The sequence below is a fragment of the Ceratotherium simum genome, chromosome 11 (genome assembly GCF_057802395.1).
Source record: "Ceratotherium simum simum isolate JZ-2026a chromosome 11, ASM5780239v1, whole genome shotgun sequence".
Lineage (NCBI taxonomy): Eukaryota > Metazoa > Chordata > Mammalia > Perissodactyla > Rhinocerotidae > Ceratotherium > Ceratotherium simum.
In genome coordinates this window covers 68,510,017-68,652,500 of record NC_141910.1, presented here as the reverse complement: position 1 = coordinate 68,652,500, position 142,484 = coordinate 68,510,017, and the positions used below count along the sequence as shown (strand labels likewise).

Sequence of the window (142,484 nt, the reverse complement as noted above, 5' to 3'; positions counted from 1 at the left end):
AGCCCAGGGCCAGTCTTCCTCAGCAAAAAGAGGAGGATTGGCAGATGTTAGCTTAGGGCTGATCTTCCTCACAAAAAAAAAAAATTTAGTCACTTGTTTTGGGCCGGCCCGTGGCTTAGCAGTTAAGTGCGCGCGCGCTCCGCTGCTGGCAGCCCAGGTTCGGATCCTGGGCACGCACCTGGGCGCGCACCGACGCACTGCTTCTCCAGCCATGCTGAGGCTGCGTCCCACATACAGCAACTAGAAGGATGTGCAGCTATGACATACAACTATCTACTGAGGCTTTGGGGGAAAAAATGAATAAATAAATAAAATTATAAAAAAAAAATTTAGTCACTTTTTTGCACTTCAAATCAAAATTAAATTTAAAAAGTACACTCAAATTTTTTAAACGTTTAAGAAGTGAATCAAGGTGAATGCAAAAGTGTATCAAGTCTTAAATGTGTTTCTTCCCTTTTTCCTAATTGCATGTCTTGGAATCTAATCTAAAATGAGAACAGAGCTGTATGTATAGAGATGTTCATCATAATGTTTGTGTGGTACTAAAAAACTGGAAATAACCTATATATTCAATGGGTGGAGGGAGGGGAGTAGGAATTCAGACGCTGTTACAAATGCAGACTGGCTTCTGGGATGAGCACAACTCCTAAAGTGAGTAACAGAGTGAGTTTTTGTGCTTCAAACTACCCCTCCAGACAGGAAAACACCAGTACCTGGTGACCCTCTGAACAAGGAGAACAAGAAGGGTGAAACTGGTCTATTTTTCCCATGTTCAGAATATACAACAACAAAAGCTTACATCATCCTAAAACACAAATCTAACAGTCACAACTTTGCTTAGAAACCACTCGAGGCTCACCATCATTTTCAGGATAAGACCCTCACTCTGTGGCATGTGGTCCCTTCTGCACCTCTCCCGCCCCACCACCCAACTTGCCTGAGTTAGCAAGGTCCTTTAGGAATCAGAAAATCAGGGCTCTAGTCCTGCTCTGCCAGCAGCAAGTCATCATGTCTTCCTTTATCCACTTTCTAATCTAGAAAACAAGCAGCTGGGCCAGACCACTGATTCCCAGGCTGGGGTCCTCACACTTAAGGTAACGGGGGGAAGGCTACAGCAGGGAGGTTCTTGACTGGCTTTGGGAGTTCAAAACCCATAAAGAAGACTGTTGATTTTCCCACTCTAAGACTGCACAGGATTCCTAAAATGTCCAGTTTCTGTGCTTTTCACTAGCACATCAGCTCAGTGCTAGCACTGACTGGAAATCCCAAATGGCTGTCACGTGTGTTTTCATTCACCGGGGTGTGGCCGTTACTACTCAGTGTGGCACCCACGGGGTAGTGTGAGGCATCCGCCTGGAGGCGGGGCACTCCCTCATGCTGTGCTGTGGGCTCCTCTCCTGCCTCGCTGAGTCCCAGCACTGAGCACACGTCTTTTAAAACAGAGCTCACAAGGGTGGAAAACGAACAAAACACTCTGTAGTAGTAAAAACATGGGAACCACAGGACCAGGTCCAGGACTCAGGACTCTGAGGTCCCTTCACGTTCAAATACTCTACTTCACAAGGGTTCTAATCATGGCATTTGCCTTGGGATCCAACTAACTCACTGAAAAGTAGATAGAACTACAGTTATGCACACACACCACAGATCTTTAACTGCCTGTAATTTCTATCATGTAAAAAATTTTAAAATCAGTGTTTGTTTCAATGAGACCATTCATAGGTCCTGTCCCATCTAGGTTAGTGGATTTAAGAATTTCAGAAAATCTACCAAAACAAAATAAAACTAAATCAAGCACAGAATGTGTCTCCACTGCAAAAAATGAATGTTAAAACACACCTAGTCTGAAGAACATCAGGAGGTCTGTCTGCCATGGTTAGTATCCTTTATGCAGTATCAGTTAGAAGAAACAAAATTCTCACTGCTTTATGATTCCTTCCTAATTCCATCTCCCCTACCTTGCTCTTAGTACTGATTTCACTACTTTGGGAACTGCTACTACTGTGTCTTTTTTTCCCTTTCCGAAACATTTTCCACCATAGCTTGATCCAGAGGAGCTCCCCTAGAAGAACAAATGTTAGTTAGTCACATCAAGAAAAACAACTTTAAATCACTTCATGCATAATAGGAATAAAAAGCATCAATTCCTTCCAGTTCCATGGTGTATTCCTCTTACTTAAAACATATTTTCCTTTGACCACAAAATGTGTATACTATTCTTTTTCATTCTTTCTTTTTAAATTTCAAAAATCTAATCCAATGAACCAAAAAGGCAAAAACCTTCTTGTCATATCTAGAGGTGTGAAAAGCCCTGTTCTCAGAAGTAACAGACATATGTCCTCTAGTTCTCAAGCTATTCAAGTGCCTTCCTTCTCTTTAACCAATTCAAGAGGTTAGTAAAATACGTGAAATTAGTTTACCAACCAAGATACTGAGATTCAGTGACTGGCTCAGGTTCACGGTCTGTAAATGGTCGGGCTAAGAACAGAAGACATACGTACCTCTCAGAAATGTGCATTTTTCTTGAAATTTGGAACTATCTTTAGGTAAAAGCTGACATAAGAACATTCCTCCTCGCTCCAGTAAGGCCAGGGAAGGAAGTGACCTTAAGTTTCCCAGAGTCAGTCTTACATATATCTTTTTTTAAATGAATGATTTATCCTTGTCCACTTCATGGAAGCACATATATTATACTTGGAAAATTATTAACTAGCCTGCACAATGTTTCATAGTTCAAGTACTTCCAAATACACTGTCTCATTTTATCCTCACAGCAACATGGGGACACATTCATTTGTTCCCCATGTTTTCTAAGGGTCTCGTCTGTGCCATATACTATGCTCAGGGCTCTAGGCCCCGATCCTCAGGGGGCTTACAGAAGGTAGGTTATAATCTCCATTTTACAGATGAGGAAACTGTGACCCATCTTTCAAGAGGATTTATGACTAAGATAACCTAACAAATTTTTACCAAAGATTGGATTCTGTAGAAGGAACAAGGGAATCTGCTTACTAATAGAATTGAACACTATTTATTGTCTTCAGAGGTTCCACAGAGAGCAGTCTGTACAGATCACTTCCTTTCATTCTGACATGGTCAATTCTTGTCAGAAAACCAAGGTACCTGATGGAGGAAGAAGAATGGGTAAGTTGTAGAGTGGTCAGTGAATGTCCGCGCTCAAGGAACAGTTTCTCCCATCCTATTTGGAGACCCCACCGTAAGTCCACTCACTAGAGTCTGACCTTGAGCCACTTACCCAAGACCTACCCCTGAGCCCAAGCTTTTTAATCAGCCTCATCATCCCACTTATTTCTATATTTTTGCTTAATCTGCGGAATAGCAAGGAACTCTGATTCACTGATTCAGTCTTAAGTGGTCAGTGAGCACCCACCAGGTGCTAGGGATACATCCGTGAACAAGACAGACAAAGCCCCTGACCTCAGGGAGCTCATTTTCAGAGAGAGGAGACAGACCCACAAGAAAACCAGACATAAAACACATTGTTAGGAAACAATCATCGCTATGAGGGGAACTAAAGCAAGTTAAGGAGATACAAGTGACCGAAGGAAGGGGGAGTATTTCAGAAAGAAAAAGATGCTCTGAGGCAGTGGGAGTTAAGACCTGAGCGAAGTGAGGGTAGTCACAGACGTGAAGGAAAAGCATTTTGGGTAGAGAGTACAGCAAGTACAAAGGTCCTGAGGGAACACGCCTGAGGCCAACAGGACTAGAGCAGGAGCATGAGGGAGAGTGAGGGATGAGGAGAAGGATCCGCAGGAGGCTTCAGAGGCCCTGACAAAAGTTTGGGGTTTATTTTGGGTTTAAAGGGAAGACTCTAGAGGCTTTTTAAAAAGCAGTCAAGTGATACAATCAGATTTCTGTTTTAGAAAGATGACTCTGGCTGCCGGGTAGAGGACTAACTACACAGGGTAAGAGTAAAAAGAGGGAGACCGATTAGAAGTCACTGTGAATAATTTGTTGCAAATGATAGCCTGGCTATCACAGGATGCTTCTCAGTAAGAAAGAGATGGGAAGAGAGCTTTATTCCAGGTCTGCACAAAACTAGGTTAACCTAGCACCATAAAGTAGCATGTTAGTGGTCTCTGATGGGCTAAAATGATGGTGTACAGCATATTTAAGCACATTATATTTTAAGTATATATAAATACATATTTCAATATATATAACAATTTAAAATGTGATTTAAAAATAAAGTTTGATTCTATTGTTAGTGAAATCCTGAAGCATCTCTTCAAATCCTTAGAATACTAGAATGATTTGAAAATCACCACATTATACTAGAAAGCCTTTGCAACTACTTTCTTTTCATCATCAATCTAGGAGCTCAGTGGGAAAAAAGCTTTTATTAACGTCTTTGATATCTGCTGCTATTTGGGGCATGTTCTTAAGCAAATCATTCTTGTCTCTAAATTATTCATGCATAGAAATGAGGCTAAAGATACTGATGATCATCTGGATGTTCCAGATTCATCAAATGCAAAAATGCCTAAAATGGAACCCCTCAGCTTCCCCTCCCTATCTGCTCCTCTCCTCTCCTCTCCCTGTCAGTAAATTATATTATTTCTGGTAGAAACCAGGAAATCATCCACCCCTCACTGTCCTCCAGGCTCCACATCCAATCAGGCACCAAGACCCACTGAATACACCGCCTGAAGAGTTCTCTCACCCACGTCTCTAACAGGGCCCTGGCATCATCACTAGACCATTGCTGTATATAAATACTTGTTCATTATCTGAAGAAAGCAGTGGATCCTCAACCCATAAAAATGCACACAAGCACAAAGTCTGGCATGCAATTTAAGGCATTCACGTCCCAACTGGACTCCTTGCCCCTTTAAATCTACCACCAAGCTCCAGCTAAAATGATTTCTTTAAAACTCAAATCTGACGCCGCCAACCTGCTTAAAATCTTTCGCTGGCTCCCCAAAGTTAGAGACTGAAGTCAAAACCTCTTCACCAGGACACACAAGATCCTCCATGACCTGGCTCCTACCTACCTCTCCAGTCTCACAACCAGCTTCACACTTGATTAATCTCTAAGGAATGCCAAGCTGCTGGAGGTTCTCAGCAGGCACTATGCTCTATGCTGCCATGCTTTGCTCTCGCCATTCACTCTGCCTGGAATCTCCTTCCACCTTGCATTCACTCTGCTTTCAAGACTCAGTTCAGGCTTCTTCTCTTCTAGAAAGCCCCCCTTGGACCTCCAGGTTGGGCTTAGGGACCTGTCCTCCACAGCTTGGGTATACACCCTGATCATAGCATATCATAGCATACACTGGAAAGTCTGCTATTGTCTACTTGTGACTATCTCACTCTATGAACTGTGAGCTCGTCAAAGGCAGGAGCAAGGTTATTCATCTCTGTGTACCCAACGCCTGGCACAGTCTGGCAGAGGACATGCTTAGTGAACTGGAGAACCTTCTTGGGAGATGACACCAAAATAACAACTCCCCTGTACTGAACAGCTGCATGTGCAGCCCAGTGTAGGTGCTCTACTGTGCACCTCTAACCCTTCTACTGCAGACCGGCAAGGCTACCCTATTACAGCCCCTTTCAACAAGGAAGCCAAAGCTACGAGATTAAAGGACTCGCCCAAGGACTCCAAGCTAATAATGGGTGGGACCAAGTCTGGAACCTACACAGACTAGCTCCAAAGCTCTTTCCAGAGCCCACCCTGCTCCCCACGTATTCCTCACTGTTGTGAGCGCCTCCCACGTGCTGCTGCGCAGGATGACAGTAAACAGGACAGACACGACCTCTGCCCTCTGCAGTGAGGGATGGGGGTGGACGCGGAGGGAAAACCAACAGGAGCCGGCACAAAAAGTGAGCGCTCCTCACCGCCCCACAAGGCAGAGCCCGACACGGGCAGCAGCCCCGCGGATGCCCCATTCCCGTCGCCCTTCCCAGGGGGCCGCTCCGCACACGACATCCGTCGTCACAGGTGCTGCGGTCCCACCCCAGACAGGAATCGGCACCGGGGCACTGCCTCCTCCCTCAGGCCGGGCCCGCTCTCGGCTCCCGCCGCCCACCCCAAGCCGCCTCGGGGCCTGGGTCCCCGACCAGAGGAGGGCGGGTCCCCGCGGCCCCCGCGGCCCCACCCATCCGCCCCACCGCGGGCCTCCCCGCCGGCGTCGCCCTCGGGGCCCGCGTTCCCGGCCAGGCTCCGCCAGGGCGCAGCGAGGGCAGGGCTCTCATCTCACAGCCGCTGGCCCATCCCTGGGGTCGTCTGCGGTCGGGGTCAGACACCCACCGCCCCAGCAGCAGCCGTCGCAGCAGCCATTCCAGTGCTTAGTCCAGAGCCAGCTTTTCCGGGCCCCCTGGCCCTTACCGCCAGGCCCCGCCTCCGGCACGTCGCGCAGGCGCAGTCTTGACCTCGCCCCAGGTTTCTGACCTCCTGTGGGGCGGAACCTCGCGAGCGGGGTTCTCCGACCGGAAGTGGAGGGGAGGAGCCTAGTGCCGCGGGCGCCGGAGTGCCGGAAGTTGTGTTCTTGGTGGATGGCGTTCTGTTTGTGGGTCCCGGTGGCTGTGCTTCCAATTTAGGAAGGCTCCGGCGACCTGTTCCTCGCCTGGTCTCTCCTTCAGACTTCCGAGATGTCTGCGATCCCTGCTGAAGAGAGTGACCAGCTGCTGATCCGCCCCCTGTAAGGGACCAGTGAGAGAGGGCAGGAAGCCGCGGGCTGCGAGAGGCGAGGAGTAACCGGGTGGTTGGCTCCTCAGTCACCCCCGCGCCGGCGTGCCTCGGCCGCCTGCCCTTGGTCCGCAGCCTGGCTGACGGGGTTTGGAGATCTGTTGATCGGAAGGGGCGTGCTAGGTTGACTGGGATTTTGCTTTTCTTCAAGCTCAGGGGAGAGAATGTTGGAGTTGGGGGGCGGTCTTTGGGGCCCTGGACGCCTGTACCTAGAGAGCGGCCAGCCCTGAGGGAACCGGTGCTGCTGATGACGGCAGGACGAGATGAGGACCTGGATAAGGCTGTAGCAGTGCGAGGAGGAACTCAGTCTGTTGCTTGCTACCTCCAGGACTTTTTACATTTGCCAGGATGTGAGAGAGGAAATAAATTAGGGATTTGCTATGAGTTTTGATGTTCTGACTTCGGAGTCTAGCAGAATAAGGAAGGTAGAAGGTTGGAGAGAAGAGCAGAGGTGGTAAGGACAAAATCTCAGCCCTGGATTGTCTGGAAGAAGGCTGGTCTTTCCATGGAGATGGCCTTCTGTCGGGAGCACTTCACAGATCTGGAATGCTGCTGAGAAAGGGAGATAAATGTGGAGAACTTATGCCTCTCCATGGGCAATTCGAATCCACAAACATGTTTGTTGTTAGATATTAGTTGGCACCACATGAATGTGCATTTTCAAAAGGTAGGAAGCATCTCCTTTACACATTCATTCAATAAGGACTCATTGAGCACCTCCTGGGGACATAACACAAGTTTCCCACTGCTTAGTTCACACCTGTCACCTCTCCCTGTGTTCAGCAAACACCCAGCAAGTGTCAAGCACCACACTAGGCGCTGGGGATATAAGTAGGACAGAGGCTGAGTTAGTTGGATTCACCCTTTGAATGGAATTGCGGTGCAAAATGAAAAGTACTGGAGAGAGTTTGGAATAGTAGGAGAGCATGACTTTGGAGTCAGAGCTGAAGTCCAGTCCCAGCTCTATCACTTACTAGGACAGCAGCCTCACTGAACCTGTTTCCTCACGTGAAAATAATATAGCAACGTTTATTGTGAGGGGTAAAGGTCACGTCGGTGCTCAGTAAATGGTAACTGTTATAAGAGTATAGACGGACGTTGCACTGAGTGCCGTGAGAGTGTGAAAAACGGATTTCTAACAGATTGAGGAGAAGAAAATGCCATCTCATGCGTCCTGGAAAATATGATGCGTGAGCTGAGTCCTAAAGAATGAGAAGGAATTAAGGACAGGTAAAGTGTGGGGGCAAGGATGTTCCAGTAGAGGAAGTGGCACGTGTGAAAATGAGAGTGGTCACAGTTTGTGGCGAGTTTCCTCATGGCTGTGACTGAAAGATTAGCAGATGAGGTGGAGAGGCTATCAGGGTCCATCTTATGAAGGGCTTTTTTTATATGTACTAAGGATTTGAGGCCTTTATCCTCAGTTGTATGGAGCCAACAAAGGATTTTAAGCAGGGTTGGGATATAGTGCGAATTATGTTTTATGAAGATCAAAGATCACTCCTAGCAGCAGTGCAGCAGATGAATGAAAGGGTGGATTAAGTGGAGGGAATCCAGTAGGATGAAATTGAAATAATAAGCAGTGAGAGCTTGGAATGAGTGAAATGAGCAACAGTGGAATAGAAAGAAACAGGTTTGAGAGAGTAAGGAAGTGAAACCTTTAGAACTTTGTAACTGATCAGATGCATTGGAAGGGGCAGTTGGGAGGGAAGGCAGGGCAGAGAGGAATGTTAGGGTGACTCGGATTCCTAGGTAGGCAACTGGTACGTGGTCATGTTATTCACTTAAGGAGTACAGGAGATGGGGCAAGTCTGGAGGAAATTTGGGAGTTTTGTTGTTTTTAACAGCCTTATTAAGATATAAGTCACATACAACTTACTCATTTAAAGTGTACAATTCAGTGGTTTTTAATATATACACAGAGTTTTACAGTCATTACCACTGTCTAATTCCAGAACATTTTCATCATTCTGAAAAGAAACCCGGTACCCATTAGCAGTCACACCTATCTTCCTCGCCTTCCCTAGCTCTAGGCAACCACTAATCTACTTTCCATCTCTATAGATCGGCCTGTTGTGGACATTTCATATAAATGGGTTACAGTATGTAACCTTTTGTTACTGGCTTCTTTCACTTAGCATAATGTTTCCAACGTTCATAATTTGGACTTTTTTACTCATTCAATAAGTATTTCTTGAGATTTACTGCATGTCAGGCACTGTAGCTATAAGTAGGGTGAACGAAATAGACAGTGTCTCTGCTCTTATGGAGCTTTCGTTTTAATAGTGAAAAACAAGCCATAAATAGGTAGATACAATAACTCCATGTAGTTGTGTTATGATTGAATGGTGTGAAGGGCAAATGAGAGGAGGTAGTCAAGAGAAGGCCTCTGAGAAGGTGACATTTGGACTGAGACCCAAATGATACAAAGGAGCCAATCATGTCAGTATCTGAGGGCAGAGCATTGCAGGAAGGAAGAAGAGCAAGTGCAGGGGATTGGTTGGGCGTATTTGAAGTTAAGGTGCCTGTGAGATATCCCAGGAGAAATACCTAAAGCCTAGGTGTAGATTAGAGGTCTAGAATTCAGAAGAACAATCAGGGCTACAAATACAGACTTGGAAATCATCAGCATGTCAAAAACATGAGAATGAAGATCACAAAGACTGAGAAGAGGGCCAAGGAGAGAACCTTTGGAATATCAACATCTGAAGGGTGGGCAGAGGCAGCTGAGTGTGAAGGAAACTGGAGGAAGACCAGCAGGACAGGATGAGAGCAAGAAGTCAGAGAAACCAATGGAGAAGTGCTTGAAGAGGGAATGATGAATGAGGGTGACAGGCGGCCAAGAGAAGAAGTAAGAGAGGGACTGAAAAAGGCTGTTTGTGCTTAGCAACAAAGAGCTGCTTTGGGGGCCTGCCTGGTGGCGTAGCGGTTAAGTGCTTGCGCCCCACTTCAGCAGCCCGGGGTTCCCAGGTTCGGATCCTGGGCGCACGGAGGAGTGGTTGGGAAAAGCCAGATTGCAGTGAACTGAGTGAGTGGAGGTGAGGACATAGAGGCAAAGAGTGTACACAGCTCTTTTAGGAAGCAAACTGGGAAATGGAATAAAGTGGGAACTAAAGGAGATTAGAATTAAGGGATTTTAATTTGGGGATGAGAATGACTGTAGCATGTTTAAATTCTGATAGTAAAGAGAAGATGGCAAGGGAAATGTTGATGATATGGCAGTGTTCAGTTCCTCAGGAGGCAGTGTATAGAGTGTAGAACCATGGTGAAAAGATTAGCTTTAGACAGAGAGGTCTGTGGTCTTGTTATAGGAGAAATGGAAGGAGAAAAGATGTGAGTGGGTTGGTAAGTAAAGTTGAGGAAGTTGACAAACGAACTGTATATTTTTTTGATGCAGAGAAGGTCCATGCCCCAAGTGAAGAAGAAGATAGAGGATTGGAAAATTTAGGAAAGGGGAGGAAGCTTGAAATCGTTACTATGGAAACTATAAAAGAAAACTGAGCTAGGGACGCTTCAGAGGGTGCATAGAGGGCCAGTTAAAATGGAAGGCCATGGGCTGGCCCCGTGGCTTAGCGGTTAAGTGCACACGCTCCGCTGCTGGCGGCCCGGGTCCGGATCCCGGGCGCGCACCGACGCACTGCTTCTCCAGCCATGCTGAGGCCACGTCCCACATACAGCAACTAGAAGGATGTGCAGCTATGACATACAACTATCTACTGGGGCTTTTATTTATTTATTTATAAATAAATAAATAAATAAATAAAATTTAAAAAAAAAAAATGGAAGGCCAGGAATTCGTGATAGCACTATGGCTGTTGGATTCTCTTTGTTTACATCTTCTTCAGAGGTAGGACCTCAGTTTGAGGGTAGATCTCTTTTCATGTCTATCTCCTAGTAGACTGTGAGTTTCTTGAGGCCAGGGTTCTAGTATTAGGCATTTCCATATGCTCAGCACTTAATACAGTGCTTGGCAAATAGAAGCTGCTTAATGTTGCATGAGTGAGTGACTCAACCTAGAATAGTTGGGGAAAGACATCAAAGGAGGTGAGAGATTTGAAAACCAGGTGAGGTTTAGCTTAAAGTCTTGTGATAATTGGAAATTAAGCCTGTTATATTAATTTAAGAAGGAAGGAAGATTGTTTAAGTGCTTGGTATCCAATATACGAAATAACAGAAAGTAGAAAGGAAAGGGAATGAGATTCACAGGTATGAATAAGATAAGTCTATTTAAATTTAAGCTATTTGGTAAATGCATATTAGGATCTTAAAGAAAATGAAAGAATTTTGAAGTGCTTATGGGTTTATACTTCAGTGCTAATTCTAAAAGTATTATTAAATAATCGTGTATCACTGCTAACTTATATTTTGAATACAGCATAATTAACCCTAACATTCAGAAGATTGAATTTAACCATCAGATTTCTTGGATCTGTACCACCTTCTCTCAGTTTTAACAACTGAAAAATCCCTGAACTCCCAAAGATCACTTTTCATCTTTTCCCACATTGACATGTTCTTCCCTGTCTTTGTATTTTTGTGTAACTCTCATCGGCCTCAAGTGCTGTCATCAAATGGGGCATAATTTAAGTTGTAAAAAAGTTTGAATTTATTCGGCTTGATTTTGATTGTTTTGTACTCATTTCTGTTTCTCCCCTTGAATGTTTACAGTGGAGCTGGGCAAGAAGTAGGAAGATCATGTATTATTCTGGAATTCAAAGGAAGAAAAATAATGGTAATTATTGTTTTGTAGTCAGGTTAACAGTATGGCTCTGTCAGCATTGGGTGTTAGGTGTTTTTCTAGTACAGTAGTTATCTGTTTAGCTCCCAGAATAGTGTCATAGTTGGTATACATAGTCTATGATGTTAATGTGAAAAACTAATGCACACTTCTACTTAGTAATTTGACAAAACGTTAAGTAAACCGAGAAGATATATTCCAAGATTCTCCTGAACTGTTGCTTCTTCAACTCTTGGAGGGTCTAGCCAACCTAACCGCCCCACCTGCAGTGGAAGGCCTCAAGGAACTGGCTACCCCAACACATGCAGAGCTCCAGCCACCCCAGTGCAGCATGTGATGATAGAGCCCTGGTTTGGCAGCTTAGATACCTAAGTTAGCATTAGGGCCTCTGACTTTGGGCAAGGCAGTCTGAGCCCATTTCCTTATCTGAAAGATGGAGTGATTAGAAGAGATGGTTTCTGTGATCCTCATTAGAAAGGCACTTCAGTGGCTCATCATGTTCCTTTGGTTCCACCTCTCTATTTCTCTCAATCTTAAAAGAACAGGCCTAAGTCAGACATAGTTGTCTTTTTAGTTATTTATTATATTAATTTGGTAGTAACATCCAAAAAATGAGTATGTAACTCACTAATGACTGACTCTTAAGAATTTATTCCCTAATGCCTTAAAATATTTAAATTCCGCTGATCAGGGAAGTTTCCTGTTTCTAATCACTGTCTCCTCATAATAGTCAGATCTGGTAGTAGTAAATCTATAAACTTTTTAAATGCCCACCATCTTCTGATATCCAAGTTTCTGAAAAAGAGTTCATTCATTGTTAGAGTGACTGCAAAAAGTAGCTGGAAAGAAGATGTCTTGTATTTTGTGTCCTGTGACCCTAAATGTCAGCTATATTTTTATATTTGGGAAGTTAGAATTGTTAATGGCATATTTGCCACATTTAGTAATAATTGCATTCCAAATGCTAGTGTATAGAGTCCATCTTGATTATGTATGTGATGAGTTGGTTATAAATATTGTCTTTACTGGATGAATTTTAATAAATTGTGTAGGAGATTGTGATTCTGTTTTTCTGTCTCTTTCAGTTGGACTGTGGGATTCACCCTGGACTAGAAGGAATGGATGCTCTTCCTTATATCGATTTAATTGACCCAGCTGAGATTGATCTCTTGCTAATTAGTCAGTAAGTTTTTTCCTTTATTAACAACACTGTTTTTCAAGGACTTTTACTATAGGGATCATTCTTTACCAGATTGTAAGATTCTGGTGTTTGGAAACAGTATTTTCTACTAGGAAGCATATTGCAGCCATCGAAGTCTAAGACAACACTCCATATTGTCATCAGAGGTTAGAGCAGTTTATTAAGAAAACCTTACTTTCCTACCTCCAGAGTAAGTGAGAAGGAGATAGCACATGCCTTGGACCACTGTAAAACTTGAGACCAAGAAAGCCCTTTCCCAGAATATCTCCTTGAGGTCACTATCTTGTCACATTCTATAGGAATTTCATTTAAAAACAGTGACATGTTTCAACTTTATACCACTAAAGTACTTGTGGTAATTCTAGCTGCAGAGAGTAGGTTTGGGTATATTCTTCCATCTCTAGTTATCTGTGATAGAGTATTTTGATGTTTAAAAAATTCTTTTACTATCTTTTTCTTACACTAGGATTTTGATGTTTAAAAAATTCTTTTACTATCTTTTTCTTACACTAGGACGGGATGCGTTATTCCTTCCCTCTGCAGATAGCTACGCTTGGTGTTCTGAAAGTATCAGTATGCACTTGTTACATAGAACTTTCCTGTTGTATAGTATATGATGGATACTATTTTAAGAATTGATGGAATCTCTTTGTTTATTTTTAAGTTTCCATTTGGATCACTGTGGAGCTTTGCCCTGGTTTCTGCAGAAGACAAGTTTCAAAGGAAGAACATTTATGACTCATGCCACAAAAGCTATTTATAGATGGCTTCTTTCAGATTATGTCAAAGTTAGGTAAATTACATGCATTTGATTCTACATAATACATATGGTTCAAGATACGGACCATTTTGCGTTTTGAAATAAGACACTTTCTTTTTATTCACAAGAATGTCATTAATTTAGTCATTCAGTAACAACTCATCAAATACCCATTGTGTACCCAGCACCTTCTTGGCCTTAAAGTCTTTATGTAGTTTTTACGTCCTTTTAAATCTTTATAATTTAGGTGAGTTATGATGTATGATAACAGTATTCTATAAATAGAATTTCATAAGTTTATTAAAATTTAAGACCAAATACATTATACAGAGATATATACTGAAATCTTATTTTTGGTTATTTGATCAAAGTAAATTAACTATCTTAAATGAAAAAGTTCCATAGGAAAGTTTTTTCCAGTTGCAAGAAGAAAATCTTCTCCTTTATCAGAAAGTTTGGAGCGTTTTTTCATACCTACAGCACAAATTATTAGCCTTCAAAGATTTACTGTGTGATATATATATTCCAAGGGTAGCTAAGATGCATTTTGTTATTCTTCATATATAAATGCAAAAGAATGCAAGAGTTATCCTTAGTAATAATTATGCTAGTTAACACTTAAATAATGCTTACCATGGCCAGGCACAGTCCTCAGTTCTTAGTGTATGTTAACTCATTTAATCTTCATAGCAGTCTCATGATGGTAGGTTCTGTTATGAATCCCATTTTATAGATGATGAAACCGAGGCACAGAGAGGTTAGGTGATTTGTCTATGATGGTCATGGTAAGAGACAAAGCTAGAATTTGAATCCAAGCAATCTGGCTCCAGAGTCTGTATCCTTAACCACTACTCTCTCTTGCTTTTTTGGAGGTACATTAGTATAATTTTCAGGAGAAAACTTACGCTGCACTTTGTAGAGAAAGCTTTTCACATCCTGGTGTGAGAATCTCTGCCGTGGTTCAATGTATGTGAGTGAGTTCATCTCTCAGGAGTGTCAGGGCAGGAAAAAAGGTTGAGAAATACTTTCCTAAAGAGGATTTTGCCTTAATTTACTGTGTGCTTTGCTTAAAATCATGCTTTGTAGTTGTGCACACTAAACAGTTTTATTATAATTGCAGAGTAAAAAAATACACAAAATGTCCAAGAGATACTAAATAGCATAATCCATACAATATAATTTTAAGAAATAACTTTGTGGATATATCATCCGCAGACAATTTCTTCGAGTTCAAAGACTTTTTAAAAAGCTTCGCCTTAATTCTTTTTGTTGGCATCTTTAAAAATTTAGTAATATATCAGCGGACGACATGCTGTATACTGAGACAGATCTGGAAGAGAGCATGGACAAAATTGAAACCATCAACTTTCATGAAGTTAAGGAAGTTGCAGGAATCAAGTTTTGGTGTTACCACGCAGGCCATGTTCTTGGAGCTGCCATGTTCATGATTGAGATCGCAGGTGTGAAGGTACTCTCCAGCTCTGGCAATACCCTCCCTACGAGAAATCAGTGCAGAGCTTTATGCCACCAAGTGGTACTAAAGAAAATTCCCTAAGACTTACAGAGTGTCAAAACACTGAAACGTAAGATAAAATTAAGTTGATGCTTTTCCCTTTAAATATCATCGTTCATACCTCTGTTATAATACGTTCTATGTCAAGGTTGAGAAAAGAGGAGAAAAATTATCTCAAAAGAGTAAAGTTCCTCACACTGCTGTGGGATTGATTCCTTTTCAGTGTCCTTTAGAAAACTGATTAGGGAAGAGCTTTCTTTGTGGCTGTGTCTATTTAACATTAAAACCTGATTATATGGTATTCATGACCTCTTGATGTTCTAGAATCCATATATAAGCCCCTAAAGAGGGTGGACTGCCCCAGTGAAGGGGGTTAATCAGAAAGATCTTTGCAGCCGTCCTTGATGAAAAAGACTAATGGCCGTCTTGATAAACTTGTGAAAATGTAGGTGGACTAGTAGGTTTCAAGACTGACACTAGAGCAACAGTTCTTAATTCTGCTGTACTTTAGAATCACTTAGGGAGCTTTCTAAAAATACCCATTGAATCAAAATCTGAGAGTGTAGCCTGAGCCTTTTATTTTCTTTTTAAGTTTTCTGGGTGATTCTTTTTTTGTTGTTTTTTGAGGAAGATTGGCCCTGAACTGACATCTGTTGCCAATCTTCCTCTTTTTCTTTTTTGTTTCTCCCCATAGCCCCAGTACATAGTGGTATATCCTAGTTGTAGGTCCTTCTAGTTCTTGTGGGATGCTGCCTCAGCATGGCTTGATGAGCGGCAAGTAGATCCACACCCAGGATCTGAACCTGTGAACCCCAGGCCATCGAAGCAGAACGTGCAAACTTAACCACTACACCACTGGGCCGCTCCCTCTAGGTGATTCTTATGTGCAGTCAGAGTTGAAAACCAATACTCTAGTGTAATATTGTCCTAAATTTTTAGCAGCTGCTCATATATTTGAGATTTTTACACATTGAATTTTACTATGTATTGCTAAATCTTTTATTCTTGCTGTTTGCTCAAAGGCACAAAAAATAAGCAGAAAATAGCACAAACGCAGATATAGATTCCCTTTGAAATTTGCTGCTCACCCTCCTGTCATTTTACCTTCCATTTTGGGCGGTTGTCCCATATGCCTCAGTAGATCCCTTTCCTCATTGTGCCCTTTTTCTCTAAGATGTTCAGAGCACTTCTTAAGTTTATTCACATACAGGTTGTCTTTGTGAAATGATTCTGGGGGTATATTATTCCCTCTGGTTAGAATGAATAATTGAAGCACTGGCTGGTTTGTAACTGTTACACATTTAAATAAGACACAAACAGTGCATCTAAATTTCATCAGTTGTAGGCTATTTTTTTTATTGAGCTTCACTTGCAGATTTTATGAGCTAAATATATTCACTAGTAAAATGAAGTCTTCCAAAATCCTAACTTTCTAGCTTTATCTTGCACAGCTTTTGTACACAGGTGATTTCTCAAGACAAGAAGATAGACACTTAATGGCAGCTGAAATTCCTAATATTAAACCTGATATTCTTATCATTGTAAGTACTCATGCACTGTATTGTAATCAGTGTAATTGACGCAGAATTTTTTCTAGTGGGAAAAATATATCATGATCTCATTTTCATAATGTTTTTTCAGATATAAATGTATCTGTTTTTAGTATATGAATTAATTTGTTTGGCTTCTCTTTGTAGTGCAGCTCCACTTTCTTGCTGTTAAACGTACTGACTCTTGTCTAATATCAGAGATGATGTTATCTCCTAAATATTTTTGTGTGGGTGAATTACCCCAAATTTGTGGAACATCTTAAGGGTTGTATAAAAAGCGTGTGGCCCCACTGCCTTTGCCTTGATGACTATCTTTTGGCTCATAGCACCTGCTAAATTTGTATGTGTATGTCCTATCTGCCTACTAGATTGCAAGTCTAAGGAGAATAAAAAAAAAAAAATAACTGTACAGAAGCTTTTTGCGGGGGGAAGTTGGTCAGGAGCAAATTAATAAATGTGTATTGGTGACAGTGAGGTCAAGGGTTGGGAGAGAGAGCTTTTGGGCCTATGGTGTATGTAAGAATATCAATGAGGGGTGGGCAAAATAGGTAAAGGGGATGAGGGGGTATAAACTTCCAGTTATAAAATAAGTAAGTCATGGGGATGAAATATACAGTGTAGAGAATATAGTCAACAACATGGTAATAACTTTGTATGGTGACAGATGGTAACTATCGTGGTGATCATTTTGTAATTATATAAATATCAAGTCACTGTGATATACACCTGAAATTAGTAGGATACTTTATGTCAGTTATACTTCAATTAAAAAAAAGGAATATCAAGTATATTTGGTTGAAGGTGGAAGAGCTGCTTCTCCCTCGCCGTCTACAGAACCCCCACCTGCCCAAGTGTGAGGGGCCAACATGTCGTGAGTGAATGCGGTTTGGCTCAGCTCGTGGTATCCCCAGCATGTAAACTGACCTTACTTCATTTAAGGGAAGATTTTTTTAACCCTCAGAAAAAAGTTATTTTCATTATATCTGGTACTTTAGAGCAATACTTCTCAAACTTGAATGTGCTTGTGAATCATCTAGTGATATTGTTAAAAACAGATTCTGATTGAGTATGCCTAGGCTGGGCCCAAGGTTCAGCATGTCTAATAAGCTTCCAGGGATGCCAGTGCTGCTGGTCAGCAGCCCACACGTGGCAAGGTTTAGGGGATATTCTTAAACAGAACTATAAGAAACAATATCTATTTCTGATTTATAAACTTTGACTTATCAGGGGTGGGATAAATATCCTTTTTCCACCCATGGAAAGCAAAACAGTTTAAAAAAAGAAAAAAAAAAACATAGCAAAATTATCTTGAGAAGGGAAGATACATTTTTGGACTTATTTCCTAATTGATTTTCTAAAAAGTTCTTACTACTTAGCCAGATCTGCATTCTAACATTTTTATTTGCTCTTCTTTCCAATTAGTACTATAACAATATGTGTTCAAGTAAAGGGCCTGTTATGGACAAAGGAATCACTTTGCTTTTGCATTTCACTACTGATTAACTTTTGTGTTTTTTGGAAGTCATCAGTCTTGGTCTCACACTTCTAATGTGTTATTTAGGAATCTACTTATGGGACCCATATCCATGAGAAGCGTGAAGAGCGAGAAGCGAGATTCTGTAACACGGTTCACGATATTGTAAACAGAGGGGGCAGAGGTCTCATTCCTGTCTTTGCTCTTGGAAGGGCTCAGGAGCTGCTCTTGATTTTAGGTATGGCTTTTTCTTTTTATTTGGGAGATTATCAAAATCTTGGCGTGCCATTATATCGAGGTAATTGTATGGCCTTAGATCATTCTGCCTTTTCTGGGCTTCAGTTTTTGTGTTTAAAAATAGAGACTTGGTGCCAGTAAGAGCTCAGAGAAACCGTGGCTCTCATGCACTGGTACTAGGAATATAAATGGCATATTTTTCTGGTTGCCCTTAGCATTAGAAGTCTTAAAAATATGCTGCCCTTTGACCCAGCAGTTCCACTTCTGATAAATAAATGAGATGCACAGAAAATTTTGTCAATAAGGGAGTTCATCCTTTCAGTATTTTTAAAGAAATATCATAGTTAAGATCACCTTGCAGGAAAAAAATCATGTTACGGATGAGTAATTACATATTTTCACATCATCTATTAAGGGGACCAAAAAAGTAGAGTTCAAAACAGTATGTACTCTGATCCTACTTAGGTAAAAAATATACAAATGACTGAAAAGATATTAAATCTGAATAATGAGAAAGTGGATGATTTGTTTTTTCATTTTCTGCTCTTCTCTATTTTCCAAATACGTCACTAAGCAGGTATAACTTTTTGTAATAAGAGAAATAGTGGGTGTCATTTTTTGTTTACATTTGTATTTAATGACCTCTTTTAATTCAAACATTCTGTGATTCTTTTTGCGGAACACACTCTTCTTAAAGAATAAATGATAGGTGCCTTGTCTGTATATAGCTTAAATGTGAAGAACTAGAAATGATTGCATCTTAAGCTCTTATTGTCACTTCTTCCATCTCTATGATGATAAGGATAAATAGTATCCCTGTTACACCGAAAAGGAAAAACGAAGATGGAATAAATGACCTTAGATCAAAAGCAAATCTGTAAGAGAGACAGGACTTTGTAGAAGCTAAATTTTCTAAATCCTAATCCAGTCTAGTTTTCTCTTGGTCCTTCTTTCTAACTGCAAGTCAAATTTGTCTTTAGAAGTCTTGAAATGAAAAGTATCTGTAACAAAGTAATCTGAAGAGCAGAGGAAATTAGGAAGGTGAAACCATGTTGTCACCATCAAATTGGGTTGCCAGATTTAGCAGATAAAACTACAAGACACACAGTTAAATTTTATTTGCAGATAAATAATGAGTAATATTTTAGCACATGCGTATCAAATATTTAATATCTATTCCTATACTAAAAATCTTTTATTTGTCTGAAATTCAAGTTTAACTGGGCACTTGGTATTTTTCTCTGGCAACTCTACCATCAAAGCGTGTTATGTTTCCTCTTATGAACCAGGACTGCTCCATGCAATTGGTTGCTCCTTTGCCCTTAAATTCTCCTTGTGATGTAGTAGACATCACAGCCATCACAGCTGACAATAGAGGACAGCCATTCAAATCACTGATTTTAAATCTCATCTATGATCTAGCCATATGACCTTGGGCAAGTTATTCAACTGTTTTCTAATATTTAAAATTTATTCATAAAAATATGCAAAAAATAGGAGACTGATGTGATCTTGGGATGTCATATGCTCTGCAAGATATTTGAAAAATTATGAGTATTTATGAAAACTTGGACACCATTAAAAATTTTCATTTCATATAAAAAAACACGAACAGATAAACCAGAGGGCAAAGCAGGAAATATTTTTGTAACAAGCATGACAGGAAGTCCCTGTCCTCATATCTCATATAGAGTTTTCACTTATAAATCAAGTATAAAAATAACATTGCCATACTATTCAACCTTTTTTTACCCTCAGTTTCCTAATCTGTAAGATGGAGATAAATCTTCTTGAGGTTGATTAGAAGTAATAAATGTAAATTGCATACTAGGCATTTAATACATTTCCTAAATGCAAGTGTACCTAGTAGAATCAATATCTTTTGGCTATACTACCTTTATAATATTTTGGGATTTAATGAGAGTTTTCCCTAAAAATAAGCTTTCCTTTGAAGGTATATTGCCCACTGTTTTTGTTAATTATCAGAAACTGTTTGGTTAGCAGTTTTTCAAAAATATAGTCACAGAGTAATGTGACTATTTATACTTTTTTTTAAGTGTTCAAAATCGATTTTAACTCGTTTGGCAGTCCTGTTTTGTAATTAGCCAAGTCTAATTACAAAAAGTCTAATTTCAGTAAGTCGTTTTGAAATATTAATACATTTTTTTTAAAACCACAGAATATACTGTCTCTCGGGGGTAATAAGTTATGGTCTATTATTCAGTGTAAACTTCTACCAGATCATTTTTAAAGCCTCCACATCTTGGGTCTATGATCACAACATTCTTTTTAGGTCAGGCATTAATATTTAGAAACAAGTTTTGGTTTTATAAGCTTAAGTTAGTAAGGACCAGGCTAATTTTCTTTAAAATACAGTTATATGCTTTAATTTATTTCTTGGTTGTCTGGATTTTTAAAAATTAATTGTATATATCATTTACTATTTGAACTATTTACCCCACATAATAAAATGATACGTGTTTCTTGTAAAATCTCTCTAGATGAGTACTGGCAGAATCACCCAGAACTCCATGATATTCCAATATACTATGCATCGTCTCTGGCCAAGAAGTGTATGGCAGTGTACCAGACATATGTAAATGCCATGAATGACAAAATCCGCAAACAGATCAACATCAATAATCCCTTTGTTTTCAAACACATTAGTAACCTTAAGGTGAGTGCTTGTGGAAGAAAGGAGAAGGATGGATAAAATACAAAGAAGTCGTTGGAGTAGGAGATGCCTGTCATTGATTCTGTGGCTAAATCCTTCTTGCCGAAGTCTTTCTTACCTTTTCTCTGGCAGACATCACTTTTCTGAAGGAAATCAAAAATTTAGCATCTGGGGCCGGCCCCGTGGCTTAGCGGTTAAGTGCGCGCGCTCCGCTGCTGGCGGCCCGGGTTCGGATCCCAGGCACGCACTGACGCACCACTTCTCCGGCCATGCTGAGGCCGCGTCCCACATACAGCAACTAGAAGGCTGTGCGACTATGACATACAACTATCTACTGGGGCTTGGGGGGGGGTGGAGTTTAGCATCTGACATTCTTTGTTGCTTAAACAAACTTTGCCACTTGTTCCAAGTCTCCATACGTTCTCAGTATTTACTATTGCTAAATAACTGGGATCTCTTTTGCCATAAAAATAAAAAGTCCTGATGAGAAAAATATCTTATGTTACATATTAAGTTTTTTTAATGCTCACTCAAACCTAAACATCTTTTTGATTAGCACTACAAATTCCGTATATGAAAATTTATATATGTTTACTTTTTTAGAGCAGTCAAGCAAATCTGATTTTTTTAATTAAAAAAATACAAGGTTTCATTCAAACTAATGCTCTAATGATAAAATAATGCCCCAAATAATTCAAGTTGTCAATGTTCTAATTTTAAATAGGCTCTGTTGGTAAAGTATTATTTTTTAAGTTAACTGCTTAGGCATTAGAGCCAAATTTTCCCTAGAAACAATGTTAAACTTTTTGATTAGATTTCCAGGCCTGCTCAAAATATTCATGAAGTATGCAAAGCCATTGTGAGTCTTTGGGGAAATTCTTTCGGAGTTCTATCTTGGATGAATAGAAACCTATTTGACTCTTCCTTTCACTTTCTGCCCTCCTGCTAGTGACTAAAAATGGTCCTAAAGGCTTGTTTAGCTACCAGTAGAAGGTTTTGAGGGTCATTGTGAACTAACTGCTTTTTATCACTTGGTTTTCCTTTCATGCCTAGCCTAAACTGTTTAGGAACTTGGAGGTTGGACTTAAAATGTTTACTAGTCTTGTCAAGGCCCTTTCAGTAATGTGATTAATCTTTTTACCTAGTTCTTTGTTATTTAAAAATAAGGAATGCTTTGTCAAACTCGGATATTTAATTTGCTTTTACCATTCCTTTTTCTCTCTCAGAGCATGGATCATTTTGATGACATTGGGCCCAGCGTTGTAATGGCCTCCCCAGGCATGATGCAAAGTGGCTTATCCAGAGAGCTCTTTGAAAGCTGGTGTACTGATAAGAGGAACGGTGTCATTATAGCAGGGTACTGTGTAGAAGGGACTCTTGCCAAGGTCAGTTGTAGTCTTAGACCATTGCGTTATTCCTGATCAAAATTGCGGAGGTGGTGGTATCCTCACAGGTTTTTTTCCATTTAAGTAGTTCTTTAAATAATACAGGTTTTGATTTTTCAAAACAAGAATGGAAATAGGTAGGTGGAGATGTTTGTAAGGTTGAGGAATTAATGCAGACGTTGAATGGCATAACAAGACCCCCAGGTGGTTGGTAGGCACCTTAAAGTTTGAGAAGCACTCATCTGGTTGCAGTTAAAAAAATGGAAAGGGGCTGGCCCAGTGGCATAGCAGTTAAGTGCGCACACTCCACTGCTGGCGGCCCGGGTTCAGATCCCAGGCGCGCACTGACCCACCACTTGTCAGGCCATGCTGTGGCCGTGTCCCATATAAAGTGGAGGAAGATGGGCACAGATGTTAGCCCAGTGCCAGTCTTCCTCAGCAAAAAGAGGAGGATTGGCATGGATGTTAGCTCAGGGCTGATATTCCTCACACACACACACACACAAAAAAATGGAAAGGAACCTATTTGAGACATACATATGGATACCCTCATCAGATGAAGAAGAGGTTTGCTAATAAGTCTTCTCTTGAAAAGCAATAGATGTGTTTGAGTTGGTTGCCCATCTTCCTATTGATGTGAAATGGTTGACATTCACTCTGAGGGGTGTAGACATGGTAGAAAATACATGCAGAACTTTAGAGGCAATTTCTCTCTCTCTCTTTTTTTTTTTTTGTGAGGAAGATGAGCCCTGTGCTAACATCTGCCAATCCTCCTCTTTTTTGCTGAGGAAGACTGGCCTTGAGCTAACATCCGTGCACATCTTCCTCCACTTTATATAGGACGCCGCCACAGCATGGCTTGCCAAGTGGTGCGTCGGTGTGCGCCCTGGATCCGAACCAGCGAACCCTGGGCCGCCGCAGCTGAGTGCGCACACTTAACCGCTTGCGCTACCAGGCCGGCCCTCTAGAGGCAATTTCTGAACATCCACACATCACGTTCTTATCTCTTCTTACCTATAACTTGTATTTTATCTTTTAAAATACATGTGGTTCCCCATTTTGATCATTTTTATTGCTTTACCTCATTCTGTAAGTCAATAAGATGATGTTGGATATGTACTTAAATAGATTACCACAATAGAACTACATCTGTCCTTTATACAAATCTTCCTGTCCAGAAAGTTACTTTTTAGAGCAGGAGAATAGCTGGGAATACAAGTGTGCCTTTCTAATCATAAGAGTTATAATTTTCACTTCCAGCACTCCAAATACATTGAATTTTAGTTAATCTCCTTACTTTCCTGATTAAATGTTTGCTTGATCAAGAAAATAAGTATCTGATATTTATTAAGTCAGTAGTGTTAGAATGACTTTTGTGCTAAAGGTCCTAAATTTAACATAAGAGTTTATGGCTCATGAAAAAGTAGAAAATGTTCATTTTCTTTTCTAATGGTTAGTTTATTTGTTTTGTTTTGTTTTTTAATTTTTCTCTGTTTTTAACAGCATATCATGTCTGAACCAGAAGAAATCACTACCATGTCTGGACAGAAGTTACCACTGAAAATGTCTGTGGATTACATTTCTTTCTCTGCTCACACAGATTACCAGCAAACCAGTGAATTTATTCGTGCTTTGAAACCACCTCATGTGGTTAGTCTATGAATTTGATTTATAGCATTAAAGGGGGAAAGAAACATACCCAGGAAACTTTGTGGCAGCTGGTCCTCAAATCAAACACCCCTTCCGATAATACGGCACTTTAAACAGAGCGCCTTCCCTTGCACTTGGATCTGACCTTTACGGCTCCCCTTTGAGTTAGGCAAGCTGTGCCCTTTAATTTTCCAGTGTTTTCCTGTTATTTTCTGCTGCCTCCCCAACAACTTAAGAGTACAGGCTTTGCAATGTGACTGCTTGTTTTGAATTTCAGCTCCATCCCTTACTTGCTGTGTAACCCTAGGCAAGTTACTTACCTCTGTACCTCATTTGTAAATAGGGATGATAATACCTCATAAGGCTATTGTGTGGACTGAATGAGACAGCATATATCTAAAGCACGGAATATGGTGCCTGGCATGTAGTAAATACCTAATAATGTGGAGAGAGGAGAAAGATAAGTCATATAATAGTAAAAATTAAAGATGCAAATAGATAAGAAATACATTATGTAGCTCCTTACTAATGCGATTTGTTTAAATTTTTAATTTTCATGTAATTGTGTATCAATGAATTATATTTTGGTGGGATTGGCGAGATGAGTAAGCTAAAAAAAATAAGTATTTTTAATTAAAGGAAACTTATGGGACATGTGTCTTTAGAAAACAGATGAAGTACTCTTTCTGAATGTATTGAAAAGTAGTTTAGAGGAAATGGCCTTTTGTTAACTTTTTTCGTAAATATTTTTTATTTTGGTAAAATATAAAATTTGCAATTTTAACCATTTTTAAGTATACAGTTCAGTGGCATTGTATTCACAATGTTCTGCAACCATCACCACTATCATTTCCAAAAGTTTTTCATCGCCCCAAACAGAAACTGTACCCATTAAGCAATAATTCCCCATTCTCTCCTCCCTCCAGCCTCTGGTAACCTCTAAGTTACTTTCTAGCTCTATGAATTTGCCTTTTTTGTTATTTCATAAGTGAAATCATAAAACACTTAACATATGTTTTCAAGATTCATCCGTGTTGTAGCATGTAAGAGAATTTCATTCCTTTTTATGGCTGAATAATGTTCCAGTGTTTGCACATACCACATTTTGTTCATTGATCTGTTGACAGACACTTGCATTGTTTCTGCCTTTTGGCTATTCTGCATAATGTTGGAGTGAACATTGGCATATAAATATCTGTTTGAGTCCCTGTTTTCAGTTCTTTGGGGTATATACCTAGGAGTGGAATTGCTGAATCATATGGTAATTCAGTGTTTAACCTTTTGAGGAATCACCAAACTGTTTTCCACAAAGCTGCACCATTTTACATTCCTCCCGAGCAGTGCACAAGTATTCCAATTTCTCCATATCCTTGCCAACACTTGTTATTTTCCTTTTTTAATTATAGCCATCCTAGTAAGTGTGAAGTGGTACCTCATTGTGGTTTTGATTTTCATTTCCCTAATGACTAATGAAGTTGAGCATCTTTTTGTGAACTCTTGTTAATTTTCAAGTTCTTTCTGACATGATAGTCCTCACAGGTATTTGCCATTGGCCCTTAATGAGCAGATTCTTTGGTGGAGAAAAATCACTCACCTACTTTTTAGCACCATAGCATGTCGAGTTTAGTTACAGTGCAGGCTCCCCCCAGGTGCTTTCTAGTGTGTGCGGTCTCCCGGATTTTAAAGCTGTGGAGGAAAAGCTGTATTGTCCTTTCTCTCTGGTATCACTACCTCATCCTTAGTCCCATTTCATTGCTCTTCAGGCTGTATCTCTGCTGTCAGTTTAAATTCCTGGATTGAACTTGATCCTTACCTGCCTTCAGTAACCAGGTCAGCAAAAGTATATCTACAGGATAAAAGAATAGTAGTGTTGGTGGTAATAATAAATAATAGCTAGCACTTATTGAGTATTCACCATGTGCGGGTCCTGTATTAGTGTTTTCCATGTATCAACTTGCTTACTCCTCACAACCAATAACTATTTTGTAGATGAGAAAACTGAGATGTCAAGTAACTTTCCCAAGGTTACACAGCTGGTATGACAGTGCCAGCATTTGTGTTCAAGCAGCTCGGCCCCAAAGCCATATGCCTCTGCCTAGTAGTGATGCTGGGCAGGCTTCCCTTGGCTCGTCTACCAGTGGTCTGTTGGTTAAGAGTGACCTATCTTGTAAAACACTGTATAGATTATAAGAGTGAATAGAGACTGGTAGCCAATGCAGTAGTTGTAAATACCCCTCTAGAATGTAATTTCATTTGGTTCTGAAATATTATATTTGGTATTGCTTTAATAAACAGAAGAAAATATCAGAAGTCTTTTTTTCCCACGAAAAGCTTCTTTTGAAAGTCTTCTATTAAGAAACCTAAAGAAGAGGGGCCGGCCCGGTGGCATAGCGGTTAAGTGTGCACACTCCGCTGCGGTGGCCTGGTGTTCAGATCCCAGGTGTGCACCAACGCACCGCTTGTCAAGCCATGCTGTGGCTGTGTCCCATATAAAGTGGGGGAAGATAGGCACGGAGGTTAGCCCAGGGCCAGTCTTCCTCAGCAAAAAGAGGAGGATTGGCGACAGATGTTAGCTCAGGGCTAATCTTCCTCACAAAAAAACAAACAAACAAAAAAACAAAAACAGGGCCGGCCCAGTGGCTCAGCGGTTAAGTGCGCGAGCTCCGCTACTGGCAGCCCGGGTTCGGATCCCGGGCGCGCAGCGACGCACCGCTTCTCCCGCCATGCTGAGGCCGCGTCCCACCTACAGCAACTAGACGGATGTGCAGCTATGACATACAACTATCTACTGGGGCTTTGGGGGGAAAATAAATAAATAAATAAAGTCTTTTAAAAAAAAATGCTTAAAAAAATACAAAAGAAATCTAAAGAAGATGATGGGTGTTTCCTGAGACAGTAGGAGTAACAGTAGTTTCAGACAAGCATCATGTGCGGCTGAAGCTGGGAGAGGCTGCAGACGTCACCAGGTCCAGCCCTTTACCAGCGTGAGCATAGAAGCCAAGAAAAAGTCTGGTGTCCACAAAGTTATATATCTCATTAGTGGCAAAAAATGGAGTAGAAAAGAAGTTTCTTTACTCTTTCTTGAAATAGTTGTACTTAAGGAACTTTTAAAGCCAAACAGAATGAAAATGTGTGTACAAGTTTGATTGACTGGAGGTCCTTAAAAGTAGTAAAGTTTAATAACTTTAAGTATATCTCTGTTTCATAGATTTAGCTAATTCAGATAAGAGCCATCATTAATCTGAACTAAGGATGTTTCCCTATGCTCTTTTAAAATTTATTCATGTAGATTTTAGTCCATGGAGAACAGAATGAAATGGCCAGATTGAAAGCAGCCCTGATTCGAGAATATGAAGATAATGATGAAGTTCACATAGAAGTTCATAATCCTCGGAATACAGAAGCAGTGACATTGAACTTCAGAGGAGAAAAGCTAGCCAAGGTAAAAGGTTATGGTTCCTAATCCTGTCTATGTCTTTTCTTTGGGGAAATGTATACTTCTTAAAAAAATAGACCTATTTTTTTTATTATTATTTTTTTATTTAATTGTGAGGAAGATCAGCCCTGAGCTGATATCTGCCAATCCTCCTCTTTTTGCTGAGGAAGACTGGCCCTGGGCTAACATCCATGCCCATCTTCCTCCACTTTATTTTATTTATTTATTTTTTGTGAGGAAGATCAGCCCTGAGCTAACATCCATGCTAATCCTCCTCTTTTTGCTGAGGAAGACTGGCTCTGAGCTAACATCTATTGCCAATCCTCCTCCTTTTCTTCCCCCAAAGCCCCAGTAGATAGTTGTATGTCATAGTTGCACATCCTTCTAGTTGCTGTATGTGGGATGCCGCCTCAGCATGGCCGGACAAGTGGTGCATCGGTGCGCGCCCAGGATCCGAACCTGGGCCGCCAGTAGCGGAGCGTGCGCACTTAACCACTAAGACACGGGGCCAGCCCCAAAGTAGACCTCTTTTTAATCAAATAAAGATAATATGCTTAATGATGATTTCTGTCAACTTAGTATACTACAAGAATTTTATCCTTACACTTTTTAGGCTGCTTCTGGTTCTACTAATTTGTTTCTTCACGTGGAAAATTTTCTTTTTTTTTTAAATTTTTTTATTGATGTCTTAATAGTTTATAACATTGTGAAATTTTGGTTGTGCATTTTTGTTTGTCAATGACCACATGCATGTCTCCCTTCACCCCTTGTGCCCATCCCCCACCCCTCTAGCCCCTGGTAACCACAATACAGTTTTCTCAGTCCATGTGTTGGTTTATATTCCACATATGAGTGAGATCATATAGTGTTTGTCTTTCTCTTTCTGGCTTATTTCACTTAACATAATACCCTCCAGGTCCATCCATGTTGTTGCAAATGGGACAATTTTGTCTTTTTTTATGGCTGAATAGTATTCCATTGTATATATATACCACATCTTCTTGATCCAGTCATCAGTCAAGGGACACTTGGGTGGCTTCCACTTCTCGGCTATAGTGAATAATGCTTTTGAGCTGCAAGATGGAGGGCTGTTCTCTGGCTGTGGTCAGTTTTATTAACATCTGCTCCTGCCTTCAGGAGCACATCTGCACAATCCAGTCTGTCGGCCAACACACACTACATAAGTGGTGTTCTTCCAAATTGATCTTTGTCTATAAGGGAAGAGTTTCCTATGATGAGCCTGTGAAGAGCACCCTTATCTCCATTAATAGCAGCAGCATGAACTTGGGATGCTAACGAGGAACCAGTAACGACCAAGTTCTCTGACCTGTTCATAGTGTTCTCAACAACTGGAGCAACCCTCCCCTCCTCCAGGACCCCCACTGGGCCGCCCCTCCTGGCAGGCTGAAAATTTTCAAATAAATTAGATCTTAATACAGTTGAATTTGTCAGCTTGCTTTTTTTTTTTTCGTGGTGAGGAAGATTAGCCCTGAGCTAACATCCATCGCCAGTCCTCCTCTTTGCTGAGGAAGATTGGCCCTGGGCTAACATCCATGCCCATCTTCCTCTGCTGTATATGGGACGCCCCCACAGCATGGCTTGATAAGCGATGTGCAGATCCACACCCTGGATCCAAACGCACGAAGCCCCGGCCGCCAAAGTGGAGTGCACAAACTTAACCACTATGCCACCGGGCCAGCCCAGAATTTGCTAGTTTTTTAATCCATATCCCCACTTACTTTTCCTTCCCATGTCTGAGGATAAACAAATATTCATTACTGTTTTTTTTTACTATATCCAGTACAGTATTCTGTCCACTTGTTGTCATTCTCCTTAAGAAGCTAAAGATAGGCCCATATCTCCCATATATGTCTGTGGGATTTATAAAAATTTCTCATTTTAAGAAATAAGCATTTTGATGGTGAAATATAATATTTTCAGAATTTAAAAATGAAATAGTTAAAGAAAAACCTTACCTGGGATTTTAGAGGGATGCTCTAAGAAATCTGAATTTTTACCTCCTGTTAAAATCTTTTTAAGATACTTCTAAAGGAAACTTTTTAAGTTTTAAATATCAGATATGTGTTACTGAGCAACTTGACAGCATTCTTTTAGTACATAGTGAACCAGATGTGAGGAACCTAATTGGGGACTATCCTTTCTTATGGTTGAATTTGAGGAAAAAAACAAATTAGCAAAAATTAGGATGTGAGGCTTTTATTGTCAAAGACGACCAAATGGTTGTATGTACTCCTGTTCACAAAACTTTCTGGTAGCCAGTTTAACGGAAGGGGTGTTATACACATAGAAAAATGTGTTCAGGGGCTGGCCCCGTGGCTTGGTGGTTGAGTGTGTGTGCTCCACTACTGGTGGCCTGGGTTCAGATCCCGGGCGCGCACTGATGCACTGCTTATCTGGCCATGCTGGGGTGGCGTCCCACATACAGCAACTAGAAGGATGTGCAACTATGACATACAACTATCTACTGGGGCTTTGGGGAGAAAAAGGGAAAAAAAGGAGGAGGATTGGCAATAGATGTTAGCTCAGGGCTGATCTTCCTCACAAAAAAAAAAAGAAAAATATATTCAGTTGAGAATATATTCAGAACTGAATTTCCCAAACTCTGCTTGTTGAGATTTGGGGGGAAAAAAGTTTTACAGTCAGACAATTTAGGAGAAGCTAAGTTGAAGAAAATGAAGCTAGTTTCTTTACAGAAAGACGTCTCAGAGTTTTTCTTAGGCCATTGTGCATTATAAGTCCTCAAGAAATACAGTATGCGACATTTAAACATTTTTTGACTACAGAACTGAGAACATACTTTAGGTATATGTGTCATTCTTAAATTTAACTTTACATATGCACAGAGAAACTATTGTCAATATCTATTTCACCAAATATACTTTTGCATTGAAGTGGTGTTCTGTTATTTCAGCCATAATTTTAGTTATTTAAAATCATTAGCTTTAGTTATTTTTTTCCTCAAGTGCAATAACCTTATTTAGGATTTATGGCAGACATCCTCAACCATATAAAACAAAAACTAAGTAGGTCAAGGAAATCAGATCTACAAAGAACTGTGAAAAAACCCATGGACTTTACTTTCTAGAAATGTCAGGCCAACCAGTCGTGTATATGTTAATAAATCAGCATATTGGAAACTAACACACACTTGTATTAAGAGAGAAACCTCTGCTGGCAGCAGAAGGTGAAGTCAGAAGAAGAATCACGCAATCTTGTTGTCTGAGGTACTTTATTCTATAGGCAGACAGACATACACACCTGATCAGCATCTAGGACATCACTCTATTAAAATCAGCCTCCTGGGCTGAGCAGGGCTTCTTTTCATTGAGTTATCAGCATTTAAGGAGAAAATAACCCAAAGAAATCATGTGAATAGAGCTGTTTCCCATTATAGTTATAAGAACAAACATTATCACTGTCTGGCTGCTATTGCTCTTCTCTTAAAAAATTTTCCCCCTCAGTTGTATGAGCTCTTCCATACCTGTCTTTATTGATAGATATTGATAAGATATTACTTTATTGACCTATTTATTCAGAGATGCTCCTTCTTTCAGCATTGGGTCTAGCATGGACTCACACCTTTGTATGATGGAGCTCACTCTGTGTATGAGGTTGATGACCATGGTGCCTGAGGGGGCACGTGCAGTCCTAGTCTGCACTTGCTGTCCTTCCTGCTACACTGTAGCTGTCGAGAGCTTTTTCTAAGCCTGCACACCAGTAGGTTTACTTGGTAGTTGAACTGATCGGAACTGAACTGAACCTAGCCATTCTTGCCCGATCTGCCCCTGTGACTCTTCTCTTCAGCCTCTTGCTAGCCTTGATACTGCCCTGGTTGTGGAGGTATATAACGTGTCATATTTTTCATGTTTAAATTCATGTGTTATTATCATTGTTCGAATGTCTGGTGGTCATTATTATGACTGAGTATTGAATAATTAATTGCATTTTACAGGATTCTATTTTCTGCAAGTTGTTTTGAGGTTTTTGTTTGTCTGTTTGTTTAATAGGTCATGGGCTTTTTAGCAGACAAAAAACCAGAGCAAGGCCAGCGGGTCTCAGGAATACTTGTCAAAAGAAACTTTAATTATCATATACTTTCTCCTTGTGACCTCTCCAGTAAGTATACTACCAAATGTCAAATATAATTTGATTTTAGCATTGAAGAAAATCTATGAAAACTTCTCTTACCTAGTGGCCAAATTTTAAGTAAAAACCAATAGTAAAATAGAAATTGATGAAAGTTAATAATCCAGTTAGCTTTATAGGAAAAAAATCTTCCCTGAACTCTTGAAACATTTAAATTCTTTGTGAAATAACTTTTTTCTTAATTGGAAACATAAGTTCGCCTCTAAAACATATTGACTACTCCTGCTGACCCTTTATGAGCCTATTGTCTACCTTTCATGACAGAGCACTGGTGCTTTTATTTTCTGAAGTAATGTTGGGCTCCCCACACAAGCATTTTGATTTTTATGTCCTGTAGTTTTACATCGCTTGCTGGGCCTTTGTGTTCTGTGCCTGTGTAAATGCTAAACCATCATTACTTTTGCAGTAAATATGGTATTATCTTCACATAAGTAACTGTGCTCCATTTTATTTATATAGCACTCATAAAGTGTAAGTGCTTTATGAAGGAACAGGAAATAGCAGCCGTGTGTAGGTGTTCATCTGTGGGATAGGCCACCTGTCAGCTTTCACACGATGACACAGGAGAATGTAACTTGCTCCTTTATTCAGCAGTTGGTGAGATCTTACTCTATGCCAGGCATTGTGCTAGGTGCTGGGGAACTAAAGATTTATTAAAGAGCACAGTCCCAACCCTTGAAAACCCATCTAATGAGAGAAGCAGTCTTACAAAGAGCTAATCACAGTATTGATCAGTGACATATAGAAGTGCATGCTAACTATGTGAGAACAGAATGGGGCTAGAAGAGTTGGGGAAAGCTTTGCAAACCAGGTGGCACTTGTGCCAGGTGGCGAAGGATTGTTAGGCGTTGCCAAGCAGAAAATACGTCAGAGGACAGCTGGCTTACTGGCTTGGAGGCATTCAGGGGGCTGCTGTGTTCAGCAGAATGAGGGTGCTTTCTTAGCTGCAGCATAAATTAACTATTGTCGGGGGCGGGGGACGGGGGCGGGGGATTAGATAAGCGGGGAAATGTGGATGGGAACAAATTGAGGAGCACCTTGTTAGCTTGAAAAACATGTTCTCACTTACTTTGCTTTTACTTCTCTTTTCTTTACTCCTGGCATGTGTTTGCAGATTGTATTTTGTGGAACTAGTATTGTCTCTTAAAGTCTATTTATTCTAATTTTCTCTTCAGATTATACTGACTTGGCCATGAGCACTGTAAAACAGACCCAAGCCATTCCTTATACCGGTCCTTTTAATTTGCTTTATTACCAGCTACAGAAGTTGACAGGTGTGTGTATTTATTGACATTCACTTAATTGTTTTCTATTTTTGAGTAAGATAATTATCTAGGAAAGGATCTTATTTAATTTTGGTAATTGTGTCAGAATTGCACAAATGTTACTTGTACTTCACTTGGTCGTGTTATCATGTTTAGGTAAAAATTTTGAAAATAAATGATAAAATTTTTTTAAAATCCCATAATACCTCTTATCCTTGATCCACTTAAAATTCTAAAATTACCAGTAGTCTTTGCTTCTTATGTTTAAAATCTACTTTAGTTTACTGTACTGAAATTGTATCTATTTATTTTCTTTTTTCATTGAAAATAAATTTTGTGGTTCAATCAGTACTGGTCTATACAACAGGTTTTATAAGAGCACATAACCCCTGCCAAAGGCCAGTGAAAAAGTAAACTATTCTGTTTTCAGATTAGACCATTTTGAGTTAGAGATTTTTGTGTATTGACATAATGAGGGGCAGTGACTAAGTTAAGAGCTGTGGACTCTCTCTAATAAGCAAGAGCACTTCAGATTACAAATTACACTTTCTATTAATATGCGCTTCATAATTCATATGGTGAAGTAGTACCACAAAATAAACCAGTAGAAAGAAAATCTTTTTTTTTACCTCAGATCCTCACGTTACAGTTATAGGTCATAACATAGAAAGTTAATAAAATGTCTGAGTTAATCCTTAATTAAGAGATTACTGGGAAGACCAGAAAAGTCTCATCTTGAACAATAGCATTTCCTTGTAGAATGATTAAACCTATGAAGACAGAAGGTAGAAGTGACTATTTGTAGTTGACGAGGCTCATGTTAAATTTTAAGATGCTAGTGGAATGTTAAGATGCTAGTGGCTAACTCTCTTGTACAAACATAGATGTTTGACCATCACCAAAATTTGCTATTAATAAAATATCTAATGTCCAAGGTAAATTCTATCTAGTTTTATGAATTTTTATAATACGTGTTAAGATTTTTCATTTGCTGTAGGCAATGAATATAAAACTTACTTAGCTATTTAAAATCTGACTATACAAATGAGTTATTAATTTTTTTCATTGTGTATCAGCTTTATTTCAGCTGTCTCTATAAACAAATGAATAATTATGCCTCCGGAGTATTATAAGAAAATTATATACATCTCATAATTCTTTTTTCAGGTGATGTAGAAGAATTAGAAATTCAAGAAAAACCTGCTTTGAAAGTGTTCAAAAATATTACTGTAATACAGGAACCAGGAATGGTGGTATTAGAAGTAAGATAAGATCATTTACCTAAATAAAGACAGAATAAAAAGTTCTGAGTTCACATGTAATTGTAGAGAAAATTAGTTTCTTCCTAATCAGGAAAAAAATTTTTGGAAAATATATATGTGCGTATTTTTCTTTTCTGTATCAGCTTTAAATATAACATGGGTAGGCCATTTTCTATGTGGTTACAATAACATAGAAACTAATAATAAATTAAGGCTTAATATTTAGTATGTGTAATGAGTATGGGTCTCTCATATGAGTAAGTCTCAACTGATTTTGTGGTACCCAAGATGTGTTCAGTTATATCAAAAGGTCTTAAAATTCTCAAGATAAAAATCTAATTCTGTTATATTAAAACAGCTGTCGTGCAGCACTTCTTAAGAGAGTGAAATTTTGAAGATTCAAATAAGCAACATTAAAATGACCCAAATCCACGGAGGCTAGAAATAGTTAATTTAGGTGAATGTGGTTCCCGCTGTTAGAATTTTAAATTCCTACTGGTAGAATTCGGAACTCAGGCACCAAATGAATTTGATGGTTGATTTTGATAGGTTGGCATTTGTTAAGTTTAAAAGACTTTTCAAAGTGAATCCTGGAACTGAATGATCCAAGGAGGTACCTTGTCTGTTTCTCTACCTCAGGATTGTATGTAAATTTCCCAGCTATATGGTCAACTATTCTGTTCATACATATTTGTTTTTTTTTAATAATTTTATTTATTTATTTATTTTTCCCCCCAAAGCCCCAGTAGATAGTTGTATGTCATAGCTGCACATCCTTCTAGTTGCTGTATGTGGGACGCAGCCTCAGCACGGCCGGAGAAGCGGTGCGTCGGTACGCGCCCGGGATCTGAACCCGGGCTGCCAGCAGCGGAGCGCGCGCACTTAACCGCTAAGCCACGGGGCCGGCCCCATACATGTTATTTTTTAAAACAAACAAAGACAGACCTGTTAGCTCTGGTCCCACTGCAGTTCTGTGGTTTAAGTCTAAATTTGATTCATACGGCTGAAAATTACTTAAAAAATTGTCAAAAATAGTAGTTATCTATAACATAAAGTTACATACAATGATAGACAAAGCATTAATATTCGAGAAGGGGGAAAGATACTAGAGACATTAATTTAGCTCTGGCTACTAAATACTATTAGAAGGGTGTATTTTTGTTCCCTCGAGTTAACATGTCAAAGAAGATCTTAGAGGAAGTTTTTCAAGTGCCTCACATTACTTGTAAAAGTACTCTTTGGAGAGAGAATAAAAAATAGAGAGGGTGCTCGTTGCTGAAATAATTCAGCTGGCTTCACCCTAACCCGGTAGACATGGAAAACTTTCTTGGAGCACTGGGCATGTGAAAGAGTACCATGCCATCTTAGGCTGCGTATGAGCAATAGAAGTAAATGTTTGAAAATATTACTGACTGTGCTCCTAAAATACAGTGAATTTGATTATACTGATTGAATTTGAGTCTCAGTACCAGCAGTTACGGCTTGTGTTATCCTGTGCAAGTTACTTTTGAGTCAGTTTCCTCCTTTATAATGAAGATGTTATGAGAATTAAATGAGATAACGCATATAAAACACTTGCCACAAAGCACGTGCTCAGTACATTTTACTGTTATTTTAAAAAAATTAGAGAAGTCCAGCCTTATTAATCAATTTCAGTAAACAGTGAGTCAGTTAATTTCAGTGAAAATTTCAGCTAGAAGCTGTAGTCCCATATGTACATTCTGGGTGGGTGGGTAATGATGGTGGCTTTTGTGGTTGGCACAGTTGTACCTTCCTAATTCTGCCTTTGCTTTACAGTGGCTGGCAAACCCTTCCAATGATATGTATGCAGATACAGTAACAACCGTCATATTAGAAGTTCAGTCAAACCCGAAAATAAGGAAAGGTACAGAATTATTTCATTTTATCAGTTAATTCTTTCATTTCTCCCATGGTTCTGTGAACTAAAAAGCAGAAAATAGAGTCCTAAAGAATTTGAAATTTCCTGATCTTTTCATTCCTACAGCCTTTAAGATATGATATATGCATAACAATGCATATTACTAATATTTTACTTTTTGTCCTGAGTCTTCATTCGTACTATAAAAATCTAGTTGCAGTTAACAAGATAAAATATCTTAGTTACAGTCCTCTTAAAAACAATTTAATCAGAAAGTCCCAAATAATGATGAATTGAGCCAGCATGTCTAATAGGAAAATATGCTGCTATTTATGTGTTTAATAAAACTTGTTGAATAGAATGGAATCTCCCTATGAGGCAATTTTGCAGTAATTTTGTTTCCTTTACTAAGTAGCAATTTTCAGCCAAAGAAAACACCAGTGAAAATATTTTTGTGTTATTTCTTTACAGTTTGATTCTATTTTATACATAATTCAGTATAATACATGTCTTAAGATCTGCATCATTGGGGGCCGGCCCCGCAGCATAGTAGTTAAGTTTGGCACGATCCACTTTGGCGGCCTGGGTTCTCGGGTTTAGATCCTGGGCATGGACCCGCACCACTTGTCAGCCATGCTGTGGCAGCGACCCACATACAAAATAGAGGAAGATTGGCACTGGTGTTAGCTCAGGGCTGATCTTTCTCAAGCAAAAAAAGAGGAAGATTGGCAACAGATGTTAGGTCAGGGTGAATATTCCTCAGCAAAAAAAAAAAAAAAAAAAGATCTGTATCATTGGCATGTAAGGTAGCCCTCTTTGCTCCTGGGGGAAGAAGTCACCCTTGAAGTATTCTGGGAAGCCTCTTAGCCTTTACCCTTCAAATGGCATCAGATCTTGTTCTCTGATAGGATATTTCTGTTTCTTAAAATTAAAAAAATAAACAAGTAGTTAGTTCTTTGGTTTCAGGAGAAAAAAGTTTAGCCTACTACTTTGTAACCCATCTTCTTGTAACTGGCCACATCTATAATATGAAATGAGGGGTCGGCCTGGTGGCGTAGTGGTTAAGTTTGCACACTCTGCTTTGGCAGCCTGGGGTTCACAGGTTCAGATCCCAGGTGTGGACCTGTGCACCACTCATCAAGCCATGCTGTGGCAGGCATCCCACATATAAAGTAGAGGAAGATGGGTGTGGATGTTAGCAAAGACGGGCAAAAAGAGGAGGATTGGCAACAGATGTTAGCTCAGAGCTAATCTTCCTCACCAAAAAATAAATAAAAAATAAAAACATATATTATGAAATGAATAAATACCTAGACAAATCTAAATTATTCATTTGAGTTACTGGTAAGCTTTTAATTTGTTTTGAGTAATAGTCATTGTAAAAATTATAATTTGGGGACCAGCCTGGTGGCGTAGCGGTTAAGTTCGCGTGCTCCACTTCAGCGGCCCAAGGTTCGCAGGTTTGGATCCTGGGCATGGACTGACGCACCACTTATCAAGCCATGCTGTGGCGGCATCCCATATAAAGTAGAGGAAGATGGGCATGGATATTAGCCCAGGGTCAGTGTTCCTCAGCAAAAAGAGGAGGATTGGCAACAGATGTTAGCTCAGGGCTAATCTTTCTCACCAAAAAAAAAAAAAAATTATAATTTGGACACCATTTAATAATTTGTTTTAGTTGAATTAACTAGCAGGTAATAGATACTCCCATGTGCATGTAACATAGGACATGGAGCTGTGCGTTTATACGAGCCACAGAAGAACATCACACTTTGGATTCTCACATGATGTTCAGTTATCACAGTCTTTGCCCGGGGGTACAGGTACATTCATGACAGCAGTTCTGAAGGCATTTGTCAGTTTTTCTCTTATTATTTTGCACCTCTTATCTTAGGTGGTACAAACATAAAGGACAGGTACAGGGTGGGGGTATGTGGGAAGGAGGACCTTTGACAAAAGGAGGACCTTTGACAAAGGTCATAACTAGTTAGTGGTGCAAAAGTTAGAGCAGTGAAGTGAGGGCCAGGGGTTAAGTACAGAGAACAGGAATGAAAGATTAAACCCAGAGGTTTTTAGCGAGCACACCTTTCAGAACTTATGCCCAGTTCTCTAAGAACACGGCTGGCCTTCACTTTGTATCTCAGACTGTTCAGTTCAGATCCAACACTCCTGAATTGAAATGTGTTTTAGCCTTCAAGGTTGCTTTCTGTTCATTATGTTCTGATAACGCTTTTGTAAAATAAAGTCTGTTTTGTGATATCACTAATGTCAATATTCAGAAAAATATTTGTATACTTTTCTGAAAAATGAAACTTCTCTTGCCAAAACGGTGTTTTTCTAGAAATATCCGATTAAGATGTCGTATAGTCTTCAGGGATGTTTAATATCTGAGCTCCTCTCAGCCCATTTCTGCACCGTATGGTAGAGGAGGGATCACAGAGCATGTTGGCATGAAACTCAACTATGTTGTCAAGGTGTCATCTGCTATTCTGATGAATGATTATGCTGAAAAACAAAAAAAGATGCGGTTTAATAGTAATCAAATAGTTAATGTCTCTGTTGTACAGGAAGGAATACATGACCTATCATAGATTGTTTTGACTTTATCTTGAGTTATTTTTCTTAGTACTATGGTCCAAAGTGAAAATGTACCTTTACTCTGGTCTATAGTAGTTGAATTCAAAATAATCATTATATTATTAGTGATCCATCTTAAACTAATAATCATAATTTTTAAAATTTCTTCATTAGGTTACCCTTTGAGCATTTCAGCAGAGGTTCATTGCAGACAAGTGAGACTAGGCTTCTCCTTGGGTTAATTGTGTTAAACCAGCTGGCTGCCTTGTATTTCCTAGTTCTTCCCCACTTTGTGGGGTACTGAGAAAGAGATGTTATATTCTTCGGGAGTATTGAGGTGCTTGCATATTTTCATTTAACGTTCATTCACCAGATTTTTGCTGAGTACCTGCTATCTGGCAGTATTATTCTAGGTGCTTCGGGTACATTGGTGAACAGAGCAGATTGTTGTCCTCTAGGGGCTGATGCTCCAGTGTTTGCTGGGCAGCTTGATAAGGTTTGGAGTTGGGGGCATTTGTGTAGGGCCTTGTTGGCCGTTTTAAGGATTTTGGACTTGTAGTCTGAGTGAAATGGGTTACACCGTAGAGTTTTTAAAGGATTACTCTGGTGCTTGTTGAGAGGAGACTGTTAGGAAGGCAAGTATGAAAGCAGAGGCTCCAGTTAGGAGCTTTTGCAGGCATGCAGGTAGGAAGGAGATAGGGGCCCAGGCTAAGGTCGAAGTAATGGAGGTAGCAGAAAGTGTTGGATTAGGGAGATATTTTGAAGGTAAAGCCAGCAGTATTTCCTGATGGATTAGTAATAGGGAATGAGAGAAAGAAAACAGACAAGATGAATTTTAAAGAGGTAAGACAGTGATCCAAGGGGTGTTTGTGATACATTAGCATGGAAAGTCGTCACCCTTGGGGCTAAGTGATAGGGGTTTTAATAAGTAGTACTTGCCCCTTCAGAAGATGAAAAATATCGCAAGACTGACACACTCCCTCTTTTGCTGCACATGAAGAAGTTGAGGGCATTCATTCTATACATTTATTGTGTAACTAATTGGCTTTATCCTTTCAAATTTGGTATTTTAACCTTTTAGAGCAGAGTCAGCAACTAGGGCCCATGAGCCAAACCTGGCCCTCCACCCGTTTTTGTAAATAAAGTTTTATTGAAACAGAGCCACACCCATTTGTTTACATATAATCTAATGCTGCTCTCTGAGCTACAATAGCAGAATGGAGAAGTAGCAACAGAGATCATATGGTCCACAAAGCCTAAAATACGATCTAGCCATTTCCAGAAAAAGTTTGCCAACTCTATTCTTGGAGTTTCACACCTTCTGTGAAACAATCTGATTCTTCTTTGATAGCATTTTGCTTCCTTTTCATTTCTTAGCCTGCTGACACTTCAGTCCAGATTCTGGAAACACAACTTGAATTTGTATCTGAGTGTGTGTTTAGCCCCAACGTCAATTTATGTGTCCCTCCATTTTCACCAAGGACACATAGGAAAGCTTATACATTTCAAAATATATTCTTTTTTGTTCTTATATTCCATTACGTTCTTCTCTTTTACACTGCACCTGTTTTCTGAGTGTCTGTGTCCTGTTTTGACACACAGACCTACTAAGGGCAGGTATACATGTATGATTTTATGATTTCACATTTAGTGTAATCTCATATAGCTGAGGAGTTTGTCATAAATATTAGTGATAAATATGCAAATATATATATGCACACACTTTGGAAAGTTTCTTTTAGTATAGTTTCATAGCTTACTTATTTTTTAATAATATATTTTATGAGATTGTTTTTACGTGTCAGTTAAATGCTTATTTAATACTTAATAAAATTAGTGATTATAATTAAACTATAAAGGTTTTATTATATAGCTTTCTTGGCTGGCGTCTGGTTAGTTTTATATTCAATTAAAACTCATGAGTTAAAAACAGAGTAACTATGGTCTAAATAATAGAATAATTTAGGAGAAATGACAGTTTGGCTCTTTTCCACAGAGTAGATTCACCACAATCAACTTTAGAATATTTACATCCAAAAAGAAACATTACATCTCCAAAAAGAAACACCATGTCCTTTAGCTATAATCCCCAATCCCGCCATTCTCCCCCACTCAAGGCAACCAATGATTTACTTTCTGTCTCTATGGATTTGCCTATTCTGGACATTTCATATCAATGAAATCATACAATATATGATCTTTTGTGACTGCCTCCTTTCACTTAGCATAATGTTTCAGGTTCATCCATGTTGTAGCCTGTGCCGCTATCTCATTCTTTTTATGGCCAAATAATTTTCCATTGTATGGATATACCACATTTTGTTTATGCATTTATTAGGTGATGGACATTTGGGTTGTTTCTACCATTTGGCTTTTATGAATAATGCTGCTATAAGCATTAGTGTATAAGTTTTTGTGTGGACAAATGTTTTCATTTCTCTTGGGTCAGTACCTAGGAATGGAGTCATATGTTAACTCCATGTTTAACTTCTAGAGGAACTGCCAGACAGTTAGTCCTGCACTGTTTTGCTGCTGTTGATGGACTGGGAAGTACTCAGTGGTGTGCCAGGGCGTACTTGAAACTCCAGATCAAGTGTGGCTCATCTTCCTGATCTGCCAAATTGCTTTGTTTTGGGGGAAAGCTAAGTAATCTAACTGGCAAGTGATTTTAAATATTAATTTTGTTAAAACAATTATAGGTAGAATGCTAAATTTACATAATGTTTTAGATAAAACAAAAGACTTCAGAGGTCTTTGAGCTTGGATATGCCCCTAGAACTCGTGGAATTAAAATTTCACTCACTTCTGCTCATAAATGAAATGTGGAAATGTTTTAGAAACAGAAATAAAATTTAAAATAATCTTAAATGTCATTTTGTGGTTCTTCAACGAGAACATGAAATAAAGTGATGAAAATACCAGTTTGTCTCAGTAGGTAGATGATATGTATACATGTTTGTCATTTGAAGGAGTCCATAGTTTAATCACTTTGACTTACCAGTAACTATGTTCTGATTACTGATTTGGAAATTATTCTAAATAGGAATTTGGAAATTGAACACTCTGTTGGTTTTTTTTTTTTCCAGGTGCAGTACAAAAGGTTTCTAAAAAATTAGAAATGCACGTTTACAGCAAGAGGTTGGAGATCATGCTCCAGTAAGTATTGCACGCATTCTTGCTGAACAAGGTAGTAAGGCAGAGGATGGGAGGAGGAAGGCTGGATTCATGTCTGGCTCCATCACTGACTGGTTGTGAGGCTCAGATGAGGTCACTTAACCACTCCGGTGCATGTTTTTCTGTCAGTATAGCAGTTTGAACCACTTCCTTCCAGCTAAGCACTAGCTAGTTCCAAGTACATGTGACCTGCTTGGTTAGCCATTTCTCTGTGAAATATATTTTACTTAGTATAGAGCCTCAGGACTCTTTTACATGAGCTGGCATAGTCAGCCAAGATTATAACATTGTTATCAAGGGCAAGTATTAAATCTTAACCTAGGGCCGGCCCTGTGGCTTGGTGGTTAAGTGCGCGCGCTGCAATGCTGGCGGCCCGGGTTCGGATCCCGGGTGCGCATCGAGGCACCACTTCTCCGTCCATCCTGAGGCCGAGTCCCACATGCCGCAACTAGAAGGATGTGCAGCTATGACATACAACTATCTGCTGGGGCTTTGGGGGGAAAAATAAAATAAATAAAAAAAAAAAAAAAATCTTTAAATCTTAACCTAGTGTCACTATACCTTTAAGAATTATTTTATATATTTACTTCTCCTTAAATGTGAATTCTACATTAAGAGTGGTTTTCTATAGCAACAACAAGCACATAGATAACAGAGATTAGATTGGTGGCTACCAGAGGGGAAGGGGGAAGGGAAGAGGGCGAAAGAGGTGACTGACAGATGGTAATTAGTCTTTGGTGGTGAACATGGTGTAGTTTATGAAGAAATCGAAATGTAATGATGTATACCTGAAATTTATATAATGTTATAAACCAGTGTTACCTCAATAAAAAATTTTTTGAAATAAAAAAAAGAATGATTTTCTTCTAGACTCTTCTCAGATAGAAGTCTCTAGACTTCTCAGATAGTCTGTAAACTATGAATTACCTTTAAACTCAGTATTTTTTCTAAACACCAAATATTAGGTCTTTCCTCTTTCCTCAAGTACTCTTTAAGCCTGATTTCAGAATTTTTTTCCCAAATAAAATAATCATATAAAACTGCTTCATAGTGAATAACTACAATTTAAGCTTCTTTATTGTACCAAAAAAAGGAAAAATAAAAAGATTTGAATTTTATAATTTCAGCATCTAGCACAGTGCCTTGAACATAGCAATCTCTCAAATACTTGTTGAATAAATTACTGCTATTTTACATTGAATGTTACTTAATTAGATATCTTAAAATAAGGTGCTCTACATGTTTGGAGGTTTTTATGCTAACAATTCTGTTCCTTTGCTTTCCACAAAAATTCTACACTGATAATCTTTTAAAGCAGCCATTTAGTGGCTTTTAAAAAATGGATGATAGGCTTTAATTTTTTTTATTTATTTATTTTTTTCCCCAAAGCCCCAGTAGATAGTTATGTCACAGTTGCACATCCTTCTAGTTGCTGTATGTGGGACGTGGCCTCAGCATGGCTGGAGAAGCGGTGTGTCAGTTCGCACCCGGGATCGAACCAGGGCCGCCAGCAGCGGAGCGTGCGCACCTAACCGCTAAGCCACGGGGCCGGCCCGGATGATAGGCTTTAAATGGTGACTTTGCTTACAGAAGCCATCACACATCTACATACAGCCCACGTTCTTGGTGGGGTCATTTTGATTTTATTTATTTTTTATTTTTATTTTTTTAAAGATTTTATTTATTTTATTTTTTCCCCCCAAAGCCCCAGTAGATAGTTGTATGTCATAGCTGCACATCCTTCTAGTTGCTGTATGTGGGACTCGGCCTCAGGATGGACGGAGAAGTGGTGCCTGAATGCGCACCCGGGATCCGAACCCGGGCCACCAGCATTGCAGCGTGCGCACTTAACCACCAAGCCACAGGGCCGGCCCGGTCATTTTGATTTTAAAAAGTATCCCTGTCCTACAAACTAAAAACCAGCAAACAGTGCAGTAACAGTGATTTCCATTGCCATTAAAAAGGCAGCAGGTTCTGTGTTTGTCGGTTCTCAACTCTGTGACAATAGTAGCCCCCGGTTTTATTACGCTGCAATTTCTGAAAGCCCGACCTGTTAGCGTTGGTGTCTGATCTTAATCCTTTTAGACCACTGACCCCTTGGACAGTCAGGTAAGGCTCTGGAAGTTCTCCCAGGGAGAGGGAAAACACACACACACGCACACACACACAGTTTTACCTTTGATTTCAAGGGGTTAGATGTTTCCCTGCCCCTGTCTCTCTTGGGACCCCAGGTTAGAAAAAGCCCTTTTGGAGAAGACAAGCATCAGTGCTCTCCTGTGCCTGTCCAGGGAACTTAGTAACTAGAAGAGTTCTGCTGTGGGGCAGAGGCTTTGCTCTGTTCCCAGAGGCTTTCCAGGAATAGAAGAACCTGTGAGCCCTGGAATAGCTAAGCTTTTCCCAGGCAGCACTGTTGGTGGTGCTGGATGGAAGTACACGGCTGTGGCTCTTCATTTAAGCCATGCTCGGGCAATCTGCAAGAGGTTGCTGGCCCTTCAACTTGACTGTCCTCTGGCTTCCTTCCCCCAGCCCTACTATGCTGCTCCCCCCGCCTCCCTCTCCTTCACCCTTCCACAAACCCACTTGAACTACTGGAAACAGAAATATGAGATAAAGAGCCAAAGCTTACATTGGCCTCGTGAATGTGCAATACCGTTGTGTTTAAACTTCCAAATTGATCATATTCTAAAAAATGCAGGTTATCACTCCAGATGTTTAAATCCTCAGGATTATGTAGGAATAAATTTATTAGTTTCTTTAAACCACCAATTGATTATGAAAATGAAACCTTTTTTCCTATCCTTTTGAGTATATTTCTGTAGTTAAAATACAGTATTTTTCCCTATTACTAGGTTACCTAGCCAACTTTATTCAAACAGATTTATTAACATTAACTACCTGAAAGAGCAAGCAGCTAACCACCCCCCAGCCCTCCCAGTTTAAGACCTAATTGTCAGTGCTTGACTGCTGAGGGCTGGCCAGTCTCGGTGGACTTTTTAGTTCACTGACCCTTTTCTTGCCTGCAGCCAGCCTGCTGTTTGCGCATGCCTGTGAAGCTGATGGGGACGAATGTGGAAATTAATGGTTCAACTCGACCTCCGCAGTGACAGAGGGTGGAGCCTCAGAGATTTCCACATCCCCAGCGCCGAGCACCGCACCTGGCGCATAGAAGGTGCTCAGTGAATACAGAGTTTAACTCAGAGGAGGCGTTTGGGACTGATTAAAAAGAGTGGACAGGGCCGGCCCTGTGGCTTAGCGGTTAAGTGCGCACGCTCCGCTGCTGGCGGCCCTGGTTCGGATCCCGGGTGCGCACTGACACACCGCTCCTCCGGCCATGCTGAGGCCGCGTCCCACATACAGCAACTAGAAGGATGTGCAGCTATGACATACAACTATCTACTGGGGCTTTGGGAGAAAAATAAATAAAATTAAAAAAAGAATTATGTTTAAAAAAAAAAAGGCTGGACAGCCAGTGGCCTCAGGAACCGCTTCAGCCTCCATGCCTGGATCTGAATGCCAGCTCTGCTGCTTACCAGCCATGGGGCTAAAGCAAATCCTTTCACTATGTCTCGTTTTCCTTGTGTGTAAAAGGGGCTCCTTACCAAAATTATTATAGGTTAAGATAATGTGTATGAAGTGCCTAGCACAATGCTTGCTGAATGGAGCATTCTTAATAAATGCTGGCTGTGTATATTACCTGTTTTATAAAATTAATATATGAAGGTAAATAATTAAGAAGTATATCTCAGGAGTAGATACAAGTGTGGATATAAGTATTCTACTTCAGAACTAGGGCCTATCTTCAGTGTTATTTTTCTCCTAATATATAAAACTGTACATATTTGTAAATGTATTTTCCACTAATATTACATCTTTGTTTATCTTAAGGGATATATTTGGAGAAGACTGTGTAAGTGTAAAAGATGGTTCTATTCTTAGTGTCACGGTGGATGGAAAAACGGCTAATATAAACTTGGAGACACGGGTATGTAGCTGTTCCTTCCTACATTTCAAGATATTTGGGAAATAAAGTAAAGGCAAAATCATCTATGATCCCACACCTGACGGTTTACTTTTGCATTTTGGCATTCCATCCAGTTTTCTCCTACATTTGCTTTTTTACCGGTTGTGTTTATGTTATTATATGTAAAGTTTTATATCCTTGCTTTTTATTTCTCATTCTGTCTCAGTGTTTTTCCATGTTGCCGCACAGTACACGTTTCCCGTGTCTACATTACTCCACTGTTTCCCTTTTCCATAATATGCCTTAATCTACCTCAGCATTTCTTGAGTTTGGCATCCAGTTGATTCCAGGTTCTTCAGAAAAGTTGCTCTTCTGTTTGCACCAGCAAGGTCCAAGTGGCTTTTCCAAACAATAGGATTTGAGAGTGGGGGCCTACCCTAGTCTCACATCAGCAGATCTTGCATAATTATTTCACAAGCATAAATGAAAAAGTGCATCTTCCCTGCGGGGTTGTTTCTGAAGATTAGAATAGTTCTACTAAACAAATAATGTATGTTTTAAATTTCTTTTGTATGGGGCCGGCCCCATGGCTTAGGGGTTAAGTGCGCGTGCTCTGCTACTGGTGGCCCGGGTTCGGATCCCGGGCGCACACCGAGGCACCGCTTCTCCGGCCATGCTAAGGCTGCGTCCCACATACAGCAGCTAGAAGGATGTGCAACTATGACATACAACTATCTACTGGGGCTTTGGGGGAGGAAAAAAAAAAAATTTCTTTTGTATGTTCTTTGACTATATAGATATTTCGAGAAAACACTAGATTTATTTTACCTCAGTAGAAAAATAAGCTAAGCACATAAACAAGTCATTCACTAGAGAAAAAATATAGTCAATAAACATATGAAACAAATGTTCAGATCAGATCCATTAATACTTAGAGGAAATACAAATTTTTTTCTTTTTGGTGAGGAAGATCAGCCCTGAGCTAACATCTATTGCTAATCCTCCTCCTTTTTTTCCCCAAAGCCCCAGTAGATAGTTGTATGTCATAGTTGCACATCCTTCTAGTTGCTGTATGTGGGACACCGCCTCAGCATGGCCGGACAAGTGGTGCGTCGGTGTGCGCCCGGGATCCAAACCCGGGCCACCAGTAGCGGAGCCTGCGCACTTAACCGCTAAGCCACGGGGCCGGCCCCAGAAGAAATACAAATTTAAAGTGTGAAATATCACTGTTTTCTTATCATAGTGGCACAGATTTAAAAAAGGGCTGTGACCCAGTGATGGTGAAATAGGGACACAGTTATTCTCAGGTGCTATTTGGGGATGGCAGGAGGTTGTAAATGAGGTGGTACATTCTTTCTGCGAGGCAGTTTGGTGGTATGCATCAAAAGCCTTAAAAAAGTAAACACCTTTATCCACAATTCCACTTACTGGATTTAACCAAAGAAAATAATTAGACAAGCAAGCAAAGATACATATACAAGCTGTTTGTTTTAACATTGATTATAAATGAACAAAATTGCAAGAGACCTAAATATCCAAGAGTAGGAGATAATAACTGAATAAATAAATTATGTGTAGGATGTACACTTAAATATGGAATACTATATATATAGCCATGAAGAATGATTATGTAGGGGCCGGCCCGGTGGCACAAGCGGTTAAGTGTGCATGCTCCACTTTGGCGGCCCAGGGTTTGCAGGTCCGGATCCCGGGTGCGCACTGACACACCACTTGGTAAGCCATGCTGTGGCGGCATCCCATATAAAGTAGAGGAAGATGGGCACGCATGTTAGCTCAGGGCCACTCTTCCTCAAGAAAAGAGGGGAGGATTGGCATCGGGTGTTAGCTCAGGGCTAGTCCTCCTCACAAAAAAAAAAAAAAGAAATACATGTAGCCAGAAGTCTAGAAGGTTATATACTGAAATATTAACGGTAGTTAATTAGACCATAGAATTAAGGATTTTTTTTCTGTCTTTCCTAAATTTTTATATAAGGAATATTTATGGTATGATAAATTTTTTAAACAGCATATAGTATTTTTTTTTTGTGAGGAAGATCAGCCCTATGCTAACATCTGCCAATCCTCCTCTTTTTTTGCTGCGGAAGACTGGCCCTGGGCTAACATCCATGCCCATCTTCCTCCACTTTATATGGTACGCAGCCACAGCATGGCTTGCCAAGCGGTGTGTCGGTGCATGCCCAGGATCCGAACTGGCGAACCCCAGGCCGCCGCAGTGGAGCGCGCGCACTTAACCGCTTGCGCCACCGGGCTGGCCCCCAGCATATAGTATTTTGTAGTTGAGAAGTAACTAGAAGATTATTAGTGAGTCTAAATCAAATTTAATATCAAATGTTGAGTAGATGACCACATCCATTGCTTGCTAAGTATTTTGTGTTGCATAAACTAAATTCCTTGGAGTTTCATTTACTGGATAAAAATATGCACTTTGAAGTAAATAGTTCACTAGACTTTCCATTTATTCTTTTTTTCCCCAAATTAATCTCTGATTAGACCCAGTCATGATGCTGTGGGGAATCTCTGTGCATCCACGCCACGCCCACAAATGTGCAGTGCAGTCATTCTGGTTCTTGATAATCGTGCTACTGTGACCTCCACCCCTGTAGGAAATGATTGTTCTTAAAAAGTATTAGTTTATCTTCCATAAAATAAGTCTAGACTCTTAAGTTGAAAGGCATGTTTGTGCTTTTACTTTCAGACTGTAGAATGTGAAGAAGGAAGTGAAGATGATGAATCCCTTCGAGAAATGGTGGAACTGGCTGCACAGAGACTGTATGAGGCCCTTACACCAGTTCATTGATAACCTTCTGTCTCTATATATGTTACAACTTTGTTTTCATTGCCTCTACTTCTGTTACTTAAAATAAAATACATTAGTTTCTCTGGGGTAGCCTGTTTACTTTGACATCAGATGGACCTCATTCCAATAGCTGGAATACTGCTAAATTACCAACTAATTTGTCCATCATTCTAGAACTGCTAAATAAACTGCCCGTTATCTTACAATTGATTGATTCCACTTCCAGCCATGTTTGTACCTCTCATTGAAACCTTAGGGACCTGCTCACAGCGACTGAAGCAGAATGTCTTATTGTACTTTTTAACAAAATACACGATGGTTTGTATTTTCATATCCATATTCTGAATTTGAATGAATAATTAGGGATGATCACTTAAAGTTTTAAGCCTCTTCTATTTCTTCCCTCCTGGTATTCTTGCCAAATTCCTTAATTTATACGTTTGTAAAATTATGACTTTCAGGATTCAATAATATTTTCTTTGTATACTATATACACATTCAATTCAGAGATATTCAGAATATAATTTTTATGACTCAAATTCAAGGGTATTCAAGTGTCAGTTGTTCAGTGGTTTCATGTGTAAATTAATCATTAATCCAGTTTTCTGAAGTACGTGTAATTCAGACTTGCAAATAACTGGACACAGGAATGTCTGGTGCTGTGTGCTGAGGGAGCAGGTCGACTGCTAGGGGCTTCTTCAGCATCTCCTTCAATGAAAAGGTCTGATCGTTACCTCTCTGGAGGGAATGAATACATGCATAAGCTAGCTCCTCACCTTCACAGCCTAACTTACAAGCTGCTAACATTCACCGTCAAGCTAAAGTTATCAGTCATCTACAGGCACTGAATTCCACCGACACTGTCTGGTCCTCATCTTGCGTCACCTCCTGGTCACTTATCACCGTTGACTATTCCTTCCCTGTGCTTTCATGACAAACTTCAATGCGTGAATCTGACTTTTTTAACTTGAAATACATTTATTTCTGTAACATGGCCTACTTTGGCCCAAACCAAAGGTCTAGGGTCACCTTTTATAAGTGTCATATAAGATTTTATTACAATAGATTTTAAAATTTCTAAGTTTCAAAAAATACACACTTGTAATATCTTCACAATACAGAATATACTTAGCAAAAAGGGGAAGTGCCCTGACCCCCAGTCCCTCTCCCTGAGGTAACCAGTTTGAGTTAAAGATTCTAAATTGCTCTTGAATCTGCCCTTGTCTTATCTCCACTGTGGCTTTTTGAGCCCAACACATCCTCTTCCCTCTGGTTCCTGCCACAACCTCCCTTCTCCTCTCCCTATAGTTGATTCCTACAATACACAGATCTGACCTCAAACCTCCCCTGCTGAAAATCCCTCATTGTAACTAGGGCTTCTTCACTGTAATTAGGATGAAGTCCAAACACCTTAACTTGGCCTAACAGGGCTTCTCAACCTTGGCTGCACATTGGAATCACCTGCAGAGCATTAAAAATACACTGATGCCCATGTGTTACCATCAGAAGTTAAGTTCAGGCCGGCCCCGTGGCTTAGCGGTTAAGTGTGCGCACTCCGCTACTGGCGGCCCGGGGTTCGGATCCCGGGCGCGCACCAACGCACCGCTTCTCCGGCCATCCTGAGGCCGCGTCCCACATACAGCAACTAGAAGGATGTGCAACTATGACACACAACTATCTACTGGGGCTTTGGGGAAAAAAAAGGAGGAGGATTGGCAATAGATGTTAGCTCAGAGCCAGTCTTCCTCAGCAAGAGGAGGAGGATTAGCATGGGTGTTAGCTCAGGGCTGATCTTACACACACGCAAAAAAAAGAAGTTAGTCTGGAGTGAGGGTCCTGTATCAGCACATATTTTCAAAGCTCCCCAGATGAAGCCAGGGAACTACCACCCTGAAGATGTGGTCACACTCTATCACCCTACCTGCGTCTCCAGCTCCAGCCATTCTCCTGACAGCCTGCGTCCAGCCACACGATTTCCAGTGTGCACTGCTCCCCTTGCTCTTCTGGTTTTCACCTGAAGCTCAGCTGTTTGAGGACATCCTTCCGGCCCGTTTTTCATTAAGGCTGTCACACTTCGTGCCATGGTTGGGGTGACAAGGACTCGCCTTTGAACAAACCTGAGCCAGGCTCCTCTGAGTCTTCTCTGACTAGGCCCCCACCTTGGGCTCTGTCCTTTGCCCCTTTGGTCCAGTTTTAGCAAGACTCCTGCTGAGTCAACCTAGCGAAATCCCCCATCCTCGGTCTGATCCCCCTGGATATCTGCTCAAATCCTCATCCCCCACCAGCTGATAGCTGATCATCTGGCCCGCCTTCAGCAAGAGTCCCGTTAGGTCACTTTAGCAAAGAATTGCCCTACCTCTTAGTAATTTTACATCCACCTGACCCCTCACCCTGCTCCTGGCTATAAATCCCCACTTTCCTTTACTGTGTTCAGGTTGAGCCTAATCGCTCTCCCCTACTGCAAAACCCCATCGCAGTAGTCCGTGAATAGTCAGCCTCACTGTCACTAGCAAATGTCATGAGTAAGTTTTTCTTGAACAGAAGTCAAAACCTCCGATAAATGGCTGAGGAAATAAGTTTTATTTCCAAGAGACGGTTGTGGGATGAATGGATCCCTTGGAAGTCCTTCCTGCGGTTCCTTCTTCACACTCGCCATTTGCTGAAACATGTGAACCCGCCTTGGAGCGGTGGGTGGCGCTGGCGCCACATCGCTCTCCTTTCGGGGCTGGTTTCCATCTGGGGAACTGACGGCGACACCGGCAGAGGGCGGGGAGGTGCGCCACCCCTGGGTCTCTCCCGGGGGGCGCCGTGTGCGCCCCGCTGCTAAAAACTCAGGAGGGAAGAGCGAATGAACGCAGGAGGCGGGGCTGTCCCAGAGGCAACAGCTGTCACGTGTCCTAAAAATGACCGGTTGGCCACTGCCGGGGCCCGCCCGAGGAGCCCCGGCGGCGACAGGAACCCGGGACGAAGAGCCCCCAACAGGTGCAGGAGACAGGAAGGCATCGGAGCGCGCAGGCGCCTCCCAGACCTGGGCGGCCCCGCCCCCGCCGCCCGCCGCCCGCCGGATATCCGGTCTGCCCCGCCCCCGCTGGCCGCGCCATGGCGCTGTGCGAGGCGGCGGGCTGCGGGAGCTCTCTGCTGTGGCCGCGGGTGTTGCTCTTCGGAGACTCCATCACCCAGGTAGCGCCGCCGGCCCCGTCGGATTCAAACGGCCCGTCTCTCGGGCGTCCTCGGCCGCGGCCTCAGGCCCCCGGCGACGCCCCCGCGGGAGCCCGGCTTCCTCACGGGCTGCGGGCCCGCTCTCCCCGCCCCGGTGTCTCCCGTCTGTCCCGAGGCTGCGGAGCCGCCGCCCTGCACCCCGCTCCCCCGCGGAGGCGCCCCACGGCTGGGCGCCCCCGAGGGACCTCACAGGACCGTCGGGTCCCAGCCGCTCCGTCCCGTGGTCACACCCTGGCAGTGGGTCCCGTTTCTGCCTGTTCGCAGCCTCAGGGACAGTGACGTCCCCGCGGTGACGGCACGGGTCACGCGGTGCTCGCTCACACGTGCGCCTCCTCGGAGGGGTGCCCTGCTTTCCGGACGAGCCGAGGCGCGGGAAGGGACCTGGCCGGGCCCCGCCCTGGGACGGACGGACCCTGCGTGCGCTGCTCTGTCCTCCGCGTCCTTTGTCGTAGGGCTTTTAGGAAGAGCTGGTACGAGGCGAGTTGTTTTCCTCCTGGTGCTTCCTCGTCGGTGGCACTGCTCTTCCGCGAACACTGCCTGGTACCCGCGCGGAGCCTCCCGGGAGGCCCCGCACCGAGCGCGGTGGCGGCCGCGTCGCTCCCTGCGCTGTTGCTGCAGCCCGTGCCTGCAGGGCACGCGCCCCCGCTTCGCCCCTGCGCTCCCCTGCTGGGGCAGGTCCGTCTTGAAACAGGTGCCTCGAAGAGTAAAAAACAGAAGGCCGTCTTCTCACCCAAGATCATTTCAGCTCATATTAAGGAAAAACATATGTTCTTACTTCAGAGAGGGAGGAGTACATTTTAAAAATTGCTTTCCCATGGTGTTTTGGGGATTTTTTTTCTTATTTTTCTCACATTCGGATGTGACTTCCTAAACCAGTTTTCTAGGAATGTGCCAATAATTGGTAACATTACTTTTAGGCATCTAGAGCAGTAAGGGCTTTCCAAATTCCATGGGAATGTGTATCAAAAAAGTGTTCACTCTCAGTTCTGTGATTAATTTCCTTATTCGGTGTGCCGACTACGGAGAAGCAGTAAAGCATGGACTTCATTTCCTGACGTACGGGGGCTTTTCTCTCTCGTACACAGATTGAAGTAGGTGTTCTAGATAACAGTGCCTGTAATATTAGGTCTCAAAAACATGCAGATGGCGGGCTCAAATCCAGTTCATCGGGAAGAAGCCTTCCCTTATTTCCAGAGTGCTGCTGAGGTGCCGCGGAGAAACCCCTGAAGTGACCTCTGAGCAAAGCGGACGGTCAGGGCCCAGGAGCCGGGGAGTGCAAAGAGAACACCAGAGTTGCTGACCAAAATGTGCCTTATGAAAATGTGCTAGTTACGCTCATAAGTAGTAATGCGCTTTTCTTTCTTCAGTTTTCTTTCCAGCAGGGTGGATGGGGAGCATCACTGGCTGACAAGTTGGTCAGGTGAGAATAGTTCTAGATTGATTCTTGAGTGTTTATTGATGGGAAATGTAATAGCATCTCAGGAGAAGAGAGGGTGAAGGATGCAGTTTCAAACAGTAAGTCCTGCCTTGTTCGTTTTTGCTGGCCTCCCCTAGTTAGTGAATATGCAGGGTTGAGGGAGAGGAGGAGGAAGGGCTGGCACTCAGGGTTCAGTAAAAGCTTCGCCACTGTGCAAAATCAAACCCTAAAAGTTGTGAAAGATACATTAGGGGTTTGGATCCAATAAATTCGGCTATTCACCACATAAAAAAGAAAAGTTCTTTTTGAGTTATTATGGTGGATGTGATTTAAATGATTAGTGAGTTCAACTGAAAGAAAGTAAAATACATTCTTAAGCCAAAGTTGGATTCATTTTTGGATAATTTTTCCCCCAAATGCTGTTTATAAAATATATCAGAAATAGTGATGATTTTGGTATTTTATGTGTCAAACAATTTAATCATATGCTAAGGAAGTCATTAAAAGGGAAGTAATGTCCCAGTTCAAGAGGTTAAAAAATAAATATTTTCCACATTAAAAACAGTAGACATGAGGGGCTGGCCTGGTGGCGTAGCTGTTAAGTTCGGGTGTTCCACTTTGGCCGCCCAGGGTTCGCCTGGGCGAGGACCTACTCACTGCTCATCAAGCCATGCTGAGGCAGCGTCTCATATAGAAGAGCTACAGCTCTACCACTGTGATACACAACTATGTACTGGGGCTTTGGGGAGAAAAAGGAAGATTGGCAACAGATGTTAGCACAGGGCCAATCTTTCTCAAAAAATAAATAAATAAGATGCAGATTCCTGGGCTTTGCTTCATACCTGATTCCCACCAGAGGAGAGGCCTAGGAATGTGTATTAAAAAAAAACAGTAGACATGAGTATTTGTCTTTGGGGTATCAGTAAACTGATGGGCAGGAGTTTTGTCTTTTCCTCCTTTAGAAGAAATAATAAACTGCATCTACTACCAGCTTATCATTACTTGATAATTTTCTTCATCAGTATAATTAACACACCAAGAAAATATCTTTTAAGTTATTTCTAAATTTGAAATGTGCTTTAAAATGTCTTTACTTTCTCCTTCATTTTTATCCCCTAAACTGGAAATGAAATATTAACCCTCCAGCTTTTTCTGTTCCAGAATCCTTTCTCTATTTAAGTGGACTTAATCTAAAAACATGAAAGTATTATTTCATTCCTCAATTTTCTTTTCTGTAAAATGGGAGGATTATAATAGCTATAATAGGTGGGGGGGAATGAGCTAATGTGTGCTTGCTTAGTCAGGTGCCTGGGACATAAGTGCTCAGTAAATATTAGCTTTTATTTTTAGTAATCCAGTTTCTGTTTAATTAGTCCATTAACCTTTTCTGAACAAGTAGAAGATCTCAAAAAGCTAAATAATTATTCAAATTGCCTGAAAAACTCCAGGCATTTCGAATGTTTCACCAACATGTAAATGTTTCATAAATAGTTAATATTTTTAGTACTAAAATCTTGTCAATTGATAGTTTAGAGGTGTGATTGCTAGAAGACCACTTAATTAGAAACTAGTTATTTTTCAGAATTGAGAGTAATTACAGGAAGAGACAAAGTTGTAGATAGTGTATGGTCTGCTAAGCCTTATTTATGTAACTTTTTTTTTTTAATTTTTATTTATTTATTTTTTCCCCCAAAGCCCCAGTACATAGTTGTATGTCATAGCTGTACATCCTTCTAGTTGCTGTATGTGGGACGCGGCCTCAGCATGGCCGGAGAAGCAGTGTGTCGGTGCACGCCCGGGATCCGAACCCGGTTCGCCAGCAGCGGAGTGCGCGCACTTAACTGCTAAGCCATGGGGCAGGCGCCATGTAACTTCTTAAGATCTATGTAACATCTTGTTGAGGCACAAAGCACAAAGCTGAGTGGCTGTCAGCTGACCCCACAAGGAGGCCTCACCTGGGTGAATTCTCCCCTGTTCTGGCTCCACCGCAGAGAATGCCTCCCTCTCCTGGGCGCACTCGCCTCAACCAAGCTCACAGGAGCCTATTAGGAACTCAGATGCCCCAAGGGAACAAAAGATAGAACCCAGGCAGCGTGGAACACACACACTGGCATACTGAGCCCATGTTCTTCCAACAGGCAGATCTACGTGAGAAACTGGGAGGCTGTGTGGGGAGCCAAGGGACATAGGGACGCTGGAGGGTTGACCGGCATCATCTGCATTCACTGCTGAGGGACCAGACAATCCAAGTCCACCCTCCTTTTTTAGCATCAGAACAGACGCTTCTTGCTGTTCCACACTGCGCAGCTGCCCTTTTGATGGACATGTTCAGTCTTGAGCTAATGCTAAAGGACCTGGGCCCCAGCGTCTGCTTCAGCCAGTGCACAGCCCTGAACTGATTCATAGTGCTTCCATTTAACCTAGTTTCCGAGTTTTAAAGTTATGAAGAGATACCCCACTGTAACTGCCCTTCTGTACTGCCTAGATGGATAGTAATAAATTTAAAATATATAATTGTTTCCCATAGTGATATCTTTAAGTTTTAGCTTTTTTTAATACCTTTTTTTTTTGAGGAAGATTGGCCCTGTGCCAAGATCTGTTGCCAAGCTTCCTCTTTTTCTTCTTTCTCCCCAAAGCCCCAGCATATAGTTGTGTATCATAGTTGTAGAGCTGTAGCTCTTCTATGTGGGACGCCACCTCAGCATGGCTTGATGAGCAGTGAGTAGGTCGGCACCCAGGATCTAAACCCTCGAACCCCCGGGCCACCAAAGCAGAACGGGCGAACTTAACTACTATGCCACCGGGCCGGACCCTAAGTTTTAGCTTTATTTTTTTAATTTTTTTTGTGTGTGAGGAAGACTACCCCTGAGCTAACATCTGATGCCAATCCTCCTCTTTTTCTTTTTTGTTTGCTGAGGAAGACTGGCCCTGGGCTAACATCTGCCCATCTTCCTCTCATTTATATGGGACACCTGCCACAGCATGGCTTGACAAGCGATGTGTGAGTGTGTGCTCGGGATCCAAACCTGCCAACCCCAGGCCGCCGAAGCGGAGCATGCGCACTTAACCGCTATGCCACCAGGCCGGCCCTGAGTTTTAGCTTTAAATAAGATCTTTGTATACTCATTACAAAAGCATTTTAACAATTCTAAATCCATTTAAATGATTTTAAAATTTATTGATTATTTTCATCAATTTTTTTAGCCTTATCCAAGTATTTCTTTAATCAAAAATACTTGGTTTGAAGGAGTTAGAATAAACTCACCTTTTTCAGTTTTTAAAATGCTTCTGCTGTTTGCTTTTAAAGATATGCCCTTGCCTGTTGCCATTTGTAAAACACCTAATTTACACTTTTTCTGGAAGACAGTCTTACAGAGCACAGATGTTTTGGAAGGCATCTTAGATAGTTCTTATCCTTTTCCCATCTTCATCTGAACTTAAATACCTGTTATTAGGCATGAATTTAAGTAAAAGCCTTTCTTAATTTTCCAGTTTCTTTAGCCTTTTAAATAACTTGGGCACTATTGATTGTTCATTCCAGAGACGTTCAGACATTCTTCCCCCCTCAGAAGGGAGCCTTAACAGTTTCAACCCTGGGCCTCACCAGCACTTTTTTCCTGGTTCACAGCCTTATGATTTCTTTAAATCTATTATGGCTGCCATTTATTGAGCTCCTTACATCTGTCTGGCCACTACATTACTTTTTTTAATCTTCGCACAACCTGCCAGATTAGGTATTAGTGTTCATCTTGTACATTTGGGAGACTGAGGCTCAGAGGAATTGAGTAAATGGCCAAGGCCTCATTGCTAGTCACTGGTGGTACGATGCGGGCCTTGGCCGCTCTGATTCCAGGCCTTGCGGTATTACTGCTGCATCACAGGGGCCTTACGGAGGAAGCAGTTTTGCCTTTTGTTTTTCAAGTGCTGTAGTGACTTAAACCATTGGATGGATGTAAGACAGACTCACCTTGTCCAAATTCGAGAGTATTCCATTTTAAAGTATTGTAAGTGGAGTCTTGAAAATGGCTAGTCAGCTTTTTTTTTTCTTTTTGCTGAGGAAGATTGGCCCTGAGCTAAAATCTGTGCCCACCTTCCTCTATTTCATATGTGGGATGCCTGCCACAGCATGGCTTGATAAGCAGTGTGTAGGTCCACACCCGGGATCCGAACCCAAGAACCCCTGGGCCACTGAAGCAGAGTGCACGAACTTAACCACTGCATCACCAGGCTGGCCCTTATTGACCACGTTAAACATCTATAGACATTCCCAGGGTCACAGCTGAGTGAGGAGCTGGGATACAAACCCAGGCAACCAGCTCAAGATCCGTAGTTTGGTTTTTCATTATACCCTATAGTACTGTGAGTCAAATCATATATTTTTAAGAAGGAAAAAAATACCTGTTAATGAACTGCTTTAAACTGAAACACAACTAATATATTTACTAAATTATTGAATCAAAACAAAACCATTGTGTGATAATGATGTGTCAATGTAGGTTTATCACTTGTAACAAATGTCCCACTCTGGTGGGGGATGTTTTTTATTTATATTTTTTATTTTTTTAATTTTTTTTTTAACTTTATTTATTTATTTCCCCCAAAGCCCCAGTAGATAGTTGTATGTCATAGCTGCACATCCCTCTAGTTGCTGTATGTGGGACGCAGCCTCAGCATGGCCGGAGAAGCGGTGCGTTGGTGCGCGCCCGGGATCCGAACCTGGGCTGCCAGCAGCGGAGCATGCGCACTTAACCACTAAGCCATGGGGCCGGCCCAGTTTTTTAAATTCTTTGTGAGGAAGACCAGCCCTGAGCTAACATCCAATGCCAATCCTCCACTTTTTTTTGCTGAGGAAGACTGGCCCTGGGCTAACATCCTTGCCTCATCTTCCTTCACTTTATATGGGACGCTGCCACAGCATGGCTTGACAAGCGGTGCGTCAGTGTGCACCCAGGGTCCGAACCTGCGAACCCCGGGCTGCTGCAGCGGAGCGTGCACTTAACAACTGCGCCACCAGGCTGGCCCCTGGTGGGGAATGTTGATAGTGGAGGAGGCTGTGGATGAGTTGGGGCACAGGGTATATCGGAAATCTCTGTACCTTCTGCTCAATTTTGCTGTAAACCTGAAACTCCTCTAAAAAAAATGGTCTATTAAAAAGTCTCAAAAATATTCTGTACACTTAGCCCAAGCTAAACAAACGATTGTTATATATGAGTTCCAGCTTATCAGTGACCTTCTACCTAAGATACTTGCTCAGATTAATACCTGTGTGCTGTGAACTCCATTTTAAAATTACCCCACTGACTGTGCATGAAATCAGCTAGTCTGCAGACTAAATCATAGCCCCTTTGTGAGTATTCATAACCGCTCCCGTTGAGGAATGTGATAGATTTACCTCTGTCTTGGAACAGCTTAAGGAGGACTAGCATGCTTTATGTTATTGCTCTTGTCAGAGTGAAACCTGGGCAGCATCAGAGCCATGTGGCATCAGCAGGGTATTACAAACCTGCAGAGCACACCCTCACTAAAGGTTGCTACAGGGAACTGGAAACAGTTCTTTGCCCACAATTCATCCTCTTAAAATTTTTCTTTTCAGAAGATGTGATGTTCTGAATCGTGGATTTTCAGGTTACAATACCAGATGGGCCAAAATTATCCTTCCAAGATTAATCCGGAAAGGCAACAGTTTGGACAACCCAGTAGCAGTTACAATTTTCTTTGGTGCCAATGACAGTGCATTAAAAGGTAAAAGGATTTTTGTGTTTTCCTAGTTCATTTTTAATTGTTTTTACATTACAGCAAACTTAATTTTATATACCTTTTTCAACTGTTTACTTATCTCCCAGTAGATAGTTTTGCCAAATTTATAATGAATTCCTTGAGTTTACTTATGTGTATTTCTTCTGGCTTTAATGTCACTGGATTTTATTCCCAACTTATTTTCTACATGCCTGGGTTGTTGGCAGACCTAAAATTTCCAACACTGTAATGTTTTCTAGAATCCTGTACTGCTCTGCTAAATTTCTAATGTTTTTCCTCTTTAGTTGACGTAGTTGGCAGCAGAGGGCTCAAATTGTCCGCCTTGCAGTGTGGATCACACTGATGGCAAAGGCGCTCAGGGCAACAGCCCCCTGACCCGGTGCAGACTTGAATCCTGGGTGACGGTAAACGGGTTTGTAACAGGAGACATCTCTCCGTGTTTTCCGGAGAATTACTGCTGTGACTAGAGGAAAAACTGGCCATGCGAAGGCCTTTCTCTCTTCCCTTCCTACTCTTGAAAGGAGAGCCCTCTGCAGGGATAAAGGAGAAAAGTCAGGGCCGGCCCCGTGGCTTGGTGGTTAAGTGAGCGCGCTCCACTGCTGGCGACCCGGGTTCGGATCCCGGGCTCGCACCGACGCGCTGCTTCTCCGGCCATGCTGAGGCCGCGTCCCACATGCAGCAACTAGAAGGATGTGCAGCTGTGACACACAACTATCTACTGGGGCTTTGGGGGGAAAAAATAAATAAATAAAATCTTTAAAAAAAAAAAAGGAGAAAAGTCAACCTTTATTTTGGAAAGTTGGCTAGTCAGCTGCCAGAGGTTTCTTCCGGCCCCGACTTCCCTCCCAGCAGTGGCATGGTCTGCTCTTCACAGGCACACTGTGGGGGCCATCTCAGGTGAGCCTGGAGATAAAGGAACAACTGCCAACTGCGGTGCAAGGAATTCCTGCCACCTATGAAAAAGATGATATAAATGACAGGTATTAGTAGAGACTGTAAGTTAACTGTTTGGATGAGTCAGATCTTCATTTACTTCTTATACCAAAAACTGTAAGAAAAACCCCCCCAAATAGAAGTTTTTAAAAAGGTGAATTTTTATCAAATTTAGGACAAGGAAAAACACTTTCTAAGCATAAAATCAATTGCAAGGAAATTGCAAAGGAAAAAATATAGGTTTATGAAATAAATTTAAAATAGCTTATGTCGGGCTGGCCCCGTGGCTTAGCAGTTAGGTGCACGCGCTCCACTGCTGGCGGCCCAGGTTCGGATCCCGGGCGCGCACCGACGCACCGCTTCTCTGGCCATGGTGAGGCCATGTCCCACATACAGCAACTGGAAGGATGTGCAGCTATGACATACAACTATCTACTGGGGCTTTGGGGGAAAAATAAATAAAATTAAAAAAAAGAAAGTACACCTACCTTTTAAAAAATAAAATAAAATAGCTTATGTCAAAAAAACTGTAAAAAAAGACACATTGAGGAAAATATTGGCAAAAATATGGCAGACAAAAGGTTCATGTCATTAATGTAGAAATCAATTAGAAAAATATTAACTCTGATAAAAAATAGGCAAAGGCAGGAACAGATAATTCACAAAAGGAGAAATTTAACAGCCAATACATGTTTGAAAATGCGTAAAAACTTCAATTATCCAAAAAATGCAAATTAAAACAAGGAATTTTGGTTTTTGACTCTCAAATAGGAAAGCAGTTTTAAGCAATGATACTTAACAGCTGACAAGTGTGGAATAAGATGGGCACTTGCTTACCTTACTGCTGGGGAAACCTGTTGTAATCTTTCTGGAAAGCTCTTTGGTGGCAATCAGCAAGAGACTTCCCTCGTCTAGAAACCCAGCCTAAGGAAATACTCAGTAATGCAGCCAGGTACATGTGCAAAGATTTCTATCCCTTGTTATTTACAATAGCAAAAAATTAGAATGCTGCATAGTAAGGAAGTAGAAGCATCAGTTGTGGTCACCCTACAACTAAACACCATGTTTTGTTTACATGGACACAGATGCTCAAAACGTTATGTGAAAAAAGCATGGTATGGTCGTATATCTTCAGTGTGATCTTTTTTTTTGAGTATACATATCTACATGGAAAAGACTGGAAAGAAGTACATCCAAGTGCTAACAGTGGTTTTCTGGGTGGTAGGATCATGAATGATTTTATTTTTCTCCTATAATTGTACTTACATGTGGCTTGCAAAAGGCCTGCACTGAGCCTTGTAATACCCACGTGTGAGCCCATCCAGAAATGATCCTTTGCAGCCATAGTAGCAGTAGTGGCAATAGCTGACATTTACTTGCCAAGTGCTTCCTTTGTGGCAGGCCTCTTGCTCTAAGTGCCGTACACACTTTGCTAACTTAATTTTCACAACAACCCCATGAGGTAGACCCTATTATCATCCTCATTTTATCAGTAAGGAAACTGAGGTACAGAAAGGTGGAGCGTTCATCCAAGGGCATGGAGCTGGTTAGTGACGAGCGAGGAGAGAGCCTGGGCAGTCTGCCCCCACAGCCTGGGCTGCTGTTCCTTTACAAATTCAGCCCAATCCATTAATAACAGCGTGGCCACTAGAGGAGAAAAGACGAGAGTACTCACAAGGCCCCGAGCCAGAGCCTTTGAAGTCTGTTTTACGAAGAACCCTGTACTTGAATTCTTCCCCCTTCTCTTTCTGAAGTATCGTGTTCCTCCTGAACAGATGAGAACCCCAAGCAACACATCCCTCTGGATGAGTACGTCTCGAATTTAAAGAGCATGGTGCAGTACCTGAAGTCTGTGGATGTCCCTGAGAACAGGGTCATTCTCATCACTCCGCCCCCTCTCTGTGAGACCGCGTGGGAGAAGGAGTGCCTCATGCAGGGTAAACACCGCCAGCACAGTCTTACCAGACCTTCTGTGAGTGCCCCGAGACGACCTTAGATGGCACAGTGGTTTCCAGTCTGTGGGCCTCAGGTTTCAGGGCTCTGTAAATCCATATCGTTTATGTTTTCCATCAGTAGAAGTTAAACAGAACATGTATACCTTTCATCACGTCACACTCGAGAGCTTTTTGACATAGAAGAGGGATTCTCGCTTTGGACGAGCGAGCCTCAGAAAAGTCAGATAAACTGCAGTTCCCTGCGTGGTGCTGAGGCCCAGGATGTGTATGCGCTTTGGCACTGAAGTCCACATTTGGGGTGTTTTCCTGACTTTACAGCAGTGGGACTTTACTGCACCTGGTTGCCCATTTCCGTCTGTACATGGCCCTCCTCCACTCTGCCTTGCCTTGCCTCCCTTGCCTTGCCTCGCCTCCCTCGCCTGTGACACCTCCCTTCAGCAATGGGACTTTTCTATTTCCCCAAAAGCAAAGGCTCCTCTGCAGGCTCACAGGCACAGAGGCACTCAAGTGCAAGGGCGCTTCCACTTCACTTGTGACTGAGTGACTGAATGCAGCTCTTGGGCGTGCCAACACCAGGCTTCTGCCTCGGTACCACCAGAGGCACTTTTGTCCCCACAAACTGTTCATCTTTGCACCTTTATATACTATGCCAGGACCTGGCCAGATGCTCAGCATACAGAAATGACTAGAACCCAGTTCCTGCCTGTTGGGCTAGTGAGGGAGACAGTCACGTAAACAGATATTTGCAGCAGTGTAATAAATGGTATAATAGAGGTATTAATAAAGATCTATTGAAAGTACCCAAGCAGAATCCAGAGATGTCGAGGAAAGCTCCTCAAAGGAGGTAAATAGGGAAAGTTTACCATGGAGAGAAGAATATATAGGGAGGAGGGAGCCAGGTCAGCTGTCGTCAGATATTTGAAGGGTGCTGTCACAGAAGGATGAATTAAACACTGTTGTCAGCTCCAGAGGGCAAAGTGAGGACCCCCAGTGGGCGTCATCTGAGGCAGATTTTAGCTCCTAAGTGTTCTGCCTTGCATCAGCGATTGCTCATGAGTTAGTAAGTCCATTGTTGCAGGAAACGTTCATGCTAAGCCTGGATGACCAGAGGTGTGCAAGTTAGAACTGCATTAATGCTTTTCAAATTGCAGGTCACAACCCATCCATGGATCATAAAACCAAGTGAGTTACCGATTTCTTAATTCTATTCCATTAAAAACAAATGTATCTAGAAGGCAGTGGGCGCTGTTTTGTGAGACTTTTTTGCTTATATAGATGTGCATGTATTGCTGCTGTAAAACATATTGATTACTTTAGTTTTAGCCAGGTTTGTGAGCCATCAGACCATGTGTGGTTCTTGTCTGGTCCTAGATTAGCAGGTCAACATCACCTGGGGACTTGGTAGAACTGCAAATTCTTGGACTCATCCCAGACCTGCTAGATCAGAACTCTAGGGGTGAAGCCCAGTAAGTCCTCCAGGTGATTCTGATTATGTTCAAGTTTGAGAATCACTGCATTAGACTGGAGGTTGGCAAACTATGGCCCACGGCTACAACGAATAAAGTTCTGTTGGGAGACAGCCAGGCCGACTTTTTATGTGTGGTCTGTGGCTAGTTGTGAACTACAGTGGCAGGGTTCAATAGTTGCCAGCATAGACCATATGCCCGCAAAGCCTAAAATATTTACTATCCAGCCTTTTGCAGAGAAAGGTTGCAAACCCCCAAGTTAGCCTAAGCGACCTCTGTGGTCCCTTCCAGCTCTCACCTCCTCTGGTTGAAAGTCTACAAATGATTTTTCCACTATATTGCAGTGGCTTCTCATTACCTATAAAAACTCAGGAGTCTCAGGACAACATTCCTCTCCAACATACCCCTTACTAGCCACCAGTCCAACTCCATTCACCTCTGGCCTGCACTTTAGCCCCTAGGCCTCTCCTGCCTCTGGACCTCTGTTCACAGTGCCCTTAGAATGGCCCACTGCGGTGACCACTAATGGCTCCCTTGTCTCCGTGGTGCTTGGTCCTGCACTAGGCAGAGCAGCACACTAGTATCCTTGTGTTCCCCACCCCCCATGGCTGGCCTGAGTTGGGTCCATAAGTCCATGTCTGTTTACTTGAACTGAGAAACCATCCAGGTCAGTAGAACCTGCACAAGGACCAGGACTTGGGTTTATCAGTTGCCACCTGGATTTTCTCTCATCAATAGGTTGCAAATTAAATCGCCTGAACTTGGTTGTTGGTGAATATGCCAGTGCCTGTTTACGAGTAGCCCAAGACTGTGGGACTGATGTGCTTGACTTGTGGACCCTGATGCAGAAGGACAGTCAGGTATGGTGGCTTGCTTGGTCCTGTCAGGGTGAGTAGATCCCACAGAAGTGACCCAGCCATGTGTGGTTCTGCCTAGAGCAGCCGTGGGAAGGTAAGATAGTTGTCTCTTTCACCCATTAAAACAAGTCGGGTGGAGGGGAGGAGCTGGAGAGGCTCCGGGACAGCTTGCAGACGCAGCACCTTATTCAGCCTTGCTCCTTAGCTGCATTCAACAGCTTGCATCACACTGTTAGCGTGTAGTGAAATAAATGAGCAATAACTGGTTCATATTTAAGAACATCCAAGCCAAGTTCTTTTATAATATGGAGTGGGGGGAAATTAAAACTCGTTAACAGGCAAAACAATGAATTTAATAATATGGTATTAGCTAAAATTGCTATTTTGAGATATGTAGTTCTATTTAAATAAGTCTGTTTTGAAGCCAGAAAGCCCCTTATAAATAAAAAAAGTAAAAGGCTGGTCCCTGTGGAGAATGGTACAGCCACTCAGAAAGACAGCCTGACAGTTTCCTGTACAGTTACACACACTTATCTAGGACCCAGCAGTGCCACCCTGGGGTGTTTACCCAGAGAAGTGAAAACTTGTGTTTCAGTCTTGCTCTGAAACCTTGACTAGACTTGACCCCTTCGTGGGTTCCCAGCTCAGGAGCAGCTTGAGTGCTAAAGGGGATAGCATCTGGAGTTCTGTTTTTGTCTGCGTTCAACTTCCATCTGAGGTGGTTTGGAAAAGTTGTGCCACTAAAGGAAACTGCAAACTATTGGGCGAGCTGTTCTTACAAAGTCCTTTTAGATTTAACACACTAGGATTTTCCTTTTAGGTCAGATGGTCTCGAACGGAAGAGATGAGAAAACTAAGGCCCTTGAGAAGTGCAGTTAGAATGGGAATCCCTATGTGGCCGGCCCGGTGGTGCAAGCAGTTAGGTGCACTCACTCTGCTGTGGTGGCCTGGAGTTCGCAGGTTGGATCCTGGGCATGCACTGACGCGCTGCTTGCCAAGCCTTGCTATGGCGGCGTCCCATATAAAGTAGAGGAAGATGGGCACAGATGTTAGCTCAGGGCTGATCTTCCTCAGACACACACACAAAAAAGAATGGGAATCCCTAGTCTGTAAAAGTCATCAACTAGCTGGCCACCTAGGTTCTAATGAAGGATAGGAGGCAGTGCGCTTGCTTAGGGAAAAGATGCTTCCCCAAAGGAGAAAGGGCTCTAATGGTAAATGTTCCTGAGATCAGGGCATGGGGGGGACTGGACTCTTGTATTCTAGCAGTTCTTCTAGGCTGGATGGTACAAGTTCTTTCCACCTAACAACTTGTCTAAATTTAATACCTAGACTAAGAGTCAAAGCCATTTTGACACACTGGGCCCTGAGCTCTTTTAACACTTTTTTTTTTTTTTTTGGTTTTGGTTGATTACATTAATGAACCATATTCACTCATGAAGCCTCTTCTTCCACCTGATGCCCTGGAACGATGTCTCAGCTCAGGTTTTATGAAGCTCAGTCTATAATATGTAGATAATCTACATCTCTGCAAAGGGCCTGTGGGCATTTGCTGAGATAACGCAAACAGCACCCAGATGCTACTACAGTTCCCGAAGACTGCTGGTCAGGTGCTAGAAACAAGGGGCTGACGATTTGCCAGTCGGGGGAGAATAGTACACACCAGCATTTAGAAAACTTACATGCTTTTAAGTGAGTTCTCTCTCTCTTACAGGACTTTCCGTCCTATTTGTCAGATGGACTACATTTATCACCAAAGGGAAATGAGTTTTTGTTTTCCCATCTTTGGCCTTTGATTGAGAAGAAAGTCTCTTCCTTGCCTTTGCTGCTCCCATACTGGAGAGATGTAGCAGAAGCAAAACCAGAACTAAGTCTTCTTGGTGATGGAGATCATTAGTCAGTCAGAGAAAACCAAGTCTGGCTGTTAATTTACAGAATGAGAAGTCACCGATGTGCAACGATCCCAAGATAAGCAATCAAAGAATATTTTTTGTTTCAAGATTAAACCTTTCCTCATGACCCTGGAACAAGAAAACGCTAACATCTGCCACCAAGATTAATAAAAGCATTAGAATTTTTCAGGGAAGCTTTGTACCTAGGTACATTGTATTTTGATAATAAATATTTATTGATTGATCCAGGTGTCATGAGTGCCAAGGCTACAAAATATACCCTGAGCAGCTTGTTAATTCTATAAACGGAAAAAAGGTAAAGACAGTTTTTTTAAAAAGTCACAATTTTATAAAAAATGGTTCTTACATCCAGCTGAGAACTGTTTCACTCTCATACATACACGCACACTCACCTTAGATCAGATTCCAAAAGTGTAATTAAAATATAAGAATATTGTGACTAGTTAAAAGACAGCAAATACCACAAGGTACAAGTTCAAGTATTAGTGTAACAGGTATCTGTATAACATCCTTAGAAAAAAGACGGTTTGTCACAGGTTTAGTTAATTACCCTCAAAGTTTATATAAATTATCTCAGTTAAAATGTGTTGGCTGGTGAGCACATTTCAGCACTTAGGAGGAAGGAAAAAAAGCTTTTAACTACAATTTTAAAGAGATTTAATCTGATGAGTCTTATCCTTCACACAGTAAATGCAGACATCCAGAATCCTGAAGCACTAAAGCAAGAAGGAATGCAGATGTCCACATGCAGGTCAATACACAGGGTTTTTAAGAAATCAGTTAGTGTGGGGGAAGAAGCCCCAGGCCCAAGGGAGGCAGCATGTCACACTGCAGCCCACTGAAAACCACCTGCTATTTTGGTAAGATACAGTACCCTCTTGGCCACTAGTGTTTGAAAAGAGGCGACCATACACTCTTACTTTGAAGTAGTTTAGGTTTTGTGAATGGTGAATTTAAGAGCATGGCAACATTATTAGAGATACATGAAGATACATACAAAACAGAAAAACTACCCAGCAAATTAGGGCCTTAAACAGTTGGCAGGATTCTGTAAATGCAATTTGGCTACTATTTGTAACCCTCACTATAAGGTAGATTGTTTTAATTCTAGAAAGTACAAACCTTAGAATTAAGAAACATTAACCCAAATTATTCCTAAATTTAGATGTGTAAATCTCCCCACTGCTAAAAGCTCTAATAGCATAGAAACAATCCACGTTTTGGAGATAATGTATAACTCGGTTTTATCTCCTTTGTCTTTCCTTGAAGGCAAAAAATAAATAAATCTGTGTTCCAGTTGTCCTCACAAGTAACTGCTAAATGCCTCCTCATATTCAGCGGATTACAGTGTATAAAAAAGAAAAAATTGATCATCTCCCTAATCAGTGCTGTTATCAATATAAAAGGTTAATTTACAAAAACGTAAATATTCATAACCTAATCCAGCTGTATTTTCTGCTTTTGCACCACAGGTTGAAGGATATTTTAAAGATCAAAAAAACTAAAACCTGAAAGCCTCAAAATAAGCTAGATTCCACCTTACCTCTCCAAAAGGAAAAAGGCCTAACCACAAGTATTACATATGTGAAGGAAGGTCCGAACACATGACCAGCATCTGCTGTGAAGTCACTTCCTTATTTCTCCCAAATCTTCACAAAGTATATGCAGTGATTTTAGGTCAAATCTATAAAAATGTTTTGCACACTTGAGTCACAGAGCTTAGAACATAACTCCCTAAACTAGCACTCAGTTTCTTTGCTGTCAACACGATTCTGACGCTGCAACTTAAAGGATGAGGCCTTTTCACTTCTCGTCACCGGATGGTCCGTGAGGTCCTCAAACGACTTGGCAGCTGTGCTGCTATTTGGGAAGGGGTCCTTCTCAAAGCCATCCTCATCCACATGCGAGTCTGTGCTGGGGTCTTCCTGGATGGTGTCCATCCGCTGGTGGTCCAGTTTCGGAGCCACAGGCACCGAAGGCAGCACAGGGGTGGGCTGCAGGAGCTGCAGGCGGCCTGGGGTCTGGGGGGCAGGAAAGGGCTTGATGATGCGAACCGAGGCTGAATCCATGCTGCTTAGCATTTCAACATTCTGGAAAGACATGGGAGTAAAAGATGAATCACAGGTCCCTCAGCTCCGCCCTGACCAACCAAATGGCCTTACACTGTAGGTGCTGTGATCCTGCTAAGGAACACCCTCAACCTAAGAGGTGACTCAAACAGTTAGCTTTCAGATGTCCTGACAACTTGCCATTTGAAGACCCAAAACAGAACTTATAAGAAACAACCCTATCAAGTTCAGTTCCCAAGACAGGAAAAGATCTCAAATAGTAAACTAAGTCAGTCAGTGCTGAACAGCTAAGTCATTCACAGCTGTGGGGAGGGGCAGAGCAGCACTCCTGTTTAAATCTCCATCCATGCAACAGGGTTGCATGCAACAAGTTCATTGTCACAGCTGTCACGAGAATGGACCTTAACATCCAACCTAGATCCTTCCTGCTGCAATGACCTTCCACCAGCCAAAGAAGGCGCAGCTGGAAAGGCTGACGGTTCTTGCTGAGGTGGCCAACTGAAGGTCTCAAAGTGCAACTGAATGACTGTTTCTTTCATGCGGTATACTTACACTGGGGTGAAACAGAGACAGAGATTCATACTGCTTATCCAGTTTCTTATCCTAGAAAGAAAAGCAGCACAGGGAAAACAGTCATTCATACAAACAATTCAGTTAAGTGCTCTTTCCTTACAGGCTCCTAATATTAACTGAAGAACTTACAACTTGAGTAGTAAAAGTGGGAGCAGATCCAGCAGGTGAGAAAGAATTTCTGATGCAAGCTTTAAGAGTTCTGCCACCAGCCTAAAACTGTTTCCTTTGCACAGGAAGGCATTATGTTTTTTTGGTGTTAAGTAAGGAAATAGGCAAGGTGTAAGTGCTATTTTTCTGACATTACCTCATGGGCAGGAAAAGAAAAGGCATCCCCCTGTGTGCTCAGTGGTTAGGCGTGGGACGCAGGGCACTGCTGACCGGCAGGGCAGCTGGTTGGAAGGCTAAGAGGGCTATGCTTGCTGTCTCAGCTGGCACTAGCTTCAAACTGTCCCAGCCCGCCACGGCCTTAATACTCTTCTCAGCTGTTTCCAGAGTTTCTATGGCCCCAACTCTTAGAGGAACGGGGCCTCAAGTCCCTCCATCATACTTCTGCCAAAAGCTGAACACATGGTTCCGTCCCCTGCCCCTGGTCCCTGCCTGTGGCTGACGTGTAACAGACACCAATCTAGGCCTAGCTTCCAGTCGGGCTGCCCTGGACATACTCTGTGGTCACAAACAAGCCACTGCCCTCCCTTCTGTAGCAGCTTTGCTCAGAAACCCAGGGTCAGACCTCATAGTCCACAACCGTAACTTTCACTGTAAACAAAGTAGGTTCGACTCTCAAGTAAAAGCAGCCACAATGAATGGCACGGTCGCCCATGTCAAAGCTTCAGCCATGTCACCTTTAACACAGCTTTGCTTTAGCAGAGCTGTTCCCTAGAGATTGTCCTCCCCACACCCATCATGCTCACCACCCTGAGGAAAAGCTGCTCAGTGAGACGGCCCAGGCAAGAGAAGCCAGCAGGAAAGGAGAGGAAGCAGAGGCGGTGAAGATGCATGAGAGTCAGCTGTGCTGGAATTTTCCAAGTGCTCATATGAGGGGCATTGCATAAGAGCTTGAGAGTGCAAGTGTGGAAGCCTGGGTCTGATTTCCTCATCTCTACAGCAGACAAATCCTCATTTTCCCATAGAAGCAAGGAGAATGGACTCCGAAGAGAATTTCTGAAAAAGGGCCCCAAGTTTATACAGTACCTGGAGTTCCTCAGACAAAGCCCAATTCAACTTGTTAACTGTTAACTCATTTTGAACGAGAATAAAAAAGATTGCCCACTCTTATCAGTTGGAAAGATTTGAATACCCTATACGATAATGCCAAGAATCTATATGGTGCAGGGATATCATCTTTGGAATGCTCGTGTTTGATACTTGCTCTGTTAAAGCAAAATCAGCCTGAAAATGCTCTTGTTTAGAAGCATCACTCATCAGAGGTCCTAGATAAATCCAATTAAACGGTCTCCTGTGCTTAGAAGTGCAAAATTCCTCAGAAACTATACATGAGAAAAAAAATCTACACACGGAAAGTATAACTCTTTTAAAAGACTATTAGCAAAAAAAAGAAAAAAGAAAAGACTATTAGCTAAGCTTTTAACATTTTTTTCTTTTACGTTTTTTTTTTATTCCTAGGGATAACACGAAAAAAAAATGTCATCGGAAACATCAGATTTTGCTAAGAACAAATTTCATCTTTTCTATAGGTTATATGGTTGGAGTTGCTCAAAATTTTAATACAATGTTTCATTAATTAAAAATTGGTGACTTACCACACAATGGACAAGAATGCTGAAAGGAATCCAAAATATCAAGGAGAAAACCAGGACGGAACCTACGATGTTGTCTGCTAAAAACTTCCCTGTAACAATTCCAAACAGTGAATGTCTTGATCAAACACTTAGAAATCTAAAATTAAATGCTCTTAGTGTATTACCAGTGTGTCAAATGCCACAGACTTCTTGCTAGATAAAGTGACCCAGTACTGAAAGGAGTGTCTGTGCCACCTATACTAGACCTGACCACCTCCCTACACCACGGTGCTTTTCCAGAAATAGCCCTGATACACTTGATGAGAAGAAAAGATTACATCACAGAGTGCTCAACAGGATCCCTGGAGTAATGGTGTCAGCGGACTGATCAACAGAAGGCTACGACCAGTAACGATGTTGAAGATGAGGGTGTTGTTGCTATCTGGGTATTATTATTTTTGTGACAAACTATAAATTATGTACCCTAGAGGACATAATACATCCTTGCTTCTGCAAAATCTGATGCCCACTTTTAAATAAACAATTCTTACATCAAACAGGATTCAGATTTACAGTCTATAGGACTGAACCATGCTTACGCTGTCATGTGTTCATTTTTTAATAAAGAAGGAAGCCAATATTTTGACTAAGTATTGACTTCGCTTGTCTGAAAATCTGTGCATCCATGCTAGACAGGAGCAGACCTATAATGGGTCCATTTTATTTTAGCCAACAAAGTTGTTTCAAAACAAAAGCAGTGACTTATTTCCATCTTCTATTCCAGAATTAGAGCATATCAGTCTGACACCACACTTTCTAATGTCATCACCAAAATCAGCTCAGTTCTAAGCAAACAATCACCTGGGGAAATCACCTACCAAAAGTATTGATGCTCAGCTGGTCAATGAAGTCCCAAAATCGCTCGATGACATCCTGTACTCGTTTCTCACATTTGCCCTACAAACAGAAAACAGACAGCATTACCCCTAAAAGCAATGCCTTTAGAAGCAATGTGTCTTTATAAAAATAACTGACATGAAAAGGGCTTCATTAAAACCAAGCATCTAGGGGATCCATCTTTCACACAGAGCAATAATTTAAGTGTTTAATGAGCACCTAAGAAAGTAGGATACACTGTCATTGACACTTCTACAATTAGTCAATTTTTACAAGTGAATTTAGAATTACCAGGAGACAAAACTCAAGAAAACCAGTGTGTTAAAGACGGGGCATTCCAGTAAGGACTCCACTGATCACACACACACAAAGTGGGCAGGAAGCACACAACCAGACCGCCTAGAGCAGCCTCTCTAACCCTTACATCCTCCTCCATGACTCTGCGTGAAAACCATTATGTTTCTGTAGAGAACAAAAGGGTCTGACTCAGGTGAGTCAAGGGCCTCTGGGTCTTTCCTACTCGTTCAGCACCTGTTTCAAAATCAAAACTTGCAATTTCACAATCTTAGTCAATTTTATAATCAGCCTAGAAAACCAAATAATTAAGACTCACTGCCTAAATACAATCAACTTTACCAAAAAGTGTCGTCAAGGTCCTGCCCAGTGTCTGGACTCAGGGTTCCCTACTCTGGAGAGAGTGTGCTCCAGTCTCCCAGAGCACTTGGCCTTCTCTTGTCAGGTCACACCCACACACACTTCACCAGACACTCTCACTAACAAGAACAGCGGGTTAGAAAGACACGGCAGCATTTGGGTTTTGATTTTCTTCGATTTGCAAAATCAAGTATTTACAATATAAAAACTTCCTGTCTGGCTGTTACAGAAAGAGCTCTACACAAATAAATACTCACATTCATGTCACAAAATCCTACTGTACAAGGCTTTCCTTTCCTCAAAAACAGGTTCTTCTGTTCAGCATTGACGTAGGGTACACAGCGGCCTGAGGGGTCCCTGCAGCACACCTTGCACGAGTTGTCAGTTTCTGAAACACAGAACGTGACCGACAGCTGGAGTTTCCTGAGAGACACACCTCTCCTCCTTCCCTTCTCACCTCCCCGCCGTGCTCCCAAAGGGGAAGGAATCACATTTATTTTTTATTTCAATAGCTAAGACTATCCACATTTCACTCCCAGGGAGTAACCTGAGTTCACGCTCCTCAGCCCTCACAGCGCCTACAAGGTAAAAACAATTTACAAAGAAAGTTTCCTTTCTTTAATAGATTAAAAGCCAAATTATTCTACTTCAAATCCTTCATAATGCTAAAGGTTTCCCTACATCCCAAGATTCTTATTACACTGCTGATCTCAATCCTTAGCTTCTCAGCTTCAAGTACACCCTGGAGAGCCAGGGCTCCAGCGAGAGCCGCAGCTATGAGAGCACTGCCGCCCTGCAGGGGAGGATCTGAGGGACCCACTGTGACAAGAGCACAGCAGGCTAAACACAGCAACTCCCTCCATCGAGACCAACCTCCGACAGCACATGGGGTAACAGGAAACAAGTGGGCATCAAGTAAGCCATCTGGCACACATACGAATGGCAGAGATGCCCAGAAGTCAACTGGCAGTGTGACTTAAGGGACAGTCTTTACTGACGAGGGAATGTCCATATTTATACTTAGGAGAAATTGAAATCAACTAGAACACAAAAACAAGCAAAACCAATTTAAAGGGAAAACAATCCTTTTCACATTCATTCACTTATCAGGCATCTCCTGGGCATTTACTATGTGCCTTCCAGGGACACAAGCCTCTTGCCACTCACTAGATAAATCACTGATCTGGCATCCACTGTGTTATCTTCTTTATTTACCTGTTATTCCCCCTGGAAGGGCCACTTACTCCATTGACTGTACAGATGGCAAGTTCCCAACCGCATGGTTTTGACTTCTGGGTTTTGTTTTGAAAGCAAGAGAATTCTGTCTGAGGTGAGGTGGGAAGCTTGGAGCCCAGTCAGTCCCGATGCCCCTTCCTCAGACCCAGGGGTTCCAAAGACAGTGTGGAAACCTGAGGACAAACGTCTAAGAGGCCAGAACAACGTCACCAACCATCACTAAGTGAGGCCCCTGCCCCAAGCATCTGGCAGGGAGCAGAGTGCAGCAGATCCAGCCCTGCCAAAGATGGCAAACATCCTGATAGTGGGTCAGATCCTGGGATCGGCTCTCTCTGGCTGAAGTCTTAACAAAGCGTCCTAGTTCAATGCCAGTGGGATGCAGACAGCTCCTGCTGCTTTCACAGTGTGTATGATATGGGGGAAGGAGGGGTGAGGACAGACATCCACATACCTACAACCACAACAACAACTTCTATCCCACCCCCAGCCTGCCACGTGGTCTGAAAACACAGCAAGAAGGAAGAGCGACAGGACAGTTTTCAAAGACAAAGTGGAGGAGCCAGGATCTGAACCCAGAGAGGTCTGCGTCCACACTGCTGGGTTCTCACCACCACCCTGACCAGCAGCGAGCGGCTGACACTGCCAGGCCCCCAAGTGGAAGGAAGGGGCCTGGCAGACACAGGCCATCTTCTCCCCTGCTGCAAGGACACGGAACAGCAATGTGCTCACCGTTACATGCACAGGACTCCAGCCGCTGCTCCCTCTCACAGAAGGGAATGCACTTCCCATCTTTACACTTGCCGAGATCCAAGCACACCGTGTCATCTGCAGCATTTCCGGGAGGGGGGCATTCACTGCTGTTCCCTGGAAGCAGAGGATGGCACACAGGTCACGAGGAGTCACAGCCGCCAGTTCTGCTGGGACATGCCACACTGATCTCAGGAAAGGGAGCACCTCTCCTCCAGAACAGGCAAATCCACAGAGACAGAATGTAGACTAGGGTATGGGTTTCTTTCAGAGGTGATGAAAATGTTCTAAAATTAACTGTGGCAGTGGTTGCACAAACGTGAATATATTAAAAACCACTGAACTGTACACTTTAAACAGGTGAATGGTATGGTATGTTAATTATATCTCACTAAAGGTGTTAGAAAAATCAAACCAAGCAACCCATGGAAACAGAAGGTTATAAAAATTTAAGAATGTACATATACCAGACAAACAGGAACAAAAAAACTGGGGTAGCAAACTGAATATTAAATAAAACAATTTAAGTAAAAAATAAAATCACAAGGGTCAAAAAGGAACATTACATACTGGTAGAAGAATAGCAGATCAAGAAGATATAGAGACTATGTCCAATAATGTACCTAATAATACAGCTTTGAAATTTTTCTTTTTTTTTTTTTGTGAGGAAGATCAGCCCTGAGCTAACATCTGCCGATCCTCCTCTTTTTTTTTTTTAATGCTGAGGAAGACTGGCCCTGGGCTAACATCCGTGCCCATCCTCCTCTACTTTATATGGGACGCCACCACAGCATGGCTTGACAAGCGGTGCGTCGGTGCATGCCCAGGATCTGAACCGGCGAACCCGGGGCCACTGCAGCGGAGCACGCACACTTAACTGCTTGTGCCACCGGGCTGGCCCCACAGCTTTGAAATTTCTAAAGGAACAACTGACAGAACTACAGAAGATAGGGATAATCAATATAGATAGTTTAAAGATTAGCTGCATATGGATTAAAATCCAAAATGTAGAAGGCAAGATTATGAAGCTAATAGAAGCAAATATCTTTGTATTAATGTGAAAAATATCTTTGTAACCATCCACAATTCAAAAAAATAGACACACACACATACAACAAAATGAGACTTGATTACATTAAAATGAAAGATTTCTGTTCCAAGAAGGACAACAGGTAAGAGGGAGGTACATGCAATGTTTACATCAAACTGATTATTATACAAGAACTCCTCCAAATCAATAATAACAAAAAGATATGAAATTTAATTTTTAAAAATGGACCAAATATATGAACTAGCTATTCACAAAAGAAGAAATCTGAATAGCAAATAAACATAAAGAGATGTTCAATAAAAATGTAAATAAGGATGAGAAATCACTTCACACTCATCAGATTGGCAAAAAAGCAGACAACTGGGTAATACAGAGTGCTGGCAAGAACACCAGAATACAAGAACTTGCACACACTAATGGTGGCACCAACAAACCAGTAGTGCTGTTCTAAAGACCACTGGAGTACCTCCCTCTATGACTAAGCAATTCCACTCCTCTGTATGCATCCGGGAAACTCTCACAGCACCCAAAGGAGATGTATGAGGCTGTCTGGTGCACAGAGTCCTATCTGCAGTATCAAGGAGAAAAAGGGAATCCAAGCAGCTATCACATGGTGAATAGAGCAGTAGAATACAGTAAATCACACAAGTAAACATTCAGCAAGTGCCGAAAACAGTCAAGTAGATCCGGACACAGACATGAACAGGCACAGATATATAGCGCAACAGACATGATTTATAAAAGCATGGTATTGAGTTTAAAAAAGATCTAAGGCAGAATATTGTTTTAGCATGTTAAAAACACACATATACACAAAATAACACATTATCTTTCCAAGATATACACATACCAAGACAAATATTCAACACATGAGAACAGATGCCTATGAAGGAGAGGGGAATGGAACTGATGGGAATGAAGTGAATGAAAGGGAAAGAAACAATAAGAAGAAATAATCACAGGTCCTGCACAGACCAAAGACAAGTGTGCCACAAACTAAGAGAACAATCAACTCAACTCGACATGAGGTTAAAAAAGGGTTGTTTTTATCTTTAACAAAACATAATCTTGGGCCCGCCCCATGGCTTAGCGGTTAAGTGCGCGCACTCTGCTACTGGCGGCCCGGGTTCGGATCCCAGGTGCGCACCGATGCACCGCTTCTCCCGCCATGCTGAGGCCGCGTCCCACATACAGCAACTAGAAGGATGTGCAACTATGACATACAACTATTCACTGGGGCTTTGGGGGGAAAATAAATAAATAAAATTATAAAAACAAACAAACAAACATAATCTCGCTTTCAAACATACACACACGCGCTTGAGCAAAGTATTCCCAGAGAACCGACAGGAGAACATACCTGTGCAGTAAGACACGCCTTTGCAGGTAGCGTTAATAGCCTCCTGGCACTTCTTCTGGGCAGTTTCAAACTGACAGTTTTTACAGCAAGGACTGTTTCTATCACTGAAGAAGAGCAGACAGGGACAGTTCAAATCAAATGACAGCTCACAGCAAACATTACGGTCATATTACAGGGCCCTGAAGATCGCAAGGGAAGGACTTCCAGCTGGGTCACCCACTCCTGCATAATCAGACTTCCCCAGCGCTGGCACCACCCGCATACACTCCATTTGCCCTTCCTAATGTGGAATCAGGCAGCAGCAATGCGGAGAGCAAGTACAAAGGGGTCTAAAGTGACTCGCCTTTAAAACATCTTGGTGTCCTTGGTTTACATTAACTGAACACAGGAATTAACAAAAAAAGACACAAGCCCACAAGGCAATCGGTGCATAAGAAACTAGGCAGCCAGAGCCTACTCCCTCTCAGTATTTACACTGTTGATATGCACAGTATACAGTTCAATCTATTGTTTACCATAAACTGCAGTTTTCCCCTCTACTTCTAAGTCAGGCACTGGTCTATCAGTGGACACAAAAGTGGAAATATAGGTACCTTCTAATCTGTAACCTGCTTCCTCCACATGTAGTTTATGTCATTAAACAGTATTCTACAAACTATTCTATTGTACGGATACACAATTCATTTATATCCCAGGATTATCATTTTGATTGTTTCCAATATTTTGTTATTCTAAAAGAACGTAGCCATGAACATCCTTGTTAAATCATATTTTGTACATCTCTGTTTCCTTAGAAAAGATTCTTTGAACTGTAGCATTGCTATATCCAAGTATGCAAGACTTAGGATTTTGTTACATAATGTGAAACTGCTTTCCAGAAAGCTTTTTTCTTGCTGTAAAGGGAGGTATAGACAACACACACACCGGGGGCCATAGACAACACACACACACAAGGGGGGTACAGACCACACACACAGGAGGGGGGTATAGACCACACACACACAGAGGGAGGTATAGACCACACACACACACACACACACACACGGAGGGGGACAGACCACACACACACGGAGGGGGGGACAGACACACACACACACACACACACACACACACACACACTCACTCACTCTCTCCCTCCTACGTGATTCAAAAGCCCTGCATTTCCCTCCGCTGTTCTCCAGACACCCGGCTGGCCTCTCACCTGCACCGCACGCCCGGCTTCAGCGTGCAGTCACTGTTGCAGCAGGTGTCGTTGTTCAGGTACATGATGCCAGGATCACATTCCTCTCCTTCATCCACCCTGGAGTTCCCACACACTTTGTTGCTGCGTTCTTGAAAACACTCCTGGGCCTTACTTGCAATGGTCTTATAGATGGACTGTTTACTGCAGTTTGAAAACATCTTAGGAGACAAAAGGCCACACAGGGCCCAAAATAACATAAAAATTCATTCCCATGTAGTGTCTGTGGTTCTTCTCTAAGGACAAACTCTTAATGTAAAAGCCACAGTCTTGCGGCACTGAGCCCTTAACCTGTGGGACCTGACGCTATCTCCGGGAAGACAGTGTCAGAATTGAGTTAAATTGCAGGACACCCAGTTGGTATCGCAGAGAATCGCTTGGTATGGAGAAAAACCTCCACACATTTGGTGACCAGAAGCATGAGAAGTGAAGCGTGCTATGTGAATAGTAAAGGAGACACAGAGAAGAAACACACAGTAGGGAAGAACTAGGTTTTCCCCTACATAGGAAGGAAAAAACTGAGTAGTTTTTCCCTTACAACCCTCCAAAGTTGACTATGACCTCTGAACCAGATATCAAAAGGATTACTTTTAGAATGATAGCAAAGACTTCATCAACCTCAACAGAGGCCTGGTTATATGAGTCTAGGCCTCAGGTAGTTAGTGTTTTGCTGGATTTATTCACCAGCACTGCAGATTCACGAACTCAATTTTATCAGTTCATTATGGAGATCAGGTCCTAAAGAATTCAAATTCACACTGAACTGAAAAGAAGACCTCTTCATTAATTATCAGTCACACCCCCAAGCAGCTGGACCCCGGAACAGAGCTAAGGGAAAGTGACCACCCTGACCTCTCGCTTTCGTACCTCCACACTCCCTGAAGACCTCGACCGTCTCCTTGAATCCTCACCACACACCCTCCTCTTCCCATCAATAAACCTTCCTAAGAGGTTTACAATCTCTAACGCCATCTGTTCATAGCAAAGCATGTGGCATGTCACTTCTCAGCAGCTTATCTGGTGGAAGGTGCCAGGGTCTGTCTTTTTAGGTCAAGGAACCACCTTATTTTTGTCTAGCAGACCTTTTCGTCTAGTTAAAAACATTTTTATTAAGGAATTCATTTAAAACGTAGATTAGAAGATGCCCAATATCTTTTTACAAGGGGATTGCTACTTGAGTAAACCAAACTATCAGAAAACACACTAAATGTGACGCACTCAGGACAAAATAAATAAATGGATAAATTGTTCTTCATTGACAGACTAGCAGCTCCAGAAAAAAAATGGCTCTGGCCAGGCTCTCTTGTCATTAGCAAGTTCTTACAGGGCCATTTGAAGAGCCCATCAGGGAAATTTCACTTAGGAAAACTTGTAGCAGGAAGAGTCTGCAAAGTAAAACATTTCCCCAAAAGTACCGATACCATCCTCATAACCAAGAAGCAAGTGACTATCAACTAGAGCTGCACTGTCCAATATGGTAGCTACTAGCCATGTGTGGCTATTTAAATTTTTTTTTTTTTTCCCCATTTTGGGAGGATTATTGCTTTATTTTATAATTTGTAACTTTTTTTTTTTTTAATTTTTTGATTGCAGTAACATTGGTTTATAACATTGTAAAAATTTCAGGTGTACATCATTGTACTTCTATTTCTGCATGGACTACATCATGTTCACCACCAAAATACTAATTACAACCCATCACCACACACATGTACCGAAATATCCCTTTCACCCTCCTCCCTCCCCCCTTCCCCTCTGGTAACCACCAATCCAATCTCTGTCCCTATGTGTTTGTTTATTGTTGTTATTATCTACTACTTAATGAAGGAAATCATACGGTATTTGACCTTCTCCCTCTGACTTATTTCACTTTGCATTATACTCTCAATGTCCATCCATGTTGTCACAAATGGCTGGATTTCGTCGTTTCTTATGGCTGAGTAGTATTCCATTGTGTATATATACCACAGCTTCTTTATCCATTCGTCCCTTGATGGGCACTTAGGTTGCTTCCAAGTCTTGGCTATCGTGAATAAGGCTGCAATGAACACAGGGGTGCATGTACCTTTGCAAATTGGTGGTTTCAAGTTCTTTGGATAAATACGCTTTCAAGTTCTTTGGATAAATACCCAACAGTGGAATAGCTGGATCATATGGTAGTTCTATCCTTGATTTTTTGAGGAATCTCCATACTGTTTTCCATAGTGGATGCACCAGTTTGCACTCCCACCAGCAGTGTATGAGAGTTCCCTTCTCTCCACATCCTCTCCAACACATGTTGTTTCCTGTCTTGTTAATTATAGCCATTCTGACGGGCGTGAGGTGATATCTCATTGTAGTTTTCATTTGCATTTCCCTGATAGTTAGTGATTTTGAACATCTTTTCATGTGTCTGTTGGCCATCTGTATATCTTCTTTGGAGAAATGTCTGTTCAGGTCTTTTGCCCATTTTTTAATTGGGTTGGTAGTTTTTTTGTTGTTGAGATGCATGAGTTCTTTATATATTTTGGAGATTAAGCCCTTATCAGATGTATGGTTTGCAAATATCTTCTCCCAATTGTTAGGTTGTCTTTTCGTTTTGTTGATGGTTTCCTTTGCTGTGCAGAAGCTTTTTAGTTTGATGTAGTCCCATTTGTTTATTTTTTCTATTGTTTCTCTTGTCTGGTCAGATGTGGTGTTTGAAAAGATGTTGCTAAGACCGATGTCGAAGAGCGTACTGCCTATGTTTTCTTCTAGAACTTTCACAGTTTCAGGTCTTCATTCAAGTCTTTAATCCATTTGGAGTTAATTTTTGTGTATGGTGTAAGGTAAGGATCTACTTTCATTTTTTTGCATATGGCTATCCAGTTTTCCCAACACCATTTGTTGAAGAGACTTTCTTTTCCCCATTGTATGTGCTTGGCTCCTTTGTCAAAGATTAGCTGTCCATAGATGTGTGGGTTTATTTCTGGGCTTTCGATTCTATTCCATTGATCTGTGTGTCTGTTTTTGTGCCAGTACCATGCTGTTTTGGTTACTATAGCTTTGTAGTATATTTTGAAATCAGGGAGTGTGATACCTGCAGCTTTGTTCTTTTTTCTCAGGATTCCTTTAGCTATTCGGGGTCTTTTGTTGTTCCATATAAATTTTAGAATTCTTTGTTCTATTTCTGTGAAAAATGTTGTTGGAACTTTGATAGGGATTGCATTGAATCTATAGATGGCTTTAGGAAGTATGGACATCTTAACTATGTTAATTCTTCCAATCCAAGAGCACGGAATATCTTTCCATTTCTTTGTGTCTTCTTCAATTTCTTTCAGAAATGTTTTATAGTTTTCGGTGTACAGATCTTTCACCTCTTTGGTTAAGTTTATTCCTAGGTATTTAATTCTTTTGTTGCAATTGTAAATGGGATGGTAGTCTTAATTTCTCTTTCTGCTACTTCGTTGTTGGTGTACAGAAATGCAACTGATTTTTGTATGTTGATTTTGTATCCTGCAACTTTACCATATTCGTTTATTACTTCTAAAAGTTTTCTGGTGGATTCTTTAGGGTTTTCTGTATATAAAATCATGTCATCTGCAAATAGTGACAGTTTCACTTCTTCCTTTCCAATTTGGATCCCTTTTATTTCTTTCTCTTGCCTGATTGCTCTGGCTAGGACTTCCAATACTATGTTAAATAGGAGTGGTGACAGTGGGCATCCTTGTCTGGTTCCTGTTCTTAGAGGGATAGCTTTCAGTTTTTCACCATTGAGGATGATATTAGCTGTGGGTTTCTCATATATGGTCTTTATTATGTTGAGGTACTTTCCCTCTATCCCCATTTTATTCAGAGTTTTTATCATAAATGGATGCTGGATCTTGTCAAATGCTTTCTCTGCATCTATTGAGATGATCATGTGATTTTTGTTCTTCATTTTATTAATGTGGTGTATTACGTTGATTGATTTGCGAATGTTAAACCATCCCTGCATACCTGGAATAAATCCCACTTGATCATGGTGTATAATCTTTTTAACGTATTGTTGTATGCGATTTGCTAGTATTTTGTTGAGGATTTTCGCATCGATGTTCATCAGTGATATTGGCCTGTAATTTTCTTTTTTTGTGTTGTCCTTGTCTGGTTTTGGTATCAGGGTAACGTCAGCTTCGTAGAATGAGTTAGGGAGCTTCCCCCCCTCCTCAATTTTTTGGAAGAGTTTGAGAAGGACAGGTATTAAGTCTTCTTTGAATGTTTGGTAGAATTCACCAGGGAAGCCGTCTGGTCCTGGACTTTTATTTTTGGGGAGGTTTGTGATTACTGTTTCGATCTCCTTACTGGTGATTGGTCTATTCAAATTCTCTACTTCTTCTTGATCCAGTTTTGGAAGGTTGTATGATTCTAAGAATTTATCCATTTCTTCCAGATTGTCCAATTGGTTGGCATATAGCTTTTCATAGTATTCTCTTATAATCGTTTGTATTTCTGAGGTGTCTGTTGTAACCTCTCCTCTTTCATTTCTGATTTTACTTATTTGTGCCTTCTCTCTTTTTTTCTTGGTGAGTCTAGCTAAAGGTTTGTCTATTTTGTTGATCTTTTCAAAGAACCAGCTCTTGGTTTTATTAATTTTTTCTATTGTTTTTTTGGTCTCCATTTCATTTATTTCTGCTCTGATTTTTATTATTTCCCTTATTCTACTGATTTTGGGCTTTGTTTGTTCTTCTTTTTCCAGTTCCTTTAGGTGCACTGTTAGATTGTTTATTTGAGATTTTTCTTGTTTGTTGAGATAGGCCTGTATTGCTATAAACTTCCCTCTTAGAACTGCTTTTGCTGTATCCCATAAATTCTGGCATGTCGTATTTTCATTTTCATTTGTCTCCAGGTATTTTTTGATTTCTTCTTTGATTTCTTCGTTAACCCAGTCGTTGTTCAGTAGCATTTTGTTTAATCTCCACGTATTTGTGGCTTTTCTGATTTTCTTCCTATAGTTGATTTCTAGTTTCATACCGTTGTGGTCAGAAAAGATGCTTGGTATTATTTCAATCTTCTTAAATTTATGGAGACTTGTTTTGTGGCCTAATATGTGATCAATCCTGGAGAATGTTCCATGTGCATTTGAAAAGAACGTGTATTCTTCGGTTTTTGGATGGAATGCTCTGTATATATCTACTAGGTCCATCTGTTCTAGTGTGTCGTTTAAGGTCAATGTTTCCTTATTGATCTTCTGTTTGGATGATCTATCCGTTGGTGTAAGTGGAGTGTTCAAGTCCCCTACTATTATTGTGTTACTGTCTATTTCTGTTTTTATGTCTGTTAATAATTGCTTTATATATTTAGGTGCACCTACATTGGGTGCGTAGATATTTACAAGTGTTATATCCTCTTGTTGGATTGTTCCCTTGACCATTATGTAATGCCCTTCTTTGTCTCTTTTTACAGTTTTTGTTTTAAAGTCTATTTTGTCTGATATGAGTACTGCTACCCCAGCTTTCTTTTCATTGCCATTTGCGTGGAGTATCTTTTTCCATCCCTTCACTTTCAGTTTGTGAGTGTCTTTAGGTCTGAAGTGTGTCTCTTGTATGCAGCATATATATGGGTCTTGTTTTTTACCCAGTCAGCCACCCTATGCCTTTTAATTGGAGCATTTAGTCCATTGACGCTTAAAGTAGCTATTGATAAGTATGTACTTACTGCCATTTTTAACTTTTTTTTTTTTTTCCCTCAGTGTTTTAGTAGTCCTTCTCTGTTCCTTACTTCTTCTATACAGAATTGATGGTCACTTTAGTTTGACCTCTGTCTGAAAGCTGTACTCTTTAACTCCCCTCCTCCCTCCTTTTATGTTTTTTATATCATATCTAACCTCTTTTTTGTGCATTTGTATCCATTACGTTCTAATCGTGGAAATAGATAATTTTTCCTATTTGTGGTCTTCTCTTTTCCCCTTAAATCAGTCCCTTTAACATTTCTTGTAACACTGGTTTCTTGGTGACAAACTCCTTTAATTTTTGCTTATCTTGGAAAATTTTGATCTCTCCTTCCATTTTGAACGATAACCTTGCTGGGTAGAGTATTCTTGGCTGTAAGTTTTTTCCTTTTAGCACTTTAAATATATTGTGCCATTCTCTTCTAGCCTGTAAGGTTTCTGCTGAGAAGTCAGCTGATAGCCTTATGGGGTTTCCTTTGTATATAACTTGACATTCTCTTACGGCTTTTAGGATTCTCTCTTTATCTTTAATTCTGGACATTTTGATTATGATGTGTCTTGGTGTGGGCCTCTTTGGGTTTATCTTGTTCAGGGCTCTCTGTGCTTCCTATACCTGGATGTCTGTTTCCTTAAATGGCTATTTAAATTTCTTTTTTCTTGCCACATTTCACAGCTTTTTATTTTATTTTATTTTGTGGGGGAGATCAGCCCTGAGCTAACATCAGATGCTGATCCTCCTCTTTTTTTTTTTTTTTTTTTTTTTGCTTATGAAGATTGGCCCTGGGCTAACATCTGTGCCCATCTTCTTCTACTTTATATGGGACGCCACCACAGCATGGCTTGACAAACAGTGCGTCGGTGCGCACCTGGGATCTGAACCCGTGAACCTCGGGCCGCCGAAGCAGAGCGCGCGCACTTAACCACTTGCACCACCGGGCCGGGCCCCTCACAACTTTCTAATACAGAAATGTTCACGCATCTATAAAATGGACAGAAAGGTACTGGGAATGCCCATGTGCCCCTGATCATCAGCTTCGTCTTGGCTTTGTGGCTCATCTATAGTCTCACCACTTTCCCTCTGCTCCCACGCTGGTTTTTTGTTGTTGTTTTTTGTTTTTTAACAGCTTTATTAAGGCATATTTTGCATACCATAAAATTCACCCATGTCAAGTGCATGATTCAGTGATTTCTAGTAACTTTTCCAAGCGGTGAAATCATCACCATAACTCACTTTTAGAACATCTTCATCCCCCTAGTAAGGTCTGTCATGTCCTTTTACAGTTAATGCCCATACCTACCTCCAGTCTAGGCAACCACTATTGAATTTAAACAAAATAGAATTTAAAATTCAGTTCCTCAGTCTCTCTAGCCATGTTTCAAGTGCTCAATGGCCACATGTGGCTAGCGACTACTGTATTGGGTAGAGCAGATATACAACACTTCCATCATCAGAGAACCTTCTAGTGAACAGTGCTGAACTATAATGTACATAATTAGAAATGCAGAGACAACTTTGAAAAAAGGAGGCAAATTCAACAGGGTGTGTGAACAATGGGAAGAATAAGCAAAAATGGGTGGGGAAAGCTCCCCAGGCACAAGTTGTCAAGCAGAGGAAAAATCAAACGTAATACGCAAAGCAAGAGAGGAAGGGAGTGTTTACAGCCAAAGAAAACAAGATGCAACAACCCAAAGAGATGACAAAAAGAACATGAGACAGAAATTTTAAATAGCAGAGTCAGGGCCAGGGAAACACGAAGGTAATCCTTTCTTCTAGCTCCTGGTCAGGCTTGAAACAGCCACGGCCAGGTTCAGAGAAGGAGCCAGGACAGACACTTGACCATCTTTCCTGATGAGAGGCAGACTCTTTTAGCCCCTCCTCCAGCCCTCTTTAACCCAACAACAAAACCAATATGTTTTCCTCACGTTGCCTGGTGCTGCTTAACTTCAAGTGAAATTAAACGACCACACATCTATAAACACTTTCAGTTTAGACTCTAAGAGTTAGTTACAGCCGCTCTTAAAGTCTCTGAAATTGTTTACAATATCCCAAGTCAACTAGTGTACTCTATCAGAAACTCTCAATAGTAAATCGTTCATTTATTTACTTGACAAATATTTATTATGTGCCAGGTTAATGCCCTACTATGCACTGGAGACAGAGCCGTGAACAAGAAAGGCAAAGGTTCTTCCCACAGGAGGCTTATAGTCTAGGAAATCATGCATTTTGTTGCAAAAGTTTACAAAAACAAAAACATGCAAATCGTGAAGTGCTGTAGAGTTAAAATGAATAACAACTTGTAAATGAAATGACAGGAAATTTTTAACTTAAAGCCCTAGCCCACGAGACCCTGCAATCTAGAACTCCAACACATAGCCATTACAATTACTAATTTTCTGTATAGCCCAAATCTACAAATGATTAACCTTGATAACAAACAGTCCAAATGATAGCTTTAACTACATTTAGATGGACCATGTTTCACTCTAAAACACAACCAAGTTTCGAGGTACTTTGTACTTTGCAGTTCCATCCCAAGAATGAAATGTTTTTCTGATCTCTCATTATAATTAAACATAGCCTCTTTCTTTCCTAACCACATAAAACAAACTTCAAAAGATACATACCTTATTGTTCTCATGATCTCCACTCACAGCTATGGGATACATAACATATTTTCCTCCCTGGTCCTCATTTGGGGCACATTCTGCTAGACCATCCGGATCATGTTCTGCTCCAAAATTGTGCCCCAATTCATGAGTTGTAACCAGGTCAGCTTCCTTAAAGATCACACAAAGAAAACATTACTTCCCAATACCCAATCATCACGTGCTTTGGCCAACTGGGTCCTGCTGTCTTAAATGGGGTCCTGATCAATCAGATTAACAGCAGAATAACAGTTAGACTATGATTTCTTCTATCAATTACAGAAATTAAAGAGAATAAGGATTTTACTTAATACTATTAAACAGTATTATAAGACTGAATCTAAATCAACTTAAGAAAATATAACTTACAAGACATACTGGAATTCTTTTTTTTTTTTTTTGGCTGAGGAAGATTCGCCCTGAGCTAACCTCTATGCCAATCTTCCTCTATTTTTTAGTATGTTGGCTGCCGGCACAGAATGGCCACTAACAGAGCAATGTAGGTCCACGCCCGGGAACTGAAACTGGGCTGCCAAAGCAGAGCACACTGAACTTAACCACTAGGACACCAGGGCTGGCCCTGGAACATTCTTAATGAAACACCAAACACTGGCCATTCCAAACACTGTCTGGCTCTGATAAATCGAATAGCTAATTGTAGTCAATTACCCAAGCCTCCCCTGCTCCCCTCATCCCAATCACACTCCTGTTAAAATCTAAGCATCTGGAAGGGAGTGGAGAGCAAGGGGTGAAAAACAGGACAACTGAGAAACAACAAAACAATGTTCCTTATCTCAGTGACTGAATTCAAGCCCAATGACAACCTTAATGACCTAGAGGATTTCATTTATTAGAATCCAGTTAAAGGGCTGTACTGAAGCTATCAGATCACCAGAAGATTTCTAGCTGAATACAATAGCGAATTTAGCTGGTAGAGTTGAAATTTTTTCCCCATATTTATCTGCATAAAACAACAAATTTAAACTACTGATTTTCTCCCCAGGGTGGGGGGGGGGCCGGAATCACTCCATGGAACCTGAAAAATGTATATTTTGCAAGTCAATGGAATTTGTTTTTAAGACAGTCTCAATTCTGAAGCCAATACCCTGAAGCTTTCCACACATTTATATTAAAATAGTAGAAGGGGCCGGCCCCGTGGCTTAGCGGTTAAGTGCGCGTGCTCCGCTACTGGCGGCCCGGGTTTGGATCCCGGGCACGCACCTACGCACCGTTCATCCAGCCATGCTGAGGCGGCCGTCCCACATACGGCAACTAGAAGGATGTGCAACTATGACATACAACTATCTACTGGGGCTTTGTGGAGAAAAAGGAGGAGGATTGGCAATAGATGTTAGCTCAGGGCCAGTCTTCCTCAGCAAAAAGAGGAGGATTGGCATGGATGTTAGGTCAGGGCTGATCTTCCTCACAAAAAAATAAAAAATAAAAAATAAATAGGAGAGAAAATTTTGAATTTTTAGCAAAAAGTACTCAAATCCCAAAAGTGTAATGTGGAGAATTCCAAATTGTGCTTTGGAAAAAATCATCAGTGGATTCTCTAACAGACCGACGCTGTAAAAGCATCTCAAGAATTTCAAAGTAAACTTATTTTTTGCTCTACATGTCTTATAATAGATAAATTCTGGATAAACCGAGGAAAATATGTCATGAAATCAAACCAGTGAAGATGCTGTGATACCAAAAAGGTAAAGGAGCACCATAAGAAAAACTTTTTGGAAATTAAAAGTTTTCTAAAAACCAATTAGTATATTTTTCTTCTCTCATCCCATTTTTTTTTTTTTAAATCAACCGAAGTCCATAGTTTACATTAGGGTTCACTCTTTGTGTTGTACATTCTATGGGTTTTGACAAACACATGTCTTATATGCAACATTACAGTATCATACAGAATAGTTTCACCACCCTAAAAATCCTGTGTTTACCTATTCATCCTTTCCTCCACTCCTGACAACCACTGATCTTTTTCTGCCTCCATGGTTTTGCCTTTTTTAGAATGTCATATAGATGGAGTCATACAGCAGGTGCCTTTTCAGATTAGCTTCTTTCACTAGGTAATATGCATTTATGGTTCCTCCATGGCTTTTCACGATTTGATAGCTTTTTTTTTTTTTTAAGTGCCAAATAGTATTCCATTGTCTGGATGTATCACAGTTTATTTATGCATCCACCTACTGAAGGACATCTGGGTTGCTTCCAAGTTTTGGTAATTATGAATAAAGCTGTTATAAACATGTGTGTGCAGGTTTTTGTGTTGACATTAGTTTTCAACTCCTGTGGGTAAATACTAAGGAGCGTGATCGCTGGATCATATGCTAGAACATTTAGTTTTGTAAGAAACCGCCAAACTGTTTTCCTAAGTGATTATCCATTTTGCATTCCCACCGATAATGTATGAGAGTTCCTGTTGCTCCATATCCTCCCTACCATTTGGTGGTGTCAGTGTTTTCAATTTCAGCCATTCTAATAGCTGTGTAATGGTATCTCGTTGTTTTAATTTGCAATTCACTAATGACATAGGATGGCGAGCATCTTTTCATATGCTTCTTTCCCATCTGTATATCTTCTTTGGTGAGGCGTCTGTTAAGATCTTTTCCCTATTTTTAAATCAGGTTGTTTGCTTTCTTATTGTTGAGTTTTTAGTGTATTCCTTGTATATTCTGGATAGCAGTCCTTTATCAGATATGCATTTTGCAAATATCTGCTACCAGTCTGTGGCCTGTTCCACTTTACATTTTTATAGTCCAGGAAACGCCAATATTCTTATTCTTCAATATTCATTTTATGTTTCTCTGTTCCTTTCTTTCTTCTGTCTTATTCTTTCTACAGAGTCATGATATTTTCATCTTAACTATTCTTCAGTCTTCAAACTCTAAAACTTTCTAACATGCTTCACTTTCTTTTTTATTGGGTGGGGTAGGAGTTGTTTTTTGTTATGTGGCAGACTTTTCAGGTTTGGGAACATGGAAGGATTTACCTTACGGCAGCACAAAAACCTGAAAACTGAACACCAGCCTGAAGACTTCAATAATTAATGTTTCAATCTCCCACACAATTTATTTTTCTATCACTCTGCAATATTGCTACTCTTTTGCCAATACTTGAATTGATGGCCTTTGTTTAACTTTTTTTATTTTTGAGAGTTAAAATCAATTATGGGAAACTTTCATTTAAAGAGTGTATACTGCATTTACCTCTACTTTTTCATGAAATCCCACTAAAACAATAGTAAAAGAATAAAGACAACATAAGGCAACAAGGACAAGAACAGGGGAGGGGACAACAGCAGACGACAGATGCCAACAAAATTTTGGAAGGTAAAAGTAAGTACATGAGTTAGAGAGAAAATAAAATACTATAACCATGAAGCTATAAAAAGAAAATAGGAAAAAAAGGGCTACTGAAAACAAAAAATGTTCACAGGAATAACAAATTCAAAGAAATAGCTGAAAATAAAGTTGAGGACATTGCCTAGAAGACAAACGGAAAACAGGAGAAAATATTAAGAAAAATCAGATCATCATGCTAGGAGATCAAGTATCTGATTTAATGCCATTCCAGATAGAAAAAAACAGAGGACAAAAATTTATCAAATAAATTTTGCATAATTTAAAAACATGTGTCTCTAGATTAAAGGGCCCACCTGCCCAGAACTGTGGAATAAAAATACCTACACCAAGTGTAACATCATGGTCAAACTACCAGTGTATCAGATACTACTATTTCCTACCACTACCCATTCTCCCCTTCTTCCTTACTTAAAGAATACTAACTCTGGGCCGGCCCCGTGGCTTAGCGGTTAAGTGCGTGCGCTCTGCTGCTGGCGGCCCGGGTTTGGATCCCGGGCGCGCACCGACGCACCGCTTCTCTGGCCATGCTGAGCCCGTGTCCCACATACAACAACTAGAAGGATGTGCAACTATGACATACAACTATCTACTGGGGCTTTGGGGGAAAAATAAATTAAAAAAAAAAAAATACTAATTCTGCTCAGGCAGCAATGTACTCAGCCAAAATAGCCACTTTCCCACACTCCCTTAGGATATGGGCAGTCATGTGAGCCACTTCCACCCACTGAGACATAAACAGAAGCCAGTGGGTGGAGCTGCCAGAGAAGCCTTTTAAAAGAAACAGAGGGAGGCCGGTCCCATGGCCTAGTGGTTAAGTCTGGCATGCTCTGCTTTCGCAGCCTGGGTGCAGTTCCCAGGTACAGACCACTCGTCAGTGGCCATGCTGTGGCGGTGACCTACATACAAAAGAGAAGAAGACTGGCATAGATGTTAGCTCAGGGCAAATCTTCCTCAGAAAAAAAATTAATTAATTAATTAAATTAAACTTAAAAAAATTTAAAAGGAACAGAGTAGGCTAGCTATGGTCTCTCTGTCCTCCTTTCTGCAACAGAGAAGAGAACCATCATGTGACCATGAGGTGATGACCATGACAAAGGCCTCATGCTTAGAATGGCTAAGTGAAAGTTGGGAAGATGCTGATCCCTGAGAGCATCACTGAGCTGCTGTAGCACCCTTATAATGCTATTCTTGAACTTCTTGTTGATCAAAGCAAATATACCCCTTATTTAAGCAACTATTAATTGGATTTTCTGTTACGTGGATTCCTGGTATGTGCCTAACACATTCCTAATGGATATACCTGGGCAAAAACAAAATCCTAAAATCTCCCAGAGGAAAAAACAGGTCACACACAAAGGATAAAAAACTGGAATGACTTTGGGGCCAGCCCAGTGGCACAGTGGTTAAGTTCGTATGCTCTGCTTCAGGGGCCGGAGGTTTGCAGGTTCGGATCCCAGGCATGGACTGACACACCACTTGTTAAACCATGCTGTGGCAGCGTCCCACATAAGTAAAGGAAGATGGGCACGGATGTTAGCCCAGGGGCAATCTTCCTCAGCAAAAAGAGGAGGATTAACAATGGATGTTAACTCAGGGCTAATCTTCCTCACAAAAAAAAAAAAATGGAATGACTTCAGACTCTTTAACAGTAACACAAAACACTAGAAGACAATGGAGCAATGCCTTCAAATGCCAAGAGAAATGAGAACACATCCCGCTAAAATTATCAATCAAGTTTAAGAGTAGGGTAAAGACATTTTCAGATATGCAAAAAAATCTCAAGAATTTGCCTCTCATGTACCCTTTCTTAGGAAGCTCCTGGAGGATACGCTACACCAAAACGATGGTACAAATCAAGGAGGAGGACGTGGGCTCCAGGAAATGAGAGTTTGGGGATGTCTTCAAATGACAGCTATGCTGCAGGACTAGGAAATAAGTAACCCACAGAGGAGCTGCAGGATGAATGTCTTCAGGAAAAACACTGATCCTGATGGGTCTCAAAAGAAGTTTGACAGGTAACTTTATTTTCTTCTTTATACTTTTTATTTTCATATTTTCCACCAAAAAACATTTTTTTAGGCAGAAACAAAAAATCGGTATGTTTTACTTTTTTAAAGGATACCTACATAAATATATAACGGCTGAGGTTCTACTACAATAAACTCAAAATCTACCTTTTTAAAAAATAAAAGAACATACCTTTGTAAGGATGGTTTTACCATAATTTTTTGTGCTGGTCAAACCACTATTCAAATAGATATTTTTCTTTCCAATTGGACTATAATAAGCTAAAGAAAAAAGGAAGCAGAGACAATTTGCTTGTTCAATACAGAATTATAATATAACCCAATCAGCTTGCTATTCCCACATATTCACACAACAAATGGAAAACTTACCCTTTGGACAAACACCTCCATGACTGTTTGCTCTGGGAGAACCAACATAAGCTAATCCAAGAGTTCCCATATCAAAATCTTGATAGGTGAAAAGATGTGCTAGGCAGACTTTAGATGCTTCTTCAGCTATATCAAAGCTAAATTGCTTTAAAAAAAAAAAAAAAAAAGTATTCTTAGATTGACAATTACATCAGACTAAGAGACATTTCAACCAGATATTCCAGAACAGTACCATATGATTGACTGCAGCTCTGCACCAGCAACCACAAAATCATGTAGTACAATGCTCCTTACCTATGGTGCTCACTCACCTACGCAGGTGAGAACCAGACTGTCGTCTGGTGAGGAGAGGGGTGGGCACAAAAGGAAAGAGCTTGGGAGCCTTTTACAGCAGCTCAGAGCTAAGAGGACTGGTGTGAAGACCTGTAGTCCAGCACTGGGGTCATTCCAATTCTGTAAGGCTCAGGGCTCTGAAACCTCTTCCAGGGGATCTCAGCACCACATACCAAAACAGAGCCCTCTAAAGTATTTAGAAGATTCTATTCCTTTTGTAGGTTTTTAAAGTTTGTTTTGGTTTTACAATATATAGGAGTTATAACTATAAACTTATAGGAAAGCACACACAGTTAGTTTTATGTTACTAAAATTAAGATAAAAATCCATTTCAGCCAGCACTGGTGCTTTGGGAGGATTTTTTTTTTTCTTAAAAGGGCTCCACAAATTACTCTAAACATCTCTACCATAATAGACCAGAGACTCTAACATAAAAAGACTTTGATTTTTAAAACTCTTAAAATGAGCAGTCAGAAAGCTCTGTATGAGGAATGAGGTATTCCCAGGAGATGTCTCCCCAGCCACATGGGGATTTTCATAGTTCCGTGGTAACAGGGTAAGGCTTCTGGGACTCTGCTAGGAAACTTAGAGAAGAAAACTGGAGAGGAGCATCTGTAGAGTCAAGTCATTCCCTCTTGTTCCTCCCCTGATGTGGGCTATCTGGAAGCCCATAGAAAAGGAGAGAAGTGTGATGGTTCAGCTGTCCTAGGAGTCAGGAGATCTGGCCACTTGACTCTGGCTCTGGTACTAGTTGTATAACCATGGACAAGTCATTTAACCTTGCTGTTATGGGCTGAACTATGTCCCCTCAAAATTCTATGCTGAAGTCCTAACCCCCAGTACCTCAGAATGTAACTGTATTTGGAGATGGGGTCTTTCAAGAGGTAATTAAGGTAAAAAGAGGTCATGGGGTGGGCCTAATCCAATATGACTGGTGCCCTTAATAAGAGGAGCTTGGGACACAGACAGACACAAAGGGAAGACCATGTGAAGACACAGGGAGAAGATGGTCATCTACAAGCCAAGGAGACAGACCTCAGAAGAAACCAACCCTGCCAATATCTTGATCTCAGACTTCCAGCCTCCTGATCGTGAGACAATAAATTTCTGTTGTTTAAACCCGCTAGTCTGTGGTACTTTGTTATCGGCAGCCCTAATAGACTAATATGCTTGCTGAGTCTCTCTAGAAGAGGGATGGTGCTATCTCAACCTACCTCTCAGGGTGGCTAGTGGATCAAATCAGACAAGGCATGTCAGAGTACTATACAGGTACAGCACTCTATGGATCTCAACCTGGACAAAGCATTGACAATATCCTTTAATTCCATTCAAGCTCTGAAAACTTGATTTCAGCCTTGTGAGACTCTAACCAGAGAATCCAGATGAGCCATGCTGTGCCTGGACTAACCTAAGGGAACTATTTGATAAAGAAAAGTGTTGTTTTAAGCTGCTAAATTTGTGGTAGTTGGTTAAAGCAGCCATAGGAAACTAATACATTACTAACATATTAAAAGATAAACACTATCACTTCATAGATAATTTTACGACATAGCAATAGTACACACAAACTCAGACACTGACATCATGTGGCAAACAGGATAAATCATATCCTGTCAAGGCAAGAATCATATGGCATACAATGTTTAAGTTAACTAACTTTATTTTATTTTATTTTATTTTTTTAAAGATTTTATTTATTTATTTTTTCCCCCCAAAGCCCCAGTAGATAGTTGTATGTCATAGCTGCACATCCTTCCAGTTGCTGTATGTGGGACGCGGCCCCAGCATGGCCGGAGAAGCGATGGGCGCCGGGGATCCGAACCCGGGCTGCCAGCAGCGGAGCGCGTGCACTTAACCGCTAAGCCATGGGGCCGGCCCTAAGTTAACTAACTTTAGATTACCAGAATAAAAATACAAAAATTTTAAATTCCTGCAGAGAACCTTCAGATGTCCAAGTCATATTTCTACCGTTTAATACATTTTTATACCATTTGATAATTACTGACCTAAGAGATCCACTGATAAGTTTCAAAGAGACCCGAATTTAAAAAATGGTATGCAAAACATTTATATATTGGGTATCCGTCTATTTTCTAAAGCCCCATTACTTCATTCGATTCTCAAAGATATTTAAGGTTAAGAAGCATTGCTTCCTAGCATTTTTCACTTTCACAGTTTTGCCCATCTTGCTGTTTGCCCTGCTACAGGGGATGAAGTCACTGTAGGATCAGCTGCGGTGGGCTGCTCCTGGTTTTCAATTACTTTTTCTAATATGCCCCTTCCTCAATGCAGCAGGACCCATATATTAGAAATCACAACGTGGTGTTAACAGCATTATATCCAGGATTCCAGAACCTACCTCTAGCAACATCTTCACATCCCAAGCATCCTTTTCTTCATTTGGATAACTTTTCGCCATATTGTAGTGCCTTTCACCAGGTTTTACCTCTTGTGGAGACTTGAGAATGCGAATCTATACTTAAAGAGATAATATACTTAGAACACTTCAGAAAAAAGTCACAAGACTCTGAAATAATACTGCATTTTAGCTATTGGAAAAAAAGACCATCTACCATTCTAGAAAAAATATTTTAGAACCAAAATTGCATAAAATTCTTCAGCTCTAATATACAGTGTTTAAAAACAAACTGAGAAGCATATGGTATGGAAAACATGTATGCCAATGAATGATTTGTAAATCTATAAATGTATTCCTAAATTTTTATTTCTTCTACATTTAGTTGGAAAAAATGAAAACTTGGGTTCCATGAGCCTAAAATATTTATTCCAATTAAAGTCAATGATTCAGAGATATAGAACAATAAGATGTACACCACAGAAATAAAACAATTATAAAAAATAGGGGCTTTTGCTTGTACATATAGTACAAATTCATATTAATCCTGCTTAGGGCCGGCCCCGTGGCTTAGCGGTTGAGTGTGCGCGCTCTGCTACTGGCGGCCCGGGTTCGGATCCCGGGCTCGCACTGATGCACCGCTTCTCCGGCCATGCTGAGGCCGCATCCCACATACAGCAACTAGAAGGATGTGCAACTATGACATACAACTATCTACTGGGGCTTTGGAGGGGGAAAAAAAAAGGGAGGAGGATTGGCAATAAATGTTAGCTCAGAGCCAGTCTTCCTCAGCAAAAAGAGGAGGATTGGCAGATGTTAGCTCAGGGCTGATCTTCCTCACACACACACACACAAAAAAATCCTGCTTTACAAAAAAAAGGAACAAAGGCTTCTCTCCAAAGGAGATGAACCCTACAGATTGGCAAGTTTGGGAAAAAGAACAAAGTCATGCTCAACTCAGCCGTTTCCAGCATCCCTTCTGGATCTGCCTGCCTGCAGCGGGTGTGTTCTGGCCTGCTCTGCCACCACACGGGTGCGCTCATGGAGGCAAACCGCAGCTTTAGTGGTGGGTGGTGAAGATCAATTCTGGGATGAAACACGGGAAGCCCACTGTGACTGCATATCTAAACCACATCCTCTAATCCATTTGTTATGTTTATTTATTTATTTATTTTTTTGTGAGGAAGATCAGCCCTGAGCTAACATCCATGCTAATCTCCTCTTTTTGCTGAGGAAGACTGGCTCTGAGCTAACACCTATTGCCAATCCTCCTCCTTTTTTTTCCCCAAAGCCCCAGTAGATAGTTGTATGTCATAGTTGCACATCCTTCTAGTTGCTGTATGTGGGATGTGGCCTCAGCATGGCCGGATAAGCGGTGCGTCGGTGCGCGCCTGGGATCCGAACCCGGGCTGCCAGTATCAGAGTGCGCGCCCTTAACCGCTAAGCCACGGGGCCAGCCCCCATTTGTTATCTCTAAAGAAGCCGATATTTTTATCTCCTATCTCATACTTATTTTTTCAATTGGTTCCAAGTTCCTAAGGCAAAAAGGAGCTTTATTTGCTGGTTTCCTAAAATTCAAATATCATGCAACTATTTTAAACGAGTCAGGCAGCTTTATATGTACCATAATGGACTAATCACCAACATATTCATGAAATGAAAAAGCAAGGTGCAAAAGGGTACAGCATACCACCAATGTGTCAAATACACACATATACATACACATGCTGTCCAGGCATAAAATCTCTCTGCAAAAATATATATGAAACTAGTGAATGGGTGTCTCTGGGGAAAGGAACTGGTCTGACAATGGGTAGAGGCTGAGGAGATTTACTTTTCACTGGCTTTTGTACCATGTGTATGTATTACCTATTCAAATAATAACTTAAAAAAGAAAATTCAAAACAGTAAAAGAGAATGGAAAAAGGACAAATAATTCTCTTAGTTTTATACAAGTACTATAAAAGTTCAACATTTATAAGTATGATGCATGATTTCAAGTTTTTTTTTTTTTCCCCCCCAAAGCCCCAGCAGATAGCTGCATGTCATAGTTGCACATCCTTCCAGCCGCTGCATGTGGGACGCGGCCCCAGCACAGCCGGAGAAGCAGTGCGTCGGTGCACGCCCGGGATCCGAACCCGGGCCACCGGCAGCGGAGCATGCGCACTCAACCGCTAAGCCACGGGGCCGGCCCTCAAGTTTTTTTTTATCTCTAAATTCTATACTCCAGAATCTATAATAATATGGTTAATTTAGTACAAAGAGCCTAGAAAAAATAAAGACAATAATTTCCACAATTTACATATCAAAATGTCTGTCCAAAGCAATATTCAATTTCAGAACAGTCTTTTTTAATTAGCCTTATGAATCTGGAACAATGTTTACTAAGCAATATAAGCATAATGAAAGAAAAATAAAACAATGCAGGGGGATAAGAGGACATGAATTCAAGGAAAGGAGAGATCATAGCAGCACAAAAAAGGCTTTCTGCCTAAAACAAGCCTAAGAACAGAAAACTTCACAATCTGTGAATAATTAATATCAAAAACACTGTACAATTTATTAGATAAAAATCACTGGCATTTGAGAAGATTTATGATTAAAGTTGAAGATAAGTTTTTGGGTTCTGAATACAAGTGACAAATATTTACATCATACAACTTAGCTGAGTAATATAAGCCGCATCCATTGATAAATACCTGCTCTATCTGTATTCCATAACCTTTAAAACCTGCATTGTCCCATGAAGTGTTCCGATAGATGTCGTCAACTCTGTCAATTAGCTCTATCTGTATGTATAAAAGAAAGAGAGAGAAAGATATTATGCATATCTTTACCACTCTTTGCAATGTAATATAAATTCTACAGGGATAAAACAAATCAGTTTAGAGAAAATGCCATTGTAAAAGTTTCTACCAATTACAAAAACTAGCATTAAGCTGTTACTCTTTATCACTGACAGCTCTAACAAAGAAATTATCCCTAGCCTCAAACAAAGTGTTGTTACCAGAATAAAACAATGGTACAGTTAATCCCAAATTTCAGGTATCCAATTACATATGGAACCAAAATATCAAGTAACAGGTTTTTTCAAAACTGCCATTTCAGTCAACTACAAAAATGAAAGTTAAAAGTCAATCAATTTACCTAAAATATTCCCTTCTAAGAAGTATTCTGTCTTCACTCTATCTCTTGGCAAGTACCTCAAATGCCTTCCTCAGAGAGAGGTAAGGAGCAGAGATGGACACTACTAACCCTGCTGCCCACCGTCACCGGGCAAAGTCCAGCACTGAGGACTGGGTAAAAAGCGAGCCAGAGGGGACAGCCCAGTGGCGCAAGCGGTTAAGTGCACGTGATCTGCTGCGGCGGCCCGGGGTTCGCTGGTTCGGATCCCGGGCGCGCACCAACCCAACACTTGTCAAGCCATGCCGTGGCAACATCCCATATAAAGTGGAGGAAGATGGGCACGGATGTTAGCCCAGGGCCAGTCGTCCTCAGCAAAAAAAGAGGAGGATTGGCAGATGTTAGCACAGGGCTGATCTTCCTCACAAAGAAAAAGAGTGAGCCAGAAGAATGAGGTTTCACCATTACTCCTTTCTTCTGTCCTCTGATGTGGGAAAGGGGGTAAGGTGGGTAGAGAATACTGGGGAAAGAGAGACAGTATAATAGCCAAGGATGATTCAAACTACATAAAAATAAAATGCTTGTTACCTATTTTCTCTTCAAAGAGAATATTTTATTGTTTAAAAACCAGGTAGGGGCTGGCCCGTGGCATAGTGGTTAAGTGCGCACGCTCTACTGCTGGCAGCCTGGGTTCGGATCCCGGGCGCACACTGACGCACTGCTTGTCAGGCCATGCTGTGGCGGCGTACCACATAAAGTGGAGGAAGATCGGCACAGATGTTAGCTCAGGGCCAGTCTTCCTCAGCAAAAAGAGGAGGACTGGCATGGATGTTAGCTCAGGGCTGATCTTCCTCACAAAAAAATAAAATAGAAGCCGGGTAAATGACGTTTGTTCCTGCAACCGTGAAGCACATCATAGATCTAAGAAACTGTTCTTTGCTTATAGTAATAGTAAGACTAAGAAATGCAATTTTTAAGACTAGACCTCTCATTATATTCGTATTCTTGGTGCAATGAACAAAGAAGTAAATTAAGAGCCCCTTAATACAAAACCCACATTAAGAAAGAAGCTTTTTCAAGGCAGAATCTCTCTTACTGAGGAACAAAAATTACAGTGACTTCACACACTACTCCTACTACCCTCATAATAAATTCTTTCACTTGACATGGAAGGGAAGAGAAAGAAGGGTGAGGGAGGGTACGAATAAAACACACAGAATGAGAAAAGCAAGGCAAGGAGAAAGAAGTCTTTACTGCACCAGGCTCTTGGTTCATGAATAGCTGCATTCTCTTTTATTCCCTCAAGAACAACATTTTGGTCAGTGCCAAGTTACCATGACGAATGAGGTCATGCTAACAAAAAATGTCAATGAAATATGATTCCCTTGACTTTTAAAATTACAATAGTAAATGCTCAAAAATCCAGTGCCAATACCTCTGTAACCTTTTCTTTGAATCTTTACCCTGTTAGTAATGATCACGAAAGTCCCATCTATTTCACACAGTTCCAACAATTAACAATTTTATATGACAAAAACCAAACTGACCATCTTCTCTGAAATACACATATAAGCAAAAATAATACACACAGGTTCATACAACCACTTTTTTTTCCCACTCTGGAGCATATATCCACACAGGTCACCAACAGGATCACTGCCAATATAGCAGTGTTTTCCAAGAGTTCACTTGTATAAAGAAGGAGGCCTATGTTATGAACTCTCCCTAACTTAATATGCAAAAAAATTCTAACATGCAGAAAATATTAGTTCAAAGGTAAAATGAGTTTTCAAATATGTGAAACTAAAATCTGCATACAGTAATGTAAGAGCCTCAGAGGACAGTCCTCAAATATTTTAGTAAGTAATGGAGCATCTGAAACAAATCTTGTTTCATTACATTTCAAATTATAGCAGTCTTCTCTTAAATGGAATTTGCCTATCTACACAAATTTTTTGGCCCAATTACCTTATCCAATATCACATACTTACTAGGTAATTTGTAGTTGTACTCTCTTCCCCTCTGCCCATGTATTTGTAAAAGCGATGATCTGCTACCACCAATAATTTACACGTGTTCTTCATGGGATTAGGGTCAGCTCTTCTCTTCACCCGATGAACAAGCTCTAATATGAATTTGTATGCACTATTAAATCAAAATTCACCAGAACAAGGAGTTTTTTTATAGTAACACTTTAAATCTAGCATATTTTTGAAACAAACATTATTTAAGCTTAGTATCCTTAAAGGTATCTTGAACAAAAAAAAACAATTTGGAGGAAGATAGAAAAGTAATATGAGGTTTTAAAAGGGTAGAATTCAAAATAAAGGAAAAGTGCCTCCTTAATTTTTAAAATGAGAAAACTTCAAAAAGTACTTAAAGGGCCAGCCCTGATGGCCTAGTGGTTAAGTTCAGTGCGCTCCACTTAGGCAGCCCGGATTCAGTTCCTGGGCGTGGACCTACACCACTCATCTGTCAGTGGTCATGCTGTGGTGGCGGCTCACATACAAAAATAGGAAGACTGGCAGCAGATGTTAGCTCAGGGTGAATCTTCCTCAGCAAAAAAAAAAAGTACTTAAAGTAAAACAATCACCTATTCATTGCTGAGCTATGAAGCTGTCATTTTCTTCTAGAAGTCTACAAATTAACCAAAGTAATAGTAAAAACATCAAGATAGTCAAACATTAAAAGCTAGTTTGTGTTAACAGGTCCTTCTTCTTATCAAATAATCAAATTGTTCAAGAATTTCTTTATTTATATACTAAAATGCTAGTAATATTTTCTAAGGTTTTCAAAAATGAGAACAGTAGATACTCTCACTCCTAAGGAGTATCCCCAACTCTAGTCATTTGAAACTCATCTCTTATAAACTTATTGAAAGACTGTTCTTCAACAGCATTATTGTCATTTCTAAATATCTGCAAATAAAAAATATTTTCCCTCAGATTACTCCATTTCTCCTTTCCCCAATCTTTTTTTAAGTCCAATCTTTATTGTTACCATTATTTTCTAGTGTTCTCAACTCTTACATTATACAAAAAAGAATTAACTTAAGACATTTCTAAACAAAACTCTCTTTTCAAGCCAAATACTATAGTTACTTGATAATCATGTTATTTCATCAATTAACAACCACTCCTTTTGAAGACAGCTGTAATGCTTGTTTCTTATTTGACAAGTATTTTTTAAATCTTACCATCAGGTGGCTCTCCGTCTACTAGCCCTTTTGGAAGCAACTCTTCATTATCCGCCTTGATATAACCACACACTTTTGGAGACTGCAAACGTGAAACATTCTTGATATCTTCAGATTTATAAACTAACATTCTTTTGTCTTTAGTGTCATTAATTAGTCTCCAAAGTGGCTAAAATAGAAAACATATATAATTGAGATGAAAACATAAGAATTCCTAAATATTAAGTTCTTACAACATCCTTTCTTTGTTTTTAGATAACATTCACCTCCAGGTTAAGGAAACTGACCAATCATTTTATCAAAAATAAATTATTTCAATTTTTATCAGTTTCTATGTTGGTAAATAAATACAGATTATTCATTCTTTGATTTTATCTATATATGAAAAGAGCATTATTTTGCACAAGTTACAAAGTCTTTTAGAAGATCCAGAAGAGAAAATGCATATCCTTTTCCACTCATTCAAAAATATTTCTGTAACGTCTACTATATGCTAGCACTGTTCTAGGTGATGAACCTATAGCAATAAAAGTTAGACAAGGTTTCTGTTTTTGCGGCATTTTCATTCCAGTTTCCTTCACATCTTTTTGCCATGACAGGTTTTATACACAGGAAAGAACAAACACATTTTCATGAGAGACAACTGAAAACTTGCAACAATGTACCTGAAACTTATTATTTTCAGGAAAAGCAGTTTTAAAAAAATCTTCACTTACAATATTACAAGGCCACAGTAAATCAGAACTAACATACTCAAAAGGTTACTCAAGTCAAAAGAATGTTTCTGTTTTTTCAAAACAAAGTTCTTCTCTGTAAGAGCACCTGGTCTCATCAGAACCAGCCAGCTTGTGAGACCACATCCATCACAGAAATGAAAATCAAAACCACAAGGACACCACTTCATACTCACTAGAATGGCTGTCATCAAAAAGACAGATAATAACAAGTACTGGTGAGGATATGGAGAACTCAGGACCCTCATATACTGCTGGTGAGACTGTAAAACGGAATATAAAATGCAATACACGTAAAATGGTGAGAAAGGGAAGTGCGGCCACTAGGGAAAACATTCTGGCACCTCCTCAAAAGGTTATAATTAGAGTTACCATATGACCCAGAAAGTCTGCTTCTAATATATATCCAAGAGAAATGAAAATACATGCTCAATCAAAAACTTGTTCACAAACATTCATAGCAGCATTATTCATAATAATTAGCCAAAAATAGAAACAACCCAAATGTCCACCCGATGAATGAATAAGCAAAATGTGGTATATCCATACAATGGAATATTATTTGGCAATAAAAAGAAATGAAGTACTGACACATGCTACAACATGGATGAACCTTAAAAACATTCTAAGTGAAAAAAGCCAGTCACAAAAGACCACATATTGTGTGATTCCATTTATATGAATGACCAAGCAAATCTAAAGAGACAAAAAGGCAAATCTAAAGAGAGATATAGTAGATCAGTGGTTTCCTAGGGCTAGGGGAACTGGGGAACGGGTGGCTGCTCAAGGGTACGGGGTTTCTGTTGGGGGTGATGAAAATGTGCTCAAACTGATTGTGGTGATGACTGCATAACTCTCTGAATAGACTAAAAACCACTAATTGTACACTTTAAATGGATGAATTGTATAGTATGTGAATTATATCTCAATGAAGCTGTTACATATATATACACATTGAGTAAACTAGTGATAATACTATCTTGAAGATAATGTATACATATATATATATCTTCTTTCATAATCCATGTACAAGGCAGACTTAAGAAACAATGGTTAACCCACACATCTATGGACAGCTAATCTTTGATAAAGGAGCCAAGAACATGCAATGGAGAAAAGAAAGTGTCTTCAACAAATGGTGTTGGGAAAACTGGACAGCCACATGCAAAAAAATGAAAGTAGACCCTTACCTTACACCATACACAAAAATTAACTTCAAAGGGATTAAAGACTTGAATGTAAGACCTGAAACTATGAAACTTCTAGAAGAAAACATAGGCAGTACACTCTTCGACATCGGTCTTAGCAACATATTTTCAAGCACCATGTCTGACCGGGCAAGAGAAACAACAGAAAAAATAAATGCGACTACATCAAACTAAAAAGCTTCTGCACAGCAAAGGAAACCATCAACAAAACGAAAAGACAACCTAACAATTGGGAGAAGATATTTGCAAACCATACATCTGATAAGGGCTTAATCTCCAAAATATACAAAGAACTCATGCATCTCAACAACAAAAAAACTAACAACCCAATCAAAAAACGGGCAAAAGACCTGAACAGACTTTTCTCCAAAGAAGATATACAGATGGCCAAGAGACACATGAAAAGATGTTCAAAATCATTAACTATCAGGGAAATGCAAATCAAAACTACAATGAGATATCACCTCACGCCCGTCAGAATGGCTATAATTAACAAAACAGGAAACATGTGTTGGAGAGGATGTGGAGAGAAGGGAACTCTCATACACTGCTGGTGGGAGTGCAAACTGGTGCATCCACTATGGAAAACAGTATGGAGATTCCTCAAAAAATCAAGGATAGAACTACCATATATGATCCAGCTATTCCACTGCTGGGTATCTATCCAAAGAACTTGAAAACATCAATGCATAAAGATACATGCACCCCTGTGTTCATTGCAGCGTTATTCACAATAGCCAAGACTTGGAAGCAACCTAAGTGCCCATCAAGGGACGAATGGATAAAGAAGATGTGGTATATATACACAATGGAATACTACTCAGCCATAAGAAACGATGAAATCCAGCCATTTGTGACAACATGGATGGACATTGAGGGTATAATGCAAAGTGAAAAAGTCAGAGGGAGAAGGTCAAATACCGTATGATTTCCTTCATTAAGTAGTAGATAATAACAACAATAAACAAGCACATAGAGACAGAGATTGGATTGGTGGTTACCAGAGGGGAAGGGGGGAGGGAGGAGGGTGAAAGGGATAATTCGGCACATGTGTGTGGTGATGGGTTGTAATTAGTATTTGGGTGGTGAACATGATGTAATCTATGCAGAAATAGAAGTATAATGATGTACACCTGAAATTTATACAATGTTATAAACCAATGTTACTGCAATAAACAAAAAATTTAAAAAAAAAAAAGAAACAATGGTTACAAAACCTCAGGGCTAGCAGAGACCTCAAAAAGTTAACTAACCAACTCCTCGGCTACGGGGACCTTTACTTGGCCTACAAATAGGAAAAGAGAAAATTTTTTCCTTTTGGATCCAACATTTTTAAATTCATATTAATAGTTTCCTAATATAGCCAGTCTGGCATAGAAAAAGATCCCAAGGCTTTGGGATCAGATATACCTGGGTTCAAACCTCAGCTGTATTCACCTATGTGCCTTGGATAAGTACTTATCTGAGCATAACTTTCCTCATTGGGTAAACTAGTGATAATACTATCTTGAAGATAATGTAAGATACTGAATCCAGCTATATATTAAGATTTCAAAATAAAGGTAGTTACTATTACTAATAATAACAGCAAATCCTATCATCATCATCATTAAGTTGCTGGAAAAAATCATCTGATGAGTAACTAAATGAGACAAGAACGTTGACTGGATCCTAAATTGGAAAAGAAAAAACCTATGAAGGAGATTTTGAGGATGACTGTAGATTTTGACTGCATCAATTATTAGATAATACTGAATTATTTTCATTTTCTCAGGTGTGTTAATTTTATTGTGGCTATATAGAAGAACGCCTTTATTCTTAGGAGATGTGCACTGGAGCATTTAGGGGTGAAGACTCATGATGTCTGAGACTTATTTTCAACTGATTCAGGAAAAAAAAAAGAGCAATAAAGCAAACATGGCATTGTGTTAGCAGTTAATGAAGGGTTATAGGGTGTTCTTCAATCTTTCTATAGATTTGAACATTTTCAAAGCAAAAAGTTGGGGAGAAAAAAATCATCTCATGATTCAAGTTTATCCTAAACTTATTTCTATAAATAGCAAGCGATGATGATAAAATCTGTGATAGCTTACAATGTTTAATAGTGAAGTGTTAAAAATAAGATACACACATTTTCCTGTTCACACATGTCTAAGATTTTAGCGCAGATGAACAATGATTTTTATCTCAAGGTAAGTGCAAGTAAGGATTATACAATAAAAAATATAAAAATCACCATTCTAAGTAATAAACCACTTTTTCAATTAAAAAAATTATTAATAATCATGCAAAAGTCCTTCAATAAACCTGATGAGTTTACTTTTAAGTAAACATCTCACAGTGAAATATTAATTATAGCCATTTTTGTACTTAGTGAAACAAGGAGGTATGGATGAAAACAGAATTCTTAATTCTCCCAAAGGAAGTTATTTGGAAAAGTGAGGAATCTGAACAAATGTAACTTGGATTTTTTGCTGAGGAAGATTAGCCCTGGGCTAACATCTGTGCCCATCTTCTTCTACTTTATATGGGATGCCACCACAGCACGGCTTGACAAGCGACGCGTCGGTGTGCACCCGGGATCCGAACCTGCAAACCCCAGGCCTCCGCAGTGAAGCACGCGCACTTAACCACTACGCCACTGGGCCGGCCCCTCGCTATTTTTTTTAATGTATTTTTTTACCCCCAGAGGAAGATCTGCCCTGAGCTAACATCTGTTGCCAATCTTCCTCTTTTTGCTTGAGGAAGATTTGCCCTGAGCTAACATCTGTGCCAATCTTCCTCTATTTTGTAAGTGGGTCGCCGCCACAGCATGGCCTCTGATGACTAGTATAGGTCTGCGCTCGGGAACCAAACCCAGGCCGCTGAAGTGGAGCACATCGAACTTAACCACTAGGCCATGGCACCAGCCCCTAAATGCACATATTTTGAATTAAGAATTAACGGATTATTCTAAGGAAATAAGCAGACACATGCACTGTGGCAGAAACAATATTGTCCATTCCCTACACTGGCTTCCCTTCCTAAGCACCAGAGAAGATGACCTTTCCCAGCGTCCTTTGCAGGTAGGTCAGAGACAACTGTTCTAGAACATGGGTGGAAGTGATGTAGGCCACTGCCAGGCCTGGCCCTTAAAAAGCAAAAAACCCTGTGGATTTTCTAGTTCTGTTTCCCTTCTGTGGCAACCTCAGAGGACAAGTGTCCAGATGTCAAAGCTACAAGGTAGAGGAGGACCACCCAACCCACATCAACCTTGATGAGAGTGAGCAATGACCCTCTGTTGTGTGCAGCTATTGAGTTGTGGGAGCAGCTGAGGCGAAAACTTGCCACAGCCTAGACAGAGTTAGCTCCCTGCGGTTTCCTAGACTATTCACCATTACCAAGACTATCCTAACTATAAACTGTTTTTTTTTTTTTTGTGAGGAAGATCAGCCCTGAGCTAACATCCATGCCAATCCTCCTCTTTTTGCTGAGGAAGACCTGCCCTGAGCTAACATCTACTGGCAATCCTCCTCCTTTTTTTTTCCCTTTTTCTCCCCAAAGTCCCAGTAGATAGTTGTATGTCATAGTTGTACATCCTCCTAGTTGCTGTATGTGGGACGCCGCCTCAGCATGGCCAGAGCAGTGTGTCGGTGCGCGCCCAGGATCCGAACCCAGGCTGCCAGTAGTGGAGCACGCACACCTAACAACTAAGCCACGGGGCCAGCCCCAAGACTATCTTAACTAAATGCATGCACCAAAAGGTGTACCCATAGCTGTTCACTACAGCATTTTTTATTTTGAAAATTAGAAACAAAACAATTGAGTACCAATGGAGGACTGCCTAAATAAATGGTACAATGTGTCAATGAACCAACACAGTATTTATTAAAAATCCCTAATTTACATATTAATTTATTAACATGGAAAAAATGTTCATAATTATATTGTTCAATGAAAAATGCAAGAAGACAAACTGTACATATTGTATGGTCCTAATTTTATAGAAAAAAAACAGTCGTATAACTACTTATTAGTGTATATATGCATAGAAAAAATTTGGAAGGATAGTCATCAAAATGTTAATAGTAGTTATATCTCCCAGTAGTGAGATTTCAAGTAATCTTTCTATTTTCTGATTTTTCCAGAGACAAGTGTTTTTATAAAATAAAGACACCTTTTCTTTGTTTGTTTGTTTTTGTTTTTTGCTTGGTTTGTTTTTGGTGAGGAAGATTGGCTCTGAGCTAACATCTGTTGCTGATCTTCCTCTATTTTGTATGTGGGACACCGCCACAGCATGGCTTGATGTGCGGTGAGTAGGTCCGCACCTGGGATCCAAACCCGCAGACTCCAGGCCTCAGCCGCCAAAGCCAAGCACATGAACTTAACCACTATGCCACTGGGCTAGCCCCTAAAATAAAGGTACTTCTAAAAAAATGAATTGATTGAAAGAATAAACAAATTTAAGACTTGACTTATTTGCCTATTCTAGAGTGACTGCTCATTTACTTCGTGCTAATTTTCAGACTCTTTCTGGTATGCCAGACTCCCCCAAAACACTGACATTAGATAGTCTAAACATTAACAGACCAAACACACTGCAAGGCCAGTGACAAACATTTCCTTTTCACAATGATAGACAGACAAATGACTAATGGCCATGCAGTTTGGATGTTATTAAAATTTATAGTATTTATAGCACCAACATCCTGTCTTACTCCTAATCAGCACTCAAATATACTTGAAACTTTCATTCTGATCAAGCTTAATTACAGTTTTCCCAGAGGTGTTCCGTTTTGGCAATATTACCACTACCCAGAGTATTCTCATTTTCCTAGAAACACTTCAATCCACAACTCTGTAGCAAATGTTTTGTTGTCTGGACTAGTATCTGACACATGGCTATGTATCTCACACAAATGTGGCTAGTTTGGTCGTTTTCTAATGTTAGTACTTCAAGGCGAGAGTGGCGAGAGCCTGAGTTTCCTACAGTTTCTCTTTTAACTTCTTAGACTATGAACTATGACCTTTTATTGATCTTGCATTTCCAGAACACCTAGGAGGAAAAAGGAGAAACAGAGAAATAAGACTTCACCTTCATCTTTGAGAACATCTACACTTTCAGTAGGATTATTCGAGAAAGAATAAAGGAAAAATGAGGCAGAAGGGAAAGAAAGTTTTTTCTTCCTATTATCCACCCCACATGTCACTTTCAATTATGGTGCTTAGAAATATAGGGTGCATCTTATCACAGCTTCTTAGATACAAAAATTATCTTCTTTTTTTAAAAAAAAATCTACTTTCCTGGTAAAAACTTTAAATACAAGAAGAAAAGAAGTATAATGAAAGACCTTTGTCTTCTTAAAAGAACTGAGAAACAATTTTTTAAAAATCAGAGATATATGCTCATGAAAAAAATTCACATGTAAATTTACCTCTATATTATACTCTGCCCCATCTGTGTTGATTCTTATTGTAATATCATCATCTCCTATGTGGGCTAGAACCCTCGAGTCAGGCTCACCTTAAGAGAAAAAAAAATATTCATTATTAAAAAATACTTAGATCAAAAAATAAACTATGCACTAGTATCAATAAAAATCAACCAAGCCCTTCATCAGAGTGGAATCTGTGTAGGTACTGTAGAGATCTACAACCAAGAAACACAGGCCCCAGAAAACAGCTAGATGTTCTCACTCCTAAGGAGTAGCCTCAACTCCAGTCATTTGAAACCCATCTCTTTCCCTCAAACCACTTATGAGAATTACCCAGTGTGTGTTATAGAACAAAACAAAGTGTAGATTTTCTTCTGGAATAACTTTACCCACTTTTGGGTAAGAAAGAACTAAGAGGGGGCAGAAAGCATGATTTGGAGTATACAGGTCTTGAACTACACTACTTGGGGATTTTAATGCCATTTCTTTTCTCTTATCGCAGAAAAAGTTCCAGAAGCAAACTCAATTGCTTATTTGATATATTTTCTTAAATAAATACATAACATGAACATAAAACCAATTATTTTATCTCCTAGCTTCCCTGTTTAACATCTCATAAGGGAAGCCTACAATCCTTCCCTGGAGACAAGAGAAGGTTAAATTCTTATCACTTGAAAGGAAATTCATTTTAATCATCAAAATAGCCAGTTACTATGACATGCTAGATAATACCCATTTCCTCCTGTTTGAATGTTTCTGCTTCCAAACTTACACAGCTCTGATAAAACAGACAAAGAATAGCACTTCTCTGACACCCCTTCCTCCCTTGGCCCTAAACATAGGCAATCAAGTTAGATCTGGACACCCAACACCCCAGACACCAGGGCAACCCAGCACGGTACTCACCAACCACGTGTCCCCTGAAGAAGTCCTGCCACTTGACGGCGTACTCGCTTTCATCTTTACCATCTACCACCATGACTTTGAAATTCTGGGAAAAGCGTTCAGTACTTGATGTCAGGTATAATTTAAAATGCCTAAGGAAAGAATGCATCCATATTTTACTCTAAGCACATAAAATAGAAGCCTAATTTTCATTTAATTAAACTTTCTTAAAGAAGTTGACAGAATGGGGCTGGCCCCGTGGCTTAGCGGTTAAGTGCGTGCGCTCCGCTGCCGGCGGCCCGGGTTCGGATCCCGGGTGCGCACCGAGGCACCACTCCTCCAGCCATGCTGAGGCCGCGTCCCACATACAGCAACTAGAAGGATGTGCAGCTAAGACAGACAACTATGTACTGGGGCTTTGGGGGAAAAATAAATAAATAAAATCTTTAAAAAAAAAAAAGAAGTTGACAGAAGAGTTGACATTAATAAAACACTATGCAAATTATAACTACTGTTTTACTAGGTACGTAGAGCATAATATCTCCTGTAAAGACAAACCGACTAATTTCTTTAGTTGTAAGACCTTGGCAGACCAAAAGAAACTAGAACTGGGGGAAAAAAGATTCAAAGACAAGAAAACACACACATCTGGATAGTGTAAGGCCTGCTTGTCTTAAAAATTTATTAAAAACTGGTATTATTAGGGGGCCGGCCCCGTGGCGTAGCGGTTAAGCGTGCACGCTCTGCTGCTGGAGGCCCTGGTTCAGATCCCGGGCATGCACCGACGAACCACTTGTCAGGCTATGCTGTGGCGGCGTCCCACATAAAGTGGAGGAAGATGGGCACGGATGTTAGCTCAGGGCCAGTCTCCCTTGGCAAAAAAAAAAAAGAGGAGGACTGGCATGGATGTTAGCTCAGGGCTGATCTTCCTCCAAAAAAAAAACTGGTATTATTAGATACCATTTACTGAACACCTACTCAGTGCTAGATGCTCTGTATATGTTATCTCCACTTTCTACAGTAAAAATTGAGGCTTGGAGGCTAATCAACATACTCAAGGTTACACAGCTAGTAAATGGTGAAACTGGAAATTGAACTTGGTTTATTTCAAAAGCCTGTACTATGCCTCTAGCAATGAACCTGGTTTTAGTCCTGTGCAAAATTAATATATGCTACTTTCTACATTTAAAAGCATTCATGCTTTTCTTCTCCTTCTAAAGAGAACTTATCTTGAAAAAAATTAATCCACAATTACCATGAGGAAAATAAATATAAGGTATCCAACAGAGACATTAAAATACACACTCTAGTTCTTTAGTTGGCTTAATATTCTTTTGTTTTCTACAAGTTTCAGTCCTCACATAAAAAGTAGGCATGGTGAACAAGAATTTTTCAATTATTATTTACAGAGCCCTTCCAATGTGCCCACGAACACCAGAGATAAAGAAAGGTATGTGTTTCATCTCAGCTACAGGAACAAATTTTTTCAGCTGTGGTGTTGAAAATATGAAATGTTACCTCCCCACGGGTTTGCATAAGTGTAAACTGCCAGAAAGAATCTAGACTAGGACTGTCTCCATGGCAACAAATATTTTTAACTTTTTGAGCATAACAAGGTAATTTTAGTTTCCTTGTGGTTTTTTAATGGTCATATGAAAAAGACAATAGAACATTATTTCAGAAAACCTTGGAACATTTTCTCCTGCTATCCTAAAACATGCCTTCCCACACATTCCCAGTTATGATGTTCCTCCCATCAGTTATGCGGAGAACTCTGGGGGGGGAAAGCATCTCTATTATAAATGCTTTATTATTTAGTTTTAGACCTCTCTAGGAGTCTCAATATTACTTTTACTTAATGTTCTTTCCAGAAAAAAAAATCACTGGAATTGCACTCTTTGTTTTCTACACTAATCTGCTCTTTTGTAAAGATAAAGACAAAGTGATGGTAAAATCCCTGTTTTTTGAGTTTCCAATCTTCACTTTTGAGCTATAAAACCTCCAACAGGGTATCAGTCAGAATTTATAGTTTAATTTACCCTCCCAAAATTATGTGAAGTCATGTACTTACAGATTTCTTTTAACATGTTCATTTACCTTCCTGACTTCTGATTTAAGGATTTACAGTACTACAAACTGGTATTAATCCATCTGAATTAATATTACTTTCATATCTATTTCTTGTATATATTGCAAAATGATCACAATAAGTCTAATTAACATCTGTCACCATATATAGTTACAAAATTTTTTTTCTTGTAATAAGAACTTTTAAGATCCACTCTTAGCAACTTTCAAGTACACAATACAATATTATTAACTATAGTCATCATGCTGTACATTACATACCCATGACATATTTATTTTATAACTGGAAGTTTGTACCTCGTATCTATTTTTAATGATCCATTTAGCTGGGTATATATCACTTTCAAATCTTTATCAGTTCTAGCCCCCTCCTAAAACTTTGAGATATTTCACTTTTAAGAGGAACAAATATCTTTTTTTAAAAAATCATAACATTACCAAAAAAGTATCTTTTTTGTAACTTTTATCTGTAACTTTTTCATTACTTTAAAATAACAGTATTTCTTGATTTATGAAAAAGAGGAAATGTAACTTCTAGACAAATTTCAAAGTTTTTTTTTTCATAAAATTACTTTTAACTCATCATACATGTTTCCATGCTTTTTCAACTGCTAACAGTCACATCCAAATTTAATTTTATGATCTTGGTTTAAATTACTTTGCCTTCCACTACTATCTAAAAACACAAAATCTAATCATTTACCATGACCATGAAGTCACATGCGGCTTCACCTAGGTTAAGTTCAGCCCTATACAAACTGATCATTTCAGGTATCCCAATTTTTTTTTTTTTAAAGATTTTATTTATTGCCCCCAAAGCCCCAGTAGATAGTTGTATGTCATAGCTGCACACCCTTCTAGTTGCTGTATGTGGGACTCGGCCCCAGGATGGACAGAGAAGTGGTGCCTCAACGCGCACCCGGGATCCGAACCCGGGCCGCCAGCATCGCAGCATGCGCACTTAACCACCAAGCCACAGGGCCGGCCCCTCAGGTATCCCAATTTTTTTTCTTTAAGTTCAATAACATAGTAGAACATAAAGGAAAGGTATATATGGGCTTTGGAGTCGGACAACCCTTGCTCAAATCATGCCTCCATCACTTACTCGCTGTTTGATCTTGGCCTTACCCTCTGAACCTAAGTGTCTTCATCTACAAGTGGAAATAATACCACCCACTAACTGAATGGTTCTCAGGGTTAAATGAAATAAACTATTCTAATGTACCTGGTACAAAGTTCTCATACTGTTAGATACATTTCCCATAAACATTTAAGATGGAAATTCTGTAAAATAAATTACAAATTTCTCTGCTTTTTTACACAGAGAGAAGATAATAAGCAGATTTTGTTTAACATTTTCTTAATGAATCAATGTGATCTATGAAACATGAAAGAGAAGTATGTAAGGTTATGGCAGTATCTGCCCCTATAGCAAGGAGTCTATAAGCCACCTCAAATCTACCTTTAAAAGAAACCCAGAAAGCCAAATTTCAAGTTCTTATCATTTTATAGTTTTCCCCTCTCTTCCTTTGGTCCTACTCATTTCTTGCTACTATATCTACTCCTTCACCAAACTCCCCATCAGTGTAGGAGAAATAACACAAATTTTGGAGTCAGACTTGTGTTTAAATCCTTTAACTTCCATTTACTAGCTAAGTGACTTGGGGCAAGCTACCTAACCTCTCTGAGCCTCAATGTTTTTTGGTGTTTTTTTGTTTGGTCTTCAAATAAGGAATAATAAAAAGTATGCAAGGCCAGCCCGGTGGCATAGCCGTTAAGTGCGCATGCTCTGCTGCGGCGGACTGGGGTTTGCAGATTCGGATCCCAGGCGCACACCGATGCACTGTTTGTTACGCCATGCTGTGGCGGCATCCCACATAAAGTAAAGGAAGATGGGCACGAATGTTAGCCCAGGGCCAATCTTCCTCAGCAAAAAGAGGAGGATTGGCAACGGATGTTAGCTCAGGGTTAATCTTCCTCACACACACACACAAAAAGGTATGCATAGTACGGTGAGAATTAGAGATAATATATGCAAAGTGCCTAAGTAAAGTACACAGTAAATTACACAAAATAAGCATCTGATAAACTATAGCTATTATCACCACTGTGCTCAAATTTGCTATAGATTTGGAAACTAGATAACCAATATTGCAATATTTTGACAGAAAATCTAACAGAAAGAAATTATTCAAAAATAATCTAAGGATGATAGCAATAACTAGGAAAAATAAAAATAGATATAGTAAGAAATATTTGCATAAAATATCACTAACACATGTGATAAATATACTAAGTGCTACTACAATTCAATAACCAAAAGGATAACCCCACAGAAAAATGGTAAAAGGAGATGAAAAGGCAGACAGAAAAATAAAACAAATGACTTACAAATACATGAAAAGATGCTCAATTTCACACAAAATGAAAATCAAAACAACTATGAGATACCATTCCCTTTCAGAGGGACAAAAGTTAAAGGCTGATAAAACCTAGTAATGACCAGGGTAACAGGAAACAGGTAAACTCACATACTGCTGATAGAAGAATAAATTGGCCTAACATCTTTAGGAGGAAACACAGTAATACCAATAAACATTTATAATATGTATATCCTTGACCCACCCTCCTTTCAGGAATCTATCCTATAAAAATACCTAGACAAGGTATATATACAAAGATATTCACTGGAGCATTGCTTGTTATAGGAAAAAAAAATCACTTTGGTTAAACAATATCCATCTACAGGGTGCTCGTCAATAAACTGTTACAATTCCATGCAATAGGAATATTTATGCAGCTGTTAAAAATGAGGTAAATCTATGTTATCTATATCACCTACACATACACAGATCTATATGCAAAAAATCATGCATTAAAATCTTTTGGATGTTTATACAGGAATCCTCTCTGGGTCTGGAAAGAGCGACTGAGTTAGGAAGAAGTGAAAACTTCACACACCCCCTGTAGCTTGTTTTTTAAACCAGGTGCATACATTACTTTTATTTTTAAAAATACTTGTTGGAGAAGGCCTCTCCTACGAATAAAGAATAATTCAGCTCATTTATATTCTCCCTGTGTTTGTTTTTTGATATTAGTTAAGTTCCCTAAAAAGACTAGAAAGAGGCCTGCAATTACCTAACAGATTTACATCTGCAAAACATAAGAGATATTAAAATTATTGCCCAAATAGACCACATCTATCAATTTATACTATGACACAAGAGGAATTCAATGTAGAAAGAGCACTGAATTCTAGACCCAGCTCACCACTAGGCTGTGGGGTCTTGAACAAATCCTTTATCTCTAAACCTCAGTGTCTTCATATACAAAATAAAGGCAGTATTTAGTATACGTTTGATGGTTCTAAGGCAGCACAAAAAACTTAAGGTTTTTTAAGGTTTATAATTATTCAATTAATTAAAATTCTTTGTTAGAATTCCATAAACATATTACCATCATTAACACCTTTGGAATACCCATTTACTTTTTTTAATATTCATCAGTATAAATTTCAGAATAAGCAATACATTATATAAGAATCATGACAGACTGTAATTATATCAATTACAAATCCTTAAAATGTAACTTCCTAAGACTTCAGTAAACACCCTTATTTTTCTGCTTTTGCCAAACCAAGTCCCCCAATGCCCCAACATTTTTCTATGAATAATTCAAATTACCTTTTCAAGGCTGAAAAAGTCAGTAGTGTTTCTAAATGTGTTGAGGCCTGCAGATCCCTTTTTCTTACGGAGTGCTGTTGGATATTGGATAAAGAGAGGATGTCGTAGTCTGAGAGCAAAGAATCAAGCTTTTCTGAAATAAAGGTAAAAAGGTTATTAACAACTAAACCTACTAATCAATTGATATATCATTAAAATGAGAGTCAGATGACAAACTCTTCCTGATATAACACATTATGAAGTGCCCAGCAGCACCTATGAAGTATTCTTACCAAAAACAAAAAAAAAAACACAAACTAACCTGACTCTAATCAAGATCGAACTTCCAGTTTTTAAAAAAACATCAAGGGATTAGATGTTGTCAAATTAAATAACAACCTTAGGAACCAATCAGCCACACCTAGAATGTTAGAATTCCTGCAGAACAAATGACCCAATTTCTTGAGGAAATAAATGGCATGGCAAAGAAAGGAGGGGCAGAGACATAACAGACAAGAATACAGCAGGCAAGCCAATGTGTGACCTTTTTGGATTCTAGGACAAACAAATCAGTTGTGAAAAGATATTTGTGACAATTAGAGAAATCTGAACATGAGTCCATATTCATATCAGATACCAATAATTTCAATATCTCAAAGAGTATCATATTATGCAATGAGCTAACTTCTAAATTAAAGTCATGTCTTTATATATAGAATTTCTAAGATCAAGGTGGTCAACTTGACCTGCTCATTGCCAACCTGGGCTACATCAATTCCTTATCAGTCAATGGGTAGTAAGAAAAAGCAACAAATGTATTAATGGCCTGAGCAAAGAGAAACTGGGGAAGTAAATCTTTTACAGAAAAATCACATATTCCAAATCAAAGAGCAAAAAAGCGGTAATATCCCAGGCCAGCCCCGGTAGCCTAGCAGTTAAGTTTGGCATGCTCTACATCGGTGGCCCAGGTTTGGTTCCTGGGCACGGATCTACACCACTCCTCAGTGGCCATGCTGTGGTGGCAGCTCACACACCAAACAGAAGAAGATTGGCCACAGATGTTAGCTCAAGGTGAATCTTCCTCAGCAAAAAAAAAAAAAAAAAAAAAAGTGGTAATATCACATCACTGCTGCCCTCAACAGATACAGCAGAGTATCAATCCACTGGACACCAGGAAGTAGAAGTGATAAGACCAAACTAATCCCTAGGAAAAAATCAAGATTATTTTACCAGACTGACCTGGAACCCACGAAAATCAAACAGGCACTGCCCTAAAGACAGAACAAGCACAAAGAAGTTTTTATTTAGTATAAAGCAGGAATAAACACTATAAAGTATATGCTACCACTACAAGTCACTTTTCAACAACAGGAACTCTGCTGTCTCTTTCAAAATCAGGAGAATTTTTGGAAGACAATTTTGGTGACTTAAGTCTCTGTAGAAATTGTCTAAAAATATTTGAGCTGACGTTTTCCTTTTCTCTCAACAAATATCACTGCAGAAGCAATGGTATTCAAAATCATTCCACTGGACTTAGAATGTCCTCCAAATATAGTAGCAGGAGCTTAAAATTCAAGTGTATTACTACTGAGGTTAAATATGCTCACAAAACCATTTTTAAAAGAAAGAATCAACCCAATACTCTTCTTCCACTTCCCCTAAATATTCTCAATTGGTTCATTCATCAATTCATTTGTTCACTGCTATGTGCCAGGCACTTGTCTAAGTCCTGAACACAAAGTCCTTACCTAATGCAGCACTCACGTTAGTAGGGAGAGACAGACAATGCACAAGAAAATATATGTCAGTGCTGTGGACATTAAAGCAGGATAGCAGAGAAAGAGAGTGGGAAGGGCCAGTTTATACAGATTAATCCAAGAAGGAAAAATGCCTCACTGTTACAGAATATTTAAGCAAACCTGAAGAAAGCAAGGGGTATGCATGCTGCTATATGATTAAAGTATATCTAACCAAAGTTCACTCAAGGTTCTCACTGCGGATAAGATTAAATAAAGTGGAAGCAAATTTCACACTTACTGGGTACCACCCATTTTCTGTTAAGAAAATTTCCTTTTAAATTTAATCCAGAGGAAAGCTGTTTCAGAAGGCATCAATCACTTTTATGCCACTTTTATTTATCTTCTGGCGGTGATCTGACCTTACTAATTATAATGCTTAGCGGCACCAATGAAAAACCTTCAAGAAGCTTACCATTTATTCAACAATTTTTGAGTGTTTGTTTTCTACAAGACACCATGCTCAATGTTTTATTATGTTATCTTCACAAACATCCCTAGGGTATTAATCCCCACTTTACAGATGAAGAAACAAAACTCAGAGAGAATAATATGACAAAGCTAATGCAGCACAGAACTGAGATTTGAACTTGGGCCTGTCTGCCTGAAAACCCGAAGTTTTACTGATGTCATACTTTTGAAACTCCTCAAAAAAAGCCTAGCTCTTCTTGGACCTTCTACTTCTTGGCTTCCTACTTTTTGACATGTCAATCAAACATGACCTCACTTCCCTCTGAAGCCTTTTGTTTATATCTTTCTTCTGGCACTTTTGAGTTATATTTTTGTCTGATCTCACAAACAGATTGTAAAATTGCCAAAAGGGAGCTCTGTTTTATTCACAGTAACCTTACCTCATAATAGCCAGTACAGAACCTTGCACAAAATAGCAATTCTATGTCCACAAATTACACCGATTCTCAATGCTGAGATGCTGATATGATCCTTTAGCTCTTCAACATTACTGATACAGGTTAGTACATGAATTCAGTTTCATTCAAGATCATAATCACTCCTACTGACTGGGAAACTTAACCTCAATACTGTAGTTTCATTGTCAATTATATAGGCTAGGCGTTCTCACAGTGTGGTCCCCACACCAGCAGCATCAACATCACCTAGGAACTTGATAGAAAGGCCAATTTTCAGGCCTCCTCTCAGTCCTACTCAATCAGAAATCCTCAGGGTGAGGCCCAGCAATCTGTGTTTAACATGCCTTCCAGGTGATGCTGATGCACACTCAAGTTTGAGAACCACTGAACTAGGCTCAAGTAAGGAAATAGCTCAAAGTGAAGAAAAAACCTTTAAGCACAAAGATGTTCACTGTTCAGCCTTGCATTATTTTTAAGAATAAAAACTGGAAACCAAGTAAATTAATAATTGAGAAACAAGGAAGTTATAATACTTTCAAATGACAAAAAAAATCTGCAATCATTTAAAATGCTGTTAGCAGCAGGTTTTTAAGAACACGGGAAAATATTTATCCTATGATATTAAAGGTAGATAAAAAACTATTCGTATTGCATGATCTTAACTATGTATAAAAATAGGCCTAGGGGAAAACAAGAGCAAAATAGTAACATCATTGGTTATCTCTTGGTATATTTTCAATAATAAGCACTTTTTAAATGTATCTTGCTAAAGCACTTTAAGATACTTAACTAGTATGTTTCAATTGTAATTTATCCACTTTTAGTATATAGATTATCTCAAATTGGAAGTCCTGGAGCCACTACAAAAAAAAGAAAAAAAAATTTTATTTATTTATTTTTCCCCCAAAGCTCCAGTAGATAGTTGTATGTCACAGCTGCACATCCCTCCAGTTGCCGTACGTGGGACACGGCCTCAGCATGGCCGGAGAAGCAGTGCGTCGTGTGCAGTGTGCGCCCCGGGGACCGAACCAGGGCCGCCAGCAGCGGAACCCACGCACTTAACCTCTAAGCCACGGGGCCGGCCCTAGAGCCACTACAAATGGTAAAAGTGCTCCCCTTGTCCAACAAACTGACCTCCTGCTCTGGCTGCTGTCCTTTCACTAGCAAGTAACCTCTCAGATACTCGGTTATTTTATCACACTTCACTTCCAAAATTCCAACCACTGGTAATCCAGTTTTCTATAGCTTTTTCAACAGAATTTATATTTCCCCTACTTCCCAAGAGTTTATCCTTTATCCATGTCCAAATCTCTCAATAAATTTAAACCACTTAACTATCTTTCTTAGCTCAGTGTATGGTTATAATCTCTTTTGTAAAAACTCCACAATGGCTGCCCAGCACTCTAGAATGAGAACTTCCTTGCTCTCTACAAGTTGCTCCAGCAATCACCAGAAACAAGTGAGCTTTTCTCACTTCAGCTGGCTACAAACACCAATTAGAAAACAACAGACACAATTTAAAAGGCCAGACTCAAGTCCTGTATTGTTTAGGTGTCCCCTACCCACCCCTCCCTGCTCTTCTCGGCCATGTGCTACCGTTTCCCTCACTTGGCCTCCCCTGTCTAGTCGTCCTTAGAGACCCTACCCTTCCCCACTGCCTTTTTGTGTGTTTGTGTGTGTGTGTGTGTGTGTGAGGAAGATCAGCCCTGAGCTAACAACATCCATGCCAATCCTCCTCTTTTTGCTAAGGAAGACTGGCCCTGGGCTAACATCTGTGCCCATCTTACTCCACTTTTATATGGGACGCCGCCACAGCGTGGCCTGACAAGCGGTGCATCAGTGTGCGCCCAGGATCCGAACCCCGGCCGCTAGCAGCGGAGCCCACGCACTTAACTGCTACGCCACAGGGCCGGTCCCAGCCTGACTGCTTTTCTATCTTTTCCACCCTCATGTCCACCCCTCCTTTCTTGAACACACATTCTGCACTTATTTTTCCCCTTTCTACCAGACCCCACCTATTCATTTATTCAAGAAATACTTATTGAAAACCTCCTACCTTCCAGGCACTATGGATGTAATGCAGAGAAAGAGAAATATATTTCTGATATTGTGACATTGAGGGAAAGACCATCACACAAAAAATTATTATAAAGTACATCAAGTGCCAAGGGAGAGGAAGTCGCAGGAAGTTATGGGAGGACACAGCAGGAGCGTCAGTGACCTCTGCCTGGCCAGCCAAGGAAGCTTTCCCAGGTAAACAGTATTGAGGTAAAGACCAAAAGGACAAGGCAGCCAACAGAAGGGAAAGAAAGGAGAGGGCTCTAAGTAGAGGGTATAACAGACGCTGAGGTTCACAAGAAGTACAGAACATAATACTCCAAGAAATGAAAGCAACTCAGTGAGGGTGGAGTGCAGAAAGGCACAGAAGACTGAGGAGCCGTGAGGCTAGAGAGGCAGACAAAGGTCTGGTCATGAAAGGCCACAGAACTAAATAAAGGATTTTGGACTTTGGATAAGGGCAACAGCTGTAAGTAAAAAATTTAGGGGAACAAGACCAGAGTCTGGGAAATTGGCTAGTAAGCTGCTGGGCAATCCAGGCAGAGATTACTAAAAGACTCCCAGGTTACTGGCTTGGGTATTTGGGTCAATAGTGGCACCACATTCACTGAGATAAAAAACATGAGTAGAAGCAGGTTTGCGAGAGGGGCTGTCATAAGAGGACAACTGGATGCTGAAAGACTCTTGAGTTCCATATTCTATCTTGTTCTCTATATAGTTTGCAATTACATTGCTTATTCACATGGGACTTTTTTGCACTGTCACCATATATTTATAGTTATGTCACTGGTAAGTCATATAGTGATTTTAGTCAGGAAGAGAGCAAATCTACATTACTGTATGATTTTCAACATTTACATTAGCAGTAAAAAGCAGCTCATACTTTGTTCCTTCTATGTTCTCAAAGAAAGAGAAAGCTGGACCTTCAGGCCTGCAACAAACCGGCTTTCTGGATGCAGATGAGGAGTTGCCTACAGAAGATTTAATACCTCTTCCACTCCACCCTTCACGTATACATGAGTATTTCATCTCCAGGATAAGCTTTTATGGCCATTGACTTTGGTACAATGACATCAAGTATACCTATATTTCTTTCATCGAGCCTAGAGTCAACTTTTTTAAGATAAAACTAATTTTTAAACAATGAAGTGTTCGTCATATGAGAAGAGTCTGGGAACATTCGTGGACTTTTTACTTAATTTCTCTTGTCTTTTTGCAATAGACTGCATCTTCTTGGAAGACAACTTGCAAGTGTAACGCAGAACCCCTGCAGCATTCTGCTCACTCTCCACTGCTCTGCTGCATGGAGTACAAAGAGCTCCCCCAAAATGACACTATTGGTGCCATGTTCCTCCTTCTGGCGTCAGAAGTGGAAAAGATAAAGCCAGGACTTGTCAAGTTTTTATTCTGCTTGTGCAGAAGACACATAAGACTTGACTGCTCTTCAGCATTCCCCAAAACATGCAGGACAAGAGAGCGGCCTGGCCAGGCTACAATGCAGTAAGCCCTAGGTGTGGGTGAACCCTCCTCAGGACCAAGGGATGAGAAAAGGAGAGCAGTGCTCTCTGCTAGGCCAGTGGATCCCAGAGCCTAGGAACTAAAAACTTAATTTTATGGGTTTATACCAGTTAGGGAGGATGGAGGATGAGCTGCCTCAAATAATTCCCTATCAAGAGCTCTTCACTAGGGCTGAGACTTAACCTGGGACAAGACTCCCCAGCAAGACCAGTAACATGGAAACTTTGAGCCCAAATGAAAGTTAGCACAGCCCAAAGGAACCTCTGAAGAAACCTGGATTGGTCCATAAGGCTCTGTAGCTGAAAGCGATGTAATTCAGCTTAGGCAATGAGACTGCTTCCACAATTTCCAGCACCCTTACCTATTCCTAGACTAAACCTTATCATCTATACTCATCCTTCTAATCCAAAGAATACATGATACGTAATTTTGGACATGTTATATTTGAAGTGCCTGTGAACAACGAGGTAGAAACATCAAGTGGGCAGCTGGATACATGAGTGTGGAGCTTCAGAGAACAAGTCTAGGGCAGAAATACATATTTAGTAGTTATCAGAACACAGTCAAATGGTAAGTGAAACTAGGGCAGCAGATGAGACTTGTCAGAGTCTACAACTCACATAAAAAGGAAAAAAAAAGTGTGGGGAGGGAGATACCCACTTCCTTGGTTGATTTCAGGACTAAGTTAAGGGACATATGAAAAAGCACTTCATTTTACTTCCCTACCTCAGTGAAACCTATTCCTGTCCCCCCTTCCCTACTAATCTTTTTCAGATTTTTTTCACATTATACTTTCAACTGAAAGCATTTACCATCTCTCACAAATACAAAATGGTTAAGGATCCAAAAATCAACACACTTGGCTTTAAAGGACACCTACACTTAATGTTCTGGAAAACCCTAGGACAGACAGCCAAAAGGATTTCTGTAGTTTCCCCATGAAGGCTCTTTGCTTAACTCTTCTCTTCATTTTATTCTAGAAATATAGTTTATCTCTCTGACTAGTACAAAGCAGAGTTGCATTAAATCTCCCTTGGAGCAGCTAGGGTGGTTAAGTGTTTCAGTTTCAAAGGAACCTTTGCCTATAAGCAAAATTAACACCAAAAGAGGAAGCCAGATGTTAAAATACTGAGCAAAACGGTGCTGTCAATAATGAGAAATAAGCACTGCAATGTGCAGAATCCTCAGGCCAATAACCTAAAGATAAATTTCAAAATATGTTTCAGATACAAATTTTCATCTGTCATCTGTGACCTATATTTTTTTCCTTCCACCTACTACATCCTCTTTTGCTAAAAGTAACACAAAGGGAAAACACTTTTGAAATCGGAGTGAGACTTATACACCCCAGCTGCAACTTCAACAAGATATCACCATGACTAAGCTCACATGACTCATAACTTTCCTAAATTATGCAATTCACAACTGTTCATTTGAAATCATACTGGGTGACATGGAGAACTCCAAAAGCCAGGATTCTATTATATATTTCTGTCCTTGAGAAAAATGTTTTCAAACCCCTAATCAGTATTTAGTACTGTAGTTATGATAACATTTATAGGATAAGTAGGCTAATAAACAATAAACCATGCTCTTTAACTATGGAACTATTCATTGGTCTCGACCAATTCAATCTAAATAATGGTAGGGTTAAGTTAAGCAACAAATTACATCCTAAGCCATCAAACATATACACACACACAAGTCATTCTTCAAAAGGAAAAATACCCACAAGGCATATATTTATCACTAACTGTGTGAACCTGACAACTCACTACACCTTTCTGAGACTCATTTTCTCTGCTGCTTTATTTAAAAAACAAGACACAGTCTCTAAGGTTCATTTCAACTCTAACAGTCTCTAAGGGACCCCAACAGGAGTGTCCTTATTTTCCCTTTTCACCTACCCAACCTTAAAGTCTGAGCTCAAGTACCACCTCTTCAGGGAGCCTTCACTAACCTTCCCAGGCTAGGTTCGGTGCTCCTTCATGATAATAATACCTGCCATAATCACCCTCCTCCATGTTGTTTTAGAGCGTCTGTTAGATCTTTCTATTCCACCATGGCAAAAGCTTTTTGTGTGTGTGTGAGGAAGATCAGCCCTGAGCTAACATCTGCCAATCCTCCTCTTTTTGCAGAGGAAGACTGGCCCTGGGCTAACATCCGTGCCCGTCTTCCTGCACTCTACATGGGACGCCGCCACAGCACGGCTTGACAAGCGGTGTGTCGGTGCGCGCGTGAGATCCGAACCGGCGAACCCTAGGCCGCCGCAGCGGAGCGCGCGCACTTAACCGTTTGTGCCACTGGGTCAGCCCCGCAAAAGCTTTTTGAAGATGGACACTAATCTTTCTACTCCCAATACCCCACATAATACTTGCATACAGTATGTGTTCTTCAAACATTTGGTGAATAAATGGGTAAGTCTCTGTATTTTTCTGGCACCAGAGATCTGCACTTTGCAAATAAAAAATACATGGTCAAAAAAAACTCTTACGGGGCCGGCCCTGTGGCGCAGCCGTCGAGTGCGCGCGCTCCACTGCTGGCGGCGGCTTGGGATCCCGGACGCACACCGATTCACCACTTGTCAAGCCATGCTGTGGCGGCGTCCCATATAAAGTGGAGGAAGATGGGCAGGGACCTTACCCCAGAGCTGGTCTTCCTCAGCAAAAAGAGGAGGACTGGCATGGATGTTAGCTCAGGGCTGATCTTCCTCACAAAAAAAAACTCTTATGATCTGTGAATGTTGCTGAAAATTGATCTAGAAAGCTACTGATCTATATACTATGTGCATTCCTAGAATTCATACTGCTTATTTTTCCACCAGAACAACAGAAATATAATAAAACAGTCATGTTAGAGTGGTAAAAATACAACTTTAGTATCTCAAAATACATGTTTATTCTTTTCATTCACATTTATTCTTATGAAGTGGATCCTTACCCTCTCGCTCCATTCTGATCACCCCTACCTCAAATTTCCCTTCAATCTGTACTGACTTATCACATCTCAGCACTTCCTAACAGGTTCCCTTGCTGTTCATTAAACTAGTCACCTGTAATCCATTTCAATTTGAGAGCGCCACAAAGCAGCTGCTCAGGTGAGAACACTCGACATCTTTAACACCCTCAGTCAACTACCATTTCTGTCCATTAAATGAGAAAAAAGAACTGCCAAGTAAACTAACTCGAAATTTTTTATTAGCCATAAAGAAAACACACATGGTGTCTCAATCTGCACAATACCACATACGGAACCATGATGGGATTTGGGGACCAACACAACCATGCAAAATCACTGAGGCTACATTTCCCACATTGGGAAGATATACTATGTTTCATACTTTATTACTAATTAATCAAACTCTTACCTGTCAAGTTTTAAAAGACAAAGGACCCTAACAGTCACCATATGTTCACACAAACTAACTTCCATCAAATTTCACATCTCTTAATGTACCTCCATCCTTAAAATCCAATTTCTTTAGAAACTCTAAATAAGAACGCTCTACCTTCTAGGCTCAAAACCAATCAAATTGGTCATCCCTGATAATTTTTGTTTAAAATGCCAAAGAAGTCCTTCACAGTAGCAGGATCAAGAGGCTGTCTTGGCAAGTTTAAGCGCCCACACACACACACACCCAGCACCCCCAATAAGCTACAATTTAATTAACTACATGCTTATGATGTTCGCAAAACGAAACTCCACAAGGTGAGTTCTCCAGTCAGCGCCTTCCAACCAGCTTACTGCATAAGTACCTCCTACAGCAGAAATTCTACTTCGCTCCTTAGAGAGCCAGGAAGAGCTGGGGAGCTTTGGGCCCTTTCTATCCTCCTTCTGAGTCCTGCCTTTGGTAGGAACACACTATAGATTTGTTCCTTAGTAGGGGAGGGACCGGGACCTGGACATCTCCCTCTCCAAACACGAGCCAGCACCACCACCACATCACCTCTTTCCCACACATAAACCCAGGGGGCAGACCCCTCCCAGGCCCTCAGTGCCCACGGGAGGCTCCCTCCAGTATCCCTTTCCCATTCAGAGGGACAAGCCCGTCTCTATTCTTTTCCTCAACTCCGAGAGCCACACCCCCTTCCTACACTGAAAACTTAGGGACTCGCCACAGTCGTCCCATACCCCGCCCCCAAATACCGGACAGATCCCGCTCCCCTGTTCTTCCCCGAAAGCAGCGCGCTCCCGGCGCCCGGCGCCGGCCTAAGCCAACTCCCCCGGGTCTTTACCGAGTCGCTGAGGGGGGCCGAAGCCCGGCTTGTCCGGAGGTCGCAGAGCCAGTACGAAAGGAACCAAGCTGGTCAGTAAAAGGAGACACTGCCTCATGTTCCCGACCCGGCCACCGGCTCCACCACTCTGGCCAGCCTTCGCCTGACGGGGGCTCGGCACACTGCTCACATTGGGGAAGGAGGGGATCCGCCCGGCCCGGCCCCTCAAGCCTCTTTTTCCTCCCGCGCCGCCTACCGGAAAACTCTAGAGCCTGGCGCTAGGCCTCCGGAAGTCCAGGCAGCGTTCCCACAGGCCGGCTCAGCCCGCTTCCGGCCGCCGCCGACCTCCGCACCGCCCACAGCCGGAAGCAGGTCGCTGCGCGGCATGCCGGGAGGCTCTCGCTCGCTCCGCCTCGCGCCGGCGTCCCGCCATCTTGCTTCATCTCCGCCTGCCCCTTTTTGTTTCGCCGGGGCTCGGCCGGCGTCTACCCGCACTTGGCAGGGGATGGCCGGACTCGTCCCAGCTGGGCCTCGCCTCAGTCCTCGGGTGACCTCTGCGAGAAAGGCGGAGCTCGCGAGCAAGCCCTCAGGGGCGCGTCCGACCGCCTTCCTCGTCTTGGTCTCACACCTAGTTAGGATCTCTGTTACCCTTTACGAGCTGTAGAAACCGCCCTGGGAGCAGGGCGGACAGGGAGGGGCGCCTGGGCCAGTGTGCTCGGGGTGATGACCCAACAACGAATTGCCGAGGACGAATTGCCGAGGACGGGCTCCCGGCAGCAGGAGGACCTGCGCTTGACCCCTGGGAAGCCCGCGTCCACGCGCCAGCTTCGAGAGCAGCCTCCCAGACCGAGAGGGGTGTCCAGCGTGGCTTTCCGCGCTCACGTCTGACCACCAGCGAGGAATTAGGCCTCCGTCCATTGTAACGAAAAAGCTTTGTGGAGGGAAATAAACAGACTTCCTTATTGAACATTTTCTCGTTGGCCCCGCTGTAGGTAGAGGGTCTGCAAGCATTTCCAGAAACCAGAATCCTAAACCTAACTTCTCATCTGCGGGTACTGGAGCTAATATCGTCCAGCCAACTTCTTAAAACTCAACTTGCTGCTTAGTCCCTTTAGCTTAGATTGGAAAATTTCCAAGGTAGTTTGTGTTTTGTTTTGCAATCTTTTGCATAATTTTAGCTCTGTGTAGTTTAGTGAGTGTTTATTGTACTGAATGAGACATTTTAATAACGTTGGATGCGCATTGCTATTTTGGTTCCAGTTTATATAAGGACGTAACACATGTTCCACTTGCGAGTAAGCGGGACAGCCTTTTCTCCATTATGAAATGGTAAATTGTTAGGAATAGAATATTAGTCCTGCCTGGTAAAGTTTCAAGGCTAGTTCCTGATAAAATAAACTATGGCTTAAATTTAGGTTGGTTGTGGTATGCCTTAATAAAATCTCAGCATCTTTTCCAACAGTTATTATCCATAATTACTGGCTTTGTGCATTTTTGGTCTGTTCATCTAAGGTATAAAATGCCTTCATTAAACATATACATTGGTGGCATCAAAACAGAAGCAGAATTTCACCTCTGCAAATTGTATACAATTTTTAAAAGATTGTATCCCATGAAAATGTGTCAGTTGTGTACAATTTTTTTGGTATGATATCATCTTATTTTCTGAGCATCCAGGCGCCATACTCTCCAGCTTATAACTTTGGTAGATTATATTCCTAGATTCTATTCTTTTGGTGTCCCGGACAGCTCTCCCACTGTGCCTTGCTCATAGAAGGCACGTAGCTGTTTAATAAATGCCATTTAAAATAGCTCCTGATTCATTTTCTTATTCATATCCAGAAGTCCTAGATTTTCAAGGACAGTCCAAATTTTAAGTAATCTTTCTCATTCACAAATTAGGGACCAAATTTCGATTTTCAGTTTGATGTTTATTTTTCATTAATCCATTGTCCATACCTTTCAGATAAAAGAGCACCACGTGGGGGAGATAAAGAGCCAGAGGAAAAGGATAAGAGGGACGCAGTGGATAGAAGAACTAGTAGTCTGAGCCAGTGGTCTTCAAACTTTTATTCTCTTATCCCCAAAAGAATTTTTTTTTTAATGTATACCCCCTGGGTTCATTTAAAAATTTTTTCATCATAAATGTAAGTAGTTGCAAATCATGAAATTTTCAGCATGATGTAAACACTGATATTTAAAATTAAAACTGTTAGGTCATTCTTTTAAATTTACCCAGTGGAATATAAATACCTGAGAGATTTGATAGCCACTATGGTAGCCAGCCTCCCAGATGGCCCCCAATGATCCCTGCTTCCTGATATCCACACCCTTCTATATAGGCAGTCCCCTTCCACACTGGACCAAGGTTGGTCTTTGTGGCCAATAGCACACAGCAGAGGTGATGGTATTTCACTTCCAAGATTAGGTTGTAAGGTTGTAGGTCTTGGTTGCTTACCTGCTTGCTCTCTTTTGGATCACTTACTGTGGGAAGCCAGCTTTCATGTTATGAGAACATTCAGGAAGGCTATGGAGGCCCATAGGAATAGAGGTTACCAGCTCACAGCCAGCAAGTAACTAAGACCTGCCAAAAACTAGATGAGTGAGCTTGGAAGTGAATTCTCCAGCCCTAAATGAGCTTTGAGATGACTGCACCCCCAGCCAACATCTTTTTTTTTTGGTGAGGAGGATTGGTCTTGAGGTAACATCTGTTGCCAATCTTCCTCTTTTTGCTTGAGGAAGATTGTCCCTGAGCTAACTTCTGTGCCAATATTCCTCCATTTTGTATGTGGGACGCCACCACAGCATGGCTGGATGAGTGGTGTGTAGGTCCATGCCTGGGATCCTGGGCCACCAAAGCGGAGTGTGCGAACTTAACCACCATGCCACCGGCCCAGCCCTGACCAGCCAACATCTTGACTGCAACCTCATGAGAGGCCCTGAGCCAGAACCACCCACCTAAGCCACTCCCCGATTTGTGACCCTCAGCAACTGGGGGAGAGAATAAGTATGTGTTCTTTTATGCTCTTATATTAGGGGTAATCTGTTACACAGTCGTTATCACCCGTTTAAAAAATACATGAACAAGTTAACTGGATCCCAGGCTCCTCTCCCTAACATCTAAAGTGGTTCTTTTAATTTAGGATTTAATAAAGATAAGTAAAAAATTACTTGAGATTCGCTGATCCCATGCTATAGAATGAGTTATTTACAATTTACTTACTGCATGTGAACTTAACAGTAACGTTAATTATAAAGAGTAAAATATTTACAACTGTTAAACGCATATAGCCACATACAGTTCTGGAGTTAACTACCAGATCCACACGAGCATTGGCAAGACCTTTGATCTAAACAACCAGAGAAATAGCTGTTTCGTTATGGCTGAGTGTTGGGGTTTTTTCTTCTTCTGTTATTCTAGCTCTATTTCTCTAAGCCACTACTTGTCCTATACCAATCCCACCAGTCCTTATAGATGTATAGTCTTCATCACCCTGTTTCCAGAATGCTAATTATTCCTACATCTGCTTGCTTTTTTGTCAGTGAACAAATCTGTGTGAAGCTAGCACTTCAAGAAGTGTGAGTCGGTCCACAAATCTCCATCAGACAACAGACCCTACTTACTGGAATATGACTATATACAAAGTCACATACCAAGAACTCTAGTTTCCAAGATTTTAGTTCAGAAATTTCAATGTATTTCAGATCCTTTTAGAAAGAAAAATGAAAAATATATTATGCATGGAGCAAAGCAGACTATTTGAGGATCCTCACTGGTAAACAGATGACTCTTTTGCGAATTTTTTTTTAACGGTCAAGAAAATAACCAGGCCTACTTGAAACTGGGATAATATTTCCCCCTAAGTTCAAAAAGAGAAGGAAACCAGCCATTTTGCTGAAAATATTGTTTCAAGAAGATGCATTTCTAAAATTTTAGTAACCATTCCTCTCTCTCTCTCACACACACACAGTTTTTTATGTCTCATTTCAAGCATCCTTATCTTTATCACAGAATTATTTGCAGTGGCTAACCTGGATGTCATGAGCAGAGGCATCATATCTCCTAGATATCATTATGCCATACAAAATATGGCACTGTGTTCGTTTTTTTCCTTCTTAAATCCCTTTCTCTCTTAAGATCTCAGAGTAATCGAACCACATGAATAAATGAACATAGAGAATAGATTGGATAACGAGAAAAAATGGAAACTTGTGCTGGTTTGAAATTACCTCAGGTCTGAAGTGAGCAAAAGTCATTACTCTTGGGTTGACAGGCCCCAGAGAGGAGGCTATCACCAATTACCCTCCAGTGCTACAGTGGCCAGAGACCTTAACTGAAAACCTATTCTATTTAGTACCCTTCAGAAAAACAGAACTCAGTTGTTGAATGTTTGAAATCTGATAATTCTACTAGCATTTTAAGAATAATACCTTCAAAGGGAATGAAATCAGTATCTTGAGGACATATCTGCAGTCCCATGTTCATTGTAGTATTATTGACAACAGCCAAGACGTGGAAACAACCTAAGTGTCTATTGGTGGACAAATGGATAAAGAAAATGTGATACACACATACAATGGAATATTATTCAGCCTTAAAAAATAAGGAAATCTTACCATTTGCAACAACATGGATGAATCTGGGGGACATTATGCTAAGTGAAATAAGTCAGACATAGAAAGACAAATACAGTATGATCTCGCTTAGATGTGGAATCTTAAAAAAGTTAAAGAAGCAGAGAGTATAATGCAGTTGCCAGGGGCTGGGGATGGGAGGGGTGGGAATAAGGAGATGTTGGTCAGAGATACAAACTTTCAGTTATAAGATGAATAAATTCTGGGGATCTAATGTACAGTATGGTGACTATAGTTAATAACACTGTATTTGCTAAGAGAGTAGATCTTAAGTGTTCTCACCACACACAGAAAAATGGTAACTATGTGAGGTGATGGATGTGTTAATTAGCTTGATTGTAGTAATCATCTCACAGTGTATAGGTATATCAAATCATTACATTGTACACCTTAAATATATAAAATTTTTATTTGTCAGTTATTCCTCAATAAAGCTGGAAAAAAATATCAACGAGACCCACATCATACCTTTGCCCTCAAAGGACTTATATTCTAAAAGATGAAAGATAGGTACTTAGAAACACAAAAACACACACAATGAGATATTGGCCTAAAAAAATTGGAGTCATGCATCTTTTCATATTAATTTTTTAAAATAAAATGTTCATTTTGGAACAATTTTAGATTTACAGAAAAGTCGTAAAGATAGTACAGAAGGTTCCAGTATACTATTCACCCAGCTCCCCCCAATGTTAACATCTTACATAATCATTGTATGTTTGTCAAAACTAAAAAATTAACATCAGATTTCACAATTTTTAAAATAATGTGTCTTTTTATGGCCTTTTAAAAATTGTGATAAAATACACATAAAATTTACCACTAGTGACATTCAGTACATTCACAATGTTGTACAATCATCACCACTATCTAGTTCCAGAACATTTTAATCACTCCAAAAGGAAACCCCATACCCATTAAGCAGTCACTCTCCATTACCTCCTCCTCCCAGCCCCTGGCAACCACTAATTGGATTGCACAAGTTTTGCCACTAATATTCTTTTTCTGTTCCAGGATCCAACCCAGGATACCACATTGCATTTGGTCACATTAACTTTTTACTCTTTAGGTCATATAAAGCTGTTTCTAAATATTTCATTCTGCAGAGAAGCACTAGTTAATATGTTTACTTGGTGTTCAAGGAAACTATCCGGTTCAGTCCCTCACTCTCTCTCCTCTGTACTAGCCTAGTAGCCTCTGAAGTGACTTTCTTGCCTCTGGTTTCCCCTCCACCAACATCTCTACTTGTCTTAGATAACACCGGCTAAATGTCCCCTCTTCATGGCACGTTTCTTGCTTCTTTTATAATCCATCCTTCATTTTATCCTGCATTATTGTCTACTGATGGTATCTTGCTTTTCTCCACCACAGCATTAAGTTCCTGAGGCCCAGACCCTGCTGCTACCTTCTGCAACAAGTAACACAGTGCTGTAAAGCAGTCAACGACATTTATTAAATAAATACCAGTAAGTTATCTGACATACAGCCAGATATCTCATGATTCCCCCATTTTAATCAAACAAATCAGACAATTTAATGCTGGTAGTGGGTAGAATTGCGCTCCCCCCCCCCAAAAAAAAGATAGGTTCAAGTCTTAACCTCTAGTATTTGTGAATGTGACCTTATTTGGAAATAAAGTCTTTGCAGATGTAATCAAGCCAACATGAGGTCACAGAGGATTAGGGTGGGTCCTAAATCCAATGACTGATGTCCTTATGAGAAGAGGAGAAATGGGGCTGGCCCAGAGGCCTAGTGGTTAAGTTCGCACACTCCGCTTTGGTGGCCCAGGGTTCATGGGTTCGGATCCTGGGTGCGGACCTACACACCACTCGTATCAAACCATTCTGTGGTGGCGTCCCATATACAAAATAGAGGAAGATGTGCACAGATGTTAGCTCAGGGTCAATCTTCCTCAAGCAAAAAGAGGAGGACTGGCAACGGTTGTTAGGGCCAATCTTCCTCACCAAAAAAAAAAAAAAAAGAAAGAGAGAGAAGAGGGGAAGTGACACAGACACACATACACAGGGAGAACACTATGTGATGAGGTAGAGGCAAAAACTGGAGTGATGCAGCCACCAGCCAAGAACACCAAGGGTTGCCCACAACCGCCAGGAGCCAGGTAATGGCAAGGAAGCATTCTTTCCTAGAGCCTTCAGGAGAATGGCCTGCTGACACCTTGATTTTGGGCTGTTAGCCTCCAGAACTGTGAGAGAATAAACTTCTCTTGTTTTAAGCCACCTAGTTTGTGATAATTTGTTACAGTGGTCCGAGGAAACTAATACACGCTCATGGAACACACCCTAAGGTTTCCTCCCCTTCTGCCTTTTCTCCTGAAATTCCTCCTGCCCAGAACATATTTCTAGCTATCAAAACCCTAACCATCCTTCAGTGGCCAACTTAAGATACTGTTGTAGATTCCAGGTTTCCTTCACCATTTTTTAGTAGTTGTCGCCTTTTGAAGATCCCATGGTAACTGAAAAAGTAGGCAGAGACCTGTTAACTTGCAGAATTCTAGGAGACTCTTTTACTGGACACAAAGCATCTACTAAGCCACGAGCATTAGACAGTCCTCTAATCCAGGCCCAGCTCAGAGAAGCTTTCTTGCAGATTTGATAAGTTTCAACATTATATTCCGTATTTTCCCCAAGTTACTCGAAATACTGTGTCATTTCCAAACACAGCAGCCCTCCTAACAAAGGGGGCAGAAGGAGTAATGTTATCTGGTCCAGGACCCGTGTCTCATCCTTTGTAATTTCCATGATTTATACTTTCACCTCTATTTATTTATTTATTTATTTATTTTTGTGAGGAAGATCAGCCCTGAGCTAACATCCATGTTAATCCTCCTCTTTTTGCTGAGGAAGACCGGCTCTGAGCTAACATCTATTGCCAATCCTCCTCCTTTTTCCCGCCCCCCCCAAAGCCCCAGTAGATAGTTGTATGTCATAGTTGCACATCCTTCTAGTTGCTATATGTGGGACGCGGCCTCAGCATGGCCAGAGAAGCGGTGTGCGGGTGCACACCCGGGATCCGAACCCGGGCCGCCAGTAGCGGAGCACGTGCACTTAACCGCTAAGCCACGGGGCCAGCCCTATACTTTCACCTCTAAATTCTGCTCTGTTCTTTGAGGATTTCGTTATGGCTTAGAAGCTAAGAGCATGGACTTTGGGGCCAAACAGGCTGGATTTCAACACTCCACAATCACTCTGACAAGTCACTTAACCTCTTCTAGCCTCATGTTTAAAATAGGGAGTTTAAAGTACCTACCTCATAGGGTCAAATGAGAGAGGCTGGTCTTTTATCCAGTAGAGATGTAGGGAAATAACTGTAGCATTTTAAAACAATTAGGGAAACAATGATCAAAGGAAAAAACAGAAAAGCCATACGTTCTGACGGGGCTGGTGATGTCAGGTGGCCAGCAGGGAACAGGCAGAGAATAAGTTTACATTTTTTTCTACTCCTCCTTGTCTACTTCTACAATTTAATATTAAAGCACTTGTGATTTAATCATTATTCTTCAACTGATCCCATTTTCTCCATGAAGTCCTGAAGCCAGGTCAGATGGCAGATATGGATCCAAGTTCCTTTCTCTCCAAGATCTTTGCTTCTGTTCTTAGTTGGGGGGAAGCTCTCCTTGCCCTGGGCCGGAAACACTGTTCAGAGAAAACTTGTTATTGGGCATGGGGACTGACTCTGGTGAAGAAAACTTATTTCATGAATCTGTCCTCAGAAAATAAAATAACTGGTTAACAGTCTTGAATCGTTTGCGGTTTGCTTTTTGGCAGATTCCAGTTTATTCTTGCTTCAGGGTGAGCAATGAAATCTACAAGTATCCCCACATTTTTGACCTAAGCCAGCAACTTAACCTCCTCGCTCACTTGCCACAGCTGCTATCAAGTAGCTGTGTGCCTGGCCTCCTTCCCTTCCCTCCTCTCCCCCTGCCCTGCCCGCTGGCAGAGCCTCTTGTGAGTCACAAGATGACCAAGAGATCAGGCAGCAGCAGATTGAAAGAAAAGCAGCAAAGCCCTGGGTCAGCAGGCCCCGAATGAAAAGTGTCAGGATCTTAGGGGAGTGCTTTTTATACCTTTCAAATAGCTCAGTAATTTTCCGGAGATGTTGGCTTGGGGCCAGAGGAGTGGTGCCCTACCCACAGTTGGTCCTCAATAAAAGTTTATTAACAAAGAAACAAATACGGGCTTGGAGAGTCCTGGCTGATTAGGAATGAGCCCTTCCTTCTTATGCAAAAACAGATGGTTCACCCATAATGTGGTTTAGGAAAAGGAGGTCACAATCAGGTATGGGGTGTCTGTGTTGCAGACTCCTTGCTCTAAGGGGCGGCACTCACATGGTAGCTGATATGAATGGTGTCCCCAGAGTTGAGCAGTGGGCAGTCTACACAGCTGACCATGGCATCCCTGCAGGGAGCCAAGAGGTCAGGGTCTAGGATCCCGATCAACGAGATCTGCTGTTTCTGGCTTCCCTGCTGTTCAGATGATGCATGAAAACCAGGGAGCACTGCCTGTGCAGAGGCTAATTCTGTGTGGTTGCTGGGCAGTTCTGTGCTTTGCTTCTGAGGGACTGGTCACATTGAAGAGCCAGAACATGACCCAGTTGCCTAGGAAGGACATTACCATTTATTTATGAGCTTACTCTGAAGAAGTACCCATCAGACAAGTAAGTTGATGCAGAATTACAACACTGGCTCATTTTCAGTATCACGTACAGCCCTCAATATTTCCTCACTATGACTATCTAGGTACATATCGATTTATTTACATTCTGCCTTGTTATAGAAATAATTTCAAAGCATTCATTCAAAACTCCAGTTAGTAACATAGATGTGAATTTTAAATATATAAGGAAATGTGGTTGTCATCCAGCCTGGTGATGTTTTTAAGCCTTTTTGGGTTGTTGTTTTTAGCTGTAGCGCTTTAGCTCCAAAAGAAATCTTTTACAGAAACTTAATGCATAAAATAGATCAAGGCAGAGCTGTTGAGTTTGAAGCACTCCTGAACCATCTTCGTAGAATCTCTAGCCCTTCCTGGAGTTTACAGAAAGAAGTTCAGTGATTTCCCAAAGTCCCACAGCAAGTTAAGAGCAGGAATGCTAGTTCAGACCTCTGTCTCCAGTCCAGGGCTCTGATGCCTGAACTGTGGTAACTCTTCAGACAACTCCTGAAAATGGGCCCTGGCCAGGCAGGCTAGTTTTTGATTGCCATCTGATGGATGAGTGTGCAATCCAACAGTTGGTAGTAACAGGATCATCTACCCAACACGACATATGCAAACAGAACAGCTGGAAGGCTAGTCATTCACCAGTTGTCACCTCCAATGCCTCAACAGCAGGGCACTCAAGTTGAGCACTTAATGGAAAATTCAAATGAGACATCTATTTTGGGAGATGTGAGAGAAGGTACAATGTTCTCTTTACACAGTAAAGAACTCTTAGCTCCTGGAGAGGTAGAGGGATGTTTGCCCTTGAGATTTTTCTTAAGAAAAGAAAGGCAGGAAGGGCAGCCTAATTTGAGTTTGGAATCTCGCTTACTCTGGTTTAACCTGCGAAGAACTGAGAAGAAAGTGATTAGTATCCTCATTTCTACCTAAAAAGTAGTATCTTCCCAGAGCCATAGGTAACCTTCTTCTCTCTGAATTGAAAAAGTTAGCAATGGGTTTTCTCTAGCTTTACTCTAATGGAACAAAGTTTTGTTTTGTTTTTTTTAATTTATTATTTTTTGTGTGTGTGAGCAAGATCAGCCCTGAGCTAACAGCCATGCCAATCCTCCTCTTTTTGTTGAGGAAGACCGGCCCTGAGCTAACATCTATTGCCAATCCTCCTCCTTTTTTCCCCTTTTTCTCCCCAAGGCCCCAGTAGATAGTTGTATGTCATAGGTGCACATCCTTCTAGTTGCTGTATGTGGGATGCCACCTCAGCGTGGTCGGACAAGCCGTGTGTCAGTGTTTGCCCGGGGTCCGAACCTGGGCCGCCAGTAGCGGAGTGTGCGCACTTAACCGCTAAGCCATGGGGCCGGCCCCTGGAACAAAGTTTTGAAGGATGAATAGGAATTTGCTAGGCAGAAAGGGAAAGGAAAGACATTCTAGACACAGGGTACAGTATTTGTAGAGATACACAAGCATGACTCGATGTACCGCAGTATGAAGCACACAGTTCACCTATAGATTCCTTGCTGGAAAAGCTGAACCTGAATCTAATAAACCCTCTTGAGCTAACTTCCACTTTGAGGAGATATGGATGGGGGACAGAGTAACTAGCTAAATAAAACCACGTGGAAGCAAGCGATGAATCCAAAATGGGAGGCATTCTAAATGAACCTACCTGGCTTCTGCAACAAGACAATGCCCCCACCCAAAAAAAGAGGCAGATGCTCTGGATTAACAGACATAAGAGACACTGCAAACAAATGCAACATGGGGACCTTTTTTGAATCTGAATTCCAACAAACCACTAAAAATATATTTTGAGACAACTAGGGAACTATGACTATGAATTGATAACAGATGATGCCAAAGAATGAATGTAATTTTGTTAAGTGTGATAATGACTGTTATTGTGAAAGGAAATGCCATATTTCTTAAGAGAGGTACACTGAATTATGTAGTAGTGAAAAGACAAAATGCCTGCTATTTGCTTTAAAATACTTCAGCAAAGAGAAATAAATTCCTTCATAAAGAAGAATTAAAGCAAAATAATACAGCGCATGAAACAACAAGGTACATTTGGGAGACATCTGTCAGGTTCCTACTATTGCCAGGCCCAGGCTCTTGTCTGTTTCATTTACATGGCATAATGCCTGGCACATCATAATCAAATATTTGTTGCATGTAGGATGCATAAATTATCTCATCAAATCCTGTAACGATCTTTTGAAGCATTACCTCTATTTCACAGATGAGGTGGCTTGCCCAAGGTCACACAGCTGCAAAGTGGTAGAAACAAGATTCAAATCCAGAGCCACCTGACTTCACTTTCCTTCATAGCAAGCACCTACAGGAATTCGGCATAACTTCAGGAACTCTTCATTATCAGGTGGTACAAAAAAATCCTAGACAGCATACTGTATTTGGATCATCCTCCTTTTTCCACACTTCTCCAGGTTGCACTCCTCTCCCATCCCTAAATGCAGACATTTCTGTTAACATATGGCACACATGCCATTCCATGATTGAATTTATTGAGCTGCTACATGTAAGAGGCACTGTGTTTTCGTGTGCTTGGTGTTTCATGTCTTCATCACACGTCTCCCCAAACTATGAACGTGAGAGGTAAGGCCGGCTCTTTTATGTCTTCAAATCCTTTGTTGCCAAACACAGGATTGGAAATATACTAGGTGAGCAACAAAGACTTGAATGTCACTTCTCTAGTTTTTTCATCACTTGATCTACTAGAAATGTAAGCAGAACTTGCAGAGATAACTTCAGCATATCTGTCACTCTACAAGAAACACTTGTGGTTTGGCCTAAAATAGCTTTCTGATCCTTCTATAGCCCTGCAACTTAAAAGCAAATGAAATATGTCAACACAACCCAATACTAAACGCCTACATATTATTTCTTCTATTATACCTTTTAAAAAGAGAGAAGGCTCATTTGTACTTTATTTTTGCCTTAAATCAACAATTTAGGAACTGGAGGGATTGGTGAATAGGAATAGAGGAAGGAACTCAAATGCCCTACCTTGTGACAGGAATATTGGGCCCCTAGTTTGACCCTCATGACCCACAGAGCCATTAGTCAGCTCACATGATGTCCTAACAAGTTTCTGGGCCTCCTGCCATCGTTGAGATACATCCCTGGCTTCCTGCCTCAAGCTTTAGGCCAAGCTCCCATCAACACTCATCTCCCATTAATACTGAACACAGGCTCTGACCTCAGATCCCCAGCCTCTTTATCTAAGACCTTAAGGATCAATTCTTCTAACTCATCCTCTTGGCATCTTATCAAATCATGAAATCTGCTTGGTCAGGATTAGAGTAAAACTATTCTATTTTTACTTTAATATAAAACAGTTAACATGAGCAATGACTAAGATGGCCGAGGCAGTTAACCAGAGAGCCTCCTGCGCTGGGCTACACATACAACCCAATCAATTTCGTTTGCTGAGAGGAAGACCCGCTCATTCGTTAGCTTCAGATGGGCACAAATCTCAACAGTGTGCTGCTTGACCCGGAATCCTTTAACTGATTTATTTTTACTCCCCTGCTGTGAAACTCACCTCATCTTTACTTTGGCCTTCGTCGTTCATGCTTTCTGAAAGCAGTGGTTCTGGAAGTACCAAGTCCTGACCAAGAGCATCAGCATCACCTGGGAACTTCTTAGACGTGTACATTGTCTATCGGGCTCCACCTCAGACCTACTGAATCAAAACCTCAGCGTGTGTTTTAGCAGTCCCTCCAGGTGATTCTGATGACGCTAAAGTGTAATAATTATGGCCCGGAAGCACTATCAATCACCACACAGTGAACTCTTGAGAAACAAAGGCATTTCTTCTTGGCACTTGCTCTCTGGGTCTTGATTTTTCTTCACTTATTTCAACAGAATGTCCTTTCCCCATTCTATTCCATCAGAGAATGCTAATTAGAAACAAAACCATTGCTTAATAGTTTTTTTTTTTTTTAACTTTGCATTCCCAAGTTACACTGTCATTTTCTTTTTGTGTCCACGTCCTTGAAAATCTAGGGCAATAGGTCTGCTCAAAGCATAGTTGATTTTCTAACCCACAAGACTGGTTTCACTTTATTAGAACTTTCCAATTCTGAAATTAGGCTGTCTTGCCACTCACTTCTTCCCCACCTGGGGAAGAAATGTATTTCATAACCCTCTACACTTGGAAACACTTTCACACATTGGCTCCCAGACAGGATAGGTGTCTACCTTTTATAGCTAAGAAAACTGAAGCTGAGAGAGATTAGGCCCACAACTATAAAGTGGTGAAGTTGCAAGCTCTAGTACCCCATATAGTCCTTGGCTCTTAACAGGCATTCAACATATTTAACAAGTGAATAAATTAATGAACATGTAAGCTTGATTTTTGACTTCCAGGATGCTACTCTTTCCACTAGGTCACATCGACGGTCATGTTACTCAGTTGTGGGAATAGACAAGTCTAGCTCAAAAGAGTTAATAATCTTATCCCATTTATTTTCCTAGTTCCAAAGTAGTGGTGTTGCCACCTGCCTCAGAACACAACAGTCTTCAGAAACCTTTCCAGTGAATCCTCCAAAGTTCTCACTAAGTTCCGGAATAGCTGAAAGAATACCACACATCAAGGAGAATGGCTGCAACACAGGGCCTTGTCTAAAGACCCACAGGTCTAGAAGGGAGAAAGAGTTCTCAGTACTAATTCCAGATGGGTAAAAAACCTGGTAATGTCACCAGAAAATGAGAAACAAGTAGTCTGATCTCCTTCGGGGGCCCAAGTTACTCAAGTCAGACTCTGTGGAGTGGAGCTCACAAGATGGGTGGGTGCATGGCAGGAATTTTTGCAATGCCAACTTCCAGTATACACATCCACGCATCCTCAGAAATGAGGTTAACCTGAGCCTCATTAAATGGGTTTAATTCCCCTACATCTCTGTAGCATAAAGAAAACAAGGCTGCACCCTAAAAATCAGTTGGCCTTAAACAAACCTTTTCTAGTTTTCAACGTCATCTAGGAAACAACTGTAGGCAGTCACAGAAAGAAAAATGGTTTTTGTATACAGAGCCAAATCTCTATTAATAAACACAGCAGGGCACTTCTAAATAGCCTAGGTGCAGTAGCACATATCGTGAGCAAAAGCAAAGCAGATGCCCAAGTGAAATAGAGAACTAAGCTTGCCACAGCCTAGCATCTCAAACAAATGAGGCTATAGCATATAATTTCATTTGTCTGAATTAGCAAGGAAATTTCTAAGTCTTTAGTTCAAATCACAGTAATTAAAACACTCTTTTGATAAGCATTTAAGTAAGAACCCCAGATATTCCTGAAAGAGCTGTATTCCAGTTCAAATGAAAGAATTTAGGAGCCTAGAGTAGTAAGGTCTATTGTACTATCTCATTTTTATTCAAGACTCAACCCAGTTTCAAACCCACTTAGTAATTTGTATCCCATGAAAGCCCTTAAGCCTCTGCTATCTGAGTAAATCTAACTCTGCCCTGCTTGTGGGGTTTTAAGTACTTCCTTGATAGTCTTAGGTCAAGGCTGTAATGTTGCAGAAATAGTGTCTGAGGACAAAAGAAAAGAATTAATCTTTACATAATCCTTTGAGCAAGGTAGAATAAAAGTATCCCTCTCAAAAGAGGGAGTTTCCTCTTTTTTCTAAATGGCATTAAGGGACTAATTGCTCAGCACATTCTAAAGTAGAAAGTGTTGCCACTGTCACCACGTTGGAAGTGGAAGGGACCCAACAATTTCATCATTAAAAACTCTGATATTATTCACAACAGTAAATTATGAACAACTCACAGTCCTAGGACATGGATTGCAAAGAAATCCATCCAGAAGAAATGGCTTCCAAACTCATTTGAAATCAATTTTACTTCACAACCCACTGGTTACATACATAAACTGAAACTGGTTTCACAAAATATTACCTTTATTAACATGCCATATATTTTCCATTCTAGTAAAAAAAAAAAAAAAAAAAAAAAAACTGGCCTGTGATCCATTAAGTTTCCACTATCTACTAATTGGTCATGACCTTATAAAGGCACCAATTTAGTGTTACTGCTTTAATCTCCAAAAAAAGGCAACAGAGCACAGTAGCTAAGAGTACCAACTTTAGATTTACCCAGGTTCAAATCCTGACACCATCACTTACCTATGAGACCCACGTCCAAGGACATGTCATTAGCTTCTGTGCCTCTTTCCTCATTGATAAATCAGGAGAAGAACCTACTTGAAAAATTTTATGTAACTGAGTTGTATTTGTAAAGATGCTTAAAAATAGGACCTGTGAAGATGGGAAAGTCAGGCCCCCAATATACTGGCCCAAGATCACATGTAGCTACCAGTCAGTGGGAAGCTTGGACTAGAACCCTAGCAGATGGCCCTTCCACTATGAAGCTTTGAGTATATGACTGACACTGATTATACAAAAGCCTTTCATGTGAAGTATACAAAACGAAGAACATAGCTGAATCATAGATTTGACAAATAATGCCTAGTAATGAATGCTTATTTCCCTCCTCTTTGAAGATTAGAGGGCTCACACCTAAAAAAACTTACTAGACAAATACAAATTAAAGCCTTCACTTTCTAAATCTGAGTGGCAAGAAGTAATTTTCATTGAAAATTCTTTTCAATTCTGTCAGAGAATTACTGAGAATCTGGAGTTATTTGTACCTGGTTCTTTGGTCATTTCAGGCCAAATGTTAGCTAGTGGCTGAGACCTTGGGAAAGCCAGTTGATCTCTTTGGATCTGTTTCCATAACCATGAGTTAGGGCCAACATGTTCCTTGAACTGCTTTTGAGGTTTTTCTCAAAGGCAAAATGCACAGATTAAGGGGGAAGTCAAGAAAGAGAGAGAGGAAAAAAAACCCCACAAAAAACCCAAATCTCCATACATGATAGAAAAAAATTGATAAATAATCCTATTTATTTGCCAAAGTAAGCAAGCCGAAGCACACAGCAGGCAACAGTGGTGCAGAAATGAACTTGGCATGGCCTTTGAGTTCAAACTCTAGGTGTGCCACTTAATAGACACGTAACTTGGGACAAATAATTACAGTTTTTTTTTTTTTCTGGTCAGATGCCTTATCAGTCTAGGGGAAATTTACTTGGCAGGGCAGTTCAGAGGATTAACTATAACGTGTAACAGCACATGACTAGGCACCAGAATGAATTCAATCAATACTGGTTCCCTATAACTTAAATGAAAGGACTAGACCGTTTATGGTCTAGGCGTTATAACTTTAAACTGAAGATGAAGACATCTCTAGCTTTTCCCCTTGGGTATTTATTATTACTTATTCCTTTAAGCAGTGAACAGCAAGTCTGCCCCAAGCTGGATTTCACGATGCTCTTGCCATCTTCAGGTACTACAAGTTTCCTAAGCACTTGTTGAATGGATCTAAAAAGTCAGGGGGCAGGTGGTTTATATTGGTACTTAACTGCAATATCCTCAAAATTCAATAGTAATATACATGATAAACACACATAGTAACTCTCCTTTCACAAAGCTGATCAAATACAAATTATACAAGATGATATATGGCAGAAAAAAACATACAAAATAATTGCCTCTATTAGTTTAAAGTGATAGTCTTCCTAAACCATGAAGAATGATGAGGTTAAGTGTTTTAATATATATCAGATGACACTTACCTATAATCAATCAGAATAAAAGCAGGCTTATAATTTGACAAAAAGAGTCACATGTCTCTTTTTACATCTTTAAATGGCCTATTCCTAGTGCTTTTCATTATTTTAAAAAATAGTCTCTACTGATAAATATTTAAGTTATACACGAGTGTATTCTACCAATCCTGCCAAAAAAAAAAGAAAAACGTACTGTTCTTCTTGCCCAATCTAAGATCAACGAAGCATACTGAATGTACTGTATGTTGGAATAGAAATCCCTAATGCTTCTATTTTGGTTAGTCAGTGTTAAGAATGCCATCCTCGGGGCTGGCCTGGTGGCGCAAGCAGTTAAGTGCACGTGCTCCACTGTGGCGGCCCGGGGTTCACCGGTTTGGATCCTGGTCGCACATTGCCACACCACTTGTCAAGCCATGCTGTGGCGGCGTCCCACGTAAAGTGGAGGAAGATGGATATGGATGTTAGCCCAGGGCCAGTATTCCTCAGCAAAGAGAGGAGGAT

At 40.8% G+C, this 142,484-nt stretch overlaps 4 protein-coding genes across 10 annotated transcripts in view; 2 read left to right on the top strand and 2 right to left on the bottom strand.

Moving 5' to 3' along the window:
* Window positions 1-6,376, bottom strand: part of ITGB1BP1 (integrin subunit beta 1 binding protein 1) — a 13,116-nt gene extending 6,740 nt beyond the window's left edge. Inside the window, exons 1-3 of the mRNA XM_087437186.1 lie at window positions 6,269-6,376; window positions 3,013-3,123; window positions 1,959-2,062 (exon numbers count right to left, since the gene is read on the bottom strand). Of these exons, the coding sequence (XP_087293312.1) occupies window positions 1,959-2,030 (72 nt within the window). The 5' untranslated portion in view covers window positions 2,031-2,062; window positions 3,013-3,123; window positions 6,269-6,376. The remainder of the gene's footprint in view (window positions 1-1,958; window positions 2,063-3,012; window positions 3,124-6,268) is intronic.
* A 116-nt stretch (window positions 6,377-6,492) lies between these two features.
* On the top strand, window positions 6,493-48,507 carry CPSF3 (cleavage and polyadenylation specific factor 3). 2 transcript variants are annotated; one of them, XM_004436452.3, is made up of 18 exons: window positions 6,493-6,659; window positions 11,372-11,435; window positions 12,527-12,624; window positions 13,307-13,435; window positions 14,693-14,870; window positions 16,367-16,456; window positions 18,027-18,177; window positions 20,678-20,853; window positions 22,077-22,235; window positions 23,739-23,885; window positions 27,175-27,327; window positions 31,350-31,458; window positions 32,664-32,762; window positions 33,921-34,015; window positions 35,813-35,900; window positions 41,558-41,627; window positions 45,531-45,627; window positions 48,323-48,507. In XM_004436452.3, the coding sequence occupies exons 1-18, from the start codon at window positions 6,610-6,612 to the stop codon at window positions 48,422-48,424; spliced, it is 2,055 nt and encodes a 684-aa protein (XP_004436509.1). In that variant the 5' UTR covers window positions 6,493-6,609; the 3' UTR covers window positions 48,425-48,507. The 2 variants fall into 2 exon arrangements, with proteins under 2 accessions (XP_004436509.1, XP_087293307.1); XM_087437181.1 differs by lacking the exon at window positions 6,493-6,659 and adding an exon at window positions 9,243-9,415.
* Window positions 48,508-51,257: 2,750 nt separating this feature from the next.
* On the top strand, window positions 51,258-66,164 carry IAH1 (isoamyl acetate hydrolyzing esterase 1 (putative)). Of its 4 annotated transcripts, none has more exons than XM_087437184.1 (7): window positions 51,500-51,604; window positions 53,011-53,063; window positions 58,657-58,802; window positions 61,526-61,722; window positions 62,857-62,887; window positions 63,910-64,031; window positions 65,743-66,164. In XM_087437184.1, exons 1-7 carry the CDS (start codon window positions 51,524-51,526, stop codon window positions 65,923-65,925), a joined length of 813 nt encoding a protein of 270 aa, XP_087293310.1. In that variant the 5' UTR covers window positions 51,500-51,523; the 3' UTR covers window positions 65,926-66,164. The 4 variants fall into 4 exon arrangements, with proteins under 4 accessions (XP_087293308.1, XP_087293310.1, XP_087293309.1 ...); XM_087437183.1 differs by having other exon boundaries at window positions 58,654-58,802; XM_004436454.3 differs by lacking the exon at window positions 62,857-62,887 and having other exon boundaries at window positions 58,654-58,802; window positions 61,526-61,687.
* Window positions 66,133-125,278, bottom strand: ADAM17 (ADAM metallopeptidase domain 17). 3 transcript variants are annotated; one of them, XM_004436455.3, is made up of 19 exons: window positions 125,055-125,278; window positions 114,600-114,732; window positions 108,850-108,980; window positions 107,944-108,032; window positions 100,588-100,756; window positions 99,383-99,516; window positions 96,968-97,057; window positions 94,272-94,385; window positions 91,580-91,724; window positions 91,383-91,471; window positions 85,798-85,950; window positions 77,469-77,668; window positions 76,268-76,371; window positions 73,839-73,973; window positions 72,131-72,261; window positions 71,201-71,279; window positions 70,344-70,432; window positions 68,563-68,613; window positions 66,133-68,031 (listed from the first exon to the last, which is right to left on the bottom strand). In XM_004436455.3, exons 1-19 carry the CDS (start codon window positions 125,149-125,151, stop codon window positions 67,681-67,683), a joined length of 2,484 nt encoding a protein of 827 aa, XP_004436512.1. In that variant the 5' UTR covers window positions 125,152-125,278; the 3' UTR covers window positions 66,133-67,680. The 3 variants fall into 3 exon arrangements, with proteins under 3 accessions (XP_004436512.1, XP_087293305.1, XP_087293306.1); XM_087437179.1 differs by lacking the exon at window positions 85,798-85,950; XM_087437180.1 differs by lacking the exons at window positions 107,944-108,032; window positions 108,850-108,980; window positions 114,600-114,732; window positions 125,055-125,278 and having other exon boundaries at window positions 99,383-99,536; window positions 100,588-100,700.
* Between the last annotated feature and the right edge of the window lie 17,206 nt (window positions 125,279-142,484).

Excerpts from the sequence above, each read along its gene's own strand:
- CPSF3 (XM_087437181.1), top strand. The coding sequence starts at position 9,345 with ATGAGAATGAAGATCACAAAGACTGAGAAGAGGGCCAAGGAGAGAACC. Across the intron at positions 14,871-16,366 it reads TTGAGATCGCAGGTGTGAAG|CTTTTGTACACAGGTGATTT; the intron begins GTACTCTCCAGC and ends TATCTTGCACAG. Across the intron at positions 27,328-31,349 it reads GAGGAGAAAAGCTAGCCAAG|GTCATGGGCTTTTTAGCAGA; the intron begins GTAAAAGGTTAT and ends TTTGTTTAATAG.
- IAH1 (XM_087437182.1), top strand. The coding sequence starts at position 51,273 with ATGAACGCAGGAGGCGGGGCTGTCCCAGAGGCAACAGCTGTCACGTGT. Across the intron at positions 51,605-58,653 it reads TCGGAGACTCCATCACCCAG|AAGATGTGATGTTCTGAATC; the intron begins GTAGCGCCGCCG and ends TTTTCTTTTCAG. Across the intron at positions 64,032-65,742 it reads TGATGCAGAAGGACAGTCAG|GACTTTCCGTCCTATTTGTC; the intron begins GTATGGTGGCTT and ends TCTCTCTTACAG.
- ADAM17 (XM_004436455.3), bottom strand. The coding sequence starts at position 125,151 with ATGAGGCAGTGTCTCCTTTTACTGACCAGCTTGGTTCCTTTCGTACTG. Across the intron at positions 76,372-77,468 it reads AAGCCGGGCGTGCGGTGCAG|TGATAGAAACAGTCCTTGCT; the intron begins GTGAGAGGCCAG and ends GCTCTTCTTCAG. Across the intron at positions 68,032-68,562 it reads TGTCTCTGTTTCACCCCAGT|AATGTTGAAATGCTAAGCAG; the intron begins GTAAGTATACCG and ends ATGTCTTTCCAG.